Source organism: Candoia aspera, chromosome 1, assembly GCF_035149785.1.
Source record: "Candoia aspera isolate rCanAsp1 chromosome 1, rCanAsp1.hap2, whole genome shotgun sequence".
In the NCBI taxonomy this organism is placed as follows: Eukaryota; Metazoa; Chordata; class Lepidosauria; order Squamata; family Boidae; genus Candoia; species Candoia aspera.
In genome coordinates, this window is record NC_086153.1 from 130,249,359 (window position 1) to 130,393,537 (window position 144,179).

At 39.3% G+C, this 144,179-nt stretch overlaps 2 protein-coding genes across 2 annotated transcripts; one reads left to right on the forward strand and one right to left on the reverse strand.

The window, feature by feature from the left end:
- Positions 1–2,641: 2,641 nt before the first annotated feature.
- On the reverse strand, positions 2,642–110,305 carry MCPH1 (microcephalin 1). Its single transcript, XM_063313727.1, has 14 exons — positions 110,218–110,305; positions 108,841–108,932; positions 104,641–104,759; positions 100,003–100,087; positions 99,452–99,566; positions 98,092–98,232; positions 95,069–95,143; positions 92,250–93,242; positions 88,959–89,068; positions 88,153–88,190; positions 86,425–86,587; positions 82,958–83,035; positions 10,873–11,110; positions 2,642–2,811 (listed from the first exon to the last, which is right to left on the reverse strand). The coding sequence occupies exons 1-14, from the start codon at positions 110,249–110,251 to the stop codon at positions 2,750–2,752; spliced, it is 2,343 nt and encodes a 780-aa protein (XP_063169797.1). The 5' UTR covers positions 110,252–110,305; the 3' UTR covers positions 2,642–2,749.
- ANGPT2 (angiopoietin 2) lies at positions 38,410–82,540 on the forward strand. Its single transcript, XM_063313797.1, has 9 exons — positions 38,410–39,012; positions 62,295–62,450; positions 66,418–66,539; positions 69,893–70,125; positions 71,702–71,832; positions 73,894–73,995; positions 75,192–75,358; positions 77,015–77,145; positions 81,769–82,540. Exons 1-9 carry the CDS (start codon positions 38,722–38,724, stop codon positions 81,927–81,929), a joined length of 1,494 nt encoding a protein of 497 aa, XP_063169867.1. The 5' UTR covers positions 38,410–38,721; the 3' UTR covers positions 81,930–82,540.
- Positions 110,306–144,179: the final 33,874 nt, after the last annotated feature.

Genomic DNA, 144,179 nt, shown 5'->3' on the forward strand with positions numbered 1-144,179 from the left:
ACAGACTTTGCAGATATGATCTCATGTCTACACTATAATACAGGACATAGGATATTTATGTCTAAATATCAAATGAACCAGTGTACTATAAATGGAGGAAACAGCCTGGACACAGGTGAGAGAACTTCCTTCTTAAAGACATGTCAAAGACTCTCCTAGCACCAGAATTTCTGAATGCACACATCCACTCCAATTCAGATTTTCAAACAGCCTCCCCCAGCCTCGTGCCCAGCAGATTTTGCCCATCCCCGCTGCTGCCTGGGGATGATGGTAATAATATTCAAACACGTGGGGAATATCAGCTTGAGGAAGGCAGAACTAAAAGGTCCTGGGTTGTAGCTTTTTTAGCCTGAGAACTTTTAGAAAGTGCTCTCATATTTTCAGCATGTACCTATGAACTTATCTCAACACACTACACAGTTCAGGCACCATTCGGTTTGTGCTTGGTCTAGATTTCCACTTCTAACTAAGGCAGTGAAAACAGAAGGCTTGCAACAGGGTGGCTGAAGCAAAAGAGGTCAAGCACTGCATCTGTTTAAAATTTCCAGGCTTTATTCTGATCAGCATTTCCTGATTCATTGTCAATTTAAGCTAAATTGGCACTGGAAACTATCATAAAGACAAATAACTTCTATCCGGTGTAGTTCACGTGAATGTGGCTGAAACATCCTATTCCTTCCAGTCCTTCAACATTTTCAGGCAGGTACAGGGAAATTGAAGGTAATGGAGATTTACTGCAAAAAAATACAGTATTACTGAAAATAGGCTAGATAGGGAAAGTATGCCAGACCCCCTGAATTTTCTGAATGTTCATCTCACTCAGAGAAAATACTGCCTATAAAATGCTTGCAGTGAAGAAAATAAATTAGCAAATAAAATGGGTTCTGAAATTTCTATAACAATGCTTACATATTCCCAGAGAAACTACTGTTAGATTCAGTGGTTTCCTACTACTCCCTCCCCCAATAGTACTATTTATCAGAGGATATAGGGAATCTAAAATGATGCTACACAGTGCTAAGATTTTGCTAGTTTTCATTAGCATTCAATTCAGATAAAGCAAGAACATCCATTTTTTTCCTTAAAAAAGCTAAAAACCTCCCATGCTTTAGGAAACCTGCTGCAGACACTGCCTAGATTGGCACTAGCATGGAAGTTTACTAGTTTGTTATCCAGCCTGAAGGCCTCTGTAATGGAAAACCAGGGAATACTGGAGGGTAGACTAAGAAATATCCTGAAAGAAGGCAGCATCAAACCATTTTTGGATGCTGCCAGGAAAAACTGCATGAATATACACCTAGGGTCATCAGGACCTGAGATTTTCCGTTTTCTTTGCCAGTAGCTCTGCATCCCTTTCCAGAGATCTTTTGTCCATGCCCCACTACTGACACTGCTTTAAGATCCCATCACTTTCCAGTGAAGCAAAACATTTGAGCTGTAGGTGAGTAATGTTAGGGTTCATATGTCTCTCTAAAAATGCCTTTTCATACATTGCAGTTTAACATCTAAAAAATTCAAATAGATTATATCCCTGGATTGAGGAGCCTTTCTTTTGTGAAGGACCATTGTAGAAAAACACTTCCCTAGTAACTTCTGATCATTCACTAATGGCACAATTGGTCTTGTGGGAAGCTAAAATCAGAGGCAGTTTTATGCATAAAACCTAACTTCGCGAAAGTTTCCTCAGCTGAAAGCAGTAATGACCGGACATTAGCCTTTAAAATACCTTGTTGTAAATATCTTTATTAGTCTACGATAAAAAAAAAGTCTCTCGCTGTAAAATGTGTTACATATGTGCTTAATAAAAATGAAGAGCCATCCCCAGAGATTCCCCTATATACAATTTGAAATTCATTTCAAGAGAATTTATGAGAAAACTATCTTGGAATGTTTGGTTACATAAATTAGTGATGACAGGTTTTTGCGTGTAAAACATTTATGAGGGCTAAAAGACCATAACTGAAAAACTTTTAAGCGTAATTTTAAAAACGATGTATTGCTGTTTACTGGGAACCATGTGTTCACATGTCACTTTTTATTAAACTATTTCTATTTCAGACCATGATATATTGCTGCCTTGGCAGCAAGTTACTTAATAAAGGGGTTCATATGTTTGTTGTCTATGAAGGATGGTTTCTTGTTTGTAAAGTAACCCCCAACTGGCATTTTGGTGAAAAGTTTATAAAAAGCAGCAGACAAGGTTTTCTGTTTATAAGAATGAAAAAAAAATAGTCTGTTTCATCTATTATGTCTTCATAGTTTATCGGCTTTGACTTAATATACTTCAGATAGATCTATTTACAGCCTGGCGTATAACATCCAGTGAGATAAAGTAATTCTTTAGGTCAAGTATAATGGATGAAATCAAATACTGCACGAGCAGATTTCTACCCATGTGACAGGCTTTCTCCTCTGGAGGTTAAGGGATCACAGGAGGAATGGGAATTGTCTCATGTTCTAGCTCAGCTGACAGATTTCTATTAAATGTGCTGCTCAGTGCCTGTTGACATAGCATTTTTTGCCTAGACCATGCTCTGGGTAAGATTGAGTGTGGATTTTAGAACAGTTGTTCCTTTCCCCGTTTCAACATTATCCTTTTTTTGGTTTGTTTTTTTGTTTTACAATACATATATTTGGCTTTCAACTTGTTCAACATTCACAAACTGAAGCACAACAGTGTTAATTGTTCCACGTCCTAGATGAAGTCCCAAAATTGTGGCATTAATTGGTAATCCATCCTTGATGCAGACTAAACCTTGTTCTGAAACAAGTAGTTTTCAAGAGGGCAGATCCTGTACTGGGTGATTGAATCTGGGGAGAGAAATGAAGAATGTGATTTAGAATGGGCCTGAATCAATAGATCCATAACTTTTACAAAATAGTATTTGCCCTAATATTTAAAGTAACTTCATATTTGAAGCATTGATTCCTGTATTATTCAATCCAGAAAAGGTTAGATGTTCCAAATATTAACAAAGTAACATGGCCTTTTAACTCTTCCTTCTGTTAAATCTGCTGGCTGAGCTTTCAACAGAATGGAAAACGAACAGTGTATTCCTTGATTTTAATTGTCTAGACTTCTGAATTTTAGCAGTAAGTTGTGGGGGGGGGGGGGAGGAATCACACTCCAAACTAACTGGAATGTCACCAGTCCAAGGCAGCTTTATCTGGAGATTTTTCCATTCAAAAGGTGCTGTAATGTATCCTGTTAAGGCTAACAGACAACACTTCATGTCAGCTCTCAGTCTCTTCTTAACCTTCTCTAGCACTTGCAAAAGCCAGAAGAAGTGACACCACCCCCCATCTGCACAGTCTTAGTAACTAATACTGCTCACGCAGGGTTTTGCCTTTCATTTGTAGATAATGCAAAATTTGGCATGGACATTCTTCTTATGCACTGCCTGCTTGCTGCTGCTTAAAAACAAAATACCGGACTAGGAGATCCATCCGTTAACTGAATATAGGGTTCTCTTCATCTTACATGCCAGTGAGTTTGGCTTACATGTCAAAGGAGACCCCACATTCAAATAACTGCAAATACCACAGTTTGAACATTCACTTTTATACATTGAGAGGAAAAAGTGCAAAAATTCATCATCCACTCATGAACTTCACATACCCAGAAAGTAAGTAGTGGACAGTCAAGACACTGCCAATTCCTTTTATGTCATATAGGTAGTTTCCTGTAAAAGCAACTCAGGGCTCTTCTTTGCCATGTGTGTAAGCAGTGCAGAACTTTAATGGGGCATTTCACTTTGACAAGCTTTATCAAAGTGCTCCTCTGGAGCAACACTTCCTTTTCAAGTGCCCTTTTAGAGCAGCCACACCACTGGGATGCTGAAAGAGACTTCTGTGCACATGCAGAATGTCAGACTTTCCTAAGACAGTAACTTCCTTCTGACTTGGACAAACATGACTGGAAACTAAAGCTTCACTGTAACTCAGGAATGGAAGTCATTACAATCACTTGATAGTCAGTGACAGTGGAAGTGATGGCACAGAATTTATATATACTTCTGCTTCAAATTGTTTGTACTTTTTCTTTCTCTTTCCTGTGTAGAGAAGTTTTTGCCATCTGTTTCTCATGCTTCCTTGAACCATAAGTTGAAGGCAGTTAAATGTTTACATTCTCTACATTCCTGCTCTGAGAATCTCCCTGGGAATCTCCTGCCACTAATGGAACCTTGACACCGAAGCCCTTTTCTATCTCAGTGAAGTAGCCACTCAGATCAGCTTTGCTTCACTTGGACACTTTGCTTCAAGGCACTGAGATGGACCAATTTTCAAAGTCAAGGCAATGCCTCAAATTTGAGGCATGGGAACACCTTGAACTGGAACAGTCCTGCTGGTATAGACCTAAAACGTATGGATGACATGGGAAATTCTAGAGTAAGTTGAAGTTATACAAGGCTAAGACTGTAATCTGTCTAACTATAGGAACAGGGAAAGTCCTGTAATAAAAAACTTGGTTACCTACTGTATATCTATATACAACCTAATTGTACATACATATAATAAGTGGCCACAGACATATTCGAAGTACTGTCCATCCAATGCTTTTTTTCATTATCTGCTAATGCATCCTTGAAATCTGCTGTAGGGATATATGGGAAAGATGTAAGGGAAAGAGTATGTGAAGTTCAGAAAAAAAGAGGAAGGGAAGGGGAAGCTACACTGCACAATGACGGATTTGCTTGTGCAGCATTGGAAGCCATGACATTTCTTGTACGTAGGAGAAACAAGGTTGAGAACAGCAAGAGGTTCTGGATGCAAATGCTAATGTTAGTTAATGCTGTAGAGGACCAAACACTGTGTCATGTTCACCGTTTCAATGTGCATTGTACATTGTAATGTTTTGCATGTCAAGTTAAGTTGCTGATGCGTGTTCTGTTGGGAGGGGGTTGTGAACTCCTTCTGCTGGGTTTGTTATCTGTCTTCAGGGGAATGGAATGTGTTTGGGTTACCTCCTGTGTTCAAGGTTTTCTTCCCAGGAGATCAGCAGAACTCGTTACCAGCACCTGGGGTGGGGAATTTGAAACGGTTGGGCGAGGGGAGGGACTACGTTTGTACCGAGGGTTTTTAGTTTGTATTTGGCATGCTTTTGCTCATTCTCAGCTTTCTCTGTATTTGCATACTATTCTTTAATAAACCAGATATTCTTAAGCTCCTGCTTGTGAGTCTGAGTCTGTTAGGATAGGCAATCATTACATAAAGCTGAGAATCCCAAAGTTTTACCATTAGCCTCTTTCCAGATTTGATCTGTGAGGTAGTGGAGCTAGTCATGACAGAACCAAAATCCAAGACCGGTGGAAGTGCAGAAACGAGTGACGGGGTACCAGATTTCATGGTTAGAAGAACAGAGAGGAACTCTACCCCAGAACTAGGTGGGGTCCAGGAGGGTTCAATTTCCAGCTCGGAGGAAGAGGAGGTTGGAGAACGAAGGGCACCTGAAACCACCGGAGAGTTGCCAGGTGAGCTAATCACCTGGGATGAGGCGCAAGGACCCCTACCAGGGACATCCAGGACGTCCTGGAAGCAGCGGTACCTGTTATCCCCAACAGTCGTAAGGACGGAGGGGAGGCAGGCGAACGAACGAGGAAAGGAGGACTCTCAACCCCCTGAAAGACTATGGGTAATGGAGGCGAAGTTGGAGTCGATGGAGTATATGTTTAAGAAATGGTCAATGGCATGGGGGCCCCAGGTGAGGAGCGAAGGGGAATCAAGCGCTAGGTATTCCTCTCCTTCCCTCCCCCCCGCAGCGCCACCGCTGGAGAGAGGCAGGAGATGGCACAGGGCAGAGGCGAGACCTCCCAGAGTTCGGCTCGCAAAATCCCCGCCTCGAGATCGGAGATCCCCAGCAAGCAGGGGCGCGAATGGGCAACCAGATGTGGGACGGGGGCCGCCTGGAGCGGGAGTGAAAGACTTTGGCGTCAAATTTGACGGGGATCCAACTAAGTTGTCATTCTTCCTCACAAATGCAAGGAGTTATATGGATGAATTCGGACCGTATTTCTGTTCAGAAAGAGCCAAGATAAATGCCATTGCCAACAAGTTGAAAGGGAGAGCAGCTGACTGGTACGTTCAGTTATGCGAGGGTGAAGCTCCTGAGCTGGAGGAGTTCGACGAATTCCTGTGGGCATTGAAGTTGCACTTCGTAGACCCCTTAGCTAAAGAAAGAGCAAAAAGAGCTTTAAAGGAGCTCAGCCAGGGGCAGCGGTCAGTAGCATACTACGCCCTGGAGTTTAAGGCTTTGGCCAGGAAGATTGAGGACTGGTCCCAGTCTACCTTAATAGAGCGGTTGAAAGAGGGTCTGAATATGGAGGTTCTGAGGTGGGCGTTGGGCAGAGACGACCCAGACACCCTCTATGAATGGATACAGCTGGCCGGGAAGGCTGAGCATGCCCAAGAGACCTTTTTGCAGGCAAAGAGGGCGGCAAGGCAAGTGGCGATCGTCAAGGGACCCTGAACTGCTGCAGCGGCTGTGAAGCCCGGGTATTGAGCCTGGGAGGAGGAGAGAGAGCGACGTTATGCCAAAGGCCAGTGCCTCTGGTGCGGGAAGGAGGGGCACAGGGCGGCTGCTTGCCCGAAAGCCAAGGCAGTGTATCGGTCGGGAAAACCGGCGGGCAAATCGCCATCGTTGACCAGGAAAATGACGGTGGCCAAGGGGGAGACCGAGGTTGATGAGGTACCCTACTTCGAGGGAGAGGAGGAAAGCAATCCTAAAGAGCCGGCGGGAAACGCCAGCCACCTGCTCTGAAAAGTGCCTGTGGGCAGGTGGTGGAGGATGGGCGCGAAGATGTTTTGGTGAGTGCTAACTGTCCCACTCTGAATGTGAAGGTAAAGTTGGGCTCCCGCACGAAGACTGTTGAGGTTTGGGCACTAATTGACTTGGGGTGTTCCAGGTGCTTAATGCACCCAGACGTGGTTGCTGCTCTGGACCTACCCAGCTTTCCCCTTCAGCAACCCATGGTTTTCACCCAATTGGATGGTTCAGAAGTGGGGGGGGGGGACCAGTGACCCATTTCACAGGAACGGTGGCATTGCAATTAGGTAGCCACCGTGAGGGGCTACAGTTTGTAGTGGCACCTGTAGGTCATCCCTTGGTCATCCTAGGGATTCCCTGGTTGGTTCAAAGAAACCCCTACATAAACTGGGAGCACAGGACTCTAACTTTTTCAGATGGGTTTTACCAAGCCCCTACCGCAGACCAAGTTCCTGGTGCTGCGGCGGCAACCCCAAGTTTCTCGGGGACACCTCTGGAGGGATTACTGGATAGATACCAGGACTTTGATGATGTGTTTGGGGAGATGGAAGCAGACCAGCTCTCTCCCCATCAAAAAACTGACTGTGCGATAGAGTTGGTCTCCAACGCTCAACTGCCCAAGCCAAAGATTTATGCAATGACTCAAAAAGAGCTTGAGGCGCTAAGGGACTTTGTAGATACAAACTTGGCCAGGGGATTTATTGAACCAGCGAATTCTCCAGTTGAAGCCCCCGTACTGTTTCGGGACAAAAGGATGGCACGTTAAGACTCTGTACAGACTACCGCGGATTAAATGCAGTCTCAATATCAAACAAGTACCCTTTGCCATTAATAAAAGACATGTTAGCCCATCTGTCAAAGGGCAGAATTTTCTCCAAGCTGGATTTGTGGGAAGCCTATTTCCGCATCCACATTCGGGAGGGGGATGAGTGGAAGACTGCTTTTATTGGGTTCCTTTCAGTACAAAGTCCTGCCTTTTGGTTTGGCGGGAGCACCGGGGGTGTTTATGCAACTGATTAATGAAGTGTTACATGACCATTTGTTTAAAGGGGTATTGGTGTATCTGGATGATGTTTTAATTCACACGGAGACTGAGGAGCATGAAAGCCTCATTAGGCAGGTGCTTAACAAGCTTAGGAGTGCCAAACTTTATGCCAAACTGTCCAAATGTGAGTTTCACAAAACTCGACTTGACTATCTGGGGTATAGGATATCTGACAAGGGAATTGAGATGGACCCTGAAAAAATTCAAGCGATATTGGGGTGGGAACGCCCACGCACTAGAAGGCAATTACAAAGTTTCCTTGGATTTAGCAACTATTACCGCCAGTTCATCCAGGGGTTCACTGAAATTGCCTTGCCCCTGACTGATTTACTACGGACCAAGGGGTTGGGGGACACACGCAAGGTGAAGAACCCGGGGGCAGTACTCAATTGGACACCGGAATGCCAGGCGGCTTTCGAAAAACTTAAAAGCCTTTTCACTGCTGAACCCATTTTGCAGCACCCCGATCCAACGCGACCCTTTGTGGTCCAAGTGGATGCATCTGATTTTTCCATTGGGGCGCTTTTGCTGCAAAAAGATTCTAACAATCACTTGAAGCCTTGTGCTTATCTGTCCAGAAAGTTTTCTGAGACTGAACGGAGGTGGCATGTTTGGGAAAAGGAGGCTTTTGCAGTTAAGGCAGCTTTGGAGGCATGGCGCCACCTCTTAGAGGGGGCTAAACGTCCTTTTGAAGTTTGGACTGACCATAACAATTTGGAAGCGCTCCACACCCCCCGGAGGCTCAGTCCCAAACAGATTCGCTGGGCTCAATTTTTCAGTCATTTCGATTTCCAGCTGAAGTTTATTCCGGGTAAGAAAAACTTCCTTGCTGATGCTCTCTCATGGTTACCCCAGGATTCTGTCCATGAAACTGAGATTGTAGGTACTGTGTGGATGGAGCCACAGCTGGGTCTACAGGCTGTGACACGCAGCCAAACTCGGGCACAGCTGCCTCAGACCTCTGTTGCACTGGCAGGGAGGAGAACACAGATCCCCTCTCAATTGCAACAACAGTTTCTTCAGGCACTGAAATCTGATACTTGGTTGCAGGCGAACAGAGACAATGTTTCCTTTGACAGTGGTTTAGCTTGGAAGCAAAATCGCCTCTACGTGCCTGAACAGTTACGGGCTGAAATTCTGACCCGTTCTCATGATGATAAGGTGGCTGGGCATTTTGGGTTTGTGAAAACATTGCACCTGGTTAGGCGCCAGTTTTGGTGGCCCACTCTGAGGCGTGATGTAAAAGACTATGTTGCTTCCTGTACTGTGTGTGCCATGTCAAAACGAAAAGGGGGGAAAAAGCACGGGCTCCTACAGTCAGTGGCGAGCCCATCCCGCCCGTGGGAGGAGATTTCTATGGATTTTATTGTTGATCTTCCTCCCAGCCAGAAGAAGACAGTAATTTGGGTAGTAAAGGATTATTTTTTCCAAGCAAGCCCATTTCACTCCATGTGCCTCTATCCCTTCTGCCCCACAATTGGCATGTCTTTTTCTAATTCACATCTATAGGCTCCACGGGAGCCCCTCCCGCTTGGTCACAGACCGCGGGACACAGTTTACTTCCCAGTTTTGGAAATCATTTTTGAAGTTGATTGGCACCAAGCAGGTATTGTCCACTGCGTCGCATCCTGAGACTGACGGATCTACGGAGGTTTTTAATTCGACCCTTCAACAATTTTTAAGGGCATTTATAAACTACCAGCAGGACAATTGGGCTGATTTGCTCCCTTTTGCTGAAGTGGCTTATAACAATGCTGTCCATCAGAGCACTGGGCACACCCCTTTTCGTGTAGTTTCGGGACGGGACTTCATGCCCATCCCTGAGCTGCCACAACCTCCTACCCAGCCCTGTTCTGCTTCTGACTGGGCTGCTCAACTGGCTGATTCGTGGCCAGTGATTCAGCAAGCGTTGGCTGATGCCCAGTCTGCTTACAAATTGCAAGCGGACAAGTGCAGAGATGTTCAGCCTGATTTTAAGGTTGGCAATCAGGTCTACCTGTCCACCAAGTTCATAAAGTCCACGCAGCCGTCTCGGAAATTGGGACCAAAATTTGTGGGACCTTTCCCCATTATTGGCATTGTAAATCCGGTCACTTTTAAGTTGGAGTTACCTCACAATCTGAAACGTTTGCATCCTGTTTTTCATTGCAGCTTGCTCAAGCCTGTCAGCCACTCTTCCCAGCGGTGTGCCCAGCCTCCCCCCCCAGCTCCAATTATGATTGACGGGCAGCAACATTTTGAAGTGAGGGATGTCCTTGATTCCCGCAGGCTTCGTGGCACACTTCAGTACCTTATCTGCTGGAAGCACTTCACGCATCCTGAATGGGTGTCAGCTCACAACGTTAACACTCCTGTTTTAGTTAGACGCTTTCATTTAGCTTATCCTTTGAAGCCCGCTCCTTGATGTTTTACCTTTGTTTTGGGGGGGCGGTATGTCATGTTCACCGTTTCAATGTGCATTGTACATTGTAATGTTTTGCATGTCAAGTTAAGTTGCTGATGCGTGTTCTGTTGGGAGGGGGTTGTGAACTCCTTCTGCTGGGTTTGTTATCTGTCTTCAGGGGAATGGAATGTGTTTGGGTTACCTCCTGTGTTCAAGGTTTTCTTCCCAGGAGATCAGCAGAACTCGTTACCAGCACCTGGGGTGGGGAATTTGAAACGGTTGGGCGAGGGGAGGGACTACGTTTGTACCGAGGGTTTTTAGTTTGTATTTGGCATGCTTTTGCTCATTCTCAGCTTTCTCTGTATTTGCATACTATTCTTTAATAAACCAGATATTCTTAAGCTCCTGCTTGTGAGTCTGAGTCTGTTAGGATAGGCAATCATTACACACTGATTTGTAGAAAAACAATCCTGAGGTTAAGATAATTCCCACCTCTAAACAAAAAACAACTCTCACCACCCCCACACACAACTTCCTACTTCTCTGCCGCTAATCTTAGAAAATCTAAGATGACCCATTTTAAAGGTCAATTATTTTGGGGAAAAAATAATCTTCCTTTGAGATAAACTGTAAGGGTAAACACCAAGTTATATTTTAGAAAATAAAAAATTGATCTCTTACCTATAATCCATTTTTCTGATAAACATTGCATATCCACACACTTTCCAACTTTGCATTGTCCAATACAAATTTTAGCTTGCTGGAGGGTTTTACATACTTTTCCTCCACAAAGCTGCACCAACTCACAGAGCTTCTGATAGGGTGGCTGACTCGTATGAGATATGAACATTATAGGTTGACTGGCAAAGAGTTTCTGATAACCTTTTTCTTTTGGAAGTTTGTGCTGAAATCGGGAAATCTGTTTGAAAAAGGGAAAATAAGTAAGTAAGAAAATATAATGTCACTCCAATATGAAGTATTTGCCTTAGGGAATGTATTGCTGCACTTGGCAATTTGCTTACATACAATTTTTTTATTAGAATGCCTGCTGTTTAAAATTTAGTGTACAATTATAATAAACTCAGATTTTACACAAAAAGAGATTAATAATATAGACTCTGGAATGTTAAAAAATAATATCAGAATTTTCTTGATATTCACAAAATATTACTTCTATATTTGTTTCATTATTCATCTATTATATTGGTAATAAAGCCAGATATGAATTCCACTGTAATAAGAGTTTAAATTAAGCCTATTCTTTTAGTTTATTTGTTTTTTTTGTATGAGCACAAACATATGGAAAGAAGAAACCCAGTTCCATGATGAAACATTGAAGACACAACACCCTTAATCTGAATCGAACTACTACTGCATCAAATCATTTTCTGGGGTTGAAAAATATATTGAGTCATAAACTGCCAAACAGGCTGGGTTCACACAGAGTACTAAACCACAAATAAATAACCAAGATCCAAAACAACCAATTTTCATAGTCACTAAGTCTTGAAATAGCCAGTTAAGCATGTTGCCTAAGTATAGCCATTTCCCAGATTTCTTTTGGCTGTGAAATAATCTGTACTCAGTTACTGCCAGTTTCTTGCTACTTTGGCAATTTTTAAGCTGAATGCAGGATTATATATTACTTAACAAATAACAATGAAAAGCACAATATAGTTGAATTCCAACTATAGGGCAGCCATCTCATGGGACAAACCTCAGTTATGTTGATTCAGAAGAAAGCCCCTTGTATTCAGTATGGTTTATATTCAGGTAAATGAGCAATCTGGCAGAAAGATATGCAAGAAATGGAATAAAAATCTGATGATTGCTAAGATCAAGCAATTTACTGTGATAGGAATGATTGTAGTTGCAAGCTTAAGTGATCAGATGTGTGGACTTAATATGTCAGATGAAGGAGGCTTTTATTACAAAGAGCATATTTGGTGCCCATGATAATTAAGCAGAAGTGAGACTGTATAAGAATAGGATGGCAAGATCAATGATATCTCCCCAAAAGAAATGGCAGCTTGTCCAGAAAGGATGGCATAATCCTGTTATAAAGGGGTTAGTTATGCACTGATTACTTTCCCTCATTACTCGCACTCATCCCTTATTAATATCAAGAGAGTGGTCTGCATTAAATCCACTAATTAATATAATGAGCTGGACAGAGCCTTGGGCAAATTTAAGAGTAGATCAATTAAAATCAAGGGAAGTAATCAATACATTGATTTCAAGTGGGTTAATCTGAGGGGATGAGTAAGGCTGGCTTCCATCCAATTATAAAAAGTTGTGATACAAATTCCCTCCATAGAGGCAACTATGTCTTAAATATATATGTTATGGAATGCCTATATTCCTTGTCTAAGAATTTTGGTTTTTCAGACAGCAATTAGAATTATGTGAGTCCTACTCCAATCCTAGCACTCTAAAAGGGTACAGGTTTATAGGATCAATGAACAGATCATGGCCCACAAATTTGTCTCTTCATATTTCAGGGAAAAAAAATAATGGCATCAATGTTTAAAAGATCTGGTTAGCCTTCCAGAAGCTAGGCAGATCTGGCCTCCAGTTGGGTGACATATGGGAGCCCTATGTGACATGGCCTTATGCTCTTGGATGGAAGAAAGGCAGGATATGAACCAGCAAAATGCCATCAAAATTCACAAAACAGGAAGTGAGTCAATTTTTTCTGGAGTCACAAGTCTTTTGTTCACATTCAGATTTTGTTCAGCAAAGTAAAATAAAATGGAATTTTATATAAACTGTGAATTATAGCATAAGAGATGCTATATTTCCTTTCCAAAAAGGCAATTCATAAATCTGTATAGCTATATCTTAGCATTCTATCCATCTAGTTAATGTATCTGATAGGGGAGAAACCCGGGTTCACATTAGCATTTGACTGTTTTGCTCAGTGGGTGACTTCGGCTTAGTCACTGTCTCTCGACCTAACACAGGATTGTGGTGTTGGTTGTTCAGATAAAATGAACAACCCCCCTGCCATGTGCACTAATTTGTGCTCTTGGAGAAAAGACAAGATATACATGCAATAATAAAAATAAATAAATACGAAAAATATGAAGCAGACTTACATATCTATGATGACCGTTTAAATTAGTTATTCAGTTCTGCTCACACTGATATTGCTAATTAGGACACAATGGACTTCTACCATTGCCCATGTAGACAAAAGACATGGTTTAGGCTGGAAACTGAATGAGGACAGTCACGCAAATACAAGAGGAAGAAACTAACATGCTGTCCATTTCAGATCATGTAGGTATAGTGAACAGATTGCCAATTTAAATTTGCAGTTGTTGTTTGGACATAAAAGTTTCCTTCCCCCCCAAGACAGCTGTGGATGGGGGGAGGGGAAAAGAAAAGTCTCTGAGTCTGGAAAAAAATGAGGACCTTGGGAAAGGCCTCTGTAGAAGACTTGCAAGTCAAAAGAGAAACTTCTGTGGTCAATTAGGCTCACAGGCTGCTGCTTCCCCATGCTGAGTCAAATAATCTTTTTTTTTTATGTTAGATGTACCTCATGAAAAATATGAGACAAACTTCTCATATAACCCAAAATAGCATATTTTATTTATTTATTTATTTATTTATTTTTGCTAATCTCTCATACCACCCATTTAGGTTAACAAATAAAATCCAGAGAAGAATAACAATATCCATGGGACATAAATCTAGCCTTACTTTATCTAAAATTAATAATCAAACCCAATTTTAAAAGACCTTGTGCTAAAATTGTCCTGTCGTCATTGCTAGCCTGGGGCTCTAAAGTTTCCAATCTGAAGCTGATTAGAACTGACAAACTCTGTTTATGTTCAAATCCAGCAGAGTCTGCGTTTGTTAGAAAGAGCATACATTAATATTTAACTTGATTGTAATCCTGCTGCTTACACATTTTTGGGAGACATGATTTAAAGAATTTATTGTACTCCTGTTTGTTCAACATTGTTCCTAAAAGCTTGTGATTGTTGAGGCCATAATGAAAAGCCATTCTATTTTCACTGTGGTTCCTATTTTATTAGAAATGAGCCTAAGTTGAAAAGAAAACTTTATGAAAATAGGCTGCTTTTATAGTTTTAACAATAATCTAAAATCAGCCATCCCAAAACTGAAGAGTTTCAAACCATGGAGGCCAAATTGTGTATTATATTTTCGAATGCTTTGTTTTATCTTATTATAACAAATAAAACTTGGATTATGAAAACAAAATCTCAGGATGTGGCTGCCAATATCTCCTTGCAGAAGGACTTCTCTCTAAAATTCAGTTTAACCAAGGATTGATTTTCTATCTTTTTTTCAGTTTGTACGGAAATAGTTCAAGTATAAGCATATACTATGTACTTGATTTTAGAAAATGTCATACTTTAAAATCAATGGAATGAGATCTGAATAATATATTTGAATTTAGGATTGGCTATTACACTATCAGCAATTGTTCGATTGCAGATATACATCGAGAACTCTACATTCTAATGAAAATCTGCAGTTGGAAAAGAAAGCTACTTTCTGTCCTTTCCATGTCCTTCATTGTACCTACTTTGCACCTCCAAAGAGAGTTCCCAAAATCCACTGAATTTTTTCCTTGGAGGCATTCCCACCACCTTAAAACTTAAAAATAAGGCTTGCAAATATCCACAGAAATTCCTTGATATTAGTAATGGAAGATAGCGTCTTCGTAATTTTATTCCTATGTCCTTTTTCATAAAATTTCATATAATTTGGCATTCTTTCACACATACATACTGAGTTTGGGAGGTTCAATCCCATCTTGCTTGAACAAGAAACTAGAGCTCTCAAAGCTGATTGTACTGATAATATCTGATCCAAACAGAGGATCAATACTTTCTTGCACTTATAGTTTGTATTTTGGAACTAAACAGGACAATAGACAGTGAAATCCAACAGGGTCCATCCACAAACAGAAGAGGGCTTGTGTTTCTGTTGTCTTCTGCAGCTTCCCCGTCTTACCAGCTTGCCCCCATATTCTGCACAGTAGCTGGAGGAGTTGGATACCCCCCTCCCCCAGCTACCTTTAAGACAGCCAGGTACCTGGCAGGTCCTTGGATTCTCTTTTTTTGCAGCTCCATTTGTGTTTGCTTGCTACCTCCTTTTTCAGTTTTCTCTTCCCCTCTCTTTTATGAAAGAGACAAAAAATGTGGAGGCACTTCCAGTATTTTATGATTGACATTCTAACCCACATCATCTTGTGGCTTGCCCTGTCCCCTTTGGAAGCATTTTGTGTGAGGCATACTTAAAATAGGCTAAATGTGTTCCTGGGTACCAAAGAGTTTAGATTAAGCCTTACTGTACACATTGGGATTTACATCTGAGTAGACATGAACAGGATTTGATTGATGATTATGTACCATCAAGTCATTTTTGACTTCTAGCGACCACATAGATAGATTTTCACCGTGATAATCTATCCCTAACCTGGTCTTTCAGATCTTAGTGTATTTCTTTCTTTCTCTCTCTAAATTATTTATGTATTTATTTGTTAGATTTTTATTCTACCTTTCATTTAGGAATTCAAGGTGTCATATAAAACATTCTTTCTTCCAATTTTCTTCTCAACTACTCAGTGAGATAAGTTGAGCTGAGGTAGAGAGACTGGCCAAAGTCATCCAGTACTTCTATGGCTGTGGATGGACTTGGACCTGGTTCTTCCCACTCCTAGTCCAATACTTTAACCATTGTATTACACTGACCCTATACCACCATGGCCTCTAACAAATTTTAATACCACGTGATTCCCAGCTCAGCCAATTTGCAGTGGGTTACTACAAGCATCTTCTTTATCTTCTGTGTTATACTAGTGCATGTACATACCATGCCCAAGAACAGAGAGGAAAAGAACTAAAATGCCGACAATGTGGCTAAAACACAGCTTTAGAGATAAACCCTACTTCTCTCACACGCTGATAAGAAAAGTTAATTTCTGCAATTGTCTGAAAAGCAGTGTTCCATGGGAATTCTGTGAAAATGTTTGGCAGATGAATCTATTATCTGGCAGATGTTCAAATTTATACTTGAGAACCACTTTTTCCTGCATAGCAAACACAGTATCCACCAGAAATAACACTGTGCACCTATATGCTAAACATATTAAGACCGAAAACAGATTTGAGATTTACATTAAAGTAGCAAAAATGCATTCATTAATTTTCAATTAATAGTTAATTCTTTCCCCCAATATGAAAGTTGTTGTTTTGGTTTATATTATTATTACTATTACTATTATTTTTTAAAAAGTAGATTTTAATAAAACAAATGGTCACACATCCAGTGACTTGAAAATTGGCAAGCCACTTCTGAAATCATGCCAAGAAAACTGCAGGGACTAATCTAGGCAGTCACCAGGAGTCAACACTGACTTGAAGGCGCACGTGTGCGCACACACACACACAGGCACTGGCCACAGGCTGCTCTGTAAAGATCAGGACTAAACAAAAGGTTAAATGTATTATTTACTGAATTAATGGGCCAGGGATTAAAATTAAGTGCACCTAGCTGACCTCAGTTAATCTGAAAAAGTTAAACAAGAATATCCTAGTTAGTACTTGGATAGGAGACTATGAGAAAATCCCAGGGCTGTAGGCTAGACTGGGAAGTTGAAAAACATTCCAGAGGAAGTCAGTTGCAAACCATATCCATACTATAGCTAAAAATCCTACATGGACATGGACATGTCCATGGAATATGTTATGATTATGCTTGTTTTTCAATTATGATTCAGATGGTATTATTACAGTGTGAATTGCACAGAGTCATAATGACTGAAGTGGCATAAAAGCATTTGGAATAAATGTATAAAAAATAACAGATTTAACTTTTACTGTAAGAGCGAGTGCTCTTTTGATAACATTGATCTGCATAAACACATACAGTATATAACACTGTATCACGTAGAAACTACTCTCTTGCACATAAAAATGCATGCAAAGAGGGACTGTGCAAATCTGGGTTCAGAAAACATAAACCCATGTATGCTTACTCTATAATGGAACTCCATTAATTGAATTGCTCTTATTCTGAAGTATGTAAGCATAAACTGGGGATGGCTCTGTTTAGTCCAGGTTACTCTATGTAAGCTAAGGAGATGGGGGAAAGATCCTTAGGACACTGACACATTCCTTTCTAAAAAAGATGGTTGAGGCCTTTGTGCTTCCCAGGAAAATCAAATACATGCTTATTCTGTAGTAATTGTCGCTGAGTTCAGTGGCTCTTAGTCTTAGGTAAATATAATGGTCCTGTTCAGTCAGCATCCAAGCCTCATTCTCTTCTCCTTCCATGTGTAGAGGAGGAGGGTCTACAGTGGAGAGCCTCTTTATCCATGGAGACTTTCCACAGACTGCAGGTTTTGATTATCTTGAGTTCTTTTGGGTGAAGAACCTTCACAGGTAGGGGCTCTCCACTGTAGATATTCAGTCTCTATACAGAGAAGGTAAGTAGAATAGGGCAGGACTACAATCCCTCCTGAAGCAGATAGTTTCTTTCCATCTGCTTCTGTTTTAGCCACTGGCTTTCCTTCTTTGTGTCTTCTGCCATTAACTTTTAATCATGTCTTTTTTATTTCTAGAGGTAGCTGTTCAATTTAGAGTCCTGTTGGTTATATAGTGATATATACATTATATAAATAAAAAACAAGTCTCTTCTAGTTATTGAGAGTCAATATGCCCAAAGCCTTTAAATTACATAGGAAACTGTTCCATATAATGGATAGCCTTCAATCTCAGGTGGGTTGGATAGGAGGGTGCTCTTAAATATATAACATTTTTGCCCTATGACTCTCTCCAAGGTAGAAGCTCAGGTGTTCTTTTCCTATCTCTCTTGTTCAGGTCCTCATGTCCAACCTACCAACTTTACTAATAAGGGGAATGATATAACAATTGAAACTGATTATAAATAATAGAGTTTGTGGCAGATGACACATAAGATACTTTGATGGATTCCAAAGAGCTCCTAAAGATCCTGTTATGAGACTATTTGGCTCCTTTCTCTTTCAGTGAGTGATTATTGTAGACTATTACTGAAACTCTCCTTGAAGCACAGAAATATATCTTATTACAGATAAGCTAGGCCACTATTGTATATTTTGATTGATAATAGCTCTCAAAAATCGAACTTTGGATCGTCTCTGTGCAAAATACACGCCCTGCCATTCCAATATAATCCTTCTCCTTTGTTTTATAGGTAGGTTTGTATCAGACAGCTCCTATTTTAGACCCCTACCACCACCAAAAAAAGACAAATCACCCTCAGATTCATGGAACTAATTTCATAGTTCTTTGGATCACAGTAATATTTATTCTGGGTCAGAGCTTAATGTACCCTTTGCCTTTGCTATACTGAACAATATTTGTATGTTTATTACTCAGATGCACTGAAAGAACTTCTATTCCAGGAATAACAGTATCAGAAAGATTTCTGAACCAAAAGCCTGGCAAACATGTTCCCTAATGATTTCTTTCCCAAACAATACTGCTAGTTCATCATAAATGGAATATAACATTAAGAGTCATTCTTTGTTTTATTAACCAAAAATATGTATTATATTAGACCTTCTGTTCTATCTAAAACAAACTACAATTATTAAAAGTACAGGCAGAGTACATTCTTATTTTTTAATTTTAGATGAGATGCTGTTAAGATATCCAAGAGCACCTCAAAGTGTGCCAAACATTTTTTTCTAAGCATTGTTTGTGTTCCAGCTGCCAGAATAATTGATAGGATCTACAAATAACTTTTTAGAAAACACTTGAAGTTCTCTTTCATACTTTGCAGCTTTATTCAATATGTCTAAGATAAAATACAGCAGGCTTATCTATCTTCACATTTCAGGTTTAAGGCTTAAAGATGAAGCAGTTAAAGTTCTTCCCCAAATAAAGATGTTCTTCTTAAATGGATATTAAATGGAATATGATCAATGAGAAGAATCTTCATTATCAAGTATTCTGTTGCTTCAAAGGCACTGAAGGCTAATTGAAGTTGCTTCAAATAGCAACTTCAATTTCTGTTTTTTAGCTAACCTTGAATCCGTTGAAGACAGATGATTCTAGAACCAGTAGAATGCTGGCATATTTTAGAGCACAAAAGTCTGCCCAAATTTCACATCACAAGGCTTACAGTGCTTAATGACTGCAGCAGGTTACTCCCTGGTTAAAATGTAAATAGGTACATAATTTCCTCCCCTCCCCCTGACTAAACTAAGCTAAACTTTTTAAAAAGATGGAGAGAATGTGATTAAGTTCAACAGTGGGTGACTCAACCCCTTATGGATTTTTTGCTTAACTCCTTATGGACTTTTTGTGTAAAAATGAACTTATGATTTATGGTTTCGATGGTTAGACAGGATAGATTATAGAAAGAAGAGAGTTATGTTGTAACCATAGTGTAAGAGGTACATTTATAATTGTACTTATAACTGCTGGAAAGAAGATCAGAAGCTACTTTGTATCTTTGTATCTTTTTTTTCTTTTCTATTATTTTTTCCCCCTTTCTTGCACTTTTGGCTTTCTCTTTGATTTCTTGTTCTTTTTCTTACTTTATATTAGTTTGTATTAGTTCTTATATTCATATATATATATATATATATATATGTATATAATATATATAATAATATATATTATATTATACACACACACACACACACACACAGTGTGTGTGACTCAACTAGCACCTGAGAATTTTTTGTTACTGTTATTAATGGATTGCTGAACTTCCTGTTTCAGTAAAATACCAAACATGTTGGGTTTCCTTTACAAAGAAGCTATTACATCAAGCCCTGTTCCTACCATTTCAGTTTTGTCTGGAATCCAACATTTTCTTTGGCAAATGTAGAAACGTTCTAATTAAAGTGCTCACAAAAACAAGCATCATTCATCACAGACATGGCAAACATCTGAAGAACATTGCACTAACTGATTCTTTTACTGGATTCAAAGAGAATTACAAGACTAGTGTCATGTGCCTGCTCTAGAGGGAGAGGGTTGTTTTAAGAACAAATTATTCGCAGTATGATTAATTTTTTACCACTATCCTAATTTATAGAGCTGAATAAAAAGCCATTGAAAGGCCTCTGCTCTAAGATGGGAAACTACAGAGAGGCAAGAAGACAAAAAGGAATGGGCCATGAGACATAGCCCTTTATTGTATCATTTTGTTGCAACTGCCAGAGATGATGCCATCTCCACTGTTTTGTAGGCAATAATCTCTCCCTCAAAAGTTTTCAACTGTGTCTCCTGCATTTTTTGTCTAGAACCATATTTTGTACGTGGTTAGTGTAAAAACTTGCTATCTTAGTTATGTCATGTGCACGTGGAGCAACAGCATTCTGAACATATAGATGGACTCAGAAATAGGATGGATGATGGCTACTAAATTGAGGTTCAATCCAAAAAAATCAGATCTTTTAGAAAGTGATTCAACTGCTTGGTTAAGTCAGGGTCCTTAAGGACCTTCCCTACATGGGGTCACTGTTCCCAGTAGTTCACTGCTTGAATATGCAGATTGATTCAGTTTTGTTATGAGATTTCAGTGGCCTCAGTAGCAGACAAGTGACTTCTACCAGTTTCAATAGAGACAGTGACTGTATATTATTTCCTAGAGGGAAATTTTTTTAAAAAATGTAATGGGGTCCATATAATTTATTTTCTAAGCATGCTTTCTATTTTGTCTTAGAGTTGAAGCAAATGCAAAGATAATAAACAACACAAAAGGGGATGGAGGTGGCGAGAGATGCAAAAGGCAAAAGGGGTCAACACTAGCAACTGATACTGAACAGTTTTTTGGAATAGGCACAAAACAGAAAAAGCGTTTTGTTTTGAGCTTGGCACAAAACAGCCCCCCTTGAAATCATTAGTCAAGAAATTTCAGGGTGACTGAGTTCTGTCAAATCAAAACTCAAAACTGCTTATGTGTTTGGTGTTCCATCAGAACAAACCCAAAACTTTTGAGGTGTTTTATAGGCAGTACAAGTAATTATGTTGTTTCAAAAGGTTCCTCTGTTACAGGTCCTTCAGATTTTTTTATTTCCTTTTTTTATATAGCTCTTCCTTCTTTTCTGATATTTTTAACTAGATTGGTTGTTTTCCCTTACAGTGGGCAATTTCCCTGATTCTCTTAAGCATCTCTACCTTTGTCCTCTTCTAAAAACAAACAAAAACCCTTCACTGAATATTTTAATTTATTCTAATTTTTGATCAGTGTCTTTTTCTTTTGTTTTTGACCAAGATGAATGAGGTGTCCTCTCTCAGTTTCTTCCTTATGTTTCAACAACCAGTCTCAATGCCCCATTTCAGTCAGGCTTCCATATGGGTAATTTAACAGAGATGGCAGTGGTTTGAGTTGTTAATGATTTGCTGAGCATTAATGCTAACAATTTTTCATCAGTATTGGCATTGTTGGACTTATCTGTAGTTTCTGACACCCTCAATCATCAAATTCTACAGCCTTTCTTGAACTCTTTAGGTGTTGCTGATGGTTTTTTTCCCATTAGTTTCACTCCTATCTATCAAAAAATAGCATTTTTTGGTTATGTGGAACGATTTCTGTTCTCATACTTTCCCATTATCTGTGAGTGTACTTCAGGGTGTAGTCTTACATTCACCTCTGTTTATTCAATACTTTGTCTTTAGGTTATATGATTTCTTTTTTTTTTCAGTTTAAATATATTTACGGTAACAATATCCAGGTATATTCTTCTGCTCCTGTCATAATAAAATACAGTATAATAGCCACAACAACAACAACAACAACAACCTCAACATCAATGGCATAGATCTTACCACACTGAAATCATAGTTTAATCATATGTTAGTTTTGTCTTGCCTGGATTATGCTCCATTCTTTGATTCAGGTTCAGAATTCCACAGTTTGTGTGGTTCTGGACCTCTCCCAATTGATCCCTATGCCTTCTCTTCTCCAATTTTTATACTGGTTGGATCATTGGCAATATAATTTTAAACTACTGGTGTTGTCTTTCTGGACACTTTGCACAGGAAGACCTAGCTGTCTGAATAATTTGATCCTGCTTCATGTTCTGGTCTGTATGGTTTGACTGTGTAATCAGGGTTGGTTAATTTTTCTACGTGTTAGAATGACTACTTCATGTTTGGATTTTGTCGTCTATCAACTATTCTTTGGAATAGATTCTTCTTGGAACTGTAGTTGGAGTTTGATCTCCTAAAGTTTAAAAAACTGCATAAAATACTATTTTTCTCATCAGCTTTATGAGAGTGGAAAAATAATATTGCTTAAACTATGGCTGAGTGTGGATAGATAATGGTTGCAGTAATTGATCATTGTATACCTTTGTTTATATTGCACTGTGACTTGTACTGTTGTTGCACTGTACTCATTGTACACTAATGGGAACACAATTCTACTCTCACCAAATGATATGTCTGTTTTTGTTAGTATCTGTTATCAAAAAACTCTCCACAACAGAAAGGACAAATGTCTTTTCAATTTCTTTAAGTAAAACATCTGGGTCACCCAACAAGAGATTACAGGCAAAGAAAGCAACTAAACGTTTTAAGATTCCTTTCCATTAGTATACCTGTCCCCTTGGGAAATTTCCTTAAGGTTTTGCATTTTCAGCTTGGGTTTTGTGGGAGTTTCTTGCTCTCTTTCTTTCTGCAGCCTGCTTGCCAGGGGCAAACTTAGCAAAAGCAACTCTTTTGTTCTTTCATCACATTTTTGCATGCACATGGAGTGGCTGCTGTCAAAATGGGAGACAGTTGATGTTTCCTCATTGCATGAGTAATGTTTAACTACAAGAAGACATGAGAGCATTCACCTCAAAGTTGAACCAACCAACCAACCAACCATCCCAACACTGTACTAGCAGCCTTTACATTTATACAATAACTGGGTTTTCTACAAACTAGCATGCACTCACTGCTTTTAAAATAAAACAGCAAAGTGCTCCTGGAATCCACCCATCCACCCATATGAACTCATAGCAAAGTTTTTCAAAATACAGCAACTTATCAGGCAAGCTGATAAACAGCTGCAAGCCATCTTCTGTGGAGGCATGTGCTTCCTCTTAATACTCCATTCCCACATTATCCCATCCAGTCTCAACCAGTAGCAGCATGGATCTAATTGGTTCCTACTCCTACTCCAGTACTGAGGAGTCTGGAAAAAGTTCGGAAAAATATCCCAATTGCAAGTCACAGAACAGTGGCCCAACTATGGTGTTTGAAATGATGCCTCTCAAAACAGCCAGGTTTTGTTTCATGTTTGGAATAAAGCAATGTGTACTATTGCACACTCAGGAGAAAACTCTCAAACACACATTTTGCTTTATGCTCAGAATACTCAGAATAGCAGTTTTGAGGCTGAGGCATCTGAAGAGGAAAATGTTTTGCATTGTCCTAATATTTTAACTAAATGTTTAGTGCTAACGTTTCTATAGTTAATAAGCTAATAGAAAGTATGTAGGAAAATATAAAGAAAAAAAGTTTCAACATTCTTCCAGATCTGCAGGGATTTCTTTTTGGGTTAAAACTTTTTTGTTTTGAGAAAGAAAATTTAAATAAACAGCAGGCATTAACCATTAATTACAGTAGTGTAGTCTGTACAGAATACAATGCAAAGCCTCTGAATCTTTTTCTTTTCTTTTGGTATTCTTTAGTGGTAACAAGCTAGAGGTTTTAGGGATCATATATTCTTTGTCTTAGTAAAAGCTTTATCATACTTAGTAAAAGCTTTATCATACTGTTTATAACATCCAATAGTGTACAGAAGTCCCTCTCCCATCTAACTTTTTGAACAGTTGCACCTGAAAACATAAAAGGATTCATGGGCAAATATCTTTTTGTTTTGAAATGTATAAAGCTATAACAATCTATTATACTGAGGAACCAAACTGTTAGTTTAAGTAGGAGGGATTTTCTGCAGCAAAATGATAAAGCTGAAAAACAAACTCCAATGGCAAGTGGCTACACAAATACAGTGATCACCAGGTGATAATCCTGCATGTTTATTTGGAAGTAAATTCCATGGTATTCAACAGGTTGATTTTCAAAGAAATATGCAGAGATTGGACCTTTAGATTATTCTTGGATGTATTAATGCTAGATTCAACACCTGGTGAGTACCAATCACAGAGGAATACATAGATAACCTCGAAGAAGCTAGGCAGAAACAGTTAAGGAAAAAAAAAAAAGACACAACTCTGTTGTGGGAAAGGAAGAAACTTGAGAGACTCAGTATAGCTCCCCCCACTCTACCACTGAGACTAGGTATAAGATGGAGCAGAGGGAAATTCTGGAAGGCTTTCAAGATTCTCTTATTATACCCTACACAAGAAAGTAGCATTCCTAGGTTCCTCGCACCATTTCCTGACCTGGCCTACCTCAAAGGACTGGCACTACAGTGTAATGCATTTTTACCTAATTTTGTTATCTGCACCAAGTTCCACTGCTTGATGTCCAAACAGAAATCTTTGGCTGGCAGAGACTTTCTCATTATTTTGATTTATTTATTTATTTAACAAATTTATATAACTGCCTATTTATCCAAGGAATGCTGGGCAGTGAACAGAAATAAAATATATCCTAACTGTATAAATCCAGTTCAGAAGAAACTGGTTGAGGTCCTTAAAAATTACATTATCTCTTCTCTCTTCACCCACCCATCTGTTTGTCTGTTTATGTATGTATATTTATTTGTTCAATTTGTATAGCCACCTATCTAACATATGAGATTGTGGGCAGCTCAGTTAAAAATCTCCCCAGATATAAATAAATAACCAAACAATAACAACAACACATTAAAACACATTGGGAGCCAGTGCTGTTCACAGAGTGGCGTTACGCGGGCACATCATGGTGGATCTTATAGTACATGTGCTATTGCATTTTGGAGCAGCTTCTGAGTGCTCTTCAAGGGCTGCCCTATGTAGAGTGCATTGCCATACATGTAGTCCTCACTTAATGACCATTCTTTTAGTGCCACTTCAGACTTACGACAGTGCTGAAAAAACCAACGTACAACCAGTGCTCACACTTTCGACTGTTGCAGCATCCCCACAGTAACGTGATCATGATTTGGGCACTTAGCAACTGGTTCGCATTTATGACCATTGCAGAATCCCGTGGTCATGTGATCACCATTTTTGACCTTCCCGTCTGGCTTCTGGCAAGCAAAATCAAGGGGGAACCATGTGATTTGCTTAATGACCACATGGTTCGCTTAATGACAGCTGCAAAAAAGATCATAAAATCAGGTTGGATTTGCTTGATGTCAGTTTCGCTTAGCAACAGAAATTCTTGATTGTGGTCATTAAGTGAGGACTACCTGTATTCCACGCCACAGTTGCCAATACAACCAGTCTGCTGGAAAGTCAAATAACAATTGCAAAAACACCCACAGTTGCAATCAGAAAGCCACCACCTAATTATTTCAAGCTGTGGTTTATTGTCCTAAAACAAGTCATGGTTTATTTAATTGTGATGTGAAAAGGTGAAAGGTCCCCTGCGCAAGCACCAAGTCATGTCTGACCCTTTGGGGGGACGCCGCTTTCACGTTTTCTTGGCAGACTATAGCGGGATGGTTTGCCATTGCCCTCCCCAGTCGTCACCTTCCCCAGCAAGCTGGGAACTCATTTTACCAACCTCGGAAGGATGGAAGGCTGAGTCGACCTGAGCCAGCTACCCGAGCTCACCAAAATGTTTTCTGACTATATTGTTTATTGCTACCAGTAGGTGATTTGGAATTAAAAGAAATTAAGGTGGCTTCAAATGTTGCCACTGACTTCAGTACCAGATGAGGATTTGCACTTGTAAACAAACTAAACTGGCTTATGTTTTCATAGAATATTGGCTCTAAATTGTATTATTTTTCTGCATTAAATAGCATACCAGCAATTAGTATTTCCATGTCTCCTGATTTTCTACATAAATCTAAAAAAACTGAACGAGCTTGAGAAGCACACTACAGTATGTCACTTTGGAAAGATTTTTTTTGGTAACTTTTTGTGAACTTTTTTTGTTAACAATATATAAAAGATCCATTGCACTATTATTCTTTCTTAACAAGAAAGAAAGAAAGAAAGAAAGAAAGAAAGAAAGAAAGAAAGAAAGAAAGAAAGAAAGAAAGAAAGAAAGAAAGAAAGAGGGAGGGAGGGAGGGAGGGAGGGAGGGAGGGAGGGAGGGAATGGGAATGGGAATGGGAATGGGAATGGGAATGGGAATGGTAGGCAGGCCAGCCAGGATTCACACACATACCCCTGAAACAGCTGCATTCACATTGGGTCAAATTCCATAATATTCCCCACTGTGACCTCTCTGGTATTTTCCAGCTTCCCTGCAGTGTTCACCCAAACTGTTCCTCACAAAATATATTGTTTATTTTTACCAAATTGTCGTTTTTAACAGAGCTGTGCACAGACCTCAACAGGATTAACAGCTGAGAGTCTGTACTGAGGTACGAATCCTAACCTTCTGGGGTGGCAAATATTATGTAAAAAAACAATGACACCCTCTCTCACACAAGAACAGCCAGTAATTCATTCCTTCTTTGTTTGCTTCTTCTCTACAGCAAACTTTGAGAAAACCCTCACTTCAACCTAACATTACTCTGCCCTTGATAAAGCCCAATTTACATGCTCAGAAGTTCCCCATTAGCCTCCCCCATGTAGGCTGATGCAGAGATCAGACATAATTTTCCCTTTATTCCCTCCTCTCCCACTCCCCAACTTGTGTGATGAAGAGTTCTTGAAACCTGCAAGCTTGCACTGATGTGAAATGCCTTCAGTTGACCTAAAATGGTCTTTGCTGAATGGATGTTGGCTCTTGGCTCTTCTTTTCTTAACACTGGACCATATTCATTCTTTTGTTTTTAAACCAAGATATTGAAGAAGAGTTTGCCAGTGTCTGCTGCTGGGACCTCTAGACCTCTGGCATTTGTCCAGCTAAAACTTGTAGCAGCACCACACCTGACTTTGAGGACTCTCCACTGATCAGAGATCTTGTTCTAGGTCACATCCCTCAAGTACTTGGTGGCAGTGCTCTGACTCTAACATGCTGTCCCCAGAACTGCTTCTCTGGCATCTAGTTAAAGGAATTTCAAATGTCAGTTTTTTTAAAAATGGCAAACTCTTCATTCACAGCAAGCTCGGTGCCACTGAATTTTATTTTATCTGATTTTTTAAATTACTGTTTTGCAAAAAGAAGCATTGTAGGTATTAGTTGAGAGGTTATTTACAAATTAGTTGATTATTTTGGTCAGTGTTTGTGGCTATTTATTCAATAAAGGTCAGGTATAATTTTGAAGAAGAAATGAAATATCTGTAGATGCCTATGCTTTGATATGAGTGACTAATCAATAAAGTATACTAATCAATATACTATACTATACTGTACTATAGGTGGAAAGGGAAAAGATTCTCATGCATTTGGGGTGGGGTACAATGCCCTTTTGGAATCTTCTCCCTTATGTGATTCTAGATCCACAGGTCCTTTTAAGCCACAGCTGAGTGTGAGAAAATTCCCCACCATCATTACTAATGAGATCCTAAGATATCTCATTGCAACCTCCTGCCCATTCAGTGCTATTAAACACAACAGGTTTGTAGTCATTCAACAATTCACTCTGGCCAACCAGCTGGGATGATGGATCTAGGTTATAGGAAATGTATTCATTGTGAACAATACACTAATATATATCATAAATTACATCAACATTCCCTACAAACATTCGGCTTTCATTTATAAAGGGGTTAACATATGACTGCCCTTTTTTTGTGTGAGGGAAACAGATGTCAGGAACTAATTACTGTTGCCATAAGCATCCTTTTGCTCTAGAACGGTTGTTTATTCCTTTCATACAAGTTCTCACTTCCTTTTCATTTTCTCTGACATCACTTTTTAATGAGCTGTATGACTCCAAAGTTGAGGTAACATGTATTTATAGCCATTGATGAATGAATATCAGCTTAAAACAGGTAGAGAGCTCTTAAGTATGAAGTTTGTATGTTTGGAGCAAGGCTTCAAAATCAAAAGTAATGGTAAAGACTTAGAGTTTTTAAAAATATATTAATATATGCTGTATGTCTGTGAAAAATAATGCATACCGGGCTTGGGGTGGGGAGGAGAATAGTCATACTTGGGGTTGGCTAATGCCTTGAAGTGCCCCTCCTATGCAAGGACTGAATGAGAACACAGCCATCTGGACTTTATATTTAATAGCTATGTGTAATTGTTTTATAGTGCACTTTTATACTGGAATTTTATTATATATTTAATGTTTTTTAATTATTTTGTTGTAAACCGCCCAGAGTCGCTCCGGTGGGAGGAGATGGACGATGACAAATTTGATAAACAAATAAATAAATAAATACGTTTTCTTCTAACAATCAATATAAAAGTTAGTAGAGAAAACATGGCATATGATACTTGTAGATTAAATCATAGTAACATGAGTAAAATGTCTCTGTAAGATGCATGTCATATACAACTCTAGGCATTATGCATATTAGTAATATGAGTAGTAGTAAAAATCATTATCATGGCAATTTAAAATTATTATAAGTGATAAGTCCTGTGAATATGTTATATGAATATATAAAAAAATATTCCTAAACTGTGACATGGCCTTAACTAGAGCTATCAGATCTGGCCTGCAAAGATTTGAGCAACCACTAGAGGTCAGTAAATAGATATAGAAGTTACAACTCTTTGCTGTCATCTAATGGTCATCTGGATTTCTTCCAGTCAGGATCTAATAGCCCTACTTTAACCTCAACAGAAAAAAGAAAAAGTGTAATACATTGGAGTCAACAGATATGTTAACTGAAGCATCTTCTATTATTAAAAACAAAACAGTTACTTAAAGATAAGAAAACTATTTCAAGCCAATACAAGGAAATAAACATTTTCATTGTGCTCCTCTTACTTTTTTTGAGGTATTGTAAATGCAACCAAAATGAAGTATTCCAAAAAACCTCATTGATTTCAACAGGAGGAGATTTGGTTTCTTCCCGTGAAACTAATGGGATCCTTAAAAGTGCACAATCTTGGATGAATAACTTTCAGATTTAATATTTGAATAAATATTTTGAGCACGGAAATGTACAAGCACATTCCTCTGTCTGTTTTAGAAATAAAGTATGTCCCCAAAACTGAGCTGTTAGTGGGGTTTTCCTGTGCTATATGTGATCTTAAATTATTTTTTAACTTAGAAATAAATTCCCAATGCTGGTCTGGCAGGAGAGAGGGTCATAGGAGGAAGTTAAAAAAAGTTGCTTGAGATTTTCTGTCTTGCTTTGGTTTCATATGTTTTGACTTGACTTAAATACTGTAATAGATATAGCTAGCTATTAATCTGCTTGCTAATGTTATAATTTCTTTTTTAATGTCTGAATTCATTAAGATTGATTGAGCAAAAATATAAATACGTCATTAGTGAAAAAGAATTAACTCCACTCCATTAATCTGGAAGATGTAGAGGTAAGGCAAGAGAATGAAAAGGAGAAGGAAAACTTCCCAACAGAGAAAGAGGGTAAAATGCTGTATTCAGTACAGTCAGCCAGCTATTCTGAGATTTCTGTATGAGATGAAGAGACTGAATTTTAAATGGTCAGAAATGAACCTGGAAACACCTAAAATCAATGTATAGGAGGAAAAAAAATGTTCTTGCTGTAAAGCCTGCAAGGATTGCTTAGCAAAAAAAGATCTTGAAGATTTCTAAGGCAATCAGAGTGAAAGGAGGTCTAATTTAGCCCATCTGAACAATTTGCAGAATAAATGAACACCGACGGGCAAACCTCAGGATCATATCTTAACTGTCAAAATCCTGGTTCAGAGACCACCAATAAAGGGACATGAAAGGGAAATAAGCAATTGCTCTGTTCTGGCAAAGGAATGTGCGGCTATTGAGAGAAGATGGAAAAGGAAGCATCTAAAAATAAAGAGTGAGCAGAGATTACATAGGAGGAAAACTAACTGTTCCTTTTCTTTTTCTCTTTTCTTTTGCATCTTTACTTGGAAGTAAATCCCTCTGTGCATAGGATAGCAGTCTACTGTTTTTAGTGAGTTAAAAATCAGATTGTAATATTTCACAATCAGAAAACACTATTATTATACAGGCAGTTACAAGCAAATGATCAAGGACAAGAAGTGGAGCATAAGCATAAATTCAGGTATTGTTAAAAACTTCTCCAGGCTTATCACTAAATATATGGAAACAGAAAGCAAAAACAAACAAACAAAAATTCTTTGAGAAGGAATTGCTATGAGTACCAGCTGCAAAAACCTACGCCATAGGATTCTCAGGAGCAGCTGGGACTGCCGTCGCTAAGCGATGCTGTCACGTGACGTCATGCTTTATGACCACATCGCTTAGCGATGGTAATTCCGGTCCCAATTGCAGTCATAACTCGAGGACTATCTATACTTATACTTCATTCAGTATTTCACTATGGTGTTCTAATCAGGACTGAGATCTTTTTGTAGTCCTTCTCTCCATGTTGTAACAGGTCATCTGAGTGGGGAGTGTAACTGTAAGACTGATACTTCCAGGAAACAAAACTTCTTGCAACACATTTGGAAAACCATATCTTTCATCTCATTTATTTATTTATTCGATTTATATGGCTGCCCACTCACCATGCAACTCTGGGCATCTAACCAGGGGCATCTTCAGTGATGGTCACTGGCTTCAATGTGGCAGGCGTGACACTTGCACACACTTAAAAAAGGGATAGGAATTTGCTTACTTGGTTGCACTTGCCTTTTAAAGCTAGTGACTATCATTGCAGATGCTAACATAGGCTTCAAGATATAAGACAATCAATAAAACACACGGTGCTTGAAGCAACTCACATCCCACACATTAAAACTGGCTCACATACCATGCTGGCCCAGTGCCGGGGGGAAGAGCCAGGTTTTCAAGGCTTTCTGAAGGCTGGCAGGGTTGGGGCCATCTGAATTTTGTAAGAGAGTCATGTTGAGTTTTCTTTTTCCGAAAAAGGAATAAGTTCTAATTTGTACTTTAAATACAAAATTTGCTATCTTAAATTGGTCCCTGGGGAGAAGATTCCATCTCTTAGTACACAGAATAGTCCGTCTGTGGGTCCTGGCTCTTTCCTGTGGCAGTGGTGTCTGGCTAAAATAATGGGGAAATGATGTTGACAATCTAGTCCTCTCATGTAAGATATTACTGTTGCTGTTCCAAAAGCTATGTACTAGCTAATTTTAAAATTAGCCACAAAGTTCCAGACTTCAGAGGACACAAACTATTTTGTTTCAACACCTTACAATCAGTGGCCTCTCAGCAGATTCTTTCAATGCAGCGTGTTTAAAGGTTTTATTCAGAACGTCTGCATGGCTTGTAATTGCTCTTATTTCTGAGGATCAGATTATCCTTTAAATAAGGATATCTTTAATTCAGACTCATCAGAAAGCATTTGCATTTATTTGGGAAGCCTCTACAGTGCCTGTGCATGAATATTTTTGGTAGCACTTTGTAATGTAAGGATGGTGGCGTAAGAAATCACGTTCAGGCTCTAATCAGTGTCTACGCATACAGTATATGGGCATCAAATGTGTGCTAGTTCTTCCATAAGCACTCATAGCTTATGTTTTTTCACACATTTCTCCACCCGCAGCCCTACTCATAGGATCTGATGAGCACAGAACAATCAGCCCTAAAATGTCATATTATTTTAATGAAGAGCAGAGAAGTTCTGGGTGAGGTCCAAGTCACTTCTTTTCAACTTCTTTGAAAAATGTGCAAAGCCCTAGTATTTTTATTAAAAAAATTCTAAATGCTGGAAGATATAATCAGCATTCCTGAAGTCTGTTACCTATTTACTCTATGAGCTTTCAGAGACAAGATATATTAGAAAAGGTGCACGTGATAGCTATGTATGCCTATAGATTCATCTCTAATCTTAGATGAGTAAGAAAGCTTCCATATAAATAATGGTAATTCTAGCTATTTAGATAATGAACATTTCTTGGATGATGATTTCTGTTGATGTGGTTTCTTCACAGAGAAATAAGTGGGGCGGAGGCTTGTGGGAATTCCAGTCCTGCCTCACAACTGCAAATGATATTTATTTTATTAATTTAAAAGATTTATAGAGCTGCCCACCCTACATATCATAACCTTGGGTGGCTTTCAACAATAAAGCAATAAAAAGTATAAAAACCAGCATAAAACCTCCCCCATCCCCAAAAGCAAACACCCCTCATATCCAACAAACAACTTTCCTGGGCTCCAGCCACTTCCTACCTCAACATTTGTGGAAAAATGAGGTCTTCAGTGCTTTTTAGAAGGTCAAGAGAGGGGAGGCCTGCCAGATCTCAGGGGGAAGGATGTTTCATAATGAAACTATGGATAATGACATTTTTTAAAAAGGACTTTAGGTATGCACAAAAGCCCTTCTTCCATTTTGCCAATGCTTAAGTAACAAAAACCAAGGTTAAAAACTACAGATATGCAAAAACCATTATTGTATATTTTTAGGACCAGTCTCTTTATAGTAACTGCAAGCATGTGAACCCATGGATAACAAGGACTACTTGTAGTTTTACTGAAGTAATAAGTAGTCATACTTATTTTGGATGTTAAGCAAAACGATAGGGTCAATTATTGGGCAATTCTGCAAACACTGCAAAATCAAAATTATTTCCATGATACAAGGATCATTATGTGGGTTTATCAGTGGCATACTGACTCATAATAGTTTGGGAGGTTGAATCATATGAGACTTCATAGCAATGTGGGCGAGGGAGAACATTTTAGATCATGGAGACAACAGCAAAGAATTTATCTTTTGACCATACCATTCTCACCACATCAGCCTCCTGTGGTTAAATTAGTACAATGTATTCCAGGGTTATGTGGGAGATTTCAACCATTTTCCTCCCTTCAATCATTTAACAATGACACCAGTGAGAAAGGAGCATATTCTGGACACTAAGAGGCTAACATTCAATTAGCCTAACACATTCACAGAGTATAGTTATTACCAGAAAAGTCAACATACTTGGCCAAGCAAAACATGGCAAACTATGCTTAATGTAGTATGTTGTCTAATTTAGCAATCTCCTTTTTGGAAAAGAATTCTTATGATAAAGTGTTTAGGTATTTTTATGGAGAATAATGCTTTTTATACTAGAAAATAGCCAAGAGTTGGCAACTTCTGGTTCATGGTTCACATGTAGACCCCTAAAATATCTGTGATGCCTCTGGAGACCCTCCCAATTGTAGCCAATTGGCAGAAGAATCAATCAATCAATCACTGACTTTTGACATTATGGACCGTTAGAAAGCTTCTCTGACCGACTGCAGGGCTCCCTGTAATTTGTAGAAAGGGGAATAGTAGGGAAGACATGGCATTTTCTGCTTGCTGCCTTGGCTTGGCTTCTTGCTTTGCTTGTCATGGGGTCTTATGTTCTTAGCACTTTGCTGCCTAATTTAGGCAGTGGCAGCACAAGATCAAAACTCTGAGAAATGTGGCATTTCAAGAAACTCCACTAGTTTCCACTAGCTCTAAAATCTGTGGACTTTTTATTGTGTCCTCCTTCCATCACTGATGCACCCTACAGGCTATAGTATTGTGACAGAGATGCAGCTATGAGACAGAGAGAGAAGGAGATGGATGCATAAGGCTCCAAGACTGAATGCAATATAATTCATCTTGATGTTGACTGGGATGTAATGGGAAATAAAGCACTGCAATATTCAATTGAAGAAATTAAATAAGAAAATGAAATATAGCTAAATCTAGCTCAGGCCAGCACCATTCAGTATACCTCACCATATCTTTCTACCTTGCAAACCACCCTTGCGTCTATCATGTTCATACACTACTTCATGTATTGCCTCTTCATTCTTTAAACTTTTCACTTTGTTCCTTATAAGGATCTCATTAATTCCTCCAACCATTAATTCCTCCAACCTTTCTTGGTCTTTCTTATCCTCTCAACCCATTTCCTTTCCTCATCACATATTTGCTTTGTGATTCAATCCTTATTAATTCTCTCTATATGGCACACCACCTCAACATATTTCTTTCCTACTGGTAATTTACTTTTGAATTCAATCCACATTCATTCAGCACTCCTTCATTACTGACCCTCTCTTTTCTTGTTTTACCACACATTTCTGAAGTATCCCCTGCAATCAATTTAATTTTATGCTTCTCCTGCAATACCCAATTCTTACTTCCATATAACAAAATGGGCAGAAGCAAGTTCTTATAATCATTCATTAAGCTTTCTCTAAATCAAAAAACATACAATTCTTTTTTCCTTTCATTATGCAAGTCTCAGTGACCTCAGTGACCTCTGAAGAGCAAAAAATTATATAAAGATGCAGTGCATGGCCCAGGTTTTGCTCATTGTACTTGTATTTCCATACTTCATCTATCTTCCAAGCACTTTCCCAGGCAGAATTAGTAAACTCTTGCTAACCTAATCCTCTTGCTAACTTTCCCTTTGCATGGGGAACAATCATGACATTATTCCAATCGTATGGCATATGTGGTCTTCATATACATTAAACAAATCATAAAGCCACTGTATAAACAAAACCACATCCAATCTTTTCACATTTCTCCAATTCATTCTTCAGGCATTCGCTCACTTAAGTTTTATCTCAAATAATTTCATCACTTTGATTTTTAATGGCATTCACTTTGATGTGCCTTCTAGTTTAGTTCACCCATGTTAAAGAGTGTCTAGATAAAGCATCTGGTCTAGTTAAAGCATCTGACACATCAGGATGGGACAAGAAAAATGTTGTGGAAAATTCAGAGGTACAGAGCATGTCACTGAGGAGAAGGAATCATGCTGCTTTACAAGAAAGGGACCTCAAACAATGGGAAAGCAAAGATTTTTGTAGATGTTGAGGGCTACAAGGCAGGAAATCCTAGGGATCTGATTTGCTGGCCAGTTTTGGGGAAGTTAGGCAGGTCCTCGTCCATGTACACTATGTGGAACAACTAAATAGTTCCAAGTTGGGAAAGGGGTGTACCAGTGTGTACACAGGTAGTCCTCATTTAGCGACAGTTGGGACTGGCAACTTGGTCGTTAAGCAAAGCAGTTGCTAAGTGAAACCGTGGCTGTGCTTATGATTTTATTTCAGTTTTCCTTTGCTTTACAGACCTGCGAAGGTCATAAATGCAAGGATTGGTGGTAAAGTTACTTTTTCATCACTGTCATAACTGCGAAGAGTTACTAAATGAGGACTACCTGTATTGTCACCTTATTTATTTAACTTACAGTATATGCAGAATACTTTGTGAGAAATTTTGGATCAGAAGAAAAATAAATTGGAATTAATATTGCTATGAGAAACATCCACAATCCCTGTTACACTTGGATAGCTAGAAGTCAGAAACATAAAAAGTATCTCTTGCTGAAGATGAAAGAAGAGAGCAGAAACCCTGCTGTTCATTGTTTTAAAAATTTAGATTACATCAATAGGCAACCACAACCCGATACTTCAAGAAATTTAAGTAGTAATGAACTTTATCTTCCTAGGCTCAAAAATTAACAGCAATGCTGAATACAGCAATGAAACACAGAGATATCTGCTGGTTGAGAGAAAGACTATAACAGACCTAGCAAAAGTGCAGACGCATCACACTGACAACAAAGGTGTGTCTTGTTGATGCCATGACTTTCCCTGGTGTAACATGGCTCCAAAAAAAGGGTCATCAGAATCATCAGAAAGGCTGAATAAAATGAATGCCTTTGAACTGTGGCACTGGAGAAACTTGTTGAGAATACCTTGAAACACCAGAAAGAGCAAATCATTCAATATTAGATGAAGTAAAACCAAACTGCTCACCAGAAGTACTGACAATGAAGTTAAATCTTAAATATTTTGGACACATAATACAAAGGCAAGATTCACTGTAGAAGAGCCTGGTGTTTAGAAAAATCAAAGGCAACAGAACAGGTGGCTAGAGACTATCACTGATGATACAAGCATGAGTTTGCAGGAACTCAAAGAAGCAATTACTGACAGATTGCAAAATGGTGTCTGCCGTGTCATGAAAAGTAGAAGTGATTGAATAACTGAACAACAATTAATATAGTTAAATTTATGACTGGTAAAAGAATGTTTTTAAAACATATTTCCATGTAGTTGTCCACTGCAACTCAACTATTGGTTAAAAGAGAAGATAGCTTCAAACAATCCTTTATCAAATTGTGCAATTTTCTTATAAGTAGAACTTAAGTTGTTAACAAAGATAAGAAGTGCTTAGTTACAAGCATACCCAGGAATATGCTAAACAGTGGGGATCACTAAAAAAGGATTTGGATGACCATGTATGGAGAAGATGCCTGCATTTCTTCAGATTCAAAGGCATGGAAGTAGTGCTTCCCCTCTTCCCTTTCTCCCAGCATGCCTCCATATGCCAGGGTCCATTGGGAAGGTCTGAAGAAGAATTTGAAGTGCATTCAACTGAGCACACTTAGAATCTTCCCTCTGATCAGAAACTCTGCAATACAGAAATGTAAGGCATCGTACACAAGGATTCTGGGAGCAGGCTCGGTATGCTCATCCCACCCCTTCCTTACATACATACGCATTTATTTATTTACTATCCCGCCTTTATTATTTTTATAAATAACTCAAGGTGAAGAACACACCTAACACTCCTTCCTCCTCCTATTTTCCCCACAACAACAACCCTGTGAGGGAGTTGGGCTGAGAGAGAGGGACTGGCCCAAGGTCACCCAGCCGGCTTTCATGCCTAAGGCGGGACTAGAACTCTCAGTCTCCTGGTTTCTAGCCCAGCACCTTAACCACTAAACCAAACTGGCTCCCTTTTAATCCTTTTAAGGAGACTTTAGAAGAAAAGAAATCCTTTTAAGAGAGTTTAGAAGAAAAATAATCTGTGTTTGTGCATGCTGTCACACATAGACACAGACATATAACATGCTATAAATAATGTAATTTGTAATCCCTATGCAAATCTTTCACTTCAGTTTTCCCTTTAGGGCAAAGAGAGAAGGGAGAAGAAGGGGCAGAGGGGATGGGTGGGATGAGGAAGGAAATCCTAAGTGGCTGTTAGGTATCTGGGATATTTGGAGTGTAGGGTTCCTACATAAATAGGCCTTCATCAGTTGTACTTTGGAGTAAAAAATACACTTAGACTGGGTGGCTTTCTTTCCTCATGTCCTACAGAGGTGCAGGAGGAAAGAGGCAGCTGCCAGTTCAGGTATAATGGACTTTATTCTCTCTTTTTTTCTGCCGTCATACAAGACACTTAACCTGGTTATTAAATTCATCCATTTTTGAGGTTCATACTACATGCTAGGCTATGACAAAACTATCTCATACTAAACAAGCGTAGCACATTGTATGAATGCTATTAATAGATTTTTTACCTAACCTAGTTAAGCTTGTGTGGATATAGCCTCTGTTTCATCCTCCCTTGTCTCTTGCAAATTTTAGTTTACCAGAATATTGGAACTGGGCAAATAATAGTTTGCATCAAATCAGAATCAGGGACACACTTCCAGTTACAGATGTCTCATTTGTGCAAACCATCATCTGCTGAATACAGAGGCCATGGCAAACTATGATTTGTGCTAGCCAGAAAGTAAGGGCGGGGGTCTTGGAGGACACAGAAGGAGACAGACATATGAGAAGATTTTAAATGTGATGTCTAAACAGGGTAAATCCATCTTTAGCATATGGTTTCTTTCTCCTCAATTAATTCCCAGCATTCTATACACTGACCTCTTAAAAGCAGTTAAGTGGTTTCTTAATATGTTAGGTTAAATATTCATTCAGTTTTCTTCTACAGCTAAAGTGAAGTCTGCTTTTGTTTGAAAGGAAGATTCCATTTATACAGAATGTTAAGGAAATCACACAATGTTGACATGATGAAACTTGAAGGGATTTTTTTCCATCTTCCCAGGAGAAAGGAAGGAATGTATGTGACTGCTTTTAAAGTATTAAAAATAATGGCTGCATTCTTACTGTAAAATGCACACTACATAATAGAAGGGTGCATTACATCTCAGGGTCTATGAAAGATGTTGCAGTCCCTTAACTTAGGAAGTTTACACTGCTCTCGTAGCTGATCCTCTTTTCCCCCTAGACAGATTTCCTGCCACTCAGGACAGGAATAAAACAGCACGCTCTGCACCGTCATGCTGCCTTGCAAAGCAGTCCTCACCAGAAAGATAACGGATACACGCAGAGAGAGGAGTGTTTTTAGCTGCACATGCCTCCTGGGCTGTCTTATCAACACATCTGAAGACAAGAACAGAGGACTGTTTGTATATATATATCTACAGATCTGAATGAAACATGAAAACACAACACCTGAAAATGGAGCACAGATCAAGCAGCAGCTGAGAAAAATCTGCCTGTGACAGTTTGCTTTCAGCCACGCTTGGAACACAGGAAGAAACTCTTCCGTTGGACTTGCACATGTCACTGGGGTGCTGATTGACTGCTCAAAGTGAATCTCAGGATTGTCTGAATCTTTGACGAAGTTCAGCTGGCTGATTTACAAAGGAGAAGATGAGGCTGCCTCTTTGTTTCCTCGTGAGCTTCAATCTTGTTCTAATAGCAGGCTACAATTCCTTTCGGAAAAGCCTTGAGACTCTGGGCAAGAAGCAATACCAAGTCCAGCACGGATTGTGCAGCTATACTTTCCTTCTGCCTGAGATGGACAATTGCCGGTCTTCCTCCACTACCTCATATGTTTCTAACGCCGTGCAAAGAGATGCCCCATTAGATTATGATGATTCCATACAGAGGCTTCAGCTGCTTGAAAATATCCTGGAAAACAACACTCAATGGCTAATGAAGGTAAAAACAAAAAGAGAGTATCCTTTCTACTCTGTACAGAGGCTCATGCTTAATAACACAGTAATGTGCTCTTCTTTTTATAGCTGAGGAGTTTATATTTCAGGGCAAGGTACTTTAACTTTGCTGACAACAGTTAATAAAATGGCATGTTGTCCACAGCCATAAGGAAAAAAAAAAAGCAGAGTGAGGAAGCTTATGTCCTGAACCAGAGTCATTCATCAATAATATATTTTAAAATGTTATACTTTGCTTTTTGAAGAAAGCTCTCAAAGGAGCCATTTATGAATGAGGGGCCCTTTATTTCTACTCATATTTTCAGAAGACTGTGCTGCACATGTGGGTGTTGGCACACATTCACACCCCTGAGTTATATCTAGGATCACATTTTCAGATACTCAAATCCAGCAGAATTTAGTCACAGTTAAATTAGATTAGTATTATATGCAGGTTGCAGATGGAAAACCTATTAAAAGCTGTTTCATGCACCAAAAAATCAGCAACAACTCACACTCTGCAAATGATACAAACTGAAAGCACGGTACCTATACCTGAGTACCAGTTGTAAGGAATGAAAGCCAGCTGGGTATATGTGGCTGAAAAGGAAGATATGTAACCTCTCTATGTGAGAAATTCTAAGCATTTTTGTCATAGTCACGAAGATATGAATGGGTCTTCATTGACCATGTTGTGGAATAACAGGTCTATGAACTACAGAATATCTACCAATGAAGTTTTAATTATTTTCCATGATTGACAAGTAACTTAAGTCTAGAGGAAAAAAAAGATCCATTTTCAAGGGATAATACTTGCTGAACATTGGACTATATTTTTCTTTGTAAAATAACATTGCATAGCGAGAAATGATACACGTTTTCTCAGACTGTTTTTTTATGCCAGGAAATCATAACTGGGTGAATGCAGGGAAACGTGAAGTATGCACAATAAAATAAATGTGAGAACAAGCTTCCTGTACAGAAAGAAACCTAACAAAAACATGATTAGTACTGATAACATTTAAGTTTTACAGTGAGCTTTACTTCCAGGTAAGCACAAATGTCAACCTAAATAAAAATGTGTGGTCACATGATACACCATGTGCTCTAAAAAAAAGAAAATATGTCAGATTTATTCAGAACTAGATCCCAATTAGTTAAGTGACACTCATTCCACAGGAAGTTGACTAAGAATTCTAGCTTTTACTAATTTACTATGTCCCTTTGTATGTTAAATAGGAATCTGTAGCTACTTCATACAATACTGTAAAAGCATTGTGCAACATTTAATTTAATGTATAAATGTGTCTGAATAGCTCTTACAATGTGAGTGGCAATTCATAACTGCTGTAGCCAACACGTATACAGAAACAGGTTGCTTCATGTCATGTCTGTCAAATCAGCTGACTCCTTCACATATAAAACCTGTATGACTTGAAAATATAATTGAACAGTGACACTAATATTTAATATTGTGTAATAATTAAACATTAGAGTGATTTGGAGTGTTTATCTAATAGAGCCATTCTATATATGTTTACACAGGAGAAATCCCATTGAAATGAATGAGATATATTCTGAAGCAAATATATTGATTGTACCCTAAGCTGTAGGCATTTAATGGAAATGGCATATATCAGCACCGTTTGTTTAAGAATGCAGACTAATTTACGCTATTCTTATATTTAATTTTTAAATGCTAATGTTGATTTCAAAAAGAAAATATGTTCTAACGACATAAATCCTAAAATATCTAGGTAATTCTGGATTACAGTCAACATTCTCACAGTGTAGTTCTCAGCTGAATAAAAATTGGATTAAAATTATCTGGATTAAGCATTCCATTATCTTTACTTTTTTGCTTGTAAATCTCTCTGAAATTATTTATGGGCAGTAAACTTAGCAAAGTCATGAGAACTAGAGTCCTATATTTGGAGAGCCACCTTTCCACCTTTCCATTTTTGACATTCTGTTCTCATATTTTTTAGCTTATAATTTCTTTAACATAGTCTTTCCCAACCTACTGATCTCTAGTATGTACATTTAAAATCAATACTTCTATTCCGGAAAACCTGATGAACGTAGACTTGTTTCTGCTTTTATAAATATTAGTTTCATGTTGGGAAAACAAATACTTTATACTACTGTCTACATTAAATTCTTTCTAGAATGGTTATTCTCATAATGTTGCCTGCATCATCAAACAACATTGCATTTCCCATCTTGAATCAATCATCAAAAGGAAATGTTATGTTTCTGAATGGACAGTGAACTGTCTGAATGGAAGATACTGAATTTACTGTGCTTGCATTACAATAGAAAGCTGGACAATGTCAAGGTACATCCTGGATACTAACAGAAAATTAACATTTCACAAGTTCCTAGAAAACTACAATTGGCACTGCTGTCTTTACAGTTAAAAGGAGATTACTATTATTAGTATAAATGTGTAACTACTTTTAAACTCTTGCCTAAAGATACTAATATTTCTGATATCTTATTAAAACTGAAAAACAGCTAACAATATACAGCAACATATTTCAACAAATCAGACTTTGGGAGAAAGATAAAATATATGGGGCTTCTAATCTTCTGTACCATATTGTTTCTTTTAAGCATGCACAAATCCTGAAATCTCTGTATTAGCTTCACCAATTTTGCCAGAGAACGTTAATTAACATTTTAGACTTAACTGTATCTAGATTAAAATTTAATTTTAAAATTAAATGGTATACAGTATTTAGTTCTTTCCCAACTCTAAACCCGGGGGGGGGTGTCACCCAAAATCCATTTTTCATTTTAGGGGCCGTGGTACTGCAGAGTTTGAGAACCTCTGCTGTAGACTAAATAACAAACAACTGATTAACTAATTTCTAAAGGAGTTAACCAGATAATACAATTCTATTTCCAAACTCAGTTGCAAGCTATATTAGGTTTAAGAAATAAAAGGCTAGGGAATCTTTCATATTTAATGAAAATTCTGTCAGACTGCAAGCAGGTGCCAGATCCAATTTTGCAGAAACAGCTTAACCCATTAGAAGGAGAACAGAGAGCTTCAGTGACTTTGTAGCAAATTTATTCCACTGTCAGAGTTTGGAGTTTCATCAATGGAGTTTGTTATGTTTCTAAGGATCATGAAAAAAAAACCAAGATTATGTCTAGGGATAAGAGGCATACAATGACTAATACAAAGAGACATTATAGATCAACAGGGAGAAGTTCAATAAACTTACATGAACAGAGGTTTAAAAATGAGCAAATCTTTGTGTATCCCATACGAACACTGTAATATGAATATTTGGACAAGCTTTAGAGAATGTCACTCTTTCCTCAGTGTTTACGCAGGGAACATACTGATTCTTACTTTGAAGGCCCATTTTATTACTGGCCATTTACATGACATGTAACTCTTAATCAACCCTATTGTTAAATGTTGCCCACAGTTCGACCTAGCAGGAATCATTTTCTTTCAGTATTTCTCCAATATCTGTTTATTAAAATCATCTAATTTAATGAGAGCCAGTTTGGTCTAGCGGTTAAGGTGCTGGGCTAGAAACCAGGAGTCTGAGAGTTCTAGTCCTGCCTTAGGCATGAAAGCTGGCTGGGTGACCTTGGGCCAGTCACTTTCTCTCAGCCCAACTCGGTGCAATGTAGACTAGCCTCCTCGTGGTGCACCCTGGGCAACGTGACTTGTCACGGCTAAATAATCTACACATCTGGCTGCTGGACCTCACAAGGATTTCCCAGCAAGAAAAAGCAGCACGAACACTGAACTGCTATGCCATATGATTTAAAAAAAAAAAATCTAATTTAACCGTAAGTTCATTTTTATTGCTGTTGTTATATTCTCTACTAAACACTAGTGATATAGGGCATGTAATTCCTTGGGTATTGCAAAACTGTCCATTGTAGATGTGTGTAGTTTCAAATTTAATAAGGGAGTTGTTAGGTAAGATTTAGAAGCTCGCAGTATATAGGATCTGCTTGTCTTAGTAATGAAGGCTATATATATATAGGGGATTGTTATAATATTTGCTGATGATGCAAAAGCAATGAAACCTGCAGAAGGGCTATCTTATATTTTATTCTTCTGTAGTTTCAGGGAGGTAGAATAACATTTTGAAGATCTCTCACATAGATTAAACCTACTCAAATTCTATGTTGTACCCTCCTGATTGAGCAGGCTAGCATTTTATTTATCAAATGAATGGTTTAATTTCAAATGTTAGTCAGATATTTAACCCATTCACTGTTAGATTAAAATAGTAACAAAGTATATGGAAACTTTTCATACTGCCTATCTCCACTGCTGATTTTACAAATGCTAACTTGCCTTGTATCTGATGTCTGTATATTCAGTGAACCAGCCACTTAATCATGCAGGGTTCTGGATCACTCACAGGTTTTCACACAGGTACTTCAATACCTAGTTTTCCTCACTGCAAATTTCTATACTAAATGTATGGATATTGGCAGATAGGACTAGAAGCAGCTAAGATATCAGGGATTCAGTTTAGTTAGCACTTAAACGTAGATACAACCTCTGATCATTACTGCTGTTAATGGATCAACAGAACAGAATTCTGCTGACTTGTAGTAGATTCCAGAAGTTTTAAAGTTCACTTTCTCTCCACAATAAACACATTTGACCTGGCAGTAGTCCTAGGAACTTGAGAGCTATACCAGTTTGTATTTATAATTATTCTGCCAACTACAATAAAGTATTTGTAAGAATGTTCAAAAGATCTTTCTCACAGAGAAACAGCATCTAAGGAAACATGCTATTGAACATAAGCAATAGAGACTGTAGGATCTGCTTTAACTTTCACTCATAGCTTGTACATGAAGAATAATAGGTATGTGCTGTTTAAAAAGTGCCTGGGGTGAGATTAATTGTTGGATTATCAAGATTAGCATTCTGGGAGGTCAACACATACATCAAAAAACACAGGCTGAAAAACTGCTAGCTTGTTACCTCAGTAATACTGTTGGGAAGCAATTGCATGGAACTGCACATGCAACCCTCTTTCTTGGGTTAGGTGGCAATTTTGTCTAGATGTCTGTCAAAAGTTCAATAGCATATGTGTTTCTTTCTTGAGGGCTCCTGAATCCTAAAGCCTTGTTCTGATTTAGGATTTTTTTCCGTTGAATGGTAGTTGAATTTACTGCAAAGTGGCCTTCAGGTCACTAGACAATGAACCTGCCAGGACAAGAGAAGGTAGGGCCAAAGCAGAATTTCCTTCCTGTCCTTTAGGTAACCTCCCCTTCAGCTGCAAGATTTGTGTTATTTTCACTGTTACTGCTTAGAAAATACATGATGATGCTATCCATTCAATTGTGTCCAGAACTAAAAAACCTATACAACTAGAAAACTTACAATTCTATGTAGGGACATCTCTCAAGAGATACCACAGTATCACCTAACAGAGTGGAACTTCTGCCATTTTGGGCCTGGTGCATTTCCTTCCAACATCCTTGGAAGTTATCTGATATAGCTTTGACATGGCTGGGTATCTAGAGATGAGAACTCTGCTAGGCTGCTATCTAGAAGGCAGATGGGATTTGTTGACAAACCTAGATGTGGAAGTGCAGCTATCTGCCTTGCTGGCTTCATTCCTAACACCAGTGTTCAATAGCAGATGACAAGGATGAATTAGGCCCTCACCGACTGATCCTTGCATGTCATTTTGGCTGATGTCAGAATTGGAGGAAAAGTGATGATAGGGCTTCCATTGATATGCTCTCCTGTCCTGAAACTAGCTGCATTGGCCTGTGTTTTGCATCTACAAACAGGTTTATCACTGGTGTTCTTCACTTCTCTGCAATCTGCTGGAATACTTTTGGATATAGTTTCCATTGCCCCTGAAACAAATTCTGTTGGCTCACCAGTCCACTGTGACACTTTATGAATTCTGCAACTATTGTTCGCAGATTTCTGCAGAGGTCTCAACTGAGTTGCTTCCCACTGTAACTTCTTGGCCCTCAAACAGTCAAGACCCAGAATACTGTTCTGAGCACCAACCAGTTGATGGAGTAAGTTGGCTTGACCACTAGCCCTGGACTAGTTCCTCAGGCAAGCTTCTCAGATCAACAGGCTAGAGCTAATCATGACCCACACCCTGGTTGGCCCTCTGACAGAAACAGTTTAACTGGACTCAGCCACCAATTGGAAGACTGGACCATTTCCTGAAGGTAGGTTCTAGTGGCAATTTGAATCTAGGAGAGCAGAAGACACATTGTCAGCTTTTGGAATATATGTATGCCCATGAACCAAATCTATAGAAGCAATCATCATTTCCTGCAAGCATGCCAGCTTCATAATGGTTGAACAAGTGATTTGAGGGCCACTTTTATTACCCTCTGAATTTTAATGCATGTTATTTATTATTTAGAATCATTTATACAGTGAGATGGGCGGCTTATAAATTTAATAAATAATAAATAAAATGCTTTGCAAAACAAAGTCAGTTTTTTCTTTCTTGTGTTTATTAGGACATGTATAAGAAGTATTCAGTATAAATCTGTGATCTTCCAGGCCATTCTGATCTGGGTGCTGGATCTGGTATTGTCTCTGGATTGGTAGATCATCCAGGTATGCATAGACATGCATATCCTGAGTCCTCAGATTGTCTATTAATTGGGTAAACAACCTAGAGTTTAATACCAGAACAATGTGAAGGGCTCTGAACTGAAATTGATTGCTATTATAAAAGATACTGAAGAAACTCTATAAGAATATGCAGGTATGTTTCTGCCATGGTCTACCTATACAACTAGGTAGTACGTGGCACAAAATTGCTCCACTGTTGCTTTTAGTCTCCATTCTGAAAGTTCTGTTTGATAAGCCTGCTGAAGGGTCTGAGATTCAGAATAGCTCTTTAGTCCCTACTCTTTTTGGGAATGATTAAAGAATGGAGAACACTCCTGAGAAAAGTTCTCCAGTAAGTACACTGTCTATGATTCCTATTACAATTAGTGTGTGATTGCTTGCTTAAGTCTTGCTGTTTAGAATGGTGAGGGAAAAACCTGTCCCCTGGTTTCGTTTGGAAATTCCAGGCATATGCAAATCTCAATTACCTGTCTGTATGAGGAAACTGTTTCCCAGGTGTGCCAAAGTTTCTTCAAGTGGCCATCTACTTGAATGGTTGGAATGCCATGCCAATGAGAGTCTCCCTTGTCCTTTTCTCCTTCAGCTCAGTTTGGGAATGGTGGTCTTGAGGGCTGACTTGGCCCAGTGACATCTACAGTGTCTGATTCCTAAACAAAAAGAGGAGGGAATACTGTTTCACCTCCAAAAGGAGGTTGAGGGCTACTTCATGGTCCTGAACTCATCTTTCTTATATGTCATTAGCAAGCCGTTCTTCTTGTACTTGTTTTCTATCAGCACTCAGGGCTGGTACCTCACTGAATAGTTAACCTCCTAGGAAAGGTTTAGATATAAACTAAGCTTTGGACTTGTGATCTACTTTCTGATGTTTGTGCCACAATCCCTGACAGACTGCTGTGCCAGATAACATGAATCTGGCTGAGAATTGGATGGTATCCATGAATGAGACAGCCGTGAGCTGACTCACCAGTTTTTTCAGCCTTTCTCTTATGTACCTTGCCTTCTTGGAATGACTGGAAGGTGGGTAGTGCATCTGTATCATTGAAGCTTTTTCCATAATTGAAGCACTTGTTGCTGTCCTGATTACTAGGGATGCTGTGTTGTATCAATATCTTTGTTAGCTCTTGGCTATCCTTTTACCTTGGTCTGTGATGAATGATTCTCTTCTTTTGGCATTATGCTCATGGAAGATGGTGCTACAATATCTTCTGTTCATTCCTCCTCCAACTGGGGGAATCACCTAGTATTGCCTCTGTTTCCTTAGTGGATGTAGCTGGCATGCACATGATTATGCATAACCCTTTTTAAAGGAGCATCTTATCAACTCTGGAAACTGGAACTTACAGGCTGCTGCTGCATTTCTTTAGAAAGCAGAGCCAAGGGTGAAAGGGTTTTCTCCTGAGGGCAGCAAATTTTTGTCTTGGCCATTACTTCTTGTTAGTAGAAGAGTTAAATAAATACTATCTTATTGGTTCACTTGATTCAGTGACCAAGAATGGCCAGTTGGAAGCTCTGCCATATTATTTTACTGGATAGATGGCAGAAATAAACTCTCTAGATAATTTATGAATGACCACTCTAAAATGAGGTTATGTGACTTTGCAGTATAGAAGACCCTTTGCTCCTAGAATTGCTGTCAGAAGGTATCATCAGATTAGCATCCTTATCACACATAGTATCAGAAAATATTTTGCCAAGGACAGGCAGGTATTAAGTTGTGAGAAATTCAGCATAGTGGTAGAACACATGCCTCATCCACACTTTGCTACATTTTAAACCCTCAGATTTCCATCTAAAGGATCTAGGATCTTGGAAAGCCACTGCAAATCTAAGCAGACATTACTATGCTTAATGAACCATTGGTCTACCTTACCCAGTACATTCATCTGTATTCAGAATGGCATGCTTTTTTCTATAAGATCTGAAGATTTAAATGTTGCTTGTCCCTTTCAAAATATGAATAAAAAACTAGAACCATGTGATTCTCTTCCATAGTTTGTAAAATGATTTTACTAAATTCCAGAGGGGTAGCTATGTTTGCTCCTTGCAGCAAAAAGGCCAGACTTGTGGCACTCTGAAAAACAAGCATAAGCGCTATGGCAGCAGCATTCATGGATTACAACCTACTTGTTTAGATAAAGCTAATACCATATTTTTAATGGCCTTCTAGAGGCTGGTGAAATTCTAGCTTTTCCCAAAGGACTTCAAGGGCTGGCTGTGGAGCCACAGATATTTATAAATTTGCTATTTGAGCTTTGAGAATTTAACATGATATAATTTATAGTTATTTTAATACCTGTAAAATTGCTCAGAGCCAAGGACTGAGGTGAATGAATGAATGAATGTACATACATACATACATACTCTGTTCAATCATGTCTGATTCTTGGAGACTGCCTGGACAAGTCCCTGTAGTTTTCTTGGCAAGGTTTTTCAGAAGTAGTTTGCCACTGCCTGCTTCCCAGGGCTGAGAGGGAGTGACTGGCCCAAGGTCACCCAGCTGGCTTTGTGCCCAAGGTGGGACTAGAACTCATGGTCTCCCAGTTTCTAGCCTGGTGCCTTAATCACTACATCAAACTGGCTCTCATATATGGCACTAGTTGGTATTAAAGAGTAATAGTAAACAGTAGAGTCAGAAGGAAATGAAATACAGAAGGTGTAGCCCACACTGTAGAAAAGTACCATTAATAAACATTTTTGTTATGGCTTGCAGTAGGATTTGTTAAATTTAATTTAGTGGAATAGAAATGTTAAATAGATGATGTGTACAGTATAAGAGGTTTGTTTTTTTTAAGAAAAGGTGTGCAGACAGAATATTTTTATTTAAAACACTGGTCCCTTACCGAAAGTAATTTTGGAATATGCTTATTTTATATTCTATGGTTTGGAAACTGATGTAAATCAAGCAGAGTCAAAAAAGCACAGAGCCTTTCAAATCCTTTAATATTGTAATTAATATATACATCATATATATGATACAGTTATTACAGCTGTTACTGTAACTCTTAACAGAAACTGTAGACCTTTTTAAGACATAGACACTACAAGCTAGTTTATTTTGTGTTGAGCTCTATGCTAACAAAGATAAGTTAACCTGAAAGCAACCCAGTCTAATTTATTTTATTCAAATGAATCATTACCTGATGAATTACAAGGAGAAGAGATGCAGGAAGCACTGGGAATGGAAGGTATTAGCCAAGAGAGGATGGGAATTGGTATGTAAATGATGGAGCAAGAACAGAGTGAGGTGGGTATAGGGAGGCACCATTTGAACTTTTTCTCACTATTAATCCTTGGTAAAATTTAATTCCTATGGTACTGATGTCTTGCCAGGATAGCAATATGTTTTCCTCTTTGGCTAATAAAATGTAGCATCACTATTGGTGGTGGTGAGAATCTTTTGAAGATGCTGATTAGCTAATAAATAGCCAATGGCAAATATTTATCACCCTCTTAAGGGTGGGATGACCAGATATATTTACATATACTATATCTTATATTAATGAACCATGCTATGCCAACTCTATTACTTATCATATTGTGTAAGTAGCTAATAACTAACAGGTTGCATAATAGGCATGAGGGAAGATACTGCATATCTAATTTTCAGTCTTAGATTGTTTGGGCAGTAAATCTAATCCAGCATATAGGTTATGTTTCAAGGCATCAGCCTCTGTCTTTGCAACATTCAACAAGCAGCTTTATTGAAAGCATTATTTGTCTTCTGATAGATCTTAAAGTCTATCAGGAAGGAAGGAAGGAAGGAAGGAAACTGGACATGCAAAGAATCCAGCTGGATGCAATCCTAAGCATATGTTTACTTGGAGCTAAGTCCCACTTGAAACAGTGGATCTATTCCTGCATAAACTTTGGGAAAGATCAGGTTTAGCCCTTTCATTCTTTGGTGTTTTATTTGGGTCCTATGCTGGAAATTCCTTCAGAGAGAGTGGAAGGAGACACTTAGGAAACACTTAGGAAAAATATATATATAAATATAAAAAAAAATTATATTCTGAAGTAAACCAAATGATTCTTTTCTTAGCCTGTTCAAGTGTTTGATGGACTAAATTCAAGACACTAACAAAACAGAAGGGCAGGTACACTTAGTTCAAGAAAGCTGCTCCGACTGTGTCTTGCATAAAAGCTTCATATTTGAAAACAGATGGATATCCTTAGCAGAAACCACTGTAGACAGAGATATTTCTCATTAGCTCACGTGGAACCTTGTCATGCCATTAGGAACGGTTTACAACTGTCCGGAACAGGAGCTTAGCAGTTTCTGAAGTGTTGTGCATGGGCAACAAGCTGGGATATTCTTTCAAAATATATTATTTTTCAGATAAATTTCCTTCAAAGTGCTATTTTATTTTTGTTGGGTCTGGCGACTAGCAGAAAGATACTCTTTGGAAACTAAGACTTAAGCAGTGTGCTTGCAAAATCAAAAATACCAGTTTTATTGCTCTGTAAAAACTAGAAACAAAGCCAAATTCAGTTGCTTTCAACACTAGAATGTAAGGCTCTTCAGAGTTAAGACCTGGAAGATATATATGATTTCTGAAGGCAATTTATACCTTCAGATACCTAGATATATGAGGTATAAGGCTTGCACTCCCAGTTAGACGTTAGAGCTTGTATACAAAGCTGCCATGCATGAGCTAAAAGCTTCTCTGCATACTCATGGTTGTGAGATTTTTTGGCCAGTTTCTGCTGAGCTGCCACCACCCATGTTCCCACAAAGCCACTCCAGAGGGCCAGGGGATTTTCTAGAAAATGTTTCCCACAGATTATACACTGTAATATTATAATGTTGTAATAATATAATAGTCTTCCATTGCTATTAAACAATCCAAGTGAACAAACTGCCAGTTCAGAAATGTAATCCAAATCATTATGACAAGCTGTATTTTAAAAGGAATTAAGAGGACTTAAACTGAATTACTATAACAGAATTTTCATGATAGAATACCCATACATTCTTATATACATCTTACAACTGACGCAAGTTTATCTCAGATTTCCAAAATGCTTGAATTACAGGATATATATATTTTTTTGCAGTTTCATATAGCTATTATTTGAATTGCATTTTTTTCTTGTCTTTTTTGTATTAAAGCAAAAACCAAAACAAAATGCTGAGGTGAAAGAGAGAAACTTTCATTAAATTAAAAGACTTACAGATAACTAAACAAGGTCTGTACAAGTCATGATTCTCTGTGAACCTTCTAAGACATGAACCAGGTGCTACAAACATAGTCTGTTTCATAAGCTGTATTAGTCTGCTTAATAATATGCGAATATGTCTTATGATTAAACAAACAAATCAGAAATAGTCTTTGACTTGTTTTCTATCAATGTAACAGAAGTAAATGGCTAAAGACAGACCAGAAGGCAGTAACTAACGGGTAGGTTGGGCTACCTCGGTGGAGCTACCAGTAACTGAATACAAGCTGATGGGAAAACAAATATAGCAAAGAGCATATTACTTCTTATTCTGAACTCTATCCCAGCAACACCACCTGGTAGTGTTAATGAAGAGGAAACAAAAGGTATAATGGAAAGAAAAAAGAAAGAAACCAGTGAAGAGTCAAGGGAAAACTGAAATAAGTGAAGAGAGGGGATGGTGCATGGGCAAACAAGAGACAGCGGCAGGGCAACCTGTAGAATAGGGAAGAAATGTGACATGGGAACAAGAACAACAAGAAGAGTGACTGAGGGGGGTAAGGTCTGAAGAAAGAAGGAATGACCAGTTGGAGTCCTTCTGTCATGAGCACTGATGGTGAGCAGGAGGGGGTCCCTATCCAGGGGGGAAAAAGCATGCATAGTAGTGAGGAGTTGAGCAGTCATTCAAAGAGACACAGAACAGACCCACCTTGACTTTTGGGGTTTATCTGAGTTTTTCCCACACTTCTTCAGTTTGTTAGGATTTCCTGTCTAATGTAGCAGTAATAAAACACTAGAGACTTATTCCTTGTCTCAGTGTGGTTCCTGACTGTTAGGACACCTTCCATCATATAGAGGGGCCATTTCCAGCACTTGCTCTGTGCAAAGGACTACTGAAGAGAGAGGGAAGGTATCAGTTGAGGCTTATCCCAAAAGCTTGCTCAGCTAGGCATGGGCCCTTGCTACCAGCAGCCTCCTTGAAGAATAGAACGTAAACCTAAATAAAATACCCATATTCCACCTTTATATTTAATTGTTGCATATTTTAATTGTCCCTGTTTGCCTAGGCCTTCCCTTGAAATGTTAAGGAAGACTGGCTTTCTTTTTCCATTTTTTCCCACCCTTCTTCAATGAACGTTTTTATATTGTGTCAGTAATCAAGTATACTGAATATTGCCATTTTTCTTGGTAATATTTTCTTTTGTATTTGTAAAGCACCTTCAGATGACTAAATGGGAAGCAGGTTAAAACACTTTAAATAACAGAAAAAGTAACTTTATGATCAGTCCTCGCACTTACGACTCTCACAATGTTCCCGTGGTCACATGATCACCATTTGTGTGCTTTACAGCCGGCTTTCGACAAGCAGAGTCAATGGAGAAGCCAGCAGTAAAATCGCAAGTAGTGGTCACATGATGTCTTGCTTAACGACTGTTGCTTAGTGACAGAATTGCTTGTACCAATTGTGGTTGTTAAGCAAGGAAACCTGTAGTACCAAAGATTCATAATTTTAAAAAATAACATAAACACAGCATTCATTCAAAGAAAAACAGTCAAAAGTAAGTTGTACCAAGTTATTCTAGCATACAGAGAAATCTCTGAATACCGCACCCCCACCCCCTGAATTTACAGTACACATTGAAGTTAGATGACACTAAAACATTTCTGATTGACCCCTATAGCTTTGTTCGATGTGTGGCTTTCATCATTCTGACAAAAGTTCTGGCTGCTTTTGTCAGAATGATGAAAGTAGCGTGGCACTGTGCTTCCACCACAATGTTGCTTTTGCCATTCTTGCTGCACTGCCTTCCCCCAAAGGCAGTGCTGTCCAATATTCTAAAACCTGTTTCTTGACACACTTCCTTTTTTCTCTAAGAAAGAAAAATAGTAAGTTTTTACATTGCCAGTTGCTGTATAAGAAATATGTAGAAGTTCACCAATTTCTTCTTTATTTCTTAACAGCTGATAAATTTCTAATGGATATTGAAAAGAAGCTAAATATAGTAGAATGGCATGGAGATTCAAAATTATTTTATGAAATTATTTTATTCTAATAATTCTTTGATGAATAATCTTTTTTAAAATTTTCCTCCTCTTTTGGATTCTTGATAAAGTGAATATGTTCCAATGTTCCTGTTCCAATGTTCCTGTGAACATCATAACCAGTTCCCATGCCATGCTGGTGCTGACACGTGTTACTGTTTGGGAGGGGGCTGCTCTTGTCCTTTGTACCAGGCCCTGATGTAGAGGCTTTGGAATGTCTATTTGGGTTATCTCGCCTGTTCAAGGACACTTTCCCGAAGACCGGCAGGAACCGTTAGGAACACCTGCAGGCTGCAGGGAGTGGACTCTTTCTTACTCTGGGGGGAGGGATTGGAACTGTTTAAGCTTTAATTGTTCGAAAGACCTGCATTTTTGCCATTCTCAGCTGTGCTCTTGAACTTGCATACTATCCAGTAATAAATCAGATATCCATAAGCTTCTTGTGTGAGTCTGGTTGGAAACTTGGGTAGGCCTTCATCACAAATATCTGATGCTTGAGTTGTGTCCCCTCATGGGGAGGGGAGAATTGAATACTACTGGAATTTTACTGTAAGTTTCTTGGGATTTCTTTTTAAAATCTGGCTTATTGATGTATGGGGACTAAGGAGTAGATCCCCGAATGACACAGTGGACCATACTCCCTTAGACTATGGAGAAAGATGCCACTATTGAACAGTCTATGTAAAAAAAAATCCCAATTAGTTAATGAGATAAAACACATCAAAGAGAAAGATTATAGCCCAGTCAACTCTTTACATGAAGCAGGGAGAAAGGATATTTGTACAATATGGACCACTGTAGAATTGGCTTTCTCACTTAAAAAATGCATTCTGCTAAACATATACAACGTGCCTAGTATCAAATCCAGGAATCATGCTGTATAGAGAAAGCTGTGCTGCTACTGATTAGTAATACTGGAGGCAGCATAATGGTACAAAACTTTTGCTACTGAAATTCAATTCTCTTTTAAGGAAAGGGCATTTAGCTTTCAATACATGGCATGTAAAAAAAATATTATGCAATAAAGGTGGCATACTGTCTGTCACGAACCGCTTGAATCTCACAGTACTTTTTGAAGGGATAATTTAAAAGAAATATTCTAAATGTTTGGAATGCTGTGAAAATACTGTAAGATCATTATTTTTCACATGGGTTCTGCATTAGAAAGCATTTTCTTTCTGGTTCTTCCCCCTTGACACAATCTCAGTGCGTAGAAGCTGTCAGCAGAATTGGGATGGAGGATTTCTTTTTCTTCTCTGATGGCTGTGGAAAATCTAGAGTGCTGGTTAATCCTCCAGGCAGAAATGGGTTGGGAAGCTACTGCCTGTGGCAGAAAATAAATATGGAATCATGTTATACACATGGGTTTCCACTTGTACAATATTGGATTTTGACACACACGTCAGTGTCCCTGTATAAAATGCTTTCTATTAAAATTTGTGGATGCTACATTATTAAACTATTTCCCATGGGCTGAAGTTAATTTGGCTTGGTTCTCAAGATAATTTTTGCTTTAACTCTGCACATTTTTTATTTATTTCAAATATTGATTCCTATTGAAGACATTGCCCTTTATGCATGAACATTCTTTTGATTTCAGGGTTCACCTTTATGAAGATGTAACATATCTGCTTATTCCAGAGAAGTACACAGCCAATAGGGATTTCAGTAAAATACAACTGGTTTATTAAATTTGTTGGATACCAGCTTGGTTCAGTTACTTTCCTTGTTTTGGAAAGACTGGAGTCTGTGCTCAGCTTATGGCAAGTCCTGTTTTTTGTTTTGTTTTTTACTGTTGCCGGAGATTATGACCTTGATGACCAAGAACAATTAGAGAATGATCACACTTCCAAAAACTTAATCAGTGAAAGCAATGAAATTGTTTTCATTTTTAAAATATACAAGTACAATAATGGCATTGTATATATACTTTCTCAGCATAGCAGGGATACAGTATGAAAAATGGACAGAGATCACATTTAGCATAATAGGTTATAGTAAATATTAGTGAATAAGAAAAGAAGAAGATTCATTCTGGATCAAAACAAAAACCCACTTAGTCCATCCCTAGACTTATTTAGTTGTCTAGTATCTTTTAGGGAATATACATATCTTTAAATATCTTTAAGATCTTTTAAACAGTTTTGTATCCTGACATTTATTGCATTTTGATTGTCGCTGTAAAGTGTCCAGTGGGTGACTGTGTTGAAAGACGAGTATAAACAGAACAAACTGACCTATCTCCAACCATAAAAGCTTAAGAAATTATGTGCTAGCTTTTGATCTACATTGAGAATAATTGCTCTGAATGCAACCACCATGTTCTGATGCATGCAAATATTGCCAACGGCTTTGCACTCACCAACAGTATCCTTATCAATAAGCCCCAAGACGGAGTTGTACCTTTCCAATTATCTAGAACCAGGAAAACCAGGATCATCTTTAAAAAGCCAATGATAAATATTTTTGTTTGACTTCAAAGACAGTAGCATTACTTTTCATTGTGCACACAAATGGTTTTCATTAAAGGTGATCTCTTGCCCAGCAATGTTGGGTCCCACTTATACTTTCAGGATGGTTTATGTGCTAGGCTTCTCACTCTGAGAATTTTCTAAGGTCTCTCAACCTAGCTGGGCTTCATTTAGCTACTTTCACCTTTAAAAAAATTTTTTTTTGGACAGGAAAAGGAGATAAGAGAAGCAAGCTTAGCTGGAGGTCTGGACTGACAGAGTTGCTCACAGCAGGCTGTATATAAAACTAATACTGTAGGCTTCCCAAGCATTCCCATCTGCATTCTCAAGAGGATTGTTTTTTTCTTGACAAACAACAGAAGTCTACGGGGACTTCCTGCCTGAAATATAAAAGGCAGCAAACCACTTTTGACTCTTTTCCAGCCTTCAGTTATGTACTTGGTATAGTGCCTTTTTATTTTTCTGCATATTCAAAATATTTAAATCCCTTTTACTGGAATAATGTTTTAAAAGAAGTTGTAGACAAGAATAAATTCTGACATTAAAAGAGTATAAAACAAAAGGTGGGAAAAAATAATTCTGAATCAAAGTATTTTGAATGTACAGTCCTTTTAAAGTTAGTTTATGTAGCAGAGAATCTGCATGAGTACTGCCGAGTTTTGCAATTATGTTATATTGAATGTAATGAATTTTGATCCAGGGTTCAGTTAGGGGAAAAAAGATGATGTAAGGCATAATGGAGTTTCCAGATTCTGCTCCTTGGCTTCTGTCAATTTTAGTTCGGTGATGTGTCCTGCTCTTCTGAAACAGTATAGCTAAGGAGACCATCACGAACATCCTTTTATGGCTGGAATCAAATGTGGACATTTCATAATTTAAAAAAACCATATTGATTTTTAGTGATTAATCTGAAAACACATCAAGAAAATATATTGAGGATGATTATTATTGTTGTATAATATGTGACCCCTGAACCTTTTTTTCACAGCAGATTTTTGTTTGCTGTGGTTACAGTTAGAAAAAGTTATTTCTAAAATATGGTGTTTCCATTCAAAGTCGGTAACTTGCAAAGTACTGAAGCAAGAATTTTTGTCAGCTTAAGAACACATTGAGATGAGATGGTTGATATATTACATTTGTCATAACAGTGCAGATATGCTGGAATCAGTGCCACAGAGCAACTGAGAAAGGCAGAAATAGCCATGATCTAAAGCTATGGGCATCTGACACAATTTTCCCTGTCTTCTCTTTTTTGTTAATCTTTCACAATAGAAGCTTAATCACATTACACATCTCAAATTCACATTTCATCTCAAAAATTCTCTAGCCAATACATTTCTTTAAGGCAGGCTGAATACTAAATCTCTGGTTTTCAGCAGGACTTGTTGCCCATGTGAATGTATTCAGGGTGGCAACACACACCAGTCCCCTTTTTACATTCCCACAACATTGCTGCTAATTTCCACACTGTCTTTGGTATCAGAAGCCTACAGGAGAAGTGCAGATCATAGATTTTCCCTTGGAAGGCTAACACTAGTATAAAAGAATATGCTACATGCAAAGCAAGTGTCTGCTACTACGCTGTAACTATCTTATATGGTAAATTAGGCTGACAGATTACAACTTTTGCTCTACCCGATGGGACATCAGGAAAGTTGCACGTAATCTTGTCAGTTGTAAGCTGACTGCTTGAGTTCTTAACTGGACAAGAGGGCATGTGGGAAACAATCATGCTACTTCTGGAATGAGACCAAGGAATAAGCTCACAAATCAAAAAGCACGGGAGAGGGTATGGGTAGGGACAGATCAGGGAAAATAGGAAAAGGAGTACTGTAAAGGCTCTCAATTCTGTAAACTTTCCTAATTTTGACTTCCAAATCTGCTGCATATGTTCACATTTACAGCTTCTCTCTCTGGGATTTGCATACTTTAAAAAAAGCATTTTTTAAAAAAAATAAAATAATTGAAAGACCAACAAATTTCAAATTCTAGCTAGAAGGGATTACAAATATTAATGACTACTTACTTACAACTTTACCATGATAATATAATCCTGTTAGAGTTTGTACACTCTGACTTGAAGATGTGATCGACACCAGGCTGGAAATGTGGGAACTCTCCGGCTTTCTCATTTGTGGCACAGCTGAGTCCAATAAAAACATTTCTTGGGGAGCAGGAAGCCAAGTGCCTCCATTTGTTAGGGGAGGGAGGGAGATGCCAAGTGCCTCCATTTGTTGTCTGCTACTTATGAATAACATAACCTGAACATGAAGGTCCTTTCATTCTCTTTTAGCCGCAACTATCTCGTATGGTTTTTGTGAGAATAAATGTATTGAATAAAGATATAATTCATAAAACTACTAAATAATACAAGCGTCCTTATTTAAAGTGCATTAATTATAGACTATCATTAGAAATAGCCAAACATCTGACTGTTAGCTAAGAACAATTTCCAAACAGTTTATTGGCTTTGTTTGGAACATCGTGACCAACAAATGATTTGGCAAATGAAAGCTAAAAAAAGAGGGAAAGGACAACCAAATACGGATGCATGGCAGACTATGACATGTTCACAGAAGATTTAAAGTACAAGAGTCCATCAGGTTTTGGGCTTAGAGAGTTCTAGTTGAGTAGAATCATCTGGAAAAATGATAAAATCCCCTTTAAAATGATTATTTTTGAGAAAAATATGCCATTCTAGCAGATTAACTATTCATAGCCATTCCTACTCTGAAATAAATCCCATTAGGATACTACAGATGCATAACCTTGTTCAAAAATGCAATTCTTAAAGAGTCAGATTTTTAAACTTTTTGTAGTTATCTTTTGCACACCTATAACACGCAGCCTTGCATGAGAAAAAAGAAGATAGCAGAGAATGCTTTGAGCTTACATTACATTTTTTTAAAAACTTCGCTTCTTAGATAACTCTTGATTGGCAAGGTACTAGAGACAGTCCAAAACTCTTGCCACAAAAACAGCTATGATTAAGTATTTCTAATGAAAAAGCCCTTTTCCAAAGAACGTCCCTCTAATTCCACTGAGGGTGCTTTGGGCAACCACAGTCTCCTTTGGCATATAAAAGATATTTTAAAGTTCCTAACGCTTTTGAAGCAGGTCTATTTATTTATCTAAACAATTTATATAGCTGCCTATATCATGACAGTGACTGGGCATTGCACAGAAGATTAAAACCAACAAAACACAATATAATATTGATAATGATGATAATATGTGAGTTCTAGTCCTGCCTTAGGCTTGAAAGCCGGCTGGGTGACCTTGGGCGAGTCACTCTCTCTCAGCCCAACTCACCTCACCGGGTGGTTGTTGTGGGGGAAATAGGAGGAGGAAGGAGTATTAGGCATGTTCGCCACCTTGAGTTATTTATAAAAATAATAAAGGCGGGATAGAAAATAAATAAGTAAATATACCCTGGCCTAAACAATATTGATCCAACAAATCAAACAATAAATCTATCAACAGGCCTGGTCAGGTTGTCGCTAAAAGCAGTGGCCATTCAAAGTGAAAAGCTCACTGAACCTAGAGTTTGCATTTATAAGTAGTCCTTGCTTAACAAACATTGGCTTAGCAACTGTTTGAAGGGATGACCAGTCCTCGCACTTAGGACTGTTGCAGCGTCCCCCCAGTCCCATGATCGTGATTTGGGCGCTTGGCAACTATCGTGCATTTACAATGGTTGCAGGAGGCCACAAGCAGCAGTCACATGATGTCTCACTTGATGCAGTGATTTGCTTAACAGCCACAACTGGGACTGTTGGAACTGCTGTTGTAAGTTGGCATTTCACTTAATGACCGCTTCACTTAGCAGTCCCAATTAGGGTCATTAAGTGAGGACTACCTGTATTTATTTTTCACCTGGGCAATGACAGTTTGGATGTTTACATTTACACAACTCTCTACTACTATTTAATCCACAGAAGAAACTGCAGTTAAGTACATCAGCAATTAGCAAAGGCTTTTTCTATTTAGCATTATCTCTCCATTTCCATGTTTGACTTTCTCCTTTCTATATTAATTCAGTCTCCATATATTCTCTATGGAAGTGCATAAACATGTTGTTTGAGTACATGTTCATACCTTTCCAAGCTTGCAATCCAAGACAAACAGGAACCCCAACTCTTCAAAACAGATTTCTCAGTCTTGGCCTCAGGCTAGAGATTGAACAAGTGATTTCATATGAAGGAGTGAAATTTCAAACATGACTCTGAAAAGCCATATGACAGCAGGAGATCTACTGTTCAAAGAAAATGCAAGCTTTCCAATTTCAAACTCTTTGGATTTTCTCTAGTTCATTGCCTCCAGGCCACATCCTATTTTCAGTGTTACATTTTATTAATATTCTGGCTAGATATTTCTTCTACAAATAGATCTGCAACATGTATTGTAATACTTACATATGCCCTTCATAAAGGGTAGCATTTAGCAGGCAAAAATGAAGGGTTCCATATACAGTTATTACTGCCAAGAAAACAAATGCCTGGTGACATTTAATGAAAGGAACACTAAGTCTTATTAAGGAGGGGGTTATTTTTTCATTGATGTGGAATTATAAATCACATAGATGAAGAATAAGTAAAACATATCTGGGAAAGCACAGCCAATTTATTAGTCTAGCATTTGACTTTTTCTATGAAATAGATATAAACAAGGATCAGGGACAGTCTTCATTTTAAAGAGGAATTGGCAAAACCTTCCCTTTCAAATGGTGAATAGTGTCGTTCAAACTGGTGCTCAAGGAATGGTAAGTGTTAAATCTAATAAATAAGTTTCTTTTTATGTCTTTATAAATTATACTCTTTTCCCACAACCTTTTAAGCATAGGCAGACAACCCTTTTCAGACTTCGTGCTACATTTTACAAATGTACTGTATATTTCATCTTTGAAAAGTATGGCAGGCAGGGGATGCTATTGTGAAATCATCAGAAGGTGTGGGGATAAAACATTAAGCCTGGGAGAAGCAGGCTGGGGGTGGGTGGTTAATATAAAAGTAAAACATGTGTTTTAAGCTTAGTGGACACCTTTTTGTAATCAGAAAAAATGTACTGCTACCTACTGGCATTTGTCATCAAACTTCATTGGTGTGATTGTTGTGGGCCTAATTGATGGCCCATAGGCTACAAACTATGTAGTCTGCCTTAAACAATGAGTATGCCACTAACATTCTTCCAAAGAGAAGCAATCAGTTCAGACAATCTGAGTCTATTCTGTCAGGCAAGGTCCAAAGGAAGAATTGATGAATCTTTAAAATGATGTTGAACTATCCCAATTATTAGATGCATTTGGTTGCTGCACTAAATGATGATGAAAATGAGTCACAGCAAGCAATGGATTTATGCTGGATTTCTTCAAGAAAATTATAGATAACATTAACTAGTTTCTTGGTTTCAGCAATGCAAGAAAGTTCCCAGCTCCTTAAAACCACTAGGTTTTGGACTAGGATGAGGAAGATTCATTCAGATTCAGTCACTGAAGCTCACAGGGTGACTTGGGCCTATCACTCACTTATTCTCATGCCAACCAACCCACAGAGTTGTTATGGGAAAAAACAGAGGAAAGAGGTGGTGCTATGTATATTTACATCTCATCAAGAAGATGAGATGGAAATATAAATAAATAAATTTGCCTCATAGGAACTTTAAAAGAAAAATAATCTGTATATTTATTGATAAAATAAAAATACATATTTGCTATTGTACTAGAACAATACAAATTCCCAAGTTTGAGAACTGAGGTTATAGTCTTAACAGATCTGGAGGGCAAGTTGGGAAGGTTGTTTTGAGGAAATAAAATCAAGGAAAGTTCTATATTGAAAGAGTTTAAAGTAGTATGAGTTGAATATTATATGAGAAGGAAAAGGGAAGGGACGTAATCCACAAATATTTGAGAATTATTTCCTATTATGAATTAAATTTTAACTACCTTTAGGTGAAGGGAATTTAATGATGAAAGGTGAGAAGAGAATAAAGTTTTAAGTCATGTTTTAGAAATGAGAGAGACTGTGAGAAAATTAATTTTCAAAGAATTCAGAATCTATGAAAAAATACCCCACTGAGTAATTTTTAACATAAACAGCACCTTTAAAAAAAACATTAAATCTTGGAATATGATGTTGGCTACACATGCTGAAACACTTATGAGAACGTGACCCAAGACAATTTTGAAACAGTTGTTATTTTGGCATTCCTTGAAAAAAGATATTGTTTCACACCCTTTTTATGTTTTTGTTTGTCTAAAAGTTGAGTAACAACGTACAAATAACATACCAGACTTCTTGTCTAATCTCAGCAACATGGGTTTGAGATATTCTTACATATTTGAACTCTTGATTCAGGAAGATGACTAAACTGTTGAGCCTTTGTCTAAACTACTCTCATCTTAAACAAAGTGTGCAATGATCCAATGCCACCAGAGGTGACAACAGTGGGAAGCATTCATGAAGCCAAATTCAAATAGTCACTCAACTTTCCAAGGCTCTTATGCTTAATAGCACATCAAGAGACCTAGAATCATATACTCTCCAACATTACATGGACAAAAAAGGGATACGCTTGTATCACAATAATGCTGAGTCACATCATGCTCCATATTTAAACCCTCTTCATCAGCAGCTGTAGGCAATCTGTCTGCATATGTTTCTTAAGCAAGAAATAGCAGCCAGAATGACTATAAAGAGTTTCCTTAAAAGATGACAATAACAATGATTAATGTTCAATAGAATATATTATATTAGAGCCAACCATATTTATTTCAAATGTATCTCTTGCCTTTTTCTACACTGACTATTGGAAAACAAGATGGATACTGCTGGGGCACCAGATTTGGTTCAGGCAAACTTTGGGTGAAAGTCATTCTGTGACTTACAGTAGACTTCCCCATTAGGTCTTACGTGTTAAGACTAAACAAAAACTAAACAGAAACAAAAACAAAAAGAAGAAATAGTGCCTGGAATTTAGGGTAACAAATCTTCTCTTTCTTCTGTCATGCAGATTGAGAATTATATCCAAGATAATATGAAAAAAGAAATGGTTGAGATTCAGCAGAATGCAGTTCAGAACCAGACAGCAGTGATGATTGAAATAGGCACAAACCTATTAAATCAAACAGCAGAACAAACCCGCAAATTAACAGATGTTGAAGCACATGTAAGTAACAAGAGCACAATGTTTTGCCTACTAGAGTAATATTTTTGCACTGGAAAAGCATTACATCTGCAGTTTCATGAGAAACATTTGGCTAATAAAAAGGAAAATGCTCATCTTGAAAAATAAAACTGATGTATCTAAGAAGATTGCAATTAAATAATCATTTCAAAATGCATCTATGAGGAAAATGACCACCTATCTTCTTACTCTGAACCGTATGCATTCCAGTACTAGAAATATTAGATTCTACTGGATGCATGGATAAACCCTTTATGTTCCTCCTTTTCCTCTAACTCTATATACATACAGATAACTACTATATAACTAAACTCAACACAAATGTTCTTCTTTCTATAATCACTCATTCCCTTGTTCTAGTGTTATGAGTGAACAGCCCACACTGGGTTTGTTTGAGCATACATTGCAATCTCTTGCCTTGATCTATTTGCAACTGAGGTGAACACAGAAAGGAATCTTATGTGAGAAAGACTTGGGCAGTACACAGGCCTTGGAAAATCAGGGATTGTCTTTGACAGTTACAGTTTTAGCAGTGGCCCGATTGTTATGAGCAAAGAAAACTGGGAGTGACCAAGAAAGACCTAACTTAATGTTGAGCAATGTCTAATAAAGGCATTGTACATTATTGGAAAAGATGACTGTATTCCATTCTTACTACTGTGCAGTTTTTAAGATTTTAAACCTGGAAAATATGTCTTTCTGTTTATGGAGAACTTTTGGAAATGTTTCTTGTAGGTTAGGTTTATTCCCATTTTCCTTAACATAGAAAGGAACAGAAACCAAAGAGACATTGATGTGAATCCAGATACCAATCCAGAATTCACATCTGCTACAGCCCATCAAGCAGTGCTCAAGCAGATCTTAAAAGAGGCCCAAATTATGTGCCCTTATGTAAGGCATAGTCTGTGCAGAAATTGGATTATTAGTATTTCAGTGGATATGACTTAACTGAAGGATAAATTAAAAGACTGAACTGAGTGGGAGAAAGGTTAGGGGATAACAGGAAGTGCCAAGGAAAAATAAATGGTCACATTTTTTCAAGTTGATGTCCAAGTCCCAAATCAGTTGTGGTTCCTTAAGGTTCCCATACTCAAACTCACTCACTCTCTCTCTTTGTATCCCCTCATAATAGATCTCAAGTCAAATTTCATCCAAAACTGTGGTTATTATGGAATAACCACAAATGATTACAGTTACAGAACAAACATTATAGAATTCTTGAAATAATACATTCATTTAAAAACTTCTTACATACCTCACAATAAATGAAAAATATTCACAAAGTATTTGCAGGCAGTTACAATTGTTTCTGAAACATTTATGTTGAAGAGTGAACCAAGCTGTTTTGTTTGCACATTTAAAACAGCAAAACTTTTAAAAGCTTTGGAAAGTTTTTGTATAATTAACAAAGAATAAAATATAAAGCATCCTAAACGTGATGACAAAACACTGTAATTTAAACTTCAGATCGTAGATGGAGGTTTTTTTCATATTTTTATATCTCCTTTTTATAGACAACCTCCCTCCCCCCAATACTTGGGAATGGGTAAAATTAAAAAAAAGTATTACATTATATAAGTTATATCTTATAACAATGGGCATGCTAAAACTCTTTTGGAACAATATGTTTATTTTATAGAACTGTGTATGTTTACTCCAAGTACAAAAGTGTGCAAATGCAGAAAACCGCAAGGAAAATGGAATGCTGGTCTATTTGTGCTAACATGCATGTGAAATATGTTAACATATTAGTAATACAAATTTATCTGTTTGAAGGATACTTAAATAGCCAATTTCTCCATGAAAACAGAAGGTTTGTATTACTAATCAACTTTTAACAGGATTTAATTAACATAGTAAATTGGTTAACAAAACCAGGAGTCTTCAAATGTTTTCAGCCTGTAAAACCTGTTAGTTAAAAAATAAAATTCCCAGAACCCCAGATCAAAAGGCAAAGCTGTAGTTATAGAAAACTGGCTGCATTTGAGTGATTTTATTAGTTACTTCAATACCTTTCAGATATAACTAACTTCAAAGATAGTTCAGAAACTTCAATTAATAAAGACCAGTTTTTAAAATGTTTCATTAGTTCTCTGTTTCCTTCTAAGCACAATGTAGGCTACTGATTCTCGCTAAAATGGCTTGGGCCCCAAATACTTGAAAATTTACTGCCTCCAGTATGTTGGCCTCAGCATAAGATCTTAAAAAATAAGCCTCCATAGTGATCTGCTCATTCTTTAAGATCTTATACTGCAGCCATTCTCAATGGACTTCTTGCAGAAGCAGCAGCTCTTCCTCTTATAAGAGAGAGTTTCACACCTTTATGAAATGCCCTCACCAGAAATGATTGCCAGCAACACCTATCAACTAAGTGCATCACATGATTTACTAACTTTATTGTAAGGCTTTAGTCTATGTTAAAAGTTTAGCCAAATGCTTCCTTGTATTTGTTTTATGCTGTACACCACCCTGAAATCTGATATCAGAACAGGCAACCATAATAATCCTTAAAACAAATAAATAAATAAATCTCTGCCAATAATTTGGAAATACGCTTAAGTGTGAAATCATGTCCTGAATGATTGTTCAACATGAAGGATGTGAGTAATAAATTCATCCTGCCAACTGAAGCCAAATCTTGATGAATTAAAACTTAAAAAAAAAAAAAATAGCGAAGAACATAATAATGACCTAACGAACATGTAGCAGAATGGAACGGAAAGCAAGGCTCCACATGACAGTTATGTTTCCTGATTCTTAAAAACAGATGTCATTCTTGAGACTTAAAGGGAGTGTAAGAAGCAGTTATTAAAGAAGCATCGTATTAAAACCGAAACCATGGTGTCATTTTATCAAAAATACACATGGATACCACATACACACATAAAAATTCTCTGTTATTATACAGGAAAAAACATTTCCGATACTTTTTTTTAAATAACAAAGATGAATGATTTGAATGGTGAAGTATTTGATGAAGTAGATAGCTTGACTTTCAACCACTTATTCCCCACTTTCCCTTTTTATCTCATTTAAAACACCTTAATAAGAATTATTCTGCAGAGGAGTCAAGTTTGACATTATCATAAGGATAGCACAGCTGAGTTCAGCTACAGCTTGGTTAAGTGCTTAGTCTCAATCCATAATCTGGAACTCATTTTAATCATACGAAGATGTGATGCAGATGGATATTGGCAATCACAGAAACAACTGAGAGTACAGAATCATTCTGTTCTGTTCTAGTCTAGTCTAGTCTATTATTTCACAATCAACTCAGAGATTGTATTATTTCTGCAACGCAATCATATTGTTCTGGTCGTTGCTTTTATATCCCATCTTTTCATGTAAGGTACAACACGGAAGGATTTCCATTCGTTTTGTTTTCAGTGAGGTAGGTTGGATTGAGAGAAAAAGACTGGCCCAAAATCACACAGTGTGCTGTCTGATTGAGTGGAGATTGGATCTCCATTCTGTGTACCATGAATAGGCCACTTGATGCCTTCTAGAAGTTTGAGACTGCTACTCCCATAATCACTGATCATGGGTGATGTTGACTGGGACTTACGGACATAATAGCTAAAAATACCTAAGGGGCATCAGTTTGTTTGACCTTGAAGTAAAGATAATTTGAGGCCCAATACATGCATAGGTACAACCTCAATGACCTAAAATCAATTCATATCAGAATTATCTTATTGTCACCTTTGTGGATGCTTTTGGTAGTATATGAGACCCTTCCAGAACAAAAGTCATTCCAGGTAGAACACAGGTTGACTGCATAAACTCCATGTAGCTTTACGACTGTATAGCAATACACGTGTTTCAGAAAGTGTTTATTTTATGCTAATTCAGGTACATTGGGATTATAAGCTAATTATTTTTACAATATTGGTAATAATTTATTTCAAATGTTCAGACATGATTCATTTTTTTCCTCCTCCAAATGTAGGTATTAAATCAGACAACACGATTGGAGCTTCAACTGCTGGCACATTCTATCTCAACTAACAAACTAGAAATGCAGATTTCAGACCAGACCAATGAGATAGGTAAACTGCAAGAAAAAAACAGGTAACAGATTTCTATTGAGTCATGCATGTTGAAATCAATTATCTTTTTTCCTATAGGGAAGCATATTTATTTATTTATAAAATTTATATAGTCGCCCTTCTCATGAAAGTGACTCTGAGTGGCATAACAACAATCTGATAAAACAATAAATATGTAAACAATCATTACCTAAAACCATATATATAGTTATAGTATCTTCTAACATACTTTCAAAAAGAAAATGAAACAAAAACACCAATGTCTTTAGCTTAATGCATAAAAATAGGGAAAAACTAAAATTGCTGATTAACACCAATATATATTATTTATATTCACTGAATTTGTTTAAGTGGCAAAACATGAGGGACTTTTTCTTCATCACCAAGCAAACTATTCCATGCACTATATGGAAAACAATTCACATGTCCATAGGATTTTTCATGCTTGCTTAAATAGTATAACAGTAAGGTTAAATGGATTTCAATTTATTTTACATTTTTTCAGTTACTAGGGGAGATTTGCTTTCAGTTCTGTGAAATTAGCAGATTGATTTCATTGTTTCTTACCTTAGAAAATGTAGTAGTAGTAGTAGTAATAATAATAATAATAATTTGGAGGTGCAAGATTTACCATACACTTTGGGTAACACTGGAAGTCATAATTACAAAGGGGTTGCTTCCTGACCACAAATAATGCCATCTCTTTTTCATGCATTTCTCTACAGTAGCCTTTCCCCACTTTAGAACCCCAGACATTGTTGAACAATATCTGATTCTCCACCACAAGACCAGAGGTCAGCAATAATGAGAGTTACAGTCCAAAAGTAACTAGGAATTCAGGGTTGAATATCTTCTACTACAGCCTTTTAGAGAGCTGTTTGGTGGAGTGATTAAGGTACCAGGCTAGAAACCAGGCGGCCATGAGTTCTAGTCCTGCCTTAGGCACAAAGCCAGCTGGGTGACCTTGGGCCAGTCATTTTCTCTCAGCCCTAGGAAGGAGGCAATGGCAAACCACTTCTGAAAATGTTGCCAAGAAAACTGCAGAGACTTGTCCAGGCAGTTGCCAGAACTTAACACTGGCTTGAAGGCACAAAAACAAACGAACAAACCCAGCCACATTATGAACTCTTACCCAAATCTAATAGGATTTAACAAGTTGGTTTGAAGTCCCCCCTTTTACCACATTTCCAGATATAGCAAGCCATCCACCTTTAAAATATAACCATACAGATTCACAACAATTTTCAAACCACTGAGTTAAAAAATGAGTCCAATCTTGGGGTATGCATCCTTTTATATCCACTACAAGTGAAATATATTGATTTTTGCCTGCATCAATACATGGTATACAACAGCAAAGAATCTTGAGCCTTTTTTTATTTACACAAAATATTTGAATGACAGCTAGTCAACAGAACTATTAACATTTCTTGCTGAGCTGGGATCATATTAGACCAGCTGGAGAAGTTCAGGGAATTGTGACCTTCACTAACTCCATGAACCTTGTGTGTGACCTGCTGTTGGCTGGTTATGCAGTTGGCTAGATCCATGTGTTGAGAAGCCAACCTTACTGTTGCTAAATTGGACAGCAAGCACATTCATTCAGCTGAATAGTTCTTGTCTTTATTGTGAGTTGTCGACATGTTAGTGGAAAGACAATGGAGATAAACAAGCTGCTTTCCAAAATTAAGAACAAGGACTTGCCAAATCACAGAGCCCTGTACTTAAGAATGGTATAAGGTAGGATTGAATTTACAATGAGCCCAGCTATATTATTCAATAGGAATCCTGATGCTGAAAGAACTTCTCAGTTCTAGTAAACATTAAGGATGAGGGGAAAGGGCATGTTTTCACATTTGTCTTCACTCCCCTGCTATATTTGTGTATGCTCCTGCAAGGTTTGTTTTATGCAAACAAGATACTTTATCCAGGAGGAGCAAAGTAAACATGGGTTCATTATTCATATGTCATTTAATGTGGTAAAGAAAGGAATAGGTTTGGATCACACTATATGTCATTTGCTACCTATTAACAAGTAACAAATATTTATAGAACAAGAATATTTTGGGACAGACACTATAAAATCTGTTTCCACTCTTACTGGGGTAAGAGCAAACTGCTATCTAGATAGCTAACTCAGAACAGGAGTCAATTCAGAGACACCACTAACTTGTGTATTTTTCACTGGAACTAGAAGGCTTGAAGACCATGTCAACTGGATATTATGAGAGTAATTGTCTAGGTAGTGTTCTAGGTAGGGAAGGATAACCATTTGGCACCTGGAGACAGGACCTTTGGGTGGGCATATTTTTGGCAACCAAGACTGTAGTAGACAGTGAAGACTAATATCATACAACTGGGCAGGGCTGGGATTTTAGCATGATGCATCTGTTGGGTGGTGGTGGAGAGTTTTAAATTCTGTTGGGTTATGCTCAATCTATCTTGTGCACCTTAAAAACAAAAAAACCTATCTGAATCATGCTGATTCAAAGTGTTCTATAAACTGCAAAAAAAGGAAATCAGGGTTGTGTGGGGCCTCCCATGACTGTTCTAGAATGCTAAAATGCTAAAACAAAGGATAGCGCACTGAAAAGATTCTTAATAGGTACCAATATTGAGCCAAGCCCAACTGTAGTTAACTGAAAGTAGTATATACAGGGGTGTGGACATATAACAGTTATAGTCACAGAACTAAAAGAGACCATTTTGGCCACTGAATGCAGTCCTATACTCAGTGGTGTCCTACATTCAATACTCTAAAGCATTCCCAGGTTGTGTGTTCTGAAGGAATAAAAAACTTGGAACTGAGTGCAGAATTCAGCATCCTGAAAACTTCACTGTTCATTTTCTAAAATAACCAGTGAACCAGTCTTTAGGGACATGGATTTAATATGAGCATATATCCCAACTCTTTTTTTACATCTATCAAAATCAGAATAAATTATGAACAACAGGAACTGTTCTCGATATATATTAAATAAAATAATACATATTGGCTTAATTTTACATAGGCTATAAAGTTTGGGCATAGCATTTTATTTTTCTCCAGAATAAAACACACACAACACTCGGGAATACCTTGCTGTTGTAATGATAAACTCTCATTATCTGGGGGGAGGTGGGAAGAACCAGGAATTTAAAGAGACACTGAATTCAAATAATCATGGTGTCACTAGGATCTGAAGTTACTTTGCCCTGCTAATAAAGAGGAGAGGTTATCTTTGGGGATGAGCAGGATGCCATTTTTATAAGTTCTGATCAGACTCCACATTAGACCACCATGGCACTTTTACTAGCTCAGATCCATTTATTTATTTGCTTTAATTTGCATAGAAATGTTGCAATAATCAAGCTCGATTTTTTTTTTTTTGCTAGCCTTTTAGAAAAAAAAGTCCTCGAAATGGAAAGCAAACACATATCCCAACTACAGTCAATGAAAGAAGAGAAAGATAAGCTTCAGTCGCTTGTTTCCAGACAGAACTCCATAATAGAAGAACTAGAGAAACAGCTAGTCAATGCTACTGCTAACAACTCATTCCTGCAAAAGCAGCAACATGACCTGAGGGAAACTGTGCAAAACTTGTTTTCTATGATTTCTACGCCACAACGTAAGTAAAGTAAAGTAGAAGACACAGTCACTGTTATCCTGATAATGTAGAAGACATGGACACCAATCTTGGGATACTAGACAATTGCTTTTGGTTAGCATTTTTTCCCCCCCTGCAATTTCCCTCGGCTTCAAATCCTCCCTTCCCACAATCACCCTCAGCTTCTTTCTTAATGTAAAACCTAATTATAATAGGTTTGTATTGATTTAGGAAGGTTTTATTCCCTACCTATTCCCTAACCACATATTGGGAATAAAGAAAGGATTAAGAGTGGCCAAACCACCCTGAGTTTGGCACCAATGTTAAATCTTGGGAGTCTTCTATGTGTGGGTGTTAAACCTCATACCATACTAATATGGAAAATAGTAAACTAGTGGGTCATTCAGAGGGACAGAGCAATCTCTGACACTGTAAGAATGTAACCACAAAGGACTGGATTCTGCCAAATACAATCCTGTGTGTTCTCCAGTATCAGAATTAAAATAATTGTTTGATTCTTTCTAGCTTTGTGTGTGTGTTTCACTGTTTCAGCAACCCCTCCAAATAAAATATTTCCTCACCAAAAGAAATGCTATTTGTTGGCAAAGTCAATTTATTCGCTAATGAAATACTCATAGATGTAGGTGCTGAATGTAGATCGAGAATTGAACAAGAGGGAGTTATCAACAGATGTAGGGCATCTCTAAATTCTAATCCATTACAGAAAACTTAAAATATGAAATCCAAATAGCCAGCTAGGACTAAGCATGTTCACCAGTGGCAGGGGTATCCCCGGAATATAGTCAAAAATATACGTAAAAAACAGGCAGAACAGTGTGACCAAAGTTCTGTTTTTTACCTGTGTCACACATGTGACATGCATAACAAGCAGGCAGAGCTTCAATTGTGCTGTCATGGCTACCATCTTGACTTTTTTTTAACCCTACCCTGTGGACATTCCTGCTCAGGGGGCATGGAATGGTGGGCTGCTGATTTGAGGCAAGGGAAATGGGAGCAGAATAGAACAAAATATTCTGAAAGAAGGTATGTCTGATTAAATGACAATCTGAACAAGAACTTTCCACACCTTGCCACTTTGTCGAGGGTCTGACTTGTGTTTATAAGTATTCCACAACAAATTCATAAGATATTTGTTTTCTTTAAGGAAGTTGATTCTGCCCTATTAGTCTTACAGTTTAAAAATAGTTTCTTAGAGAACTTCTGAAACTGCTAATGTTTTTGCTGATGTTATGTCTTAAGTAGTGCACAAACAAGTAAACAAACCATGTTGGCTTCAGCACCAATGTGGAAAAAAATATCCTGAACATTTGCCAGTGTCAAGAGGGCTAAGTTCTAACTATCAAAGAAGTGTGGAAAAACAATTAAATGACTGGAAGCAACCTTGCATTGTAAGGAAACTAGATTTATGGATCTTACTTAAACAGTAAACAGTTTGAAAAGGCTGGAATAAATGGTGTGGACTGGTGGAGAGGGGGCAGGTGGAGAAAATGGTATATAGATCAGATCTACATCATGGCTGAATTTAAGAGATTTTTACAACAGCTCTCTTAATGTGTTTTTGCGTTTTGCTTTTTAGCATCCAAGAATGCCTTGGTCACTGGAAAAGAACAGATCAGTTTCAAAGACTGCTCAGAAGCATTCAAAATGGGGTTTACAGCAAGTGGTATCTACACATTAATTATATCTAATACAGGTGAAGAAAAAAAGGTATTACATTCTCTTGGTTACATTTATCAGAATGGGGAACTCTTTCAGTATCAGAAATATTTTTATATAAGTTAAAAAACTTAATCACTTAACTTTCAAGGTTAGAAAAAGGAAGCAATAGCTCTCCTTCTTCATGCTGTGCAGAGAGCTATGCAGAATCTTACTCTCAGGTTAACAGAAGATATTGCGAATTATTACCTTAAGTCCAGTTCTGATCAGAGATACTATCTTTAGCATATAGTAGAATGTCAACCCTATGCAACCCTATGCATTTCAAAGTGTGTTTGGGTTTCTATATTAGCACTATGCTGCTATATAAATATATTTTAAAAACTGTCTCAAAGTGGGTTCAGTGTTAGGCCAACTATTAGGCAGGATGATTGATGGTACAATTTTTATTCCCAGACCTGCTACAATGAGTACAATGATTATGGTGTTTAGACTGCCATAATACTCTTTTTACTTGCAGAAGTTTAATGGATTATCCCAGCCTTAGGAGAGTAATCCATCAAGCACTATTACTGCTTAGCCTTCATTAATTTTGATGCAACTTGCCTGGAGTCCCACATAATACTCCTGGAAAACTGAAGTTCTGCAGAAACAGTCCTAGTAGATTTCATTCTGCCCATGGAAACACCAAAATGTCATTACCTTTTTAGGGAAAATATTGATGACCTTTTTGTAAGACCAGGATTTACAGTGCGTGCTATTGATGTTGTTTTATATTATATTTTGGGCAGAGAAACAAAATTGCCTTTTATTTGCCAGACTGTGGCTGTTTATGTTTTGATCTTTTCCTGTCAATGCACACTCTGGCCTCTCAAGGGACTTATAAACACTGCAGCACAATGTACGTTACTAATCTTGTTTTCTTCCCCCCTACAAGCTTTCATTAGGAAGTGCAATGCAAAATTGACATACATACTTTCTTATTGAAGATATACTACTGTGCTATTGTTAACATCATCTTGCTTTCCTTATTTCTTAAATTACAAAATAATGGCTAAATACCTTGTATTTTTGTATGAAACTCAGGAAGAAGTATAGATGGTGTAACATGAGTTCGTTTCTGAAATAGTTGGCCTGCATGCCTTTCATAAATACCTCAAGATGCAGAAGCTGTTAGCTCTGTGGGGTGGAGGATTACTGTTGAGAGACACAACCCAAAATCTCATTGGTCATATTTTTCCCCCCAGTTTTGACTTCTTCCTCAAATTTAGTGGACCACATTTATATATTATATTAAAATGCTACTCTGAGCAGTTTGGTATTTAGTGAATGTTATGGCTGTTTCAGGTCATTTACAATAAACACAGGAGACCCTCTTTCACTTTTCAATTCTTAGTTAGCTCCTTAATAGTCAAACAATTCAGTCCTCTTTAGATAACCAAAGAGCCCTATTAAACATAACCCCTTAAACATCTTGTTAGAATTAGTCATGCATTTTTAAAGATAATATGCTTTATATGCCATTATATTTCTAATGGAAACCTTAATTATACAGGTTTTTGCCAATGAATGCTGTTTTTTCATTTTCAGCTGGTAGGTATTCCCCAAAACAACCAGAAAAAGATTTCAAAAACAACAACAGAAGTGTTTTGGAAACTAAAATTGGCAGTGAAATACAGGATCTGCTTGATGGAGAGCTAGACAGTATTCACAGTCACTTCAGGAACACGTTTTCATTATATGTGCTCATAGAAACAGACATAACACTACAGACCCTGACCCAAAGCTGGAGATGATGCTTAGAAAGTTTCCCAGTACTGTTCAAAGCAGACACAGAGAGAAACCTGATTGCTTGTTTATGTGCAAGTACTACTGGAGTACGGTGCCACACTTCTACGTCTCAGTACTGTTTCTCTGTACAGTGCATAATATTCTTTAGTACATACTTATTATACTCTTACATGATTATGGGAAACTATTTTTATATCACAAAGGAAATTAAAAAATAGATGAGCAAGCAAATTTTGCCTCCCCTAAATAGGCATAGGTAACAAAACTTAAATTGGATAAAATGAATTAATTGAGTAATAATTTCTATACCTATACTGACAGACATATTGTGATATGGAGACGGCTGGAGGAGGCTGGACAATTATTCAGCGACGTTTAGATGGCAGTGTAGATTTTGATCGAACATGGGCCGAATATAAAATGGTAAGCAGAACAATGTGATAAATTCAATGAACTCTGAATACACTTCTAAGCATTCTTGATTAGACTCTGAATAAATCTCTTGGTGTTCTGAATGACATAGTCTCACTCTGACCAATTTGTAATTTTAAAACATTTTCCAGCATTAATATCCAAGAATCTTTTCACTGGAGAAGCCAGAAAATTAAACCTACAGCCTTTTGCTTGTTAGGCCGTGGCCTGTACTGTTGAGCTATAATATGAGAGATAAACAGCACTTAATAGAGATAAATACTGTGTTTACCCATTATTCTGGGCTGTGAATCTCAGAGTTCTAGCATTTACTCTGGGATGGGTTTTCTTTGAATGAGGTCACAGGAGATCTAGCAGCATTTTATAGTATCTGCATTTATTTACAAATATATATTTTAGAAATATGTAGATGGAGGCCTACAGTACCAGTGCACAACAGATACTGCTCCCCTTTCAGATTTATAGAGGAACCATTAATACTATGGGATTCATACATTGACATCCTCAGTGCTTCTTTTCTCACTTCCATTGCTGTCCCCAGTGGACTGCTGGTTTTTTTTTTAAACTTGAATATAGGCCTGACTTCCGCTCCGGCTTCTGCCTACTTTGGATAAACATGGCTGAGTTATATCTACCCATGCCCTGGGCTCTCATTGTTATTGGACATCCCTTGAGTACTATCACCTGAATGTTACAGGCTATTAATAATCTTTTTCAAGATTATTGTCTCAAAGAATGTCATTGGATGATACAGCAACCTTAAAACTGCAGTAAGAAAATTGGAGGAATCTCAAGAATCATCTCAACCACCTCCTTCCTACTTACAACTCTTTGTTTCCCTAACACTTGAGTACTATTACCTGTTAATGGAGGAAAATACATGAGACAATTGTGTTCTAAAAGGAAATATATAAATTGTATATACAGTAGATTGTCTATTAACACAGCAAAATGTTTAAAAAAACATAGGTGATCTTTTTTTATGGCAATTTCCTCCCAGAGCTAACAATAAATGGTTCCACTTGGTTTTCCCATTTCTAAATCTGGGCTTGTTCACTTTTCCAAAATGGAGAAATTCAGAAGGCTTGATCACAATTAAGATGACTTCTTATTTTTTCAAAGGTGTGAAGTGCTGACCTCAACATGAAACAAAACTAATATATTTAAATATCTAATTTGGATTACAGGGATTTGGGAATCCTTCTGGAGAATACTGGCTAGGAAATGAATTGGTTTCTCAGCTAACAAACCAGAAGCAGTATGTTCTGAAAATACAATTGAAAGATTGGGAAGGAAATGAGGCATATTCCTTATATGAGCATTTCTCCTTAGCAAGTGAAGAACTAAAATACAGGTAAGTCAGCATAGAAAAGAGTGCGAAGTTGTTCTTACATGATGTTAATTACTAACTGCAATAATGCTATTTGCATGCCATACTTGGGTACATAGAACTGGGAAGGAGGGTCAGCTGTTTTGTGGAAAATGCGTTGAAGAGACCTATCTCCTATATTATTCCTCTACTCAGAGCCTAGCATGATTATTCGTTTTAAGAAAATTGGAGTAGACAGTTTTCATTTTACCTGATCCTCAGTCACTGGTGCATAATTTTCCAATTTCATAATTTTGTGATCAGTAATCACAGTGCTTTAAAGAGAAAGATAGATGCACTCAAATTGTGGGGCTGGAGACGACTACTACACATCTCATGGACAGCGAAGATTACCATTAAAAAGCAATATATTAGTTTTGCATTATTAAAAATTACCAAAACTTACTTACAAATTGACTTAGGAAGAGAGCAGTTAACTTACAAGCAATCCTGAACTCCCTGAATGCCAACCAAAGGGGAGGACAATAACTTGGCAGCCCAATGAGCAAGAAAAGCTCTATTGGCAGAAGCCAGTTCACCAACGAGTCTCCAAAGGGGACTGTTTCAAAGTTGGTGCAAGAAAGAAATAGACCCAAGATCCCTTTTCTTCACTGAGAGGGCCCAAAGATTTGATCTGATTTGCCCAGAATTGGTTCCTCTGTGGTGGCCCGAGAAGTGGAATATGTAATTCCCACTTTTCCCAGTGGAACTAATGGGACGAGAATAGCATCAAAGTGGTGATGAAGGAAAAGAAAATATTCTCATTACAGAAACCTTTTGTCCTGCAAACAATTTGTATGTATCTTTAGTTTCCCCTTCCCCTGCTTCCAACCCCAAGCAAGTTTAGGGTTAGGATTGCTCTATTAAGCTTTTACTGTGTAACTGCAATATCATACAGAAGTCAGAGGTCCTTTATGACTAGGAAGCAAAAATAAAAATACTCACCTGGAAATAGTTGAGCTGTATAACAGAGATTATGTTCACAAAGACAACTTTTGGAAAAGATGTTATTACTCCAATCCCTTTATAACATTAAAAATAATTTCTACACATGCATATGCAAATATACTTCCTTCTGAAATGCAACCAACTTGCTGTTACATGTGCCCACAGACACATCCCTCCACAGTATATACTGAAACTGAGTGGCCCTAACTGGAAAGTCCAAAAAACATGGGTCACTGATTCAACCCACTTTTCTCTGCTTTCACCTCTATATGAATTCCAGAATGATAAAGGATTGGTATTGTTATATTAAGAGGACCAAAGCAGAATGAATAATAACAGCCTTTATCAGTAATTTCTTATGTATAGATTTCAAAGTATTTTCATGTTTAGTACATGCCACTTCTTACATACAGATTTCCAGAGCAGAAGCAACAGATTAAGACTTATTACCTCTACTTATTGTTGTTATTTTAAAGCTAGTTCAATAATTCAGGAGCAAATATATTAATCTTTTTTCAGAACGACATATGCTGTTGACAAAAACGTCCCTGGTGGACTCTCCAAATGCCAAATCGTAGGTTGTTAACTGGAGAAGGGAACAGGATACTTCTTGGAAAATATTTCCTTTCTACTGAAAAGCCGTTTCAACCACTTCCGCCTGTAATAATTTGTTTCCCATTTTTCTCTTGACAGAATCAGCCTTAAAGGACTTACGGGTACAGCAGGCAAAGTAAGCAGCATCAGTCAACCAGGAAATGGGTTTAGCACAAAGGATGCAGACAACGACAAATGCATCTGCAAATGTTCGCAAATGTTAACAGGAGGTAAGAGCAGCATTTTCTGTTCTCTTCCTATTCTCACACTTTTCCTATTTCTGTTGGCACTTTATCTATCCATAAAGTAAAAAGCAAATAAATTTGGTTATGCCAGCTGTTATAATAAAGTTGAAAAATAAGAATGAGTTGTCTAAGTAAACCAAAGCCAATCTACCAGGATATTATATTAGCAAGTCACACAGCCAGGCCTGGTTAGTACTTGGATGGGAGACTACCAGGAAATGCTGGGACTTTAGGCTAGATTGGGAAGCTGAAAAGCTTCCCAAAAGAAGCAGTGGCAAGCCACTTCTGTCATGTGGAAAGAAAACTACACAGATGAGTCTGTGAAGACACCAGGAGTTGAACTCATCTGGAAGGAGACTTTATGTTTTGACCAGCTCAAAATGTTGTAACTGTAAAAGTCATTTTTCAATGTCTTCTCTGGAGCAGCAGAGAAAATCTGAAAGGAGGAGGGTAAAGGAGGAGGTAAGCATAGTCCAATCAGTGTTCTTTTCACTCTTTTGCACCAGTGTAAGGCTATAATCACAGCATGAAACCATGAACTGGAAACTCAGGATGGCAAAGTGCCAAGGTCCATCACTCACACAGTTCTGAGAATGCCATCTAAGATACAGAGAAATGGTTCAGGACATTGGTGACAATTTAATCAGGTTTGGAAGATCTCAGAATTAACACACTGGCCCTGGCTCCCTGAGTTTACCTCCACATGACTGTCTTTAATAAAGAGAACCATCTGAGCCTACAAAGGCATTATTTCATTAGCATTAACATCAACATCAGCCACTGAACGAAATGCAGTGAAAAATTAAACAGATTTACTTGGAAAAAGTGAGAATAACAATGTAATACAGGAAAAGTACAGAATTGTACGGTGCCCTCTATCCATGTATACTCCACAGCATTTCTATTAAAGAGTTATAGCCAAATATATTTACTAATGAGTATATAGTACCTCAAAGATTAGTAGCAGCATACCTCTGAATAATAGTTGCTGGAGAACCGCAACAGTTAATACTGCTTTTTCTCTGGTGAGGCCTTCATTTTGGAACAGTTGCTGCTGGAATTGAGCCCCCTTCTTATTAGTTTAGACGGACACCGATGAACTATCTATTCACCCAAGGCATTTAGTTTTTAGTTTGGGTGTTTTTTTTAAATTACACATATGGTTTCTTATGTTTGTACAGTTATACTGTGAGTCCTTACAGAATAATTTGGGAGTGGGTGGCAAACAGCTTTGTAAAAACTGAAATAAATAAAAAATATGACTGGTGAGCTTCCCATAGCAGTTTGGTTGACTGCAGAGGGGAACAGGATGCTGGGCTTAGATAGGCATTTGATCTAATCTAATCTAGCGGATTGCATTTTGTATTCTTTTTTTTTAATAAGAGTTTTATTAAGTTTCAAGCAAAGATAAAAGCTACAGATAAACAACAAACTACAAAGAAAAAAAAGAAAAAACTAAAAAAGTGAAGAAACACAAGAGAAAATTTTTCAAAATTACAAAAAGAGGTGACTTCTGACTTTTAACAGAAAGAATATACAACGATTTTCCATAATCAATCCCTTATTCTATATTAAACCAAAATCACATTATTTCTACAAATCATTCCATTGGCACATTATAAAAATCACTAAATACAGTTGCTCCCTCCCCTTATATTAAAAGAAAAAATACATATATTTAAACCTAATCAACTTCCCCCCAAAGATAACATTTATTTATTTCCTTCCTACTACTATTCTATACATTCCTGTCTACTATAATAAAGATCAAACTAAAAAACATATAAATTGTCTGCCATTATACTTGATAATACAATTTTAATAATCTTAATCATATTAAACCCAAAACCAGACATTTATTATTTATTATAACTTAATAATCTTAATCCAAATCATTAAAGATAAATGAAATCAGCCAAATCCTGAAAGCAATCCAGATAAATATTCTTAAACCCTTATCGAACTTCAGAATAAACCAGAGCATTTACATACTTCCACAATGCGCATAGAGCTTTTTTCTTAAAGACATCGAACAGCCCAACTGCCCCCTCAAAAACTCCGACTTCTCTTCAGGAGACCTCCCATACACAATAAACCCTTCTTTTCCATGGCATTGCACTAGAAGATCAATTTCACTTATGGCTTGCAACTCGATCTCTCCCTTTAATTTCTTCAACTCAACTATCCGATCTTCATCCAGCATTTCAACAGAAGTCCCAATCTCACTCTTAGAAGAGACATTTCTGTCGCTGTTAAATTCCTCAGTTTAATCCACAACATCCCCAAACAGATGACACATTTTAGACCTCATATTTTCCATGATGTCCTGAATGCCTTGCATAAAAACTTGGTAGGAATCAGAAAGAATCTGTTTAAAATCTCAGTGGAAGTTAGAGAAAGTCTGTTTAAAATCCTCCATGTCTCACGAAGTGATTTTGGCACCCCCTAGGAGCTTAACCAGTAAAAGTCGACGATATGAAAGAATTCGGAAATGTGTTTACATAAGCGAAGTGAGATATGCAGACGGTTCCCCAGGGAACGTAGAAGCAGAAAGCTGAAAGTTCAAAACAGCTGATTCAACGTGTAGGAAAATTTATTTTCATTTTCAAACTTCAGATGCTAATATCTTCAAATTTAGTACAAAAATAATAACAGGGAGACAATTATCTACTTTTAATCCTCCTAATATTTGGAGGGAAAACAAAGTCCAACTTAAAAAGAATTTTAAAAAATTGATTCCCAAAATAATGATAAGCACCAAGAGAACCCGCTTCTCCTTGCTGTAGAAAGCCTGTTTTAGGGTACACATACTTAAAAGAAATATAAATTGGGTGATTTAGAAATAGGGTGGCCAGTCTTAGTGTCCCTTTAAGGTTACAGCACAGCGTGGAAATGGTGACGTCCCAACCTCCCAGCTAGCTCTTATCAGTTGAGTGCAAATGCTGTTTGCGATCTTCTGGCTGCAGGCAGCCATCTGGAGGACAGATGGGGTGATCCCTGTTTTCCTTTTTCTGGAAAAACACTCCTGGGCTTCAGGAAAAACCTGCCTGAGCGCAAAAAAAACTGCTGTGTTGTCACTTCTGCCCGCTAAGCCCACAGGCACAGCTGTTCAGTCCACCATGTCCCCACTGGAAGTCACATTTTGTATTCTTAACAAGGAACTAAGCTATATTTATAAAACCTGAATGCCTTGCATAAAAACTTGGTAGGAATCAGAAAGAATCTGTTTAAAATCTTGGTGGAAGTTAGAGAAAGTGTTTAAAATCCTCCCTGTCAATTAGGGTGCAATTATGAATAGTAATTATAGACTATAACTCTAATATGACAGAGCATATTAGTGTATAAAGATGTATAAAAACTACTGTATAAAAATCAGCTATCTAGTTTGGCACAGTCTACTATTTTTTAGAGAGAGCCAGTCTGGTGTAGTGATTAAGGCATCAGGCTAGAAGCTGGGGGACCATGAGTTCTAGTCCCGCCTTAGGCACAAAGCCAGCTGGGCGACTTTGGGCCAGTTGCTGTCTCTCAGCCTAAGGAAGGAGGCAATGGCAAGCCACTTCTGAAATCTTGCCAAGAAAATGCAGGGGCTTGTCCAGGCAGTTGCCAGGAGTCAACACTAACTCGAAGGGACCAAAAAAGAAAAAGACAAAGACAACAGACTGAATTACTATCACTCCTCATTACGAAGGATGTATGCAACTCTGAGAAATCTGTATCAGTTGCAGGTTTCCAGGTTGCCCACACAAATAGATAAAGCAATACGATCCATTGACATTTCACAAGTGGTGTCTAAGTATCTGTCATCTTCTGGTTATCCCTTCTTGACTGAGGGAAACAGCCACTACTGTGTTGTGGGAATGGCACCCAGTCCTAGAATACCCTGTAGAAGGGTTTTTTATTGTCCTCAGCTTTGAAGCTGTAATGAAATATTTTATTTTGCTTAAAATGTTCATGATATGTGTAAAGATACCATTGTTTTTTTCCTAGGCTTTGAAAGTATTTTTTTTACATTTTATTATAAGCTTCTTTGAAAAAAATTCAAGAGAGTATATATATCTTCATAAAAGAAAGAAACTAGTGATAATTGATTTGTCCTAATGACTTTTGCAGAACTGTCTTTCTCTGGGATTTAGGCAATAGATGGAATCACTCCAGATTTAATTTGGACCCCTATTAACTATAGACATATTACATTTTAAAGAATGTTCAACTTTGGGAGCCTGTAAACCTGAATCAGTTGCTGAATCAACTCAGTGCTGACAAACAATGGGGCATCTTACCCATCCAATGTAGCTCATTTGAGGCCTAAGTGGTAAACAAGGATCAAGATGGCTTCCAGAATACCAAACATTGGCTTTGAGAGCAGCCTCTTTCATGAGGCATTTCCTGTTTAGCTCTCTAAAGCAGTTACTGTCAGAAGGGTGCTCTGAATTAGCATTTGGAAGTTGAACCTTAGGTTGAAGAATGAGGTGGAAGTATGGAAAATATGTCAATTATATGTGAATATTCTAATTAATTGTTTTAAAAAATAAAGCTGTATGTCTAATTTACAAAATAAAAATAGAGTGCATCTGTTCCTCTTTCACACTTCCTTTTATTTCTATACAGGATGGTGGTTTGATGCATGTGGCCCTTCCAATCTAAATGGTCTATATTATCCACTGCGACAGAACACAAACAAATTTAAAGGGATTAAATGGTACTACTGGAAAGGAGCAGGCTATTCTCTCAAGGCCACAACTATGATGATCCGCCCAACAGATTTCTAAAAAGGTTCACACTTTTATGTTGGAAAATTATGCTGAAATAATTTTAACATACATTATTTGACAAGTATGAAAAACCACAGATGCACCATGACCAATTTTCCTGTCTGGACTATATGCATATGGATCCTACAGGAATCAGTGTGTTTCGAGTCTTGATTTCAGCATTGCTGAATTTCATCACAGTTCAGAGTCATGCAAGAAGAAATAACTAATGCCATAATGATTTTAAAAAGAGAATGTTAGAAGAATTCTGAAGAAGCTTAAGAACTTTGTTTTCATGAACATTTATGAAGTTTGTGCATAACTGGAACTGTGAAATATATCTAGATTATCTAAAATTTCTTCAGCCTTAAACGTTACTTATATCTTAACATGGAACTCTAATGGCTACCTTAAAAAGAGCACTGCTTTGTAAACTATACTGTATCTTATTCTTATTTCATGCTGTTCCTTGTAATTATGTAAATAATATTTTGTAATTAATTCTTATAATCAGATTCTTGCCTTTAGTAATCACACATTCAAGGATATTTGGTAGCACATGTTAGTATATTTAATAAGGCTGTATAAAAATATTTCTATATTTTACATGTCTTTTTTTTAAAAAACCCAATACTGAGTATATAACTGCTATTTTTATACCATACATATCAGATATTTTTATCAGTATTTTAAAGCTCAAAATATCCTTGCAATTTACAGAACTCTATATGTGAACTTCGTATAATGTATAAGAAAATTGGACTATTGTTCTTTCTTGTTCCTTTCTGTTATAATAATACCCTGTTAATTACAGTTTCTCAGTATTTTGGACACCTTAAAAAGATCTGCTTCTATTTACTCTAGCTGAAAGGGAAACTACTAATTAAAAGTTTGAAAGGGTGCACATCTCTTGAGGAACATTCATCTGGGATTGGTTGATATACAGTTACCTATCAAGATTCTCCATTGCTTATACTTTGATGTATGATAACCAGATCATTATCATATTCTATGATAAATTAAAAAGCAAAATCTTTATTACTTACAGGAGCTGCAGGGAAATCCACTGACAGTTCAAATGGTTCTTCAGAAATCCAATAGCCATGTTCCAGAGACCACAGAACCTGGACAGTGATGGAACCAAGCTAGAATTAATAGCTGTATTAGAAATGTGTAAAGTAGCCACTTTAAAAGATTAACAGCTGAATAGTTAGCATACTCAGGCTTTGTTTTATAGATCCCAGATAGCTATGCTTTAGATATGCCATGTGAAAGAAAACATTGCACACAATCTATTTTAGTTTATTGAAACTTCTCAGAAGTTTACTCTATAATAGAAACAGGCTTCTAAATTTGTGCACTATGCTCAGGCTGAAAAGAGATGTTTAAGGGCATGATTAATGGTGTGTGGAATTTGAATCTTTTTATATGTTTGTTTCAATCAACAGACCCTAATCATAAAGCTTTTTGGAAGCAAATTTGCTGTGTGAAGAAACAGGGAAATGTCTGTTCAAAGAAGCACAGCCCCAATGTCGTTTGAACCACTTGAAGCAGTTGTCCATTTTCTTCTTTATTAAATCATTTCTTGCCATAGCAACTTCATCAGTCTCAGAGCAGGGTTCAATCAATAAAACAACAGCTTTTAAAATATATGTAGAACCAGGCCATGCATCTTGGCCCCAGGGGCTTTGCAATGGGAGACCAAGCTTATTTGACAGTTTTGACTAGATGAACTGAAAATATTTGAGGAAACTGAAAATCTTAACTAGCTGGTTGGTAGATCTACATACATTATACTACTGTCCCTGTGTATCAGAGAAATTGATAAAAATCAGGGTTGTGTATCCAGCAACGAGACTATAAATACAACTGTTTTCCTTATATAGCCCACTGAATCTGCCGAAAACTATTCCGTATAAGTGAATTGGAGGACTTTCCAAGTCTTTAATTACAGCGGCTGCATCTAGGGAGGAGATGTGATGAAAACCAGAAAATTCTCAGCGTATAGGCTGAAGTGCCACCCACTTTTCTCAGTATTTCTTTAGACACTAGCCAGAATTTATCACTGTTTGGCCTAAGATTAATTAGTCCCAGAAATGCTAATTTGCTACAAAATAATTCCTTCGCAAAGCATACTTATGCACACAAAATGTCTCAATATCAATATTTTTTGTGCAAACCTGTTAACAAGTTCCAAATTCTCCACCCCCAAATCCATTTCTCAGTGCAAAACTGTACATGTGCAAAATAGGAGGAGAAACTGCAAAAATGCCATTCATCATTAGATCAGTGGTCAACAGCTGGCATGTTCAGAATAGTGATTTAATGTGCCCAGTCCCGGAAGGAACATTACAAAGAGACTATAACAAAAGATCAAAACAAATGCAGTTTAAAACCAGTCAATGACTTTTTCCACAGGAACAAAATGACATCCTTTGCAGTTATCTACTTAAATGTGCCATTTCCTCTATCGGCCCCTCTTTAAAAATTATAGTTTAAAAAATGAGTGTCCTCTTTCATATTTTTCACCTGTAAAAATATTTAATACTCTTATTATCTGAGGCAAGAGCATCATTAACAATGCCAAACACTTGCTGAATCTCCCTATACTCATATTTCCCATCAAATCAGACTAGAATGAATGGTCCTGAAGCATTAATGATTGGATAAGAAATTGAAATACTCTGCATATAATCTTGTCATGGTGAATTACCTGCTTATTTATAGACATATACATATTCCTTAATTGCAATACATCAGACAAAATGGTATTTCTGGTATCTTAATAGGATTCTGAGCAGATCACTTAAAGAAAATCAGTCTTGAGTTCTTTCTTCCATCATATATTTTGGGGCCAGCTCCCAGGAAAGAACAAGACAATGCAGTTTGTTCCTCATCTTAGCTCTAATGTTTACACCTGGAATAGATAGCTTTTTTCCTGGGCTTCATCACCAAATCTCTGGGACCTCTCTCCATTCCACCTGAAATATTTACTGGGTTTCACCCATACATCTCTAGAATCTTGTAGCAGGACCTGTCTAAATACTAAACATTTTGATTTCAAAAGTTGTCAGCTCTATATCTTGACCATGGCCCATATGCCTCTGTGCATTCAAGTCAGTCTGGATATTGGTAATAGGAAGCCAGTCAGTGAGAAAAATATTCAGTTTACAGGTGATACAAAGTAATCCTATATAATCAAATAGCCAAGCCAGTACTGAATAGTTAAACATGAGAAAGTAAACACCACACTATATAGCCCACCTCTTTAAAAAATCAGCTACAGAAAAGTTGCAGTTTTAAAATTATTTAATATACAATAATGGGTAGTGTAATCAGTTGTCTTTACAATCCTGATTCAGAAGCATCTGAATGGAGATAATTTCTCTGAATATGATTACAGAAAATACGATCCATCTGTGACACAAATCCCTTGGCATTAAAGGCCTTCCTGTTTCTGCAGCTGCATTTGATTCCTTTCCAGTCCGGGAAAGTAGGATATTAGAGCCTTCTGCTTCTGTGACTTTGAAAATCAATATGTATGGTATGAATACAAGCTTACTGTTAAATTGAGTGCCAGTATTGTTACTGTCTTGTTTAATTAGAACTTTTGTAGCAATAGCAGGAAGGCTAAATCTCATAAATAAATAATTTTTTTTTACACTCAGAAGAGGGATCAGTGACCATACAGCGAGTTGAAAATATAAACAAATAAGGCACCCAGCTGAACATTTTAATATTCAGTTTTGGAGCCTCCAATTTATCTGAACCAGTAGATGTACATTAATAATCCAAGGAACAGGTAAGGTCCAGGAAAGTGCAAGGTTTTATTTTTGTAGAGAATTTTTCTTATTTCCTTGTATTTCTTGTACTTCCAGTATACTTTGGCCTGGCAGGGGGAGAATAGAAGAGCTTGAAGGATCTCTTAGAAAAAAATCTGGATTTAGCATTTTAACCGCAAAACTATTCCAATGTAGAGTTCTCTCTAACACCGTTCATGGATTTCCAAACTTCAGAGTTTTTATAAAAATTGCATTGGGTAACCTGCAGCCCCAAGTTTAGAACTGGCACCAGAAACTCTTTTGAGACCTTAGAGCCTATTCTCACCGTGTCTGCTGAAAATTATAATTTTCACTCTTGTGAGTCATGGATGTGAGCTTTGAAATCTGAGTCCCACCTACAAGCGTTATATACAGTAGCTTATTCAGTTTGCAACCCTCCACTATCCACATAATGAGAAGTGTGATCCTTGACCACCAAAACATTTCACATTCCTGGTTCATCCTCAATTTTTTTTTACAAAAGTGGTAATAATGTTATGAACATCTACATGCTTCTTTTGCTTTAAATATTAATACTTAATAAACTTAAGCAACCTTGATTAAGAGCAACCTTTCAATATTTCACACACTGCATCTCATACATTCATTTACCATTAGTTAATATTACCAAAGAAATGATCATATTTTTAATTAAAAAAGAAATAGTATTGATAGTCATCTGTGTTACTTACCCAATCATAACAGACAATCCAGCAGCCTCGAGCAATTCCCATAAGTATGTTTAAAGTCCGGCGGGGGCTCCCTGCAATTACATGACTTGTATTTTTGCATACTTCATCAGAGGACAGAAAGCCTCCCAGTTTCTTCATCACCTGCACAATTACATCCCGCTTCCTTTAAGGAACAGAGAATAGACCTTAATAATAACTTAATCCACTTCTACAGAAATTAATATTTACAATATAAGCATTACAAGAGGTGTATAAAATATACAAGATTAAAATGGCCAAAGATGTTTATTTTGGAATGTTCCAACTTCACTGGAAGTAGTCTGACCTCAGCATCAGCTATTCTGGCTGCATAATGGAGGTTGAGACAGCCCCATTCTGGTGTTTCAATATTTCCAGTGAGGTTGGAACAAATGTTTCAGGGGTCAGAGTTTTTCTACCCTTGAATGTTTTGCACATGTCTACTTATGTAGTGGTAAAATAAAATAGCATGATAACTCATCGCCTTCATACTAAACTTGCATGCCTTTACATGCCTTTGAAGATGAATCAAATCTGTAATTGGTACAAAATGTAGCAGCCGACCTATTAGCAAGTAAGAGCTACTACAGTCAGATAGCATCAGTCTTCTGAGTGCTACATTGTTTTCCAATGAGCTTCTGGGTCAAACTCAAAGTGCTGGTTTTAATCTATAAAGCACTATGTGGCTTGGCTCCCATGTATTTCCAGGACCACATTTTCCAAGTAGAAACATCCTGTCCTGTATGTTCATCCCAGAAAAGGATGTTTAAGGTACCCATTTTCATGAGGTTTATTGAGGGGTGGTGGTCTCTGTGATAACTCTTTCCCTCTGGAATAGCATCTGCCAGTGGTTCATTTGGCCCCAATTTTGCTCCCATAGGAAAGCCATAAAAGGTGTTGAGAGAGCATGTAGGACTTGATAGTGACTACTGGGACAGGACAGCAGGATGGTAGATGCTGCTATTAATTTGATATTTTGTGTTTTAATTTCTATGATTTTAATTATTTTAGATCACTACTGAAAACTACTGGGAGTCATTTTGGAATGCAGCATGTAGAAGTAATTATAACAAATAAACAAATACTGAATTTTTTAAACAATCTCTGAATTTGATCTATACAAATAAGCTGCTCTTATTTCATACTGCAATTTGAAGCACAATTAATAGGGAATAGCACCCATTTGAACACAGTGGGACTTACTTCTGAGTAAGCACGCATTCGTTCATCACACAACAAATGGATTGTAAGAAACTTGCTTTGTGTTTCCTATGTCTATCTCTATGCTAACATAATCTATAAATATTTAACAGTACCATACTTTTGCTAAATGCACCATCCCATCTAAAGTAGTTTTAACTATTCCTCTTACATAAAAATAAATGAGTTTAAGTAATTAAAATTAACATGTGTCTTTAAGACATTTAGAAAGTATATACTGTATATCCAAAGCTAACTTTGAACTCTAGGGATTGAAATCATTGTATGTCTACATTTTTCTAATTGTAGCATACAAATATAAGCTATTAATGGAAGTGTTGTTTCCCAAATGTTGCCATAGGCCTGCATTACTGAGGCCATATTGGCTCAGATTTCAGGAAGTTGAAATTCAAACATTGGAGGATACTAGACAATGAAGGCAGTTTTATGATCTACAGAGATATGAAGATATGTATACACAGAAACATAATCACAATATCTGGTACTTACTCAGAGGACATGCTTGTCATGACTAATGTTCTCAAAGGCTAATGATTTAAGAGGAAAAAATAATAGATCAACAAATATGACATTTGTTTGTCCCCAGCAGTGTCCAGTTCTGATGAACATCTAAATCATACGAAGATTAAAGCTTTTTCATATTGTAGATCTCAACATTTGGGCAGCAAGTTATAGCTTCTTTTCATAAACACACCCGCATGAAGGATCCCTGTGTACACATGTAGAGTTTCTTCATATATGGAACTCCTGAGTAACCCTCAGTTCTCTGCTGCAAACTAAGAGAGGGTACCTCTGTACATATCTGTGCTGATCATGAAAAATTAGCTCACTTCCGTGATCCTTGACCATATTTTCTCAACAATTAAGGGGGGAGGGAGAATGCTATGAAAACACTGTATTGTAAAGTTGCAGAACAAGTTACAGGTCACTTGATCAAAAATAAGACGATTCCTAGAAAATAGTTTGGTCTGATGCCTTTAATCTATAGCTACCAGATAGTTCAACATGAGGTTACCAGTACTGTATTTTAACTGTAAATATTTGACTCCATGGTTTATGGAAATGATTCACCCATTCCCCAAATTGAATATTCTTAATGAATCAAATGGAATTGGCTTTCTGTCCACTAAGCACTAGGTTTTGTGGTCTCCCTTTAGGATTTACTCCCCATCTACTTCTGCAGACTATTGGGTTCCCCAGATTTTCTGATCCAAGAAGACATCACTGAGCCTGGGAAAAAGGAGGAACGATAGGCACTTCCTTCTACTGCTCTTACAGCTGATATGCTGACTCACCTTTTTGATTCTCCTATTAATCTTTAATTTCCTATTAGGCTCATTCATATGGTCCCCCAAAAGTTCACAAGCAACATCTTTGGCATCATTCGTCGAAAAATTGGCAATATCTAGAAACCAGATCCATTCAGAGTTAATCCTAAACCATGTTATGAAAAAGGGGCTGTTAACGTATTGGCACAATTGTAGCTTTGCATTCTTCCTGTGTAAGTATTTTTTCATAATGAGGTATACATCCCTGGTCTGTGTAAAGAGGTCTTTGTGTTCTCTTTACATTGTGGCTTTACTAAAAAAGAGTAGTTGCAGTTCTAAATAAAATTTAAAAAATCATTTTTAGGTATGTGGTATCTTTCAAAAGCTCATCTTCCATATTGGCTTCTTGCAGCTCCTAAGTTGAATATTTGCTTTTATTTATGTTTATGGCAGGCTGACCAGTGGAGTTTCCCACAGATTGCACCAAGGTTACTCTCACAGCCCATCACAGGTACTAATTCACCTTAAAGTTTTGTAACTCTTCATGGCAGAATTTTAGATTTTTATCATGCAACTTTGTATTACTAGAGGCAAACTTCCTTTAAAATTAAAATTGCAGCGGGGGCAAAATATTTCAAATTTGAAATGTTTAGTTCAAAATAGCTATTCAGATCTTCCTGGAAAAATTTCTATTCAGTTCAAACTCAAATTCAAAACCTCAAGTTCAGAACATTTCCAGAATTGAACAGCTGTAGAACCCAAAGGTATTATTTGAATTCTAACTGTAGGGTGTCTGCCTTTAAATTCAGCCTTATTTAGTTATGCTCAGCTGCATTCATACTTAGTTGCTCACTACCTTCAGGTAACATTTAATCTTAGTTCCAGCAACTAACAGTTAAGACATGTAGTCTACTGTAGGCTCAAGACAATTATTACAACATGTAATATGACACTAGCCTAAGCTTTATGGAATACATAATGAAGTCTAGGGCTGGATGGGAAAGATTGCTATGAATAACCAATTTCTTGATATAAGATCCCTTGGCATAAAAAACAATTAAAAAAAAAGGGAGGGGGTTGCCCTTATAGAACATGAAGAAAGCCCATCCTTCTCTAGCTACACTGTCAATATATTATGAATGTAACTGTAGTATTGTAAATATATTAATACTGATGCATACCATTCTCTGAGCAACTTTTCTACCCAAAATGTATTAAGCATTTCTACAACAACCCTTTTAGGTTTATAAGGAAATGAGAGAGAAAAGAATTCAGAAAAAAAAGTTAAATTGTATATTGATGTTCTAAAACTGGGATGGCATAAATGAATGGATCAATAGCCAGTGAAAATAGTAACAGTAGTATGGCATTTTCTAGGCATGATTTGGCCACATTAACTTTAAAGAGTCTATTTTAGAATTGTTTTCCCAAACTCCAAGTAAGTGTGTGGTGGCTTTCAATCCAAATATAAGCAAGCTTCAAATGTTGAAATATATCTCACATCTACAAGAGAGGTTTCTTGTTTAGAAACCATGGTTATTCATAAAGTACTAAGCTGTATCTGGGAACTGGGGTTCTTCAAATCCTAGCCAGTGTTTGACATATAACACTGCCAAAATGGAAAAGCATTATTAATCCTTCCATGGGACTTAGGCTGTAAATGTAAAATTGACATATAGGTCTGTTACAATCAACCCTGGTAATAGACAGCTATAGCTATAGCTAATGAGGATATTTATTTTTCACATAATCTTAAGTAACTGATACCAGTGCAATGATGACAAACAAATGGATTAAGTGTCTTAGAGTCTTAGTAATGCCATTAGATTAGAAATGAAAACCCAGATTCCAGCGGGTCCACAATTCTTGTATAGATATACATATTCAGTTCCAATTTACTGAATTTGATATCACATTAACTAAAAGGTACATGTTCAGCAAGATAATGCTACATGTAAAATAATCAAAATGGCATATCATGAAAATGACAGTACCTCTTTCCCAATGACACTTTTTTTTAAATATTGAAAGCTATTAGGTAAACAGGACACACATATATACAACATAACTAGAACTGACGTTTTGGCTTCAGTGGTTATATATGTCCCATTTCGCCCTGGATTTGCAGATAGAAAAGACAGCCTGTACACACTTTATAGTACAGTAATGCACAATTCAGATAAACAAAGTCCTCATCTATACTTTTATTAATCCAAAGTATCTATGTAGCAATACAATATAGAGAAAATATATCACATTTATATCCAAGTAGATATATACAAAATATTTAAATGAGATTTATGAATGGGTTAAAATATTAATACTCCTCCTGAGATAAGGAATTTGTGTTTTGTGTGAGACTGAATATTATGTTTATACATACACAGTATTTTTCTTGAAATTAAGGCACTATATTCACCTTACAAAGTTCAGATCACTATTTCAGATGAATCAGCAAAAGCACATTCCATTATATTTAAGAATTCAGATGGTATAGTTATTCTCCTAATTCATTTAACAGCCGTTAAAGATACTTATTGACATTAAACCTATAAATCCTGTACATAATAATCTATTTCTAGGACTTTCTTTATAAATAGATTTTATGGGATCAAGCTGATTTTTTCTTAAATTATGAAAACTTATTTTAAAATGTAGAAATAATTTAATATATATTTTCTAGACAGCAGCATAACTATTATACAAAATCACAATATCAGGTGTTTTCCAGTAATGAAAATATATAGACTCAGTGAGGTTAAGTTTTGATTTTGACACTCTTAAGTGGAATTTTAAGAATTTAAAATAAAAATTTATAGGTTTTATTCTTCCAGCAAAATGTCCAGAAAACTTATAGTCTTCTTTATAAGAACTGTCCTTCCTTTAGAGCTGTAAATTTTCAGATTGTACAATTCTTTGGAATTTCCACTCTCAATAAACAACTTCCTAGTTGCATTGAAATAATTTTGTTATACTGTTTTTTTTTAAAGAGATACTTCAAAATTCTTATCAACACTGCTAACAACTGTTGTTACTCAGGGAACCAACATGAGATTACATTTATGGAGTACTAAGTACTGAATGATTTTCTATCATCAGCCATGTGTGACAGATATTTCACTCCATTTTCCTTCTGTATATTAACCTGTATCTTCATGCCGTTTTTTAAAAAACATTTTAAACATAGAATATTTTCTTTCTAAATGTTATTCTAAAAATATCTCTGTGCTCAATTATATTTTAGAGTGAAGTTTTTCTAACACTTTAAAATTGTTCTGTGTTATTTTGGTGGATGTTTATCTTTCAATAACAACTTACCAGCTGTAGGAGAACTGGTTGTGAAGATCTGTTCCTGAATGTTGAAATTTAAAAAAAAGTCTGATGTTTCTACTATGTTTCCATTTTCATTGTCTGACATACAGTTTATACCTGTTTTTTTCCCTTGAAGAGGTGTAGATAGCATGAACTCACTAACTGCATCCTCAGTAATCTCAGTCATTCTTTTCCTCTTTCTGTTGTAATTTGGATTTATTTGATTAGAACACTGCATCATATTCTCTGATTTACTGCTAGGAGACTTATACTTGATTTCTTTGTCATTCTGTAACTTTTGCTGACATGAAAAAGGAAGGCTGGCTCTTATTTTATTTTTAGTACAGTTAGAAGGTGAAAAATAATCTTCAAAAGAAGAATCTTGATCTTTAGTAGAGTTAATTGGAGTGAGCACTGCATGTAAGAAGTCATTCTGAGGTTCTTTATCATGTAATGTGGAGGCCTTCAGTCCAAGGCTTGATTTTCTTCTATGGTATTTTTGTTGTTTGCAAAGAGGAGAATATTTAGTTGTTACTGGAGTATGAATTAGATTAATTGAAGGATAGTCATTCTCAGAATTACTGTTGTTGGTATTTTCAGTAAGTTCACAATGGGTCAGATTTTCTGCAGAAATTCTACAGTCCAAGTTGTTCACCTGAGGAAGAGGATTATCAGCTATGTCTGAAAACCAGTTAAAATTGTCTTTGCACTTTGGGGTAGAAGGCATATCAATTATTGACTTTTTGACAAGGAAATCACATCCTTTGTTATTAGGCAGGATTAATTCTTCCCTTAAATGTTTACCACTCAATCGCTTTAGACTTGCATGCTTAGAGTCACTTGTGGAATCTGGAGAGCTATATAATTCAGCTCTAGAAACATCCAGCACATTTTCAGCAATAGCCAAATAATTGCTTGATTTCTTTCCAAGGTTCTTGGTTTCAGGATTTCCAATCATATTAACAAAACTTGAATTTAAAACGTTACTACTCTCAAGTTCTGCAATCAGAAAACAGATTATTATTAAAAAGCACACCGTATCTTTAAAAAAGAAATGAGTATGAATAATAATAAAAAAGAAAACACTAGAGCTAGGGAAAACATTTGAAATGGACTACCAACAAAATGAAGGGAAGTGGCTGTGCATACACACATGGGTAACTGGGAACCGCACACCCCCTGAAGCAGCTCTATGAGCTTCCCAAAGGACACAACTGCTTCACTGGTTTGAAGAGGGGTTCTTCAGTCATTCTAACATGCTTTGTGAGATGCCACTTGCAAATACTTTGTACAGTCAGTAATAACAGGATTGTCATATTTGATGCTACTTGTCCAAAGACCAAATTAGCTCTTACATAATACTTTTGCCATTCTCAAGTGGAAATTCAAGGATTTATAGTTATAGCCCCACTGATGGGGAGCTTCAGTGGGTGAATGTTACGTTACCATACATTCATTATTTTTCTACAGAAAAAATGATTTCTATGTAACAATAGATCTTTGTTTGAAATAAGCCTAACTAGGCCTGACTTATTTTTGTGTGCGTATCAAATATATGCAGTTATATTTAATTAAAGACATGGGATGATGTCAAGGAGTTCAGGCATACTGAATTCAATCATCTATATAATTAAGTATCAGACTTTTTTAAAAAATGGGACCGCTTAACCAATGTTTTCTAGTTTATACTGACATCATACTAAATTAACTAATATTAGGGTTCATTATCTGGATCAGAGTAATCGCCTATTTTCAAGTAGCCTCTGATTATATAACGTTAACAATGTTTTATTGAGACAAAGAAGAATTATTAAGCAGGTTGAAACAGGCTTATCCATACAACATAACCAGTTCAGGTTCATGCATACAAACAGTAGTGATTTAAAAACAGAAACTTCCAATTTCCTTCTTGCAGCCATCTTGAAGACAGGAGACAAGGAGCCTGAAGAGTCAAAGAATTAGTGCCAAATACTAAACTATGCATATTGTATAGAAAAGAACAATGTCAGCTCAGTTATTACATTGCTGTAGATTGTTCTTTTATTAAGTTTGGATGTTTCCTTCGGCATTTCAATATTTAAAAATCATTCTGTTTTAAAATATCTCTAAATGTTTGTAAATAGCACATTTAAATATGTTTTTATATATTTGCAGATTGCCCTGGGGAAGGAACATAGTTCCAAAACTCATTGGGCAGAAATAAAACAGATATCAAATAAATCTTGACAGTTCATGAGAACTGCTTGCTTTTGTCTGATCCTGCCATGAATGTCTTCCATCTTTTTTGGTGTTCCTCCAAACTGGGCAATCAATTTCCATGTTTGGACAAAACAGGAAGCTTTAGTTAACTGAAGAATTTGGATTTAATCGCTCTGCACTATGAAGAGAAATAGGGAGGGGGGTCTATATATATATACATATATATTGCTAAATTATATCATGATTTAAGCCAAGACATCAATTCTAGATCAGCAATAAAAGGCAGGTGATTCCAACAGTTCAAACACAGAACTAAAAATACATGTTAATATACTAATAATTATTGTATTAGCAGAGCTCTTTCAAATAACAATTCTAGGAACATCAAAACAATAAAGCATACTAGGAGCACTAACACTGTCTACAGCAGCATCTTCAATAAAATATTCCATTGATTCCTTACCTGTTAGAGAGTACTACAGGACCATATAAAATACTTCTTTATAGCATTGCTATTATTTGCACACAACTGCCATATATTTATGAATGTGAAAATTTAGAATACATGCATCTATTATACATGCTAGACTTTATTTACAAGGTTTTTCTTCTGGTTTTTTTTTTACCTAAAGTCAATGCTGAAGTTGAGGTTGTAGACACAACAGCAGGGCCAAAGTCAGACATCTGAGATAACTGTGAAGCTAAAATGTGAGTTATTAGATATTTGTTGACTAAGCAATTGACAAAAGCATTTAAGGCCAATACTAATATGTAGTTGCATACTCAGTACATGCATGTTCTTACATCATTTGATTACAGTGCTTTTAATATTTTGGATGCTTTGGTATTAAAAATTTAAAAATTCTGAATTTTTAGAAGATGCTGAAATTATTTTATATCCTAAGTGAAAAGACAGGAATAATAGAAAGGAACTTTTAAAATTAGATTTTCAGCTTAATATGTCATTTGAATGATACATTCTCATCTAACCAATGTTGCCATGGGTGTTTTTAAATTTATTTATGGTTACATTCATTTATTAGTTTGATAAATTTCAATTTCAGGCCAATAAAATCAAATCTGTCCAATATACTGAAAAAAGCTTTTCCATCCCTAAGAATGTATTATGCAATTTATCATAGAAATAAATAGAAATACTTTCTCAGAGAGGAATAAAATCTTGAGGTATGGCTAATAAACCATTTCTATTTTCAAACCTATTCCAAAAATCTTAAGTTTATTACCAATATGAACATATTTTAATGTAATACAATATATTACATTTCCTTTGAAGACATTCTCACAGATCAAAAGTGCTGCTACCTACTCTAATTTATAGTAAACATAGATATCCATCACAAGAAAATGATTAACAGATAATAAGGCAAAGAGATTAAAGGCATAAGAAAATAAGTAAAACTGCTTTATACCAAAACCATTCAATATACCACTCCATAGCTTTCTATAGCTACCTGGATGCAAACTGTCTTTCCCACTATTCTCCTTTATACACAGCCTCATCTGCATAAAAAATTACATTCAGTTTCACATCTCCAGCCAACACACCTCTGACTTTACCACAAGCATTTATTGTACACGTATTGATAAATCCAAACCCCCGCCCAAGGGACAGCACATATCCGTATCTTTCTCATTACTGAACCATCCATTAAACATTCTATTTATTTTCACTCACATTAGTTATACCACACTTGCAACATTCAGCAACACACTTTCTATTCTATATTGAAGCAAATCATTCCATAATCCAAGTCTATTCACTTCAGCATACGCTTTCTCTAACTCAACAAACATACAATAAGCTTATTCTCTCAAATTCATACATTTCTCAGTGACCTGATGAAGAACAAAAAATACTCTGCCCTGCATAAAGCAGCACTTCATTTCCCAAATTTGGCTCATGGATCTCTTGTACCCTTTCAATTAGAACTCTGCTAAACACTAAACAAACTGATCCCCCCCCCCCCTGTAGCTTTCACATTCACTCTTGCTGCCTTTTCCTTTGGCCAAGGAAGGGATTCTCAAATTTTGCCATACCATGACCCCTTAAAATGATAAACGAATTTATAAAAGAGAATATCTGTAGTGAGCTCAGGGTTGAACTGTGGAGTGCTTGGTGCTCTCTGAGCTTGGTTGTTTGCTTGCCGTTTCGTTACCTGACTAGGTAATGGACATAGGGCAACTATGTTACCTAGTAGGGTAGTGAAACGTCATGACACAAGCAAACAACCAAACTCAGAGAGCACCAAGGACTCCATAAATGCATTTGTATGATGCCCCACGAAAAAAATTAATAATTATACTGGGATTAGGGATGGGCAAGAAATAAATATACCACGTATTTTTAATAATTAATCACAGTATCACAGAAGTTTTCAACTACTTACTGGGCTTATGCAGGTAAAGCAAGGAGGAAAACCCCAAGAAAATTCTGATCAAACACTGCCTGTGCCAATGCTCATCAGGTTGTTGTTTTTTAAAAAAGATCCCCCAAGGTGCACATGATGCCCCCTGGTATAACGGAACAGTAACAGAATTCTTCTTATTGTTAGGTACCGAATTGTGTTGGATTTCGGCACTGCTGCTGATTCCCAGGAAGGAGGCAGCACATTCCAGGCAGATAAGAGGATTCACAGTCCAGAGACTGTTGCTGGGAAGGTTAAGAGGTTCAAGGCAGCTCCGCCCTAGAGTCTCCCAGGTTATTTCCCCTTAGGTCAGTTAGAGTAGCTTTAGTCTGGCAAGATTCTGTATGTACGGTGAAAGCGATAAAGAACTGGAGTTTGGATTACGCTGACTCAATATTGTTCTTGGGCTGGCCCTGACACAAATTCAGCCTTTCTGCACATTTTTTTTTAAATCACACAATTACTCCATGAGCAAACTGCATCCGTATTTCAACATTTCTTTAGGTGCACTATTTTTTCCTAGTGTTACCATTTTGTAACATTCTCACAGCATTTATGACTTTTCCATGTCTGCTTGAATACAAACATTGATAGCATTCATTTAAATGCCATTCTTCAAAGTATCAGTAGTGTTCCCATATAAATTTCTATAATACTCCTTCCAGCATTCCCCCATTTTATATAAAAGCTTTTCATCAGTTTTATCTGTAATTCTATTTCTTCCGCTGAGCATTTTTATTTTTTCATTCTACTATGGCAGTGGCAACCACAACTGAAGGAACCTTAATTTAATCAATTTATATAGATGCCCATCTCACAGTGACTCTGGGCAGTGAACAGTGATAAAAACTTACTCCCATCCCCACTCTAATATATATATGCTTGATTATAAAAATCAGTAACATTAATTTGTTGGGTCTAGAGAAAAAAGCACACTCTAGCATATGCTTATCCTGCTGTTTCTGAGGTTCTATATATAATTGCTCAAATTATGAGTGAAACGAAACAGACCAGAATAAGTCTGAGGGCATAAAACAGATGCATTTATTTATTAAAAGAATATATAGATTCAATTTCATTTTAACAGCCAGTTCTCTAGCAAGACTGTGGGGAGAGGGAGTGGGAATATTGGCAAAATGGAAGCAACACTGAGAAAAATTCAGCGATAAAAAGAGAACATATTTCTGCCTCCTACAAATGAAAAGCAGCATTTATCATCGTACCAGTAGGGGAAACATTTTCTCTTTTCTCCTTCATGTCCTTTATTCTTCTCTCCATTGCACTGCATTGATACTTTATTTTACTTGCTGGGCTATATGCCAGTGAACCATCATCTTCAAATAATAAAACTGGTATGTCTGTTTCTAAAAAATGGCAAATCATCAATGCGATTTTACATTTAAACAGAAAGAATATAAACAACATTTTGAAAAGATAACATTGGGAGCTTGGACATTTTTGTAACATTCTGAAAGCTTAAAAATGATCTAAACAAGGGAGATCAACAATAAAATGCTGCAATATATTTGGACCTTCCAGTAATAAAGCTTTTGGTTTATTACTGCATACTAACCAACTAATTCCAACTAACAGAATAGTCTATTCTTTTTTCTGCAGTGGATACTTATAAATACAGTTCAACAATCCATTACAAAGGCATGTTCAACAACATTGAGATATTCTTATTTCTAAAAAGATATCATTCCTGTTTTTTAAAACAAAAAACAAAAAACTGGTTAGCACTTCTGCAAGCATGGTCTTATTTTTTATTTTTCAAAGTAGCCAAGTATGGCTATATATCTATTGACATCAGTTACCTAATTTTGGAATCAGAGGGAATGATATTAATGTGATCCACAGAATCTGCAGAATGGAAACTTACTTTATACATAGATTGTTTCTAGATCAGCATAACACTTAAAAAAACTACTATGAAACCATAAGAAAAAAATATTTTAAATATGTTATTTGATTTGCAATACCCTACAGAAATCCACAGTATGAAAGGGTCTAGAGCATAAATTGTGGGCTCTTTATGCTCCCCTTAACTTTGCAGGACAATTTGGGAGAATGGGTTAAACATCACTTTTTTCCCATTCAAAGATAATGTTATGGATGGTAAGTATGACCTTTCTTCTGTCTCTAGCAAGTATCAGATTAGTGTGCAAGATGCCATCTAGGTTCTTACCATATCTGACTACAGCTGAACTCCTTCTTCCCCAAAGGGGAATGGAAAGACTCAGCGGGTTGCCTGACCCCTAATCTCTCCTTTAGGCCAGAGGTGAGATAGTGAGAAGAGAGATTTGGGAACTGGTGAGGGAAAAAGGTGCAATGCACTTATTTCTTTGTGTCCATCTTTCTCTCCCCTTCCCAAAAGTATTTCAGTAGATGGAAGTAAGAAAGAGGGCTTAAGAATCCCCCCCCTTTTATATTTCTCTCTATATTTTACAGAGGTCCTCCACTTTTTAATATTAGCTCAAAGAGCTATTACAAAAACTATGCTCAAGTTTCACAATACGTTAGCATTATTTTTCAGTGTGAAGGCTGAAGAGATTTAACAGTGTAAATGGATCATATACTTACCTGTTGCTGCTCTTTGCACTTCCAACTCTTTAGCCATAATTTCCATTCTTTTTTGTAATCTCCGATCATTCTCTGGAGTTTTCCCAAAGAAATCTTTGGGCTGCATGCATTTGTGCTACAGAAAGAAGAGTCATTACATTGATTTGTAAGCCTTGAAATAATACTTAACATGAAACAGCCTAATTCTTCTTACTGTACCAGTTCTACAGAAATAAAAGGTAGCTTTCACACATCACTTCTGCTAAAGCCTCTCCACATGATGCAGTACATTTTCAAATGAAAAACTGAGGTCAAAACAAAGGTTGAGGTTATGGCAACCAGTATCTCTTAACAGATTTTATCAAATTAAATTCTGAAAATCATCTCAGGTTACCAGACTACATTAATTTACTCTTTTTGAATTCTACGTCTCACTTAGATACATTGGGATCTGGGATAATTCTTAGTCAGTTTTAAAGCTCCATTCACCTAAGGCTTTTAATTAAGACCATTCTGAAATAAAATAGGGACTGCACTTAAAATAATTAGAAAGTCACTATGTATATACAGACCTTTTTAATAAACTGAGGCAACCCTTCATTAGTATTTATTGCAGGATATAATGATTCATCAACATGTGCTCCAACTTCTCGGCATCTGAGAAAGCATTAAAAATATACATTTGGTTTAGAATTAGACAGATTTACTATTATTAACAATGGTGCTAAGTGACTGAAAACTTTAATATTCCATACTCAATTTCATAGTATGTCTACTTATCTTTAGACTACTTCTAATCTATGTCTTCTACCACATCCAAGATCCCAGAGAGGAACAGCTTGCCCAGAAAATCCAGGTCAACAAATAAACCACTTGCTTGCTTGTAAAAGTCAAATTAGAAATGCCATGCTATATTCATATTCAGTTGAGTGAAGATAGAGCACACAACTGTAAAAGAGCTAGTAGGCGACATACTAGATAGAAAGAAAATCTGTAAGGACATGGGTCACATTCCTTAGTTTTGCTGGCAGCTGGAACCCAAGGCCAAGCCTTTTTAGTGTGACTTAAGTCAGGTCAGTGACTGCTTTACAGTCTGAGAAATGAAGGCTTTTGCTTCCCCACCATCCCACCCATGAATGTATCAAACTTTCAGTTACAGACAACAAAGAACAAACCATTCCTTGATTTGACATTTTTCTGGCTCACTACCTCAATTCTGAAAACTCAAGAATATAAAATTACCCAGTTGCCTACACCAACCACCTGTTGCCATGCATAACTGTTAATTTCATATTTATAAGCATGCCAAGAAGTCCTAATCCTGTCATGCCTGATATAATCAAATCAACCAGGGCAAACTTGAAAGCTGAACATCGTAGTCGGTTACAAAGAACAAGGTAAAATAACAGCAAAAGAGATTTCTTCCCTCACCATAGTCTTTCCCAAGGATCCACAGTCTAGTTATAGCACTTAACATAATTTATGGATGCCTTATAGGACATCTAGTCATAGACTATGAATTATACAAGTGTAAAACTTCCAAACATAAGCGCATAGTGACCCTTAAAAGCAATTCTGTAAAACACATCTGGATATAAATTGCTTTGTGTGAAGACTCATAATTAAGTATGTCACAAAGCATTTGAATACTTGCTGAAATATTGATTTTTACTGTGTTACTGTACAACAGTATTTTTCAGGAAAACTAGAGTATGACCCAACTATCTTTTCAGATGTAAAGATATCAAATTTCCAGAAATCTGAAGCAATACAGGTAGTCCTCACTTATCGACCATTCATTCAGCAACCGTTCAAAGTTACGATGGTGCTGAAGAAATAACTTTATGGACCATTTACAACCTTTGCAGTATCCTTCAGTCAAGTGATTGACAATACAATCAATACGAGTTGTCCTGTGCCTGACCTGTGTTTTTTTCTTCCCCCTGCTTGCAGAGCAGAGAGATTGGAGAGAAAGAGATTGCAAGAGAGTAAGCTGTTTGCTCTTCTACACATTGAAAACAATGCAATCACATTACTTTCGAAATGTACAAGACAGTAAGCAGGCACTTGAGCATTCCAAAGAGCAGGGGAGTGGTTAGCAGGCAATCAAAAGCCAAAGGTGTGAAACTGAGTAGTCTTGTCTCTTTCCAGCCAGAAAGCACAATTGCAGTCATGCGATTTCCCACTTAGGGACTGCTTCGCTTAGTGGCAGAGTTGCCAGTCCCAATTAGAGTTGTTAAGCGAGAACATGCTGTATAAGTATTTTTAGGGGAGTGGACCAGTAAAAAAAAAAGTAACACTTAATTTTTAATACTGTTTACTGTTTAGATATAAAGACATTTGTTATTTTATAAAATATTACATGTAATCTGCGTCGCTTTCCAAAATACCACTTATTCAGACAATAAAGATAAACTTTAAAATACACAAAATGAAGAGATGTATCATTTTTATTATAAATTAACTTGATAGTTTTAGTTTTTAATTTTTGCTACAAGCTGCTCAACTCTAAGGAATATTACATCTCTTCGTGTAGTTAAGAGAAGCAGGGAGGCAAGGAGTGAATACTGAAAACAGAAGGAACCATCAGTGTAGTAGTAAAACAAAGAAATGTACAATGCTATCCTCCAATGTATCAAGCAGATAGAAAGGACTAATTTTAAAAGTGAAAAAAGAGTCAGAATACAAATATAATGTTTTGGCTATATTGCAATATGCTTTTCCACCTTTTGATGTGTTATTTCTTGATCTGGTGTATTTCTAAATAGAGACTTATTTATTTCACACCAAAATAGTTTAAATTTAAAACCAGAATAGGAAATGTTTCATAATTTTATTTCCAATTCTTCAAGTTTTCTAGATAAAAAGAACAACAGGAAAATATTTTTTGTCCAATTTTGTCCACCTTTTTCAGGACCTTCACATCTCTATTTAGGCAGCAGTCAGTAATCCGTAATTTTACATAACATTCCAGGTACCACCAGATAATAATAAAGATTTGGTAGTCATGGCAGATTTGTTTTTTTAAAAAATGGGGAGCCAGTGAATGCCATTTAGTGCTGTTCATTATCATTTCAAAGTTTTTTGGAAATCCATTTATGAAAAGGCTGGTAATAGAGGTTAAGCTTTGGAAAAAGATAATCACCTATAGCATGCAGTACTTGACAACATTTATTGTAATTTCCACATGGTAGATGGGGGGAGCATGTATACCAAAAGTACTTTTTATTACAATTTTTTATGTAGCTGAAATGGGACCATTCTCAAACAAGAAGAGAGTATCAGCGTAATTTGGAAAACTGAAATTTGTAAAAGTACTCTCAGCTCCCCAAGAAAAAAGAGGAACAAAATTAAATATAATGGAACAGACAAGGGCAATACAGTGTCCCAAACAAGACCATTCTACAGATTCCAATTGCAGAAACTAATACAGTACTCAAGCATTAGACTATGATGTTTAAAGAGTGCTCAAGAAAACAAGGGAGCATCAAGACCTTCAGAAGTCAAAAAAGCCATCCTCAAAACTATAAAGAGAACCCCTCTCCCCCACAGTTACCAATAAGGACTATACGTTTGAATAGTGATGGAAAATGAAGTAGCATACCATAACAGAAAATGTGCTTGGATGGCCAGATAAGAGTTGTTCCCTGCCTTGCATTTCAAGATGCATGTAAGTTTATTTTAGTCACCTTCAGAAACACCTTCTGCATTCTAGATGCTCTGAATTCTAGAAACCAGAAGAAAAATGGTGTCGCCCTGTGGAAACAGCCTGCATCTTCCTATACCTCAGAACATTCTGCAACAAGGGGTTACACAAAAAGAAGTGTTTCCTTCAGGCATAAATTCAGCAATATCCAATTTGCAGGCTTTCAGTATATAAATACAGGTAGTCCTTGCTTAACGTCCACTTGTTCAGAGACCGTTCTAAGTTACAACAGTACTGAATGAGGGTTACTTATGATGGGTCCTCGTGATTATGGCTGTCGCAGCATCCCTGTGGTCAAGTGATCGTGATTTGCGATCTTCACTGCCGGCTTCCGACAGGCAAAGTCAATGGGGAAGCCAGCAGGAAATGGTGATCACGTGACCACGGGATGCTGCGACCATGCAGGATTCACCTAACAATGGCAACTGGGACTGCTGGAATTGCTGTTGTAAGTCAGTGCAGTCATGTGACATTGTGCCCGACGACCACATGGCTTAGCAAGTTTCCAGTCCCAATTACCGTCTGTAAGTGAGGACTACCTGTAAGGTTATGAAAACATGAAATTGCAACAAAAAAATCCAAAGACACTAGCAATGGGATTTTAGTGACATCTAGTGATCTTACAGAAGCAAACCATGTATGAAATACTACACAAGAGATCTAGCATACTTTACTAGTGAAGATGAAAACTTATATGCCACAAAAATATGAGCCTCAAGATTTCACACATAATAAAGGCTCAAATCATAGTTCTAAACTGAATTTGGTTTTCTTTTTGTATTTTTTTGTGGTAAGCTTCAGTTTAGGTGTTCTTATAATGTCTTTATCAATAGGGTGTGTGATGCATAAAACAAATAAAAGATCAGTCACTGCAGTGTGTAACTACTATAGGGGTTGCTCACCAATGAAACAGCAATGGAGAGTTAAGCTAACTTCCGGATTAATGTAATGCAGTTTAAGATCTTTAAGAAAGATGTTATTACGGAAATTCATCTTTTTAACTATGCCTATAATACCCCAGTATTTTCTTGGAAAATTAGAAGTCTAAATGCTAATTTGAAACGTATTTGTAGTTAGCATACTTAATCCTACCACACAACTTCTCAATTGGCAGCAAGATATATTAATCAAAGTTCCTACAGTGATTCAGACCATTGATTTACCTTGTCTGTATTATTAGCATCGCCTAGTAATTTATTGACTGCCAGCAATTCTTCAAGGTCTCTGATAGCTTTTTACCCACAATGCTTCAAACTGGTTGAAGCTAGAGACTGAATTTAGAAACTTCCAACAACAAGCATATGCACAACCATTGAGCTAATGTGTCCTCTACAATGTAAGTCTCTTTTGAGCAAATCAGCGGTGTAGCCAATAGTTATTCCTTGCATTCCATTCAGATATAAAACTATTATATACTGGGGATATCGGAAATCCACATTGATTCTACTAATATTATTCTTGTAATATTTTCTCCTCTGGTATATTTCTAAGGATCAATACTTACTTTTCTACCCAAAGCACTGATACTAGCTTAATTCCAGCTTTTTGAGCTCTATTCCATGTAGACAGGAGTCCATCTTTAAAGATCACATGAGTAACTTGCTTATTCAAAGTCTTAGAAATCTACAAAACATAAAAGGAACAAAGCATTTTAGACTATTTCTTTCTGAAAATATTTAAAATTCTTCATTTTTATTGAAAAATGACAAGTTTTTATGTGCTATTATACTAGGTAAGCAGAAAATTTGCAGATTTTAAAACAAACTGACAATTATTAACTCCTTCAGTAGTTTGTATCCAATAAAGAGAAAAAAGGTTTAATATTTTTCATAAGGTTTAATACACAGAATCATTGAGATTAGAAGGGATCATAAAGATCACCTTGCCTTGGGTTTCCTGATCTGTGATAAAACCTTGCTGTAGTTGACCAATTAGGAGGGGGTGTCTGTTGCCCCTGAATATTAAGTAAACTGCAAATTACATTCTTCATGGCAAGAATGAAGAGTGTAAATTGCATCATTTGTGTAATGACATCACACTAATTGTGTACGCTGTCACAGATGAAGTAAAAATAATTTAAACTTTGTTGTTTATTCATTCAGTCGCTTCTGAGTCTTCGTGACTTCATGGACCAGCCCACAGCAGAGGTTCCTGTCGGTCGTCAACACCCCCAGCTCCCCCAGGGACGAGTCCGTCACCTCTAGAATATCATCCATCCATCTTGCCCTTGGTCGGCCCCTCTTCCTTTTGCCCTCCACTCTCCCTAGCATCAGCACCTTCTCCAGGCTGTCCTGTCTTCTCATTATGTGGCCAAAGTATTTCAGTTTTGCCTTTAATATCATTCCCTCAAGTGAGCAGTCTGGCTTTATTTCCTGGAGGATGGACTGGTTTAATCTTCTTGCAGTCCAAGGCACTCTCAGAATTTTCCTCCAACACCCCAGTTCCAAAGCATCGATCTTCCTTCTCTCAGCCATCCTTATGGTCCAGCTCTCGCAGCCATATGTTACTACGGGGAACACCATTGCTTTAACTATGCGGGCCTTTGTTGTCAGTGTGATGTCTCTGCTCTTAACTATTTTATCAAGATTTGTCATTGCTCTTCTCCCAAGGATTAAACGTCTTCTGATTTCCTGACTGCAGTCAGCACCTGCAATAATCTTTGCACCTAGAAATACAAAGTCTTTCACTGCTTCTACATTTTCTCCCTCTATTTGCCAGTTATCAATCAAGCTGGTTGCCATAATCTTGGTTTTTTTGAGGTTTAGCTGCAAGCCAGCTTTTGCACTTTCTTCTTTCACCTTCATCATAAGGCTCCTCAGTTCCTCTTCGCTTTCAGCCATCAAAGTGGTATCATCTGCATATCTGAGATTGTTAATGTTTCTTCCAGCAATTTTAACCCCAGCCTTGGATTCCTCAAGCCCAGCATGTCGCATGATGTGTTCTGTGTACAAGCTGAATAGGTAGGGTGAGAGTATACAGCCCTGCCGTACTCCTTTCCCAATCTTAAACCAGTCTGTTGTTCCGTGGTCTGTTCTTACTGTTGCTACTTGGTCGTTATACAGATTCCTCAGGAGGCAGACAAGATGATTTGTTATCCCCATACCACTAAGAACTTGCCACAATTTGTTATGGTCCACACAGTCAAAGGCTCTAGAATAGTCAATAGCGGATATTGGCAATTTGGTCCCTAGTAATTTAAACTTACCTGCCTCAAACTACTTCAGATGCAATGAACTTGTCCAGTATTTTAGATGATGCCTGGACAGAAACATGATCCATTGCATCCAGTTTGCTAAATGGGAGAGTTTTGAAACATGATTTCACTGTATTTAAATTTTACTAACACAGTCCTCAACTAGTGTGACTTATCATTTGCAGCAACACAACTCCCTTCTGCTCCAGCTTCTGCATAACTAACTTTCATCATCAAACATATAGATGAATTTGTATAAGTTTTTTTGTTACCCTCACTTAAAAACATAAAAAATTATCAGGTCTCTTATTAATTTTCTATTTACATTATGACATATTTTAGAGACATGCTTGAAATGCTAAGGTACTACATATATTTAATATTTTCAATTTTTTCTTAGGCACAAATTTATGAGAACATGTGAATTACAGGATATGGCCCCCTGGAGATAGAGTAAGACACATGTGAGCTATTTTAACATTCAATCGGTATTGCTCACAAGTTGCTATATCTGACTCCCCACCTTTGGAACAGCAGATTACTGGGAAAAGACCACAGAACACCTTAAGTGACAAAATTAAGCAATTGATATAGGGAAAGTATTGGATTGACCAGACAGCCTGTTGGGTTAATATGGGGAAAGGTCATGTTATCTAACAGCAGTACGTGCCAAATTCTTATTGCTAAGGCAGCTGTTCCTAATAGAAAGCCATGGACAAGTTTACGCTTCCTCTGTTCCACATGATAAATGATCCTGAAATGAGGCCTTTGAGGGCAGTGTGCAATAGACCATCACTGCACAGCTGTGATAGGATGGTTGAACTGCATGGAGCATTGGGAAAATAAGTACATGGCAGCAACTGAATTATCTGTGAGGATGGCACATACATTTCCAGTGCTTTCCATCTGGATGAGTCCCAGTTCCTATATTATTGTAATGATACTGCTACTATTAACAAACATGGTATTTTATAAAAAATTAGAAAACAAATGTTACAAATCTATTAAAGAAGAGTGAACAGGCTAAGAAGAAGAGAAAACAAAGGCTGGATTGAGTTGACATAACCCTCAAAGAGATGGAAGCGTTAAATTTAAAGAACAAAATGATGCATGAATTGGCATGTACTTGGTGGACACAAAGATCGTTTGCAAGAACAGGTGTGGATAAGATATGGTGAATGGTGTTGGCGTTAACAAAATTTAATTAGATTTCCTTTTCTATTACCTCCTACTTCTTTTTTACTACTTCTTATTCTTCTGAGTTTTGTATGCTGCTGCTTACCCTTATAAAGAATAGCCATGGTGTATATTCTTTATACAAAGAATTGGAAAGAAAAGGAAAGAAACAGAAGATATAAAAAGAGGAATATGAAATTACTTAGCCTTAATTGAAGTCTGGTATTTGGAGCAGGGTGTTGTTCAAAGACTTCACGGAGACATTATTAAATCAAATTAAAGATTAGGCTATCTCAGGTCACAAAATAATGTGCAGCTTTTGAATTACAAGAACTCTTTATCAAGGAAGATGTTATAAATCAGCAGCAACAAAAATAAGGAAACTATTTGCTTTCTGGCATCTCCAGGATCCAAAAGAGGTATTGGAACAATATGAAAGCAAGGAACATGACAGCTTTGCTCTGTAAAACATGTGGCTGAGTTGCTTTGCAAAGCAGTTTTGAAGGGGTGCTTTACTTGAAACATTACTGAAGTGAAACATCACTTTAAAACTTTCTATAGCTGTAAAAATTACCTGATTTGGTTTTCATTTTTTTAAAAAAATTATCCCCAACTTTGTTAATGTAAAAATTGCTTATTTTCTATTTATAGCTACTGAAAGATTTTGCCTGGTGAACAATTATTTTGGTTCCTTCATCTCAGCAGAGAGTGGGGAAGGTACTGGTGAAATCTGAAATCATTTCAATTGAAGCAAATATTTGTAGCTCTGAGTTGAACTGTGGAGTCCTTGGTGCTCTCTGTTGCCCAATCAAAGAACTCCCAAGGAGAGAACACCCCCACCACACAAGCAGGACAAGCCACTGTATATAAACTGAGAGCAAGACCCACTCCCTCTTTGCACTGAAGATGTTGCCTAGTCTGGCAATGAAACATCTGCAAGAAAACAACAAGGCTCAGAGAGCACCAAGAACTCCACAGAAATCATTTCATTATCTGCCTATTTATATATATCCCCCCATCAATAGAACTGAATTAAATTTGAAAAAGCCGTAATTCCTTCCCTAGTTTTGTTGTTTTAGGTACCATATATGCAAAAGAACATTGCAGGTAAGCTGCACATAAGCAACGTTTATGTTTTCCTTCAAAAAGAGTGGCCTATTCACACACATTTTCAGCTACAACATAGTTTGCTTGGATTAAGTTTAGAGTACGTATAAATGCAATCTCTGCAGTTTCTAAATCAGGCCTTATATTTATGCATATTGTGCTTTATTCCAAACAAGGTTAAATAAAACCATGGACTAGCATGTTGTACCAACCAGCTTAGTTACTTACTTTTGCTCCCATATCAAGGAGCTGTTGAATAAAGGCTTTTGAGTAGTTTTCAGTTCTGCTGGATGACCATACTTCAACATATGCTACAACACCTACAAAGCAATTATAAGAAATCTTAACAGGAGATCAATATTTTCTTGGGGCTAGCACTTTTTAGATGCAAATCTTTAATTATTTGAATAGCATACTTTGCTTTCTCATAAGCAGCAAAGACCAAAGGTGAGGCATGTTTAATTCAATGTAATTTTAACCTAAGTAAGTAGATTACATATTTATCTTCTACTATATATCATGTAGTTACTCCAGAACCATTTTCAGAAAGACTAAATTGGATTGCAGAAGATAATATACTGTTTCCAAAGCTTTTATCATTAAAGTGTGCTTCCACCTCTGGGATAAAATAATGTTTAAGAAACATAGATGTTTTTGATGTCTAAACAGTCAAGAGCCTCTTGCATTTGGATTTGAAATTGATTGGCTGCAGATAAGGCTTACCTGGTGGCATAGTGTCATTTCTGCCCTACCCACGTCAAGGAAAAATAATGGAGTTGGTGGTCACCAGCATAGTTGCAACTCAGTAATTTGAACAGAAAATGTATTGCTTTATGAACAGCCAAGGAAATGACACATTACTCCAACTGTAAGTACTAAATTTCTTCACTAGACAAATGACTACAATCTTCAACACCAATTTGTAGTTTTTACAATGCATAGATTTTTTTTAATGATTAATGGTTTATGAGGGATAAAGAAAAACATTTAAAAAAAACTACACTTAGAGGTGCATTATTTTTTCCTACAGAAAACCTAAACATTTTTTTTTCCAGAGAGGAAACCTCACTAGTTTGCTGCAGCATGTGGCCCTAGGGAAGCAAGGAGGCATCTCAGATTACAGCTAACGAAGTATCTCTATATATTTCATTGGCAGGATGAAGCCCGCGTGCATTTAGGAAAACTGGAAAAAGCGCCTACTTGTGCTACAGTTGCTTACTTGACACAGACATTAGGACGTCGGAGAGGAAGGACGCTATCATCCTGTAGAACAGGTTTTCCCTATAACTGCTACTTCCGAGTCAACGCGGCCCATAGCCATGTCGGAGATTCTGAGAAAGGCGGTCTCAACACACGTAAAAAACAGACTGGGGAAAGATGAACGTGTGCACGGCTATTTCCACCTTAGTTATAAACTACCACCTCTTTATACATCAGGCTCCACTTTCCCCTCTTCGACACCCAAAAAAGGTTTCTACGATTACGCACAGCCAACGTGAGAAAGAAATAGTTAACAATAGCCTCATTTCTTTCCTACCCACATCCCCACTTTGTTTTTCAACGTCGGGAAACCTAGCAAAGACCGCGCCCGCTTCATGTCTGTACCTGCTAAAACAAGCCGACCGTTGCTAAACTCCATTCTAACTAAACGGTATTAACGAACTCCGCGCCACCGTTTAAACGGCCCCCTGCTACAGGCGCATGCGCATTGCAAAACAAGGCCTTCTCTTTCTCGCATCCGGTTCTGCGGTCGCTTGGGGAGAGCCATAGAGATAATAACAATTATGGAACTGAGACCTTTCCTATCTCTACGGTGAGAGATACGTTGCCCCACCCATCCTCTGTAGTCTGAAGCGACGCATGCGTCCAACATAAGAATTGAGGTCGGGGTGGGGAAAAACGCTGCTCGCTCAGCTGGATTGGCTCTTGAGCCAGTCTCGCGCGGGGAAGGGTCGTCCTCGTAATTCAGCTCCGCAGCTCTTTAAATGATAAAGCATAATTTATCAATCTTAGTGATTAGATTCATCCTCACACACAAAACAGAACAAACCATAGTTCGGCTCCTGTAGGGCTCTCCGATCTGAGGTGCACAAATCTGGGCTGACAGAGTGCTAGCTCCCGATTCGCGCAACTCAGATACATTATACCTAGTTCCGTGGTACCATTATTACAAATTGATTACGGCGTCAGTTTCTTTTTGGGAGTGCAGATGACTTTTCTCTTATACATGCAAATAAACATTAAGTAGTGTGTCCTTACGTATAGATTATGTGTATGTTTCAAAGTTACAGTCCTTTTAGACTTAACCTGAAAGTATCCAACGGGACGTCTTTCTGAATAAACACACACATGTATTTGAAGGCTGCAAGTCTAAGTACGTTTACTTCAGACTAAACTAATTGAATTCATCCTCTAATCCATGGCTATTCCTTTATACCAAAGTTTTGAGTACTTCTCATTTATGTTTCATTTGAACAACTGGGTTTAATTACAAATATTGTCATATTTCATCAGGTCTCAGAGCACTATTTCCTCTCTAAGTCAGAGCCCGATTCAAATGCTTGCTGCTGATGTTTAGAGCTCTCTGATCACAATCCCCCAATACTGTATCAGCTTGCCCTTATTTTACCCTACAATCTGGCTTGCTCTTTATGTTGCTCCAGGGAAACAGACTCTAAAGCTAGCTCTGTGGTTTCAGGGACCTGGACTTCTGGGCTCAGCTACCTCCTTCCCTTCACCTCTGTGAAAATCTGAGCGCCTTTAAAAGGGTTCTAAGGATCTTTTCATTTAACTAGTGGGTTAATGTGGGCCTGATTATTTGAACCTGCCATTAAAATTGATAGTGTTCAGGTTGTATTTGTGTTATATTAATCATGGATGTGTGTACGCTCTTCAGTACTAGAGGGCATTCCTTTAAATATACATATGGTTGTTGTGTTAGGTTCGTTTTAGTTACAAATATTAGTTTATCTCAGTTGTTAAATTGTGAACTAATATTGCACAGAATTTTATAACTATTGTGTTTTTTTTCTTTTGATTTATACTGTGCTTTGGCAAAAGTATGTTGTCATCATCTCCTTTTCTTTTTTTTCCTGGAATGCTTTTCTTTATTGCAAGAATAATTTCTGGCCACTTTAAAATATGCATCTGTACAGTAGATGGCTGGAAAAAATCAACTTATATCCCCATACCAAAAAAGGGAAACACTAAAGAATGCTCAAACTATCGAACAGTGGCACTTATTTCACACACCAGTAAGGTAATGCTCAAGATCCTGCAAGGTAGACTTCAGCACTTCATGAGCGAGAATTGCCAGAAGTACAAGCTGGGTTTAGAAAAGGCAGAGGAACTAGGGGCCAAATTGCCAATATCCGCTGGATAATGGAAAAAGCCAGGGAGTTTCAGAAAAACATCTATTTCTGTTTTATTGACTATTCTAGAGCCTTTGACTGTGTGGACCATAACAAATTGTGGCAGGTTCTTAGTGGTATGGGCATAGAAGTCATCTTGTCTGCCTCCTGAGGAATCTGTATAACGACCAAGTAGCAACTGTAAGAACAGACCAGGGAACAACGGACAGGTTTAAGATTGGGAAAGGAGTACAGCAGGGCTGTATCCTCTCACCCTACCTATTCAACTTGTACTCAGAACACATCATGTGACAAGCTGGGCTTGAGGAATCCAAGGCTGGAGTTAACATTGCTGGAAGAAACATTAACAATCTCAGATATGCAGATGATACCACTTTGATGGCTGAAAGCAAAGAGGAACTGAGGAGCTTTATGATGAAGGTGAAAGAAGAAAGTGCAAAAGCTGGCTTGCAGCTAAACCTCAAAAAAACCAAGATTATGGCAACCAGCTTGATTGATAACTGGCAAATAGAGGGAGAAAACATAGAGGCAGTGAAAGACTTTGTATTTCTAGGTGCAAAGATTACTGCAGATGCTGACTGCAGTCAGGAACTCAGAAGACGCTTAATCCTTGGGAGAAGAGCAATGACAAATCTTGATAAAATAGTTAAGGGCAGAGACATCACACTGACAACAAAGGTCTGCATAGTTAAAGCAACGGTGTTCCCCATAGTAACATATGGCTGCGAGAGCTGGACCATAAGGAAGGCTGAGCAAAGGAAGATAGATGCTTTTGAACTGTGGTGTTGGAGGAGAATTCTGAGAGTGCCTTGGACTGCAAGAAGATCAAACCAGTCCATCCTCCAGGAAATAAAGCCAGACTGCTCACTTGAGGGAATATTAAAGGCAAAACTGAAGTACTTTGGCCACATAATGAGAAGACAGGACACCCTGGAGAAGATGCTGATGCTGGGGAAAGTGGAAGGCAAAAGGAAGAGGGGCCGACCAAGGGCAAGGTGGATGGATGGATGATATTCTAGAGGTGACGGACTTGTCCCTCGGGGATCTGGGGGTGGTGACGACTGACAGGAAGCTCTGCTGTGGGGTGGTCCATGAAGTCACGAAGAGTCGGAAGTGACTGAATGAATAAACAAGAAACAGTAGATGGCACTATGGTACAATATATTTACAAACATTTTACTCTGAGCTGAAAAAGATCTAGGATCCGTTTCTGAAGGTATTTTTTCCATCTAATTTGGAGCTGAGTGCGTGTAACATATCCATAAATGCAATATTTCCTTCCTTTTAAAGTCTAACTTGTAAAACAATAAAATTGAGATAGAAGACTGACATTTTCCTTTTCTATACAGTTGGGCAGAAATTTTTTTAAAATAATATTTCACTATTTTAGTGAGTCCACAAAAAGATGTTACAAGAACTTCTGAAGTGCATGTGCACCTATTGTGATTCCAGATGGGCACAGCAGATCTGAAAAAGCTAGAAACAGCTTCATTCCCAGAGAGTTTCCAAGGCTGGTTGGGTGCTCTTGCTTCAGCTGTGCCAGTTGCATATTTTGCATTCTGATCATTCTAATGTGATTTTACAGAAGAGTATGTAATGAACCATAGAGAAATAAGGAAAGTTTAAAAGTATCAACAGTAGTTTAAATTAGGGCATTTCTAACTTGTAAAAATGCAGCTGGACTGTACTTATGCAGTGAGACTTTTTTTTTTATGGCAGTAGCTGCAGAAAAAAGCAGGACACATGGTATTTATACTTCTCCTGATTCAGAGCCTCCAATTTTATTCTCTCTTGCTGTCCTATAATTTAAAAAATCACCCCTTCTGGATTTGACTCAGCAGCAAGTTTATTTTTGAGTACTTGGAAGGCTGATAATAGGATCATGTCACAGCCTATTCACCATTAGGTCGCACTGTAAAAATACACCCATTTGGCATTGTATTCTGTAAAGAGTCAAAATGACCAGTTGTTGGCGAGTGGGAGGAAAACATTATTTGGAAAGTGAGAGCTCTAATATTTCTGAAATGAATGTCACAATAAGTGTTAAGAGCAGGACTACATTACAGATTAAAGTATGAGACATTTGTGTGTTACTGAGCTGCAGATTAATCCAAATGGTTTCACACAGTGATCTTGTTAGGATATATTTAAGCCTCCCGAGAAACAGTTTTGATAAAACAACTTTTCAGTATTTCTGGTGTAATAGAAACTGATTACACAACAGCCATTTTCCTAAGTGTCAGTAAATATATATCTAACATGAAAAAGAGTACTATTGTTCCATAATGTTACATTTATCCCATCTTTTGTCCCATCAAACTGTACAAGAACTACTTGTTCACTCCCACTTATTTCCTCCTTCCAGCAGGAGTGACTGCAGAATGCAAGGCAGGGCCTCCTAGGATTTGTTTACTGTGACAAAAACTGTGTTCTTCCTTCTCAGCCAAGAACCTGAAATTAAGAGCAAACCGTAGCCCCTGTCTCTTGCTTGTTTGGAAGAGTACAAGCAAGACTTCCTAATCTGGCATTACCAAAAACAAGCTATGGAAGCAGTTTCTTCACTGCTTTTACTGAGAGGAAGAACTCAATGGACTAGTTCAACAGCTGTATCTCGTACATGTGATCAAATGCTGTCTTGGAGTTTACATTATTTAATCATTCATAGCCCTCTTTTCTAGCAGTGAACAATATAATTCTAGACTGTTTTCCAGGAATGGATTGGGAATGCCTTCCAGATGCATTGGACTATAGCTGACATCATTCTGTATGACCAATTGGAATGACAGAAATTGTATCCTAACATACCAAAAAGGCCCCAATTTGGTAAAGTTTCTTTACTCAGCCAACCAACAGAATTTCCCATCCTTTCAGCAAATAAATTTCAGGGTTAGATTATTACAAAAACTATAGTAAAAAAATCCAGAGATTTTTTTTTACATAGTATTAATTAAATACAGGATAAAATGTTTTATATTTATTTCATAAGGGGCTGCAAGTATCCATTTCTTTTTAACAATATTATATTTTAGAAATAAAGCATCAATCCTTCACATCTAAGAGATGTCACTGAGTTTAACAAAGGTTATTCTTAAGTAAAGAGACTGTAGTTAGAACTATGATTGATGATGATGCAGTGAATATTAAAGAGAACTTTAGGTTTACATTTTTAATGTTGCTGCTGTAACAAAACTTTGTGCAACCAGGGGGTCTTTCTATTTCTGAATTGCTCATATACAGCATTTCTACTTCCCAATTCCACATAAAACAGTTGAAAACCAACCTGCAATCATCTTCACATTGTCTTTGTAGCTATCTCCACTTGCAAATCTACTGCTTCCAGAGAAGAGCATGAGCCAATTATTGCTCATCTTGTGTCTCTTTGGCTGGTCAGGAAGTTACTGCAACCCCCCCCCCCCTTTATGTCTTTATGTTTGTATACATTTCTCTACTAGTTTGTAAAAGAATAATCTGAGAGATAGCTATATGAGAAAGCTATGCAAGGTAGATTTTAAAAATGTAGATAAACCCACTGAAATGTGCCAAAATATCTTGCTTCCCTGGCATCAATTCACTGCTGAATTTAAAAAAAAGATGGAAGAATAGTATGTCAGCAATTTTGCATTGGGTTTTTTTTTTCAGAACCTCTGAGGATTGTTGCATATATGGATGAAGGGCAAATAGATTTGGGGAAGAGGAGAGTAAAGAAAATTCCAATCCAAATAATGCTTATGCCATAAAACAAGCAGAGGGAACAGGAAGCTGAACTGTGGGGTATGGGGAGATGATAAAGCTTCACTGTAGACTGCTGCAGTATGGCTCACTTGAGTTTCAGAGCAGAGAATTTCCTCCTATGGCAGAAAGGAATGCTGAAATATAGCAGGAGCTTCCTGGAAAAGTAAACTCAAAACTGGCTTTGCTTCATTTTCCAATAAACTGGAAATAAATCAGAGTCAGAAATAAATTGTTTCACCTCCATGAAATTGTAAGTTACATAAGCAGTGTTAATACTGTAGGTCAGTGTTTCTTAAACTTTTTTCTTTCAAGACTGTTTCCCACTTTAAAAAAATTATGGAAGACCCCAAAAGAGCTTTTGTTTGTATGGGTTATATTTATCAATATTTACCATATTAAAAATTGAAATTGATGCATTTGCTGCTGCTACGGTTTCTCATGATTGTTTGATGAGATTTTAATGTTATATTATTTTTCAACATAGTCTGGCAAATAGTTTTGATTTCATGGACACCTGAGAGGGTCTTGGGGGATCCTCAGGGGTCCTAGGACTGCACTATAAGAGATACTGCTATAGGTAATGCCTTTCAGAGACATCTATCTATCTTCCATGTACTACTAAAACTCTCCTGACTTTTTGTCAGTTTGTAACCTTAAATCAGCCAAAATAGTGCATCATAGGATAACAATTTTTGAATGAAGGTACCTCAAATTGGCTAACTTAAAGAATGCATACAAGATCCAGCACCCGTTACTCCCATGTAATTGAAATTTCAAGGATCTTCACATCAGTTGTATTGTCAAAGTTGTGGCCACTGCTGCACCACTGCACCGCTGTGGTCAGCTGTCGTCATGCGATTGTGATTTCCAGTGCTCCTTGCCAGCTTCCTACAAGCAAAGTCAATGGGGAAGCTAGCTGGAAGTCAGAAATTGCTGCCACTCCCACTGCTTTTTTGCCCGCCTGTGGTCATTCTGTTGATCTATTGAGGTAAGCAAATATCTCTGAAACAGTGACCCAACAGGTTATTGGTTGTCTAGTATTTTGTTAAAAATGCATCTCATATAACATGAATAGAGCATGGTTTTTAATCTTTCATTATTCATGTTCATTTTAAAATGCCCCTATTCTAAAGGAAGGAGTGAACAAAAATATTCTCATATGCTTATAAGTTGCTCCTTAATGTGTTTATACCTTTTCTCAAAATTCAAAAGTACTGCAAGTGTGCTGACTTACATCTTTTTACTATTGCAGGAATTTTCAGAGAGGGATACTTGTCCATTCTTGCCTCTCTGCAGGATCATGACAGCTATAGAGACAAAACGAGTGCAAATAATTCAGGACAGTTTTTGAAAAAACCATTAAAATACAGTAATGATCTGGTTGGTTATGGTCCACATATTAGAACTTTAAACTCACCTCTTAAGATAAGGTCTTACTGCAAACCTAAACTCAACAACTTAAATCCAAAGAAGTGTGAGCAAAGTTCTACAAGTGCGGCAGAGTTTTTTAGCCCCTTTCCTCTGGATGCCAGCCAGCGCATCCTGTCCAAATTGCCACTCTTGAGGGTTAGTACATCTTTTGAATCACTATGGTTTGGAATCCACAGAACAAAATTAGAAGGCAAATTGGCATGAATTGGGGATTTCTCTTGACCAGCTGATATGCTGTTTGTTTTGCACAAAGCATCATTTGGATCCCGTCAAATAAGCTTTACATCAGAGCTCACATTTTAGTACCAGGGCTCAGCCTGAGGCATGTAAATGCACACTTGAATATATTTCTCTGATCAAACCAGAATCTAGACATCTAGAAGTAAAGGGAAGGACATCTAAACCACAAGGCATGCTTTATAGCTGTATTTGAATAGGAAATTACTCCCTAATTTCATACAGACTATGTATACATCAAAAACTGAGCACTATTTTTAATTTTTAAAACTACAAAGAAATCTTCTGCACATAATTTTCACCGCAACTTTTCTTACATAGCTTTTGGGTCTAGACTGCATTTGGAAAGTCACCTAGAAACTTAAAAAGTAACACAGCTAGCAATCATTCCAATCACCTTTTCTTACAGTGTAGGCACATTGTTTTTGTCTTTCCCCCCCTAGAAAGTGGGTTATCTGGCCAACAGAGATAAAGATCTTGTTTAGTAAATACAAGGGTAACCAAAGTGAGTGACTTATAAAGATTAAACACTTTCATTCCAGAAAAAAAGAGGTAAAACAATAATGGGTGAAGATACTCATTAGGTTTTCTGATGTTGCTTTCAAGTCACATTAAAAAGTTATGATAAGGTAACATAATTTTATGATCTAATTATTTTAAATCTGCTTTCTCAGAACTTCCTCTCATCCTTTGTGTGTTCTGTTTTATTTTAGACTTTTGCTTGCTGATGATTTTACATATTTTCCCCGAAGTATCTCTACGTTCACAATATGTAAAATAAATCCGCATTTTGAAAAATCTGCAATTGCAGTTAGTAGCTTATGTTTTATTTCATTCATCCTTTCTGTATTGGGAGTGTAATTTTCAAACTATTAGTATGTTGAGAGAGATAACATTATATAAAGCCATGCTATTCTTTATGATGCCTATATATATTTATATTTTTAATACTTCAGGCTGTGGATCCATCTATAAAGGCTCTGCAAATGATGGTGCATTTACAGAGAAAGTAAAACTTTATAGAACCTAACTAATCAGAATTTGTTGTTTTAAATGTGTTGCAGATAGAGGTTTAAGCATGAAGTCTAAAACACATGGTCTCCTGTGACTAAGAGATGTAGTGCCCATGCAGTAGAGATTGAATATGATATGTTTAAATTTTTAATACAAGATCTGTGGATTTTGCATCACCTTTTAATTCAGGCTCAAGGACAAACTGGATTTAAAGGTATCCTTCCAGCCATAGAAAAATAATCTTCCCTTCATGGGAGAATTGATTTACATTTTTCCCAAAGATAACTCTAGATATTTAGAGAATTTTCCATGCTTCAGCCTTAAGCTGCCTGACTGCTGTGTGTAAACGAGTTGAAAATAACGCTAACGCTGGCTTAAGAAATTCCTTTCCTGTGCTAGTTGTGCCCCAATGTATTTCCCATGGCCCCAAAGTGGTGGATTCCCCTGTTCCCTACCCCTTCTGCCTGAATTGGGAAATCAAGTACCAATCACTTTCTTTTCCTTGGATGGGTTTCTGAGGACATATGCTTTCCACTGATAGTCCTTTCATGATTCTGCCTCCACTGACACCCCAATGTACTTGATACCTTCCCATCAGAGGCATCTCTGGCACAGTGGACCAGCAAGGGAAAGAAAGAAAGGATCACTCTTGAGGCTCTTTCTCATGGCCAAGTTAAATGCTATACATCAGCCATTGAGCCAGAAAAAAACTGTACTGGCAAAAAGTACACTGTCCCTCCTGGCAACCCCTGTTTTGCCCCAGACACAAGGCCAGGAAATGATGCTACCCTTTTGTACAGTGGACTGGGTGTACTGAGGTCAAGAGTACTAGATTCTCTTGGCTTTGCTTTTTTCCCCTTCCACCAACCATCTTCTGCCAATGAGAAGACATCATGAATCACTTTCCTTAGTATGGGATGAAGCCTGGGCTGGGGAGCAAGTACCTTTCAACAGATGGCGAGGCAAGCAAGTTTAAGCATTTGTCAAAACTGGCTCTGTTTTATTACATGTGTGTTCAAAAGATGCTCAGCCTTCAGGTGCTCGCCTTTGGATCTGGGTTTAGCACTATTTCAGAAGAGACATAAATCCATGTTCAGAAGCAGCCCAAGCAGCCCAAGCCTAAGCTTAGGGAACAGCCATGAAGCAGGAGAATGGCTGGCTGTCATCCTCCTGCTTCATTAGGAACTGCTCCACCTTTGCCATTCTGGTCAGCTGCTGTTTAGCTAATCCACATTTGGCTCAGGGATATACCTGGGAGAGTATGGTTTAAAAGAATAGGAAAACTTTATTCACACAGCCTGCAGACATCTTGTCCTGCCATGCTTTCCCAATCTTTTCCATGTCACCTTTCATTCCAGAGACTGATAAAATGCTGAATTACAGAGTCCAGGGAGGAAATAAATCACAGTTTGATCAGAAAATGATCTGACCATGGCAAAGGAGAGATATTAATGTCCTTTATATCAAGATAGATTTATATCATCTATCCCAAAGTTAAATCCAAGTGATTGCTTGCCTCTCTGTGATGTAGCAGTTACTTGTGACAAGCCAATGATCACCATGGAAGTTCTGAACTCCCATGCCCCTTGTGGGTAGCTACCTACCCTTACCCCCATTATGTCATGAGTGCCGTTGAGCTAAAGTCATCAGCGCAATGGCACACATGACAATGGCAAGGAAATAGGTGAAGGGGTACAAGATAAGTAGCCATCAACCCACAACGACTAACGGCCAACAAACAATAGCTAAACGGATCACGGAGCACACCCAAGCCATCAGCGGCAATACAACGGGGATCGCCCAGCTGAAAGCAATCAGCAGAGGAATGGGAAACCTGATGATGGGCGATCCCGGAAACCCTCACCCACCGGCAGGGCAACGTATTGGACAAAGGGGGGTGACGTGACCGTGAGCGAGGGGGCGCTGACCGGCGCGGGGTATTTAAACCCCGCACCGGCGCGCTCCTGTCACTCTCAGCTTTTTTCTACCAACGCTGTACCTGCCCTGCAAATAAACCAGAGCCTGATCCGCGAACCAGTGTCTGAGTGTTATTCAGAGGTAGGCAGCGCATGACATAAAGCTGAGAGTCATAAACTCAGCCTCGCCGAGCCCCACCGGACGACAACGAGCCGCGGGAGGAGTAGACGGCGAGAAGACCAGCAAGATGAGGCCGGAGCGGCGCGGGCAAGGAGGGCGAGCTGCGCGGCAAGAGACAGAGGAGGACCGACCAAGGCCAGAGGCACCGCGGACTCCCGGAGCCATGGACGCCCACCCCACCCGACCCGAGCCTCAGCTCCAACCCCAAGGGGAGATGGCGACGGAGGCAACCCGACCGCGGGAGGGAGCAGCACGACTTCCGAAACCAGCGGAGGACCCCGCGCCCCACATCGCACCCCAGCAACGGGCGTGGAGCGACAGCCCAACGGCGGTCAACACGGAGGAGGACGACGGAGACACCCAGCAGACGGCGGAGGAAGCGGACCCGCGGCAGAGGGACGATGAACCCCGCCGGCAACCCACCCCCGAGGACGCGCCAACGGAACCGGCCCCAGCGGCGGCGCGGGCTGTGGACGAGGAGGCACGAGCTGAACTCGCGGCCATGCGGGCTCAACTGACGGAACTCCGGACCATGCTCCAGTCGCTTATGCCCCCCGCGCCACCCAACGACGTCCCCGCACAGGCCCACACCCCGAGCGAAGCACCGAACCCACACGGGCCAGCGGAGGGTCAGCAGACGGCACAGGCGGCCGACACCACACCCCGGGAAGCGAGAGGCGGGGCCGCACAAAACGCCCGGGCCCCAAAGGACTTCCCCATCTTCTTCGATGGGACCCCCACAAAACTCTCGTTTTTCGTGACCAACGCTAGGGAGTTCATGGGGAGGCACGGACACTCCTATGACTCCGAGGCCGACAAGATCGCCGCCGTGGCGATCAAACTCCAAGACAGGGCGGCGGACTGGTACGTCCAACTGTACGAGTCCAGCTCCCCCGCCCTCGCCACCTTCCCTGCTTTCATCAATGAGATGAAAAACTACTTCGAAGACCCCCTAGCCAAAGTAAGGGCGAAAAGCGCACTCCAAAGACTTAAACAGGGCACACGCACGGTCCCTGACTACGCCCTGGAGTTCAAAGCCCTCACGGGGAAGGTCAGCGACTGGTCCGAGACCACCCTGCTGGAAATGTTCAAAAGGGGGCTCAACCGCGACGTTCTCCAATGGGCCCTCTACCGCGACGACCCAGAAACGTTACACGGGTGGATCCACCTCGCGGGGAAAGCCGAACATGCGCACCGCACCTTCCTCATGACAACCACGGAAGACACAAACTATGCCGGGAAAAAGGTACCCGCACCACACGGGGGGATGGCCGGCCCCATATACCCAAAAAAGTTCAACCGGGAGCCCTGCGGGAGGTGTGGCAAATTAGGGCACAAGACGGTGGATTGCTTCGCCAACCGACCGCCGACCAGCGTGCCCAAACCCACTCCGAAAATTAGCCCCAAACCACCCAACCCGGGGCCGCCCCCTCACCGCCGAATGACCGTGGCCACAGCGACACCAGAAGAGGGCTGGGACGCTTACTGGGGGGAAGAGGACAATGCAGACCCCGACCAGCCGGCGGGAAATGCTCCCCGCTTGCCCTGAAACGCGTGGCGAGGCAGGCGGTGGGACAGCAGCGCGGACCAACTCAACGAAACGACGAAAGCCCCGTAATATTGGCAGCAATTAAACTCTCTGCCGGCAACGGAGCCACCACGGCCGCGGCACTAGTGGACTCTGGGTGCTCAAAAAACCTCATCCACCCCGACCTAGTCGCCAAACTCGACCTCCGCTGCTTCCCCCTCCCCACGCCGCTGGCATTCCACCAGCTGGACGGCTCTACAGCGGGAGGGAAACCAGCCACGCTACAAAACGAGCCGGTCACCCTGCAAATGGGCACTCACACCGAGCGCACATCGTTCGTAGTCACGCACATCGGACGGCCCATTGCAGTCCTGGGGATGCCATGGCTCGCGACAAACAACCCGCGGATCAACTGGGAGACCCGCACCTTCACATTCGGCGACGGCGAGTATCGAGCACCAGTTCCAGCGGGCAGAACCAACCCCACGGTAGGACGAGCGGAGGCGACCACACAAGACAACGCCGCTACCACAGCAGACCTACCAGAACAATACGCCGACTTCTCCGAGGTCTTCGGAGAGGCAGAAGCTGACCAACTACCCCCCCACCGCAAGACGGATTGCCGGATCGACCTACTGCCCGACGTCCCCTTACCTAGACCAAAGATCTATTCGATGACCCCGAAGGAGATGGCAACCCTCCGGGAGTTCATCGATAAAAACCTAGACAGGGGATTCATAGAGCCAGCATGCTCACCGGTCGGAGCCCCCGTCTTATTCCGGGAGAAGAAAGACGGGGCCCTACGGGTCTGCACCGACTACCGGGGCCTAAACGCGGCTTCCCTGTCCAACAAATACCCCTTACCCCTGGTGAAGGACATGCTCGCCCACCTGTCCACGGGCAAAGTCTTTTCCAAATTGGACCTTCGCGAGGCGTACTATCGCATCCGAATCAGGGAGGGGGACGAATGGAAGACGGCGTTCAACTGCCCCCTAGGCGCTTTCCAGTACAAAGTACTGCCCTTCGGACTCGCGGGGGCCCCTGGGGTGTTCATGCAGCTCATCAATGAGGTACTGCATGAACATCTGTTCAAAGGGGTCCTGGTCTACATCGACGACGTCCTTATTTACACAAAAACGCACGAGGAACATGTAACCCTAGTCAGGCAAGTCCTCGACAAGCTCAGTAGGGCGCAGCTCTATGCCAAGCCTACAAAGTGCGAGTTTCACAAAGAGCGCCTAGACTATCTGGGGTACCGAATCTCCGGGGACGGCATCGAAATGGACCCCGCAAAAGTCGAAGCGGTGCTAAACTGGGAGCGGCCCCGCAACAGACGGCAACTACAGAGCTTCCTCGGATTCGCGAATTTTTACAGGTCATTCGCCCGGGGGTTCGCTGAGATAGCCCTCCCCTTAACGGACCTCCTCAAAACCAAAGGGGTGGGGGACACCCGACGCGCCAAGAACCCAGGCACAGTGCTGAATTGGACTCCCGCGTGCCAGACCGCATTCAACAAGCTGAAAGCGCTGTTCACTACGGAGCCAATCCTCGCGCACCCGGACCCAGAACGGCCGTTCGTGGTCCAAGCCGACGCCTCAGACTTCTCCCTGGGAGCCATCCTGCTACAGAAAGACCCCACGGGACTCCTGAAACCATGCGCCTACCTGTCAAGGAAGTTCTCCGAGACAGAGAGGCGATGGCACGTCTGGGAGAAAGAAGCCTTCGCGGTGAAATCGGCACTAGAGACATGGCGACACCTACTCGAGGGAGCCACCCAACCATTCGAGGTCTGGACTGACCACCGGAACCTCGAGGCCCTACGAACGCCTAGACGCCTTAGCCCAAAACAGGTCCGATGGGCCCAATTCTTCAGCCGCTTTAATTTCCAGCTGAAGTTCATGCCGGGCAAAAAGAACTTCCTGGCCGACGCCCTCTCCCGACTGCCCCAAGACGAAGAGCCCGCCCCAGACACCATTGGGACGGTCCTATCCGCCTCGCAACTGGGGATGGCCGTGACCACCCGAAGCGGCGCACGGAGGCAGCTCGACTCTACGGCGCAGCCGACGGCGGGACAACCGGCGACTGAAAGAAGCCAACCGCAACTACCAGGGGGAATGCGCACGGACCTCGCCGCCGCCCTCAAAACTGACCCCTGGTTCCTGGCAAACCCCGACAAGGTAACGATGGCACAAGACCTGGCATGGGGGGAAGGCAGAATCTACGTCCCGGACTCGCAACGCCAGGCGATCTTGCATAGGTCACACGACGCCAAGCAAGCGGGACACTTTGGGTTCCTCAAGACCCTACACCTAACACGGCGTCAATTCTGGTGGCCTGCGCTCAGGCGAGACGTAAAAACCTACGTGGCGTCCTGCCCAACGTGCGCTAGGGCCAAACGGGCACCAGGCAAACCCGCGGGGCTATTGCAACGGGTGGCAGAACCCTCCCGCCCATGGGAGGAAATCTCTATGGATTTTATAGTGGACCTCCCACCCAGCCAGAAGAAAACGGCCATTTGGGTGGTGAAGGACTACTTCTCAAAGCAGGCCCACTTCATCCCCTGCACGTCGGTCCCATCCTCACAACAGCTAGCCAAACTCTTCCTCATCCACGTGTACAGGCTACACGGATGTCCCGCACGTGTGGTGACCGACAGGGGCACACAGTTCACCTCCAAATTCTGGCGGGCCTTCCTGAAGCTGACGGGGACCCAACAGGCCCTATCTACGGCTTGGCACCCTCAGACGGACGGAGCCACTGAGGTTCTTAATGCCACCTTAGAGCAATTCATACGATCATATACTAACTACCACCAAGACGACTGGGCTGAACTGCTCCCGTTCGCCGAAGTCGCATACAACAACGCCGTCCACACGAGCACGGGGAAAACTCCGTTCGAAGTAGTCTCGGGGCGCGACTTCGTCCCCATACCGGAGCTACCTCAACCCCCGGAACCCCAGGTGGACGCTAGCGACTGGGGACGGAAGATCGCGGAAGCATGGCCAGTAATCACGGCGGCGCTGAAGGATGCACAGGCAGCCTACAAAGAGCAGGCCGACAAGCACCGGCGCCAACAACCGACGTTCCAGGCGGGGGATATGGCCTATCTATCCACCAAGTTCCTAAAGTCAACCCAACCCTCGAAAAAACTGGGGCCTAAGTACATCGGGCCGTTCCGAGTCACGCAAATAGTGAACCCGGTAGCAATACGCTTGGACCTGCCACACAACCTCCGGAGACTCCACCCGGTGTTCCACACCAGCCTCCTGAAACCGGCAACCACCTCCCGATGGCACCCAAGCACGCCACAGCCCGCACCGGTGATGATCGACGGGCAACACCACTTCGAGATAAGGGACATTCTCGACTCCCGCAAGCAACGAGGAACTCTACACTATCTGGTCAGGTGGAAACACTTCCCCCACCCGGAATGGGTGGCGGCGCACAACGTTAACGCGCCTGACCTGACCAGAGCATTTCACCGGGCATACCCCGACAAACCGCAACCAAGGTCAGCAAAACCAAACCCCCCCCCCCCGCAGGCCCCCCCCGCCTCCCGTGCCCCAAGGGAAAGGGCCCCCCCAAGCCCGCGACTTGGGTGGACCTCCCCCCCCCGGGACTCACTCCCCCCGCCCCGGGCCCACGGGGTGGTGACAAACGTTCGCCAGCACCCTCCCCCCGCCCCCCGGCCGCGGGGGAGTGGCAAGCAAGTCAACAGGGCAACCTGGGGGCAACGCCCAGGAGACACAACAAAGGCGATGCACTTTAAATAAGAAAAAAGAAGGGCCCTACCTGGAGCTGAGAAGCACCCGACCAGCCACGCCTCTCTCCTCGCCGAACTGAGCCAAACAAACAGGGTGTGGCTGGAGCATGCGCACGCCAGGTCAGGACCCGAGCATGCGCACCATGGACACACCCTGGGAAGGCACGTGGTAGAGGGAGGAGCAAAGGGAGGGGCGACAACTACTCCGGCGGGAACTTTGGGAAAAAAAAAAAAATGTCGCGTTTTGACAGCTCCACGGGGAAAACCCAGAAAACCGGGGGGGAACACTATTCGAAAAGGGGGCAGTATGTCATGAGTGCCGTTGAGCTAAAGTCATCAGCGCAATGGCACACATGACAATGGCAAGGAAATAGGTGAAGGGGTACAAGATAAGTAGCCATCAACCCACAACGACTAACGGCCAACAAACAATAGCTAAACGGATCACGGAGCACACCCAAGCCATCAGCGGCAATACAACGGGGATCGCCCAGCTGAAAGCAATCAGCAGAGGAATGGGAAACCTGATGATGGGCGATCCCGGAAACCCTCACCCACCGGCAGGGCAACGTATTGGACAAAGGGGGGTGACGTGACCGTGAGCGAGGGGGCGCTGACCGGCGCGGGGTATTTAAACCCCGCACCGGCGCGCTCCTGTCACTCTCAGCTTTTTTCTACCAACGCTGTACCTGCCCTGCAAATAAACCAGAGCCTGATCCGCGAACCAGTGTCTGAGTGTTATTCAGAGGTAGGCAGCGCATGACACATGACCTGGATAGGCAAATTTCTGACAAGTTCCCATCACTGCCCAGCTAGTAATACACACCAGGTCTGCACACTCAACTACCAACATGTCATAAATGGATGTGATCTTGTTGTGTACAGATCTGGCATTTACCAGAGCAGTTGGAAACCAAGTCATTGAATAAATTGACCACCCAAGCCAAGGGTAGAGGCAACTGCGTTAGAAGAATGGACCAGTGCTAACATGCAGATCTCCCTTATCCTGGAATTGCCTACCTAATGTCCTTTGCTGCACCCTCCATTGCCCACCACAGTCCATATAAGGCCCTAACATAATACCCCAATATCTTGCACTGATTCTTCTTTCCCCCCAGTCCCACTAGGTCTTGACCAACAGATATCCCATGAACGCATAGCCTTGCATTTTTGTTAAATAGTAATGTTCTCAACAGCTACTTCTTTTTACACTTTTGTTCCCAGGCTTCAACTTGGTTTCCTAGAAAAAAAAATCCTTGTATTTAACTAGGGAAGTATAACATCCTTATGTCTCTTAAAGCCAGTTGTGGGCACACAGCAATGATAAAGCAATGGTAGGGTTGCCTGCTAATAGGCAATTTGGCTGTCTATCCCTAATTCCTGACACAGTTTATTTATTAATTGCTCCATTGGTGTAAATGTCTTTCAGAGCTCTAACCGCTGTTGCTAATGCACAGGGGACTAATGACTGTCTCCTTCCTATCACCATACAAGTTGAAAACAACCAACCCAGCAAGCCAGTGCTGTGCAGCTTTATCAGGAACCCAGCCTCTGTAAGAGAGCTATTTGCACTCAAATGAATGCAAGCAGAACTCTTCTTCAAGTCTCCTTCTCCAATGTGAAGAGGTTGGGGACCTGAAGAGATGGGTGAGGGCCAACATGTCGAACCCTATACCTTGTCTTTCTCCAGAACACCTGAAGAGTTGTGTGCAGAAAAAACACTCACAAGTGGCCAGTAGTATTTCTACAACTTATATGTTCACTCTGTGTGGAAAGCAATACATATTTGCCTCTATGCCCCAATATCACAGAGATTAAATTCTAAACATATTCCTTTTGAAGGTCTGCCTAGCAATTGCTGCTTAAAAAAAAATTAACAGCACTTTCTCAACAAAAGAATAAAGTACAGCAAAGTCAGCTTTTTAAACAAATCATGTTGGCTAGAATCCTAGCTACTGAAGTCACTGCAAGCACACTAAGTTGGGCTCTTTCCACTCTGCAAAGAATTCTCGTGAAGAGGCAATCAGAGATGCCAGTTCTTACACTGTTCATTAGTTGTTTGAATGCAAGGAAAAATTGCATTCAGATGCTCCAAAAAGGTGAACGGTGCTGTAGGTGCCACTGGGGATAATATCTAGAAAATACTGAAGCTAGGCTATTCGTTTGCACATACCATCTAAGACACATAGGCCCTGTTTCCTCAACACTCTTAAAGTGTCAGTGGTGGGGCTAGCATTTTACTTATTTATATTAAATTTCTAGGCTATCTCCGAGTTGCTTCACAGAGTTAAAAGAATAATTACGTAAAGACCACATACGCAAACAACAATAGTCCAAAAGAACAGAACTATCTTTCCATATCTCCTCCCAGTTTAAAGGGGCCAGCCCAACCATTCTAACCCAAGGCCTGGGGAAAAGCCAGGTTTTTACAGAAGTGAAGACCATATGAATCTCTGGGGGGATGCTGTTCCAAAGGTCACATGCAGTGTCATGTTCACTGTTTCAATGTGCACTGTACATCGTAACCTTTCACATGCCATGGTGCTGATGTGCGTTTATGGTGGGAGGGAGCTGCTGTGAAACATTGTGCCAAGCTCTGTATCTGTGGAATGTGTTTGGGTTATGTGGTCTACTCAAGGACTTTTCCCGTGGACCATCAGGAGCCGTTAGGAGCACCTGGGATTGTGAGCCTGGGAAGATTCTACGGGGGGAGGGATCTTGTTTGTACCGAGGGTTTTTTAGTTTGCATTTGGCGCGCTTTTTCCATTCTCAGCTTTCTTTGTGATCCTGCATACTATTCTTTAATAAATCAGATATCTTTATGAACCTGTTCATGAGTCTGATGGTGTTTTAGGATAGGCAATCATTACATAAAGCTGAGAATCACCAAAGTTGTACCGTTAGCTCCTGCCAAGATTAGTTTCTTGTGAGGGAAAACAGTTAACGATGGCCAAAGCCAAACCCACAACCGGGAGACTCGAGGAGCCGACTAGCTTGATGCCCGAGTCAACGGTCAGGAGCGAAGAACAGAGCCTCACCCCAGAACCTTCAGCTTCACGGCAGCATTCGAGTTCCAGCCTGGAGGGAGAGGGATCCGAAGAGGGGAGAGCACCAAAGCAACTGGCACCCAGCAAATCGCCTGCAGAGTTAATCACCTGGGATGAAATGGGAGAACCCCAGCCAGGGACGTCTCAGGCGTCCTGGAAGGAGGTATCTCAAACCCCTGAAAGGCTAAGAGTGGTAGAGGCCAAATTAGAATTGATGGAGTTCATGCTAAAAGCCCTGTCTCTGTCATGGGGGGGGGGGGCAGTCGAGGCACGAAGGAGATTCCAGCTCCACGCAATCATCCTCCATCCCCTCACCCGGACCACTGGTGGAGCAGGGCCGGAGACGAAGCCGGGATGAATCTCCACCCCGCAGAGCCGTCCATCAGTGTCCCCACCCCGAGACAGGAGAACTACTGTAACCTGGGGCCCAACCACTCAAACAGCCGCTAATTCAGCTCCAACAGGAGTGGGGGTGAAAGACTTTTCTGTCAAGTTTGACGGGGATCCAACTAAGTTGTCTTTCTTCTTCACTCATGCAAAAAAATATATGAAACAGTTTGGGCCCTGTTTCCCTTCCGAAGAGGCTAAAATAGCTGCCATTGCCACCAAGCTGAAGGGACGAGCGGCTGATTGGTATGTTCAATTAAGCGAGGCTAGCTCCCCTGAGCTTGAGGATTTCGAGGAATTTATGTGGGTGTTAAAGCTGCACTTTGAAGATCCGCTAGCCAAAGCAAGAGCTAAAAGGGCACTGAAGGGTCTTAGCCAGGGCCAACTGTCTGTAGCTGATTATGCCCTGGAGTTTAAGGCTTTAGCTGGGAAAATTACCAATTGGTCCCAGTCTACCTTACTAGAACAGTTTAAAGAGGGACTCAATAGGGATGTCCTGCGGTGGGCGTTGTGCAGAGACAACCCAGAGACATTGTATGAACGGATCTGTCTGGCCGGCAAGGCTGAGCATGCCCAGCATACCTACATGCAAACCAAGCGACCGGAAAGGCAACCAGCCACCATGAGGGGACCCCGAAGTGCCGCAACTGCTGCCCGGCCAGGCTACAGAGCCTGGGAAGAGGAGAGAGATTGGTGCTATGCAAAGGGTCAGTGTCTCCGATGCGGAAAGGAAGGACACTGAGCAGCTGATTGCCCAAAAGTCAAGGCTGGAGAACGGGCGGGCAAATGGCTGGCCAAATTGCTGCCCTCATCACAGCAGATGACAGCAGCCAAGGGGGCGGCCGATGCTGAAGAAGTACCCTACTTCTCGGGAGAGGTTGAAGATGACTCTAAGGAACCAGCGGGAAACGCCAGCCACCTGCCTTGAAAAGCACCTGCAGGCAGGTGGAGGAGGATGGGCGCGAAAATGCTATGGTGAGTGCTGACTGTCCAACTCTAGCAGTAAAAGTGAAATTGGGCTCCCGCACAAAGACTACAGAGGTCTGGGCTTTAGTTGACTCTGGGTGTTCCAGGTGTCTGATTCACCCTGATCTGGTTGCTGCTCTGGACCTGCCTAGCTTTCCCCTCCAGCAGCCTTTGATCGTCACACAGTTGGATGGTTCAACGGTGGGGGTGGGGGCCCAGCAACCCATTTCCCTGGAACTGTCGTGATGCAAATGGGCAGCCACCGTGAATCTTTAAAATTTGTAGTGGCCCCTGTTGGCAATCCCTTGGTAATTCTAGGGATTCCCTGGTTGACCTATCAAAACCCATATATAAACTGGGAACACAGAACTCTGACTTTTAAAGATGGGTTTTATCAAGCCCCTACAGTGGACAGAGCTTCACGTGTGGGGGTTGGAAGGGCTGCAATTGCCACGCCGCACCCTAGCTTGACACATTTAGAAGGCTTGCCAGATCAATACCAAGGCTTTGCAGACATCTTTGGGGAAATGGAAGTGGATCAGCTACCCCCCCATCGAAAAACTGACTGTGCAATAGAGTTGGTTCCCAACGCTCAATTGCCCAAGCTGAAAATTTATCCAATGACTCAGAAAGAGCTTGAGGCATTGCGGGACTTTATTGACAAAAACCTGTCAAGGGGGTTTATTGAACCTGCAAATTCCCCAGTTGGGGCCCCCTGTGCTTTTCTGGGAAAAGAAGGATGGCACGCTTAGACTTTGTACGGACTATCGGGGGTTAAATTCCATCTCGGTCTGAAACAAATATCCTCTGCCTCTAATGAAAGACATGATAGCCCATTTGTCCAAGGGCAAGATTTTTTCCAAGCTCGACCTTCGTGAAGCCTATTTTCGCATCCGCATACAAGATGGAGACGAATGGAAAACTGCTTTTAATTGCCCATTGGGTTCATTTCAGTACAAAGTCCTCCCTTTTGGGTTAGCAGGGGCACCCGGGGTCTTCATGCAATTGATTAATGAAGTGTTACATGGGGTTAAACCGCTGAGCTGCCGATCGGAAGGTCAGCGGTTCGAAACCGCGGGGCGGGGTGAGCTCCCGTTGCTCGTCCCAGCTCCTGCACACCAAGCAGTTCGAAAACATGCAAATGTGAGTAGATTAATTGGTACCGCTTCGGCGGGAAGGTAACGGCGTTCCGTGAGTCATGCTGGCCACATGACCCGGAAGTGTCCCTAGGGACAACGCCGGCTCTAAGGCTTAGAAATGGAGATGAGCACCGCCCCCTAGAGTCGGACACGACTGGACTTTACGTCAAGGGAAACCTTTACCTTTACTTACATGATCATTTGTTTAAAGGGTTCCTGGTTTATTTAGACGATGTTCTCATTTACACTGAAACTGAGGAGGAACATGAACGCCTCCTCAAACAGGTGTTAAGTAAGCTTAGAGATGCCAAACTCTATGCCAAGCTTTCCAAATGTGAATTTCACAAAACCCAACTTGACTATCTAGGCTATAGCGTATCTGACAAAGGCATTGAGATGGTCCCTGAAAAAATTCAGGCGATTTTAAGTTGGGAATGCCCCCGCACCTGGAGGCAATTACAAAGAGTTTTTGTTGTTGTTTATTCGTTTAGTCGCTTCCGACTCTTCGTGACTTCATGGACCAGCCCACGCCAGAGCTTCCTGTCGGTCGTCAACACCCCCAGCTCCCCCAGGGACGAGTCTGTCACCTCTAGAATATCATCCATCCACCTTGCCCTTGGTCGGCCCCTCTTCCTTTTGCCTTCCACTCTCCCTAGCATCAGCATCTTCTCCAGGGTGTCCTGTCTTCTCATTATGTGGCCAAAGTATTTCAGTTTTGCCTTTAATATCATTCCCTCAAGTGAGCAGTCTGGCTTTATTTCCTGGAGGATGGACTGGTTGGATCTTCTTGCAGTCCAAGGCACTCTCAGAATTTTCCTCCAACACCACAGTTCAAAAGCATCGATCTTCCTTCTCTCAGCCTTCCTTATGGTCCAGCTCTCGCAGCCATATGTTACTACAGGGAACACCATTGCTTTAACTATGCGGGCCTTTGTTGTCAGTGTGATGTCTCTGCTCTTAACTATTTTATCGAGATTTGTCATTGCTCTTCTCCCAAGGATTAAGCGTCTTCTGATTTCCTGACTGCAGTCAGCACCTGCAGTAATCTTTGCACCTAGGAATACAAAGTCTTTCACTGCTTCTACATTTTCTCCCTCTATTTGCCAGTTATCAATCAAGCTGGTTGCCATAATCTTGGTTTTTTTGAGGTTTAGCTGCAAACCAGCTTTGGGTTCAGTAATTACTATCGACAGTTTATCCAGGGATTTGCTGAGATTGCTTTGCCCCTTACAGACTTACTACGTACCAAGGGTTTGGGAGAGACACGCAAGGTGAAAAATCCTGGGACAGTGCTGAATTGGACACCTGAATGCCAGGCAGCATTTGAAAAGTTAAAAATCCTTTTCACTGCTGAGCCTATTTTACAGCACCCCGATCCTGACCCCCCCTTTGTTGTCCAGGTTGATGCTTCTGACTTCTCAATTGGGGCTATATTATTACAGAAAGATTCTGAAAATCACTTAAAACCCTGCGCTTATCTGTCCAGAAAATTTTCTGAAACAGAACGCCGGTGGCATGTTTGGGAAAAGGAGGCTTTTGCTGTAAAAGCCACTTTGGAGGCCTGGCGTCACCTCCTGGAAGGCGCTAAATGCCCTTTCGAGGTTTGAACCAATCACAGGAATTTGGAAGCCCTCCGCACCCCCCAGTGTCTTAGTCCTAAACAAATTCGCTGGGCTCAATTTTTCAGTCGCTTTGACTTCCAGTTAAAATTTATTCCAGGAAAGAAAAACTTTCTGGCTGATGCTTTGTCACGTTTGCCTCAGGACTCTGACCACGTGGCAGATATAGTTGGGACTGTTATCACTGAACCACAACTGGGCTTGGTTGCCGTCACCCGGAGCCAGACCCGTGCGCAGGCAACCCCGCCCCCAGCCCCATCTGGGAAGCGGAAAATGCAAGTTCCTTGTCAGTTACAAAAGGACTTTCTCCAGGCACTGAAATCTGACACTTGGTTGCTAGCTAATAGAGACAATGTTTCCTTTGAAAACGGTCTGGCGTGGGTGGAACATCGCCTTTATGTGCCTGAAGCTTTGAGGGCTGATATCTTGCAGCGTTCCCATGATGACAAACTTGCAGGACACTTTGGTTTTGTCAAAACCTTGCATTTGGTTTGCCGTCAATTTTGGTGGCCAACTTTAAGGCGTGATGTAAAAGACTATGTTGCTTCCTGTCCTGTTTGTGCCATGTCAAAGTGGAAAGGGGGTAAGTCACAGGGGCTCCTGCAGCCAGTAGCCAGCCCATCCCATCCCTGGGAGGAGATTTCTATGGACTTTATTGTGGACCTGCCTCCCAGTCAGAAAAAAACTGTCATTTGGGTTGTAAAGGATTTTTTCTCCAAAGAAGCCCATTTCATTCCGTGTGCGTCCATCCCGTTGGCCCCACAATTAGCCCGCCTCTTTCTCATCCACATCTACTGTCTCCACGGTAGCCCCTCCCATTTGGTCAGTGACCACGGGACACAGTTCACTTCCCAGTTTTGGAAATCATTTTTAAAATTGATTGGCACCAAACAGGCGTTGTCCACATTGTCGCATCCTGAGACTGATGGATCTATGGAGGTTTTGAACTCTACCCTTGAACAATTCCTAAGGGCATACATAAATTACCATCAGGACAACTGGGTTGACTTGTTGCCCTTTGCTGAGGTGGCTTACAACAATGCTGTCCATCAGAGCACTGGGCAGACCCCTTTTCATGTGGTTTCTGGTCATGACTTTGTTCCCATCCCTGAGCTGCCACAAACCCCTCCCCAGTCCTGTTCTGCCTCTGACTGGGCTGCTCAGCTGGCTGATTCCTGGCCGGTGATTCAGCAGGCTTTGGCTGATGCCCAGTCCTCTTACAAATTCCAAGCTGATAAACGCCGTTCTCTGCAACATGATTTCAGTATTGGGGATCAGGTTTATCTCTCTACCAAATTTATAAAGTCCCCACAGCCATCGAAAAAACTTGCTCCCAAATTCATTGGTCCTTTCCCTATTATTGGCATTGTCAATCCGGTTACTGTTAAGTTGGATTTGCCTCACAATTTGAAACATTTGCACCCTGTTTTCCATTGCAGCCTGCTCAAGCCTGTCCACCAATCTTCCCAGTGGCATCCCCAACCTCCTCCTCCTGCTCCAATCATGATTGATGGGCAACAACACTTTGAAGTCAAGGTGGTCGTTGATTCTCGCAAGCTTTGGGGCTCCCTCCAGTACCTGATTCGCTGGAAACACTTTCCTCATCCTGAATGGGTGCCTGCTCACCACGTTAATGCTCCTGATTTAGTTAACCGTTTCCACTTAGCTTACCCTTTGAAGCCTGCCGCTTAGACTTTTCTTTCTTTTGGGGGGGGCGGTATGTCATGTTCACTGTTTCAGTGTGCACTGTACATCGTAACCTTTCACATGCTATGGTGCTGATGTGCGTTTATGGTGGGAGGGAGCTGCTGTGAAACATTGTGCCAAGCTCTGTATCTGTGGAATGTGTTTGGGTTATGTGGTCTACTCAAGGACTTTTCCCGCGGACCATCAGGAGCCATTAGGAGCACCTGGGATTGTGAGCCTGGGAAGATTCTACGGGGGGTGGGATCTTGTTTGTACCGAGGGTTTTTTAGTTTGCATTTGGTGCACTTTTTCCATTCTCAGCTTTCTTTGTGATCCTGCATACTATTCTTTAATAAATCAGATATCTTTATGAACCTGTTCATGAGTCTGATGGTGTTTTAGGATAGGCAATCATTACACAGTGACAGAGAAGGCCTACTTCCTGGGATTTATTACAGATTGACCTGGCATTTAATTGCAGCAGTCAAAGACTGAGCCACCCAGGAGCCAATGAAGATGCCTTGGAGATGAAGAATGAAGGCTGGTTGGCAGTAGTCTTAGCCATTGAACCTACTGACTCCAAGAACAGCTCACCCTCAGGTTTGTACCATATCTCCCTCTAGTCATCCCTACACTGATGGTTGCACCTGTTACCTTCTCCACAACCTTAACTTTCCCAGCCAACTCTTGTCCATCCTCCCAGATCATGGAAACCATCTGACCCACTTCTACACCTCCGTCCAAGCCACTGGAACACCATAAAGCAAGGTTCTTTGTTACAGAATCACGGCAAAGGCCTGACAGCACAGAACATACTTTCCAAACATGAATTGGCTGCTACCCTCTGACCAATGGGAAGGACTAGTACATCACGAAGGCAGTACTTTCCCATTGGAAAGTGGCTAGGAATTTGGTATTCCCAAAATGGTGATTTTTTAAATCTTACTTAGTATGTTTATTTACTGTCAGAACTCTGGTAAGGACGCTTAATTGGGCTAAGCATCTTGCAACCTGGGCCAAAGAGTGACAGATTATTGCATATGAGTTATTCTTGCTGGATTTACAGAGTGCAAGCTTGCCTAAATAGATTTCCCAATTAATTCTAGTTGGGAATTATTGGAGTTGTAATGCAAATCATCAGGGAGACTACTTTGGGGGAAACCAAGAGTCATCTGTGTACCAAAGCAGACATGATATTAAGTGTATGTTTGCATTTCATGTACGCATTCTTTCAAACTTCAGGTAGAGGAGTTCAAGCATTGATACTGGCACACATTAAGGTTCCTACAAACCCATCCCAATCAAGTAGGAAATTGTGGAGGCCACATAGCAAAATGTGGGGCTAGGCTATATAGCTCTACAGCTCTCCTTGGATTCTTCTTTGCTGCATGGAAGGTGTTGTATGAACCTTGCCTAACAAGTTAATTCTTCTCCCATTTGTTTCTGCCCATCCAATTCAATCTAGTAGGTTGGGTATGCTGCGGGTCCTGTCAGCCAGGGAGTGTCGGTTGGTGGGAACTATAAGGCGTGCCTTCTCTTCCATAGTGCCTGCCCTCTGGAACATCCTCCCTCCAGAAATTAGGATGTCCCTGACCCTGTTGGCCTTTCGTAAGGCTGTGAAGACCTGGCTTTGTGCCTGGGTCCTCGAGTGTGTGGATGGTCCCATCTCTTGGCTGCATTAACATCCATGCATTGCTCACTTGGCAGCCATGTGTATTTATTTTGTATTTTAACTGTTTTAATTGCAATTGTTTTAATTGTTCTATAGTTTTATTGTTGTAAGCCACCCAGAGTCACTTGCTGAGATGGGCAGCTATAGAAATCAAATAAATAAATACATACATACAAGTAACACTTAGCAGCTTTAGCATGTAAATATGGAATTTGAAGGCCTGTAACATGTTTATAAAGGAGAAAGAGAGAAAAGCGAATGGTACTATTGGAGTATTCAACCACTGCTTTCACCTCAAGTTTGAAGACTTCAGTATTTGTGAGCCTGCTGGCCCACTGGCTGTGCAGTAGCTGTTCTACTTCATGAATTCAAGATGTGATCCAGTAGGGCCAAACTGCTAATCAGTATTTGTCCAGCAGTGGTTATAGGTGGAGTGGGGTGCCTTGTCTTTGCTGACACAGACCATGAAACAAAGAGCAGAAAAGTTCCATGTTGCTTAATTGCATTTAGAGTGCAATGACTAGCAGTTTGTTAAACAAGGGAAAGAGATGTTTCATGTTGTTTAATGTCAAAACCCAACTATCATTGCATTAGATTTTCACCTGATTAGGCTGTTGCCTAAGATGAAGTATTTAATTTCAGTGTTGTATGGCTAAAGGATCAATATTTTATTTATGACAGATTTTTCAAATATTGATCGATAGACAAACACCATTTCTCTTGTTATAAAATGGGGAGAGGGCTGGAGTTGGGTGATATTCTGTGATGTCTTCCAATCCATGCTCCTGCAGTCAAAAAAAGTAAATGCTAAGGGTATCAAAAGCAGCAGAACAGGGGATTACATGAAAACCTCATTTGGCAGAGCAATTCTGTGGAGATCGGTTGATGACCTTTAAAAACTGGCCTTAATTATGGTCAAGGGAGAAAATGATCAGAGCCTTTTCTGGAAAGATTAAACTATTTTCATCCAAAATAGTTGTGGATATCATTATTACTGAATAAGCCATAATTTGCTAGATTCACCCAGTTTGCTAAGCCATAAACCAGGGTTCTCAAACTCATGGACACGTGTAGCTCACCAAGTCATTTTCTGCAGCCTACAACAATACTTTCTAGGACAGTGGGCTCAAACTTGCAGCCTATGAGCCTCCAAATACTTTTCTGCAGGCTACAACCATACAGTATTTAGTAGATGCTGAATACACTACTCAGAAAGGCCAGGGAGCTGTGTACCCTGCAGACACACAGCCTAGACCACAGGAAACATTCCAGGCAGTCTGGCAATGGTGGCAACTTCACCACTTGCCTCAACCCAACCCGGTAGTTCTTCTGGCCACAGTGGTCCCTGGTTGGCTAGGTGGCACATTTTATATCCTAAGGTCTCTCATGCCAAACATGGTCCCCAAGGCACTGTCCAGGTGGGGGCAGTAGGGATCTCTGTAGGGCAGGGAGTGGGAAAATCTGCTGGGCAACCAAAGGAAGGAAGACCTCTGCCAGGCAAGGAAAGAGAAGAATAGGGAAAGCTAATGAGAAAAAGACCAGAAGAAAAATGGATCTCTCTGCTCAGCTAAGAGAAGAAAAAGAAAAAAAATATTCTACACAGGTACATTTATTTACTTGCTCTAGTTTTTCACCACATGTATAATTTGCAGTTGTTCACTCCATTATCCCCTTCAAATACAATCACCTTGGTCAGTTTACAGATTCATATTTTTTGTGGTGTTTTATGGTCTAACATTCCCAGCAAATCTTCAATCTCAGCCGACAATATGATATCATGTTATGGACACCTTCTGTAAGAGAATTACAACTGGCGGGGTCCAGGAAGTGGGCCTTCTCTGCAATGGCTCCCACCCTCTGGAACATCCTTCCCCCAGAGATAAGACAGATTCCATCTCTTGCGGCCTTCCAAAAACATAAAATGCATGAATACTGCAGGGAGATGGGTGGTAGCAAAATTTGAATAATAAATAAATAATAAATAAAATGACAAGAAGCAATGTAACTCTTTATGTCTGCAGTCATCTTAGGCCACCAGTAGTCTCTCAGAGCTCTATGGAGAGTTTTGAAAACACCTCCATGCCCGGCCGTTTGATGGTCATGGCAAAGTCTCAGTACTTCTGCCCTCAGTGAGGGGGGAATGTATAATCGTCCACTATGCCAGAGAATTCCTGCTTCCACAGTGAATGGGGAGGCAGTGTCTTGTGGACCCCTCTGGAGGTCATCCATCCTGGCCCTGGCCTATGGGTCCTGTTGCTGCTGAGCTTTGACCCTTGCTAAGAGGTCCTCTGCTTGTCTGCCTGCTGCTAAAATCTCTGTCTGGTTCTCCCCGGTAGACTGATCAAAGTTGTGAGGTTGTAATATAGTAGCCTGGACCTCCTGGTGTGCAGCGGGGGTTGCCTGAATGGATCGAGACAAGGCATCTGCCAAACAGTTCTGAGCTCCAGGAACATAAGAGATAACAAAATTGAAATGGGAGAAAAACTGGCTCCATCTGATGTGGCGTGGGGTGTTTTGTAGAAGCTGTAAATTCTTGTGATCAGTGCAAACTTTCACAGGAAAGGTTGCACCTTCTAGCCAATGCAGTTTCTCTCTGCCAGTGAGAGTGTGCAAGAGAAAAAGGCACAAGGAAGCAATCTTCCCTACTTTGTCTGTATATTGCAATAAGACAGCAGCAACAGCAAAATCTGAAACATCTGAATGTATTATGAATTGCTTCGTGGTATCAGGATGCTTTAAAAGTGGCTGGGATGCAAAGAGTTGCTTAAATTCTTGGAAGGCTGCTTGTTTCCTCTCCCCCCAAAGGAATTTGGATCCTTTCTTCAAAAGCTATGTGAGGGGCTTGGCCCTGTCACTAAATTTATGGATGAATTTTCTATAGAAATTGGCGAGTCCTAGAAATCTTTGTACGTCTTTCACATTGTGGGGGGGTTGCCAAGAGAGAATTGCCTGGACCTTTGAAGGATCCACGGATATGCCTTCTGTTGATATTCTATAGCCCAGGAAATGTAATTCAGTTAAATCAAAGGCACACTTCTCTAGCTTGGTGAACAGCTTGTTCTCTCTCAGTCTTTGTAAGACATTACATGCATGGGTTACATGAGTTGTAGCTTCTTCAGAGAATATTAATAAGTCATCTAGATAAATGACCAGATACTTATCTAGTAAATCAGAGAAAATTTGATTAATAAATTGGGAAAATATGGCTGCAGCATTAGCTAATCCAAAAGGGACCACAAGATACTCAAATTTTCCATACCTGGTATTGAAAGCAGTCAGATATTCATGCCCCTCTTTCATCTGGATCAGATTGTATGCATTCCTGAGGTCCAACCTAGTAAAAATGTGTGCTTTCTGTAAATGATCCAGCAGGTCAGATATTAAGAGAAGCAGGTAATTTTCTTTGACTGTGATTTTATTGATGGGGCTGAAATCATGAACAACTCTCAAGGGTGCCTCCTGAGCTGCCAGTGCCAACAGGTCAGGCTTCTTTGGTACGAAGAATGTAGGAGCAGATGCTAGGGAAGTAGAAGGTCAGATGAAACCCTTTTGGAGATTAGTATCCAAGTAATCTTTCAAGGTGGCTAGTTCCTTGGGGGACATGGGATATTGTTTCTTTGCTGGAATCTTAGCTCTTGGTATCAACTCAATAGTGCAATCACAGTCCCTATTGGGGGGGAGGGGTAGTGCTGTGGCCTCTTGTTTGCTGAAAACATCTGCAAAATCTGCATACTTGGCTGGCAACGCCCCCCCCCCCCCCCCCCGCTTTGATGACTGTGTTGGTTGCTGGAGAGAGAAGGGAGGCTTGAGTCTTATGATGCTGGCATTCCTTAGCTGGAAAGGAGATTGCTCCCGTAGCCCAGTCCAACAATGGGTTGTGGAGTTTCAGTGAAGGCGTGCCCAGGATTATAGGTACATTAAGTGATGCAGTAACATAAAGTTGAATCCACTCAGTGTGGTCTCCCATTGTTAGCTGTATAGGTTCTGTGGATCTTTGAATCAGGCTGGCCTTGAGGGGCTGGCCGTCAATGGTCTCGACTTCTATGGGACATGGCAATTCCATGGTCGGGATGTTCAGGTCTTGTACTGTCTGTACATCAATAAAATTGGTGGAAGCTCCAGAATCAACAAGAGCTTCTAACTTGACTTGGTGTTCTGGGGTTATGTGCATTATGACTGGTAAGTAGAAAAAGGATTGCCTGGAATCTTTGAAATGAGCCCTTCCTAATTGATTGATGGTCTCCCTGCTGAGCTCTGTGGAGGGAGACCGACGGAGTTTGCCTGGTTGGAAATAGAGGCAGGGATGGATCTTGGTTCTGCTGCTTGCCCTGGGGCTCTTGTGGAATTCACTTGGTTTCTCGCTGGGCAAGCTCTCACCATATTCTCCGGGGCTCCGCAGTAGAAACAGAGAACTCTCTCTCTCTCCTTCTCTGTCTCTCAGCCTTGGAAGTAAGCCTCCTGCTCACCCTGATCTGCATCGGCTCCTCTGGTCCTGAGTAGAGAGATGCTGCAGAGAGAGCTGGAAATCCTGGAAGCGCTCTGAAGCCCCTGCCTCTCCCTGGCTGCAGCTGCCTGAGCTCTTCTAATCTGGCGTCTATGACCACAGACAGCTGATATAAATCTTCTAAAGTAGCTGGTGTTCCCTGGAGCACCAATTCGTTCTTTATCTCCTCATCCAGCCCCTGTTTGAATTGGTCTTTCAAAGCACTCTTATTCCAGTCCAGATCCCCTGCTAACAGCTTGAAATCAGCAATGTAAATTCCCACTCTCTTGTTGCCTTGCTTGAGCTTCTGAATCTCCCGCCTGGTAGTGACCTCTCTGGTCGGGTTGTCAAAGTGTGCTTGGAACCTTGCCAGAAAATTCTGGTAGTCATTGAGAATTGGGTCGTTGTTCTCTAATGGGAATAGCCCATTTGGCTGCTGGACCCTTTAGCAGACTTAAAATAAAGGTGACTCTGGTTTGGTCTGTTGGGAACTCTGCCAGTCTGCTGTCGAAAAACATTGTGCACTGGGTAAGAAAGGTTCTCAGCTGTCCGGCTTCTCCTTCAAACTTCTCCGGTAAGCTGCCCTGGGATCTCAAGACTACTGGCGGAGCTGCTGCTACTGGTACTGGCTGTGGGATGATCGGAGCTGGTTGTTGTAACTGTTGAAGCATAGCCGCTTGTAATGTGTTGACCTGGAGATCTACTTGCTGCTGGTGTTGCTGCAAGGCTGCTGCCAGTCATTGTATGGCTTGTCATAGCTCCTGGTTTTCCGAAGACATTTTGCCAAAAACTTTTTTTTTTCTTTCCTCCATCTTTCAATGAGAGTAGGAGTTTGGTAGAATTGATGTCCTGACTAAGCAAGAACCACACTGAGACGAGGAAGAAGTCTCTAGTGTTTTATTACTGCTAAAGTAGACAGGAAATCCTACCAAACTGAAGAAGCGTGGGAAAACCCAGACAGATAAACCCCAAAACTCAAGGCAGGTCTGTTCTGAGTTTCTTTGAAGGACAGTTCAAAGCCTCTAAACTACGCATGCGTTTTCCCCCCTGGATAGGGGCCCCCTCCTGCTCGCCATCAGTACTCATGACAGAACCTTGAACTTTATTCAAAGAGGGGATGGAATCTGCAGTTGTGCATAATAATGACTGATAATAGTCAGCCTCTGAATGCATGACAGTTCTCTGAAGAATCATTTTTAAGGAAATAATTTAACTAAGCAATCTGGATTAAAAGTTTACAACCAAAACTGGATGGTGCATATGTGTGGGGAGATACTCCTTTGAAAAACCTGTTATTTAAATCTTTATGAGAATATTTTATTTGTGCAATACTGTGAGCTTTAAAGAACGTTTTACTTCCAGTTTTGACTTTGTAGTCTTTGAACTAAATGACAGATCTTATGCAGACGTGGATTATTATTTATTTTATTGGAGGCCCATTTTTATTTGTCATCATCTTTGTCTGAATTCTTTGACTTAGTTCTTTTATTAATTTTTGCTAAAATGAATGTTTGCCAGTGTTTTTCCTCCTTTTGATCACAGCTTATGGAATCATTTCTTCTACAGATCACAAGAGAAGGCAAATCCTTCTTCCTACAGCAAACTCAAGTGGAATCCTTACCACGCAAGAATAATATATCAATTACCTTTTTCAACAAAGATTCCTTTCAGTGTTATTTGTACTGTGTGCCTCTGCTCATTCTCAGCCACTGAACTATTGGAATAGCTCCTTCCCTTCAACAGGAATATTCCCTTCTTTCACTTGTAGTCTGGCCAGGCCTGTGAAATTGCTACCTGAGTTCCTGCATACCCTCCCTACAAAAGGCTGGTTACTCATCACTAGGGCTCATAAACTCTCAAATGCAATTTTGCATTTTGTTAACTGCAATGGCAATATCTGTATCCCAGCTGCAGGAAAACTGTTTAGAGCCAAGGTCATAAGCCACCTGTTACAGAGTGCGCAGATTTGTTATTATCGTGAATTATGCTCTATGGATGTGGCTCAGTCTATATTTTTGAGAGCGATCTTGCGGGCGCCCGCTGCATACTGAATCCCTTGCTGAGTCTTGAAATTTCTGTGGGGAACTGTGTGCGGCTTTACCACTTGAAATGTGGATTTTTATTGCTTTTTTCTTTGACACCACTTTGGCCTTCCTGCCCTTGCAGGACAATTTTATGTCTCATGTAAGACAGGCATCCTCATACATTTCAGATATTATGGATGTTATCAGCCCACTGGCTGAACTTGACCCTGACAAAGCCCAGTCTAAGTTGAAACAAAAAGTCCTTAAAGCTGATATTTACCACAACCTAAACAAAAATCCATTCCGATACAGGGTGGGCTTGCTTGAATCATTGTTCTTCACGCTAAATTTAGCAAACATTTTTGCTTCTCCCATAGAAGAGCTTTCACTCTTGCCCACCCTAAGGTTTTGCTGTCTTCACTGTTAGAAGGAATATTCAACAACATTCCTGCATAAGACTTCCTCTATCCCTACTTGTTGGAAAAAGAGAAATAGTCTCTCATCTGCCTTGGGGTTGCTCCTTCTGGGCCAGTGTTTCTCAACCTTGGGAACTTTGGGATGTGTGGACTTCAACTCCTAGAATTCCCCAGCCAGCATGCTGGCTGCGGAATTCTGGGAATTGAAGTCCACACTTCTTAAAGTTCCCAAGGTTGAGAAGCACTGTTCTAGGCAACGTGGTGAGTCAACATAATCGTGTCTTTCCTAACCTATTCTCATGTCAGCTGTGAGGAGAGAGGAGTCTCCTCCTGTTAGTTGATGGTTCACGGGATCCCTGGTTTTTAGATCTATGTTGTAATTGTTTTCTAGCTCAGCTGTCATTGATCTGACAGTGATGGTTTTTTTTTTTTTTTTGGCAGTGTGGCAACTCTGCTGAACAATGTGAGTGGATCGTTCATTTATCAGCAGAAATTCTTACCTCATCCTCACCTTCTGGCTCCTGAACTCAAGACAACCACTAATCTTTCCCTTTGTTCCTAATGCCTGGTGTAGACATTGTTTTTAATGTATATCTTCTTTTTCCCACTCCAGTTACTGCAGAAACATGCAACTATGGTTACAGCTATTGGGAAAAGTAGCTGGTAGCATGTCAGCCATTCTGCTATCAGTTCAGCAGCACAGCTTGCAAGAGGTTTTTCAATACAGGAGGAACAGCAGTGTCTTTGTGGCCCCGTTTACATTTATAGCAATTGCCCAGATTTCTATTTCCCTTTTTCTTTTGCAGAAGACCAAACAAATGCACACAAAATGAACTGAAAACATAGGGGGCAGGGGGGAGGAAACTAGCCTTTTATTTTATTTCTCATTTGTGTGGAATGGAATTAAAGGGATTTTAGTTGCTCTTGGATCAGGAGTAGCTCAGTGGGTAGACAT

Bases quoted from the DNA above. Each gene is read 5' to 3' on its own strand.
- ANGPT2 (XM_063313797.1), top strand. From the start codon at position 38,722: ATGAGGCTGCCTCTTTGTTTCCTCGTGAGCTTCAATCTTGTTCTAATA. The intron at 70,126-71,701 runs GTAAGTAAAGTA...TTTGCTTTTTAG, and splicing joins TATGATTTCTACGCCACAAC to CATCCAAGAATGCCTTGGTC. The intron at 75,359-77,014 runs GTAAGTCAGCAT...TTCTCTTGACAG, and splicing joins AGTGAAGAACTAAAATACAG to AATCAGCCTTAAAGGACTTA.
- MCPH1 (XM_063313727.1), bottom strand. From the start codon at position 110,251: ATGGAGTTTAGCAACGGTCGGCTTGTTTTAGCAG. The intron at 99,567-100,002 runs GTCTGTATATAC...TTCTTTCTGTAG, and splicing joins TGCCTCAGTTTATTAAAAAG to CACAAATGCATGCAGCCCAA. The intron at 2,812-10,872 runs GTAAGAGATCAA...TTCTCTCCCCAG, and splicing joins ATCAGAAAAATGGATTATAG to ATTCAATCACCCAGTACAGG.